The sequence below is a fragment of the Mixophyes fleayi genome, chromosome 12 (assembly GCF_038048845.1).
Source record: "Mixophyes fleayi isolate aMixFle1 chromosome 12, aMixFle1.hap1, whole genome shotgun sequence".
In the NCBI taxonomy this organism is placed as follows: Eukaryota; Metazoa; Chordata; class Amphibia; order Anura; family Limnodynastidae; genus Mixophyes; species Mixophyes fleayi.
The window spans coordinates 26,842,170-26,986,348 of record NC_134413.1 but is presented as its reverse complement, the minus strand read 5'-3'; the positions used below and the strand labels follow the sequence as shown (position 1 = coordinate 26,986,348).

General features: G+C 41.1%; 3 protein-coding genes across 4 annotated transcripts in view; 2 read left to right on the top strand and 1 right to left on the bottom strand.

Moving 5' to 3' along the window:
• The window catches only part of LOC142108670 (spectrin beta chain, erythrocytic-like), an 80,287-nt gene extending 57,090 nt beyond the window's left edge, over positions 1-23,197 (top strand). The window contains exons 24-36 of the mRNA XM_075192493.1: positions 301-431; positions 2,488-2,692; positions 3,512-3,886; positions 5,842-6,086; positions 6,187-6,325; positions 7,177-7,261; positions 10,453-10,649; positions 12,935-13,032; positions 14,285-14,351; positions 16,469-16,737; positions 18,628-18,801; positions 20,799-20,841; positions 22,445-23,197. Of these exons, the coding sequence (XP_075048594.1) occupies positions 301-431; positions 2,488-2,692; positions 3,512-3,886; positions 5,842-6,086; positions 6,187-6,325; positions 7,177-7,261; positions 10,453-10,649; positions 12,935-13,032; positions 14,285-14,351; positions 16,469-16,737; positions 18,628-18,801; positions 20,799-20,841; positions 22,445-22,606 (2,190 nt within the window). The 3' untranslated portion in view covers positions 22,607-23,197. The remainder of the gene's footprint in view (positions 1-300; positions 432-2,487; positions 2,693-3,511; positions 3,887-5,841; positions 6,087-6,186; positions 6,326-7,176; positions 7,262-10,452; positions 10,650-12,934; positions 13,033-14,284; positions 14,352-16,468; positions 16,738-18,627; positions 18,802-20,798; positions 20,842-22,444) is intronic.
• Positions 23,198-35,004: 11,807 nt separating this feature from the next.
• On the top strand, positions 35,005-113,751 carry EIF2AK4 (eukaryotic translation initiation factor 2 alpha kinase 4). The gene is made up of 39 exons (XM_075193399.1): positions 35,005-35,279; positions 44,545-44,648; positions 47,018-47,120; positions 49,335-49,508; positions 50,758-50,838; positions 50,919-51,067; positions 51,535-51,647; positions 52,181-52,338; positions 53,293-53,828; positions 55,344-55,453; positions 56,002-56,159; positions 58,279-58,709; positions 60,999-61,056; positions 61,687-61,773; positions 63,031-63,153; positions 64,543-64,647; positions 67,333-67,387; positions 67,977-68,056; positions 68,359-68,460; positions 69,239-69,289; positions 70,674-70,910; positions 71,651-71,726; positions 72,480-72,598; positions 73,293-73,342; positions 77,993-78,161; positions 85,808-85,924; positions 87,938-88,003; positions 89,673-89,849; positions 91,537-91,671; positions 92,797-92,907; positions 94,998-95,120; positions 95,447-95,533; positions 97,545-97,657; positions 98,264-98,322; positions 103,621-103,718; positions 105,545-105,613; positions 106,807-106,851; positions 107,550-107,665; positions 113,272-113,751. Exons 1-39 carry the CDS (start codon positions 35,076-35,078, stop codon positions 113,327-113,329), a joined length of 5,007 nt encoding a protein of 1,668 aa, XP_075049500.1. The 5' UTR covers positions 35,005-35,075; the 3' UTR covers positions 113,330-113,751.
• A 1,947-nt stretch (positions 113,752-115,698) lies between these two features.
• On the bottom strand, positions 115,699-143,977 carry FNTB (farnesyltransferase, CAAX box, subunit beta). 2 transcript variants are annotated; one of them, XM_075193400.1, is made up of 12 exons: positions 143,831-143,977; positions 132,461-132,525; positions 130,344-130,416; positions 127,450-127,541; positions 123,004-123,150; positions 121,916-121,999; positions 121,016-121,102; positions 120,480-120,609; positions 118,854-118,986; positions 118,368-118,479; positions 118,165-118,279; positions 115,699-116,613 (listed from the first exon to the last, which is right to left on the bottom strand). In XM_075193400.1, exons 1-12 carry the CDS (start codon positions 143,927-143,929, stop codon positions 116,506-116,508), a joined length of 1,245 nt encoding a protein of 414 aa, XP_075049501.1. In that variant the 5' UTR covers positions 143,930-143,977; the 3' UTR covers positions 115,699-116,505. The 2 variants fall into 2 exon arrangements, with proteins under 2 accessions (XP_075049501.1, XP_075049502.1); XM_075193401.1 differs by lacking the exon at positions 143,831-143,977 and adding an exon at positions 143,728-143,812.
• Between the last annotated feature and the right edge of the window lie 202 nt (positions 143,978-144,179).

The window sequence follows — 144,179 nt, the reverse complement described above, 5'->3', positions numbered from 1 at the left end:
AGTAAGTGATGTATTTAAGTGTATTCAGCTCCAAAACGTGTAGGCAGCCATTTTGTGGACTAAATCAATACCTATGAGAACATAATATAACAATGTACTTGGAACTAGTGATATCCATTAGGAACAAGACTTTTATAGCTCATGCCTCAATAGTTTCTCTAGTTCCTAGTGAATTGACAGACTACATTCTCATTGGTTCAGACCACTAAATGACTTTATTGGTACGTGGTGATTGCACGTGTATCACTTTACATACAGATGAGACCATCATGGTATCTATTACTTCTTCTGGTTAAGCAGGATGAAGAAAGTGTGGTTATGATGTTGAAGAATCACCTGGTTTTACAACATGGAGTGGAACAATATGGAAAAAATGTGAAAGATTTGGCAGATCAGTCTCAGAAACTTCTGGCATTAGACCATCCTGATGGGTATGTATAACTAACTAATTAACTAAAGGGCTACAACATGGTAGCCACAGATTATGTAACAGTTTAAATCACTTTTATAATGAGAAAGTAGCAAGGAATTTACCATCACTAAAGTAATAGTCTTTCAATAGCTTTATTTGAAATTATATTTCTCAATATGTAGGTTTGCTTTGTTTCATCTAACATTGCTGTACACATGTACATATTATTTTTTTCTGTACAATTTCAGAATAATGTAAATTGTGACTTTAATAGCACATATTCAAGACATTTCATCAGTATGTATTGAATTATTCCCTTACAAATCAATAAATAGATATATCATCCATTAAAATACAATAATAAGTGAATAATAAAACAAAACAAAAATACAAAACAACCAATCAAATATGGCTGTACATAATCCTAAACTGTAGAACAAGATATCAATTACAAACTGTATAAAAGACTAAAATGATTGACAGATGTTACATTTTTAGTCATTTTGTCACACATCGGGGTCTTAGCCGCACTTACCTCATCCGCCGCTGTCCTATCATGGCTACTTGGGTCCCTCCTGGTCTCCTGCAGCATTCCTGTCCATCACATCTCCGTTTGTATTCAAACACATACTGTTTGTTCTGCTGCATAGACGCGGCCATCTTAGATGAAGTCAGGTGATCATTTCAGACCAACCAGATTTAGCAGCTGTGATCACATGAACTGTGCAGCCAATGGGACACCCTATTTAAACCTGCTGCTGAGATCTGTTCATTGCCAGAACAACACACTTCTCTCCTGAGGATAGTTCTTGGCTCCAGGTTCCAGTTGTTCCTGCACTGTTCCTGTTTCCCTGTGTTTACAAAGTGATCATCTTCTGTGTATATCCTGCTTTACAAACTACATATCACTTTGCAAGTATCCTGCATTCTAAAGAGCATATCTTCTTCCAAGCATCTTGCATTATCCAGAGTCCATCATTCTGCTAGTCTTTCGCACTTTAAAGCTGCTCATTCTCCTGCAATATTCTACATTCAGCAAGAACGCTCACCTCAGTAAGAACTTTGCGCCATCCAATATCTATTCTGCAGTACCAGTGGATTTACCGGTATCACCTGTTCTGTTGCTATGGCTGGTTCTGAGTCTCTAGGGCTTATTTCCAGTTCTGTGCATCTGTGTGTGGGTTCCAAGTCTTGCCTGCCCCGCAGTCCTGAGTTCACCATTCTGTGTCACGGTTCTGAGTTCCTAGTCCCTGTCTGTTCTGAGTTTCTATGTGTTTCCTATCTGAGTTCTTATTAGTGGGTTCCAGTCCCATGTGCCTGGCCACAGGAGCCGGGATTGAGTTCTCACAAATAGTTCCAGGTAGTCCGGTATAACATCGGATTCCAGTCCAGTACTCAGGCATAGACTCCGGTCCTTATACTCCTATACTGCTTGTGCCACTGTGAGGACTTTACATGAGCAGAAAGATCATCCAAGCTGCTAGGTTCTGTTTCAGTCCTGCTCCAGCTAGGCCAAAGGGTCCAGAATCAGGATCAAGAAACACAGACGACCGTGACACATTCCTATTAACCATTTGCCAGTGATGGCTCCTAATTTCTGTGGTCATCATTGGTGTCAGCAGAGGAGGCAAGAGGGTACATAGAAGAAGCCATTGGTTTCACTGAACCAATATGCATATACTATCAATTAAATATGTACCTTGTGTTTCCTAGTGAATTGATGAGCTGCAATCTCATTAATAGTTTGTATTTAATTGCTGATACACAATTAAATATGCACAGTGGGTACACCTTAATAACAAAACGGTCCTAGACAAGGGTGACAATTTCAGAGGTTGACAATTCTCTGATACTATATTTCTGTCAGGTTTTTTTCTTCATATAACTTTATTTGTAGAAAACGAAGGCAGGCTAACAAACTACCCCCATGATTTGTTTTCGTTAAGACTAATCCATTATATTTGAGTGTCATTTTACTTTTGTTGTACATTAGCCATGGATGCAGGAAACGTGAGCATCCAAAAGTGAGCTTTTAGTTTATATAACATGATAATCACTTTGTCTTCTGCTCCCAGTGAACAGATAATCCGACATCAGGGAAATCTAGAGAAACAATATGCGGCACTGAGGGAAGTGGCAGATCAGCGGAGACAGAATTTGGACAACATCTATCACATGTTTCAGCTGAAGCGTGAAGTGGAAGACTTGGAGCAGTGGATTGCGGAGAGAGACATTAAAGCCTCTTCCCAAGAGATGGGTCAAGATTTAGATCACGTTACTGTAAGTGTGTCCTACATAGGACTCTATGTAACTATCCAATTGCACTTTGAAACAGTTCCAGCCAGTGGTGGAATTACCATTGGTATGGGAGGTGCAGTGCATCGGGGCCCATGGAGATAATGGGGCCCGCTGTATGGCAGATGCAGAGAGTTGGGGGCCCCCGGTTACCTGCTCCTTGACTCCTTGCACCAGGGCCCGTGGAGATAATGGGGCCAGTTGCAAGTTCCGCCTCTGGTTCAAGCCATATTATGCATCTCAAGCTGTGTTCTATTAATGTCGGAAAGGTCTGTCAACTTTTTAGTGGTGAGGTGATTAATAAAATGTTGTTGGGGAATTTTATAGAAATGTACTATAATCCATTTATTATGGAAAGGTAATATTTGGAAGGAAAACATTTTCTACATTCTACATTCTACAAATCTATATATGTCATTGTTGAAAAAAATGTCCCTGGTAAAGCTACAGTTGATATCCCTGTAGCTTTTCTACCTCAGACTCATTGACTTGTCACTTCTCACTTGGCCATATCTCCACGGTGGGGTGGTCTGATGTCTCATGAATTTCAATTTGGGATTGTTGGAAGGTGTAACTGAGAGTGTTGGGCACAGCTCTCCGAGTATGTGGCAGACCGATTGAGTAGGCAGAAAAAGAGTTAATCCCCACTGAGATCTAGCTGATGTGCTTGAGTAGAAGCAGAAGCCATACACAAGTTTCAAATAAAGAGAAACATTTTAATATGATATTAGATGCATATAACAATGACTACATAACACAAAATAAAATCTAATTTTGTCTCCTTACTGATATAATCTTCACTAGGTGCTCCGAGACAAATTCCGTGACTTTGCCAAAGAGACGGGAGCAATTGGGCAGGAACGTATAGATAACGTCAACATCTTAATTGAAGAACTGATTGATGCTGGTCATTCGGAAGCTGCCACCATTGCAGAATGGAAGGACAACCTGAACGAGAGCTGGGCAGATCTGCTGGAACTGATTGATACCCGCATACAGCTCTTGTCTGCGTCTTATGATCTTCACAAGTTCTTCTACGATGGCACAGAGATCCTCAGCATGATCGAGGAGAAGCGCAAGGACCTACCAGAGGAGCTGGGCAAAGATGTGCACACTGCAGAGTCCCTGCACAGAGTACACACAGCCTTTGAAAGGGATATTCATTTTATTGGGTCACAGGTACAAACATCACTATTTGGGCATCATCAATTTACTTGTATCGTTAGAGCTCTAGAATATATAATAAAATTAATCCATGTAAAGGGAAAAATACCAAAAAACGTAGAACATCGTAGGCACCATGCGATACACTAGAATCATGCTGAATTGTTCATCCACTCTGTTGTGTTCAGGAGAAAAATTGTGACCCATATCCTAGAGGGCAAAGCTAAATAGAGCACTTAAAATAAGACCGACTGTGTAGTCTTTTTCCCTCTAAATTACATTTAATAGACCCACAGGATCAATATTTACAAAGCAAAGACCTGCTTAACCTATTTCTGTGGTCGTACTCACTAGTGCAGTGTAATTAAAGGTCTTTGGATGTCAACAACATTGTCTTCAGAGGAAAGGAGATTGTGGGGTATATTTACTAAACTGCGGGTTTGAACAAGTGGAGATGTTGCTTATAGCAACCAGTCCGATGCTAGCTGTCATTTTGTAGAATGCACTAAATAAATGAAAGCTAGAATCTGATTGGTTGCTATAGGCAACATCTCCACTTTTCCAAACCTGCAGTTTAGTAAATCTAGCCCTGTGTGTTCCTCTTCATATGCTGAATATCCAGCTAGATGTTAGCAGTGTTTTGTTGCCAACAGCTCTTCACACTGAGGAATTATAAAAAATGGTAAATAAATATGCCAGGCTTGGCCAATGTACTACCTGCATAATAACATATTTATGTACTATAAAAATGAAGAAGTATTGATTCATATTTTGATGAAAGAGGGCACGTAGGAAAAGATGCACACAAGGTAAAGTGTATTTTTGTGGGCATGTGCAGTTGGGCGCATCCATTCTGCAGAGGTCTAAATGGAAATGTTAATTTCGTATTGTGAATAGCCAGTGGTGACTTGATATGATATGGCCGCAATGCTAATTATATGAGTACTTCCAGCTGGAGGGGTCAATACGCAATCATCCAATGCGAACCAGTTCGATAGTGCTGCTGATAGTCATCATCATTGCTTATAGTTACACAGCCCTGCAGCATCCACAAGAGGTACACCCAGGGTCGGGCTGGGCCAGGGGGCAGGGGGGAATCGGCCTCCCGGGCTGCTCAGTTTATTTATCAGTCTAATTGTCATCAATGACGCTGCTGCATCGCATGTCATGTGATGCGGCCGCCTGTGCGTCCCCCGGGCTAAAATTTGCCAGCCCTTGCCTGGGTACGCCTTTGGCGTATCTGCACGTGCATCCTCCTCTGCAATTGTTTTGCAATTATGTGAACTCGCACTTACTGTACTTGACTTACTCTTGAACACCCCTGTTCAGCCTCTCCAGGCGTAGGGAGCTGCAAGTCAAGAATACACAAATATAGTTTTGGTACACATGTGCAGTACGGCAATGTATATCTTACACCAAAAAACATAAGTCCAACTTAAACTGCACTAGCTTTCAGCAAACAAAGAAAATAACTTTTGCAATAACCTTTTCCTATATCTCCAACAAAGCCGCTGTGATAAGGACTTTTACCTCAGTATAAAAGATACAACATGAACCCAGTGGCGGATCCAGGGGGGGGGGCGATCGGGCCCCTCCTAGCAGACACTTGCTGACGACGGCTGCACAGTATGTGCAGGTCCGTCCAGCCGTGACAGGCAGGGACAGTGTTCTGCCCGGCTGCTCTGATTGTGTTTAAAACACAATCAGAGCAGCCGGGCAGCACACTGTCCCTGCCTGTCACGGCTGGACGGACCTGCACATACTGTGCAGCCGTCGGCAGCCTAAACTGTTAGAAAGGGGCGGGGCATAAATCGCCCCCCCTAAATCGCCCCGGGTACAGTAGTTTTCTAGATCCGCCCCTGCACGAACCTGCACGTTTCTGGGTGTTTTGATCCATGCCTATGTATATTTGAAGGCTGACAGATAAGTCAGCAGCAGTGGTTACAGGTGGTGATTTCATATCATTACAGGTCCAGACCTTCCAGGATATAGCCACACGTCTTCATAGTGCCTACGCGGGAGATCAAGCCGTGGCTATACAGATGAAGGAGAGAGAGGTGGGGGAGGCCTGGAGAGCCCTTCTGGATGCCTGTAATGGTCGCCGGACAGAACTGATTAGTGCTGCAGAGAAATTCAGTTTCTTCAGCATGGTTCGAGATTTAATGCTCTGGATGGAAAGTATGATCAGACATATTGAAACCCAGGAGAGGCCAAGGTACACTCTGCGTAACACATAACAAAATGTATGTATAAAATAGTATTTCTCATGATTTCATAAAGGTAAACCATTTCTATGCAATGTTTTTCTCTCACAGAGATGTGTCATCTGTTGAGTTCCTAATAAAATACCACCAGGAACTGAGGGCTGAAATAGAAGCTAGAAACCCAAATTATGCCAAATGTTTTGAATTGGGTGAAACTCTACTGGCTCATAATCACCCTGCTTCCGAAGAGGTAAAATGCCCCATTACCGGTGTAGTTTAATAGAATATAGCAAATATGTTAGGACAACTTTGTTTTTTGTCTTTGAAAATGTAACTCTGTCTGCTCATTGTCCCAATACAGTAAAGGGAGTCTGATGGTCCATTAGTAAGGTGGGGTCACAATGCCCAAATAGTGGTGTTCTAAGTTCAAAAAATGATTAATGTAGCTCAAGAGCTTATGTCTGAATCCATTACAGACTTACATTAAGATTTACTAAACTGCGGGTTTGAAAAAGTGGAGATGTTGCCTACAGCAACCAATCAGATTCTAGCTGTCATTCTGTAGAATGTACTAAATAAATAACAGCTAGAATCCGATTGGTTGCTATAGGCAACATCTCCACTTTTTCAAACCCGCAGTTTAGTAAATATACCCCTAAGAATTTTACATTTCAAAGTACACTTCTCCATACAACCTCATTACAAAGTTATGTAAAACAATACCTAAGAATACAACCAAAGCTCCATGTGGAAGCTTGTCACATATACTTTGCCATTTAGCTCACCTTTTAAGTTACTTATATTATTAAATTATACATTATACATGCTACTGTGAGCAGTAACACGGATAAAACAAATATAAAATGAATGGAGATCCACCATCAGACACTTTTGATTTATTTGTTTATATGTACCATCCTTCAACTTTTACTAAAAGGATTGCTTTATCTTTCTGACATTAATGTAGAGTTATTTGTTAAAAATTAACCTCCTTGTCACAATTATTTCTTTAAATAATTGACTTTTATTCCAAATAGATATTGTTTGTAAAAATAGGCATATGTCCTGCTAACATTATCCAACTTTTCTCTTTTTGCCCAGATAAAGGAAAAGCTTGAACAACTCTCAGAAAGAAGAGCTGAGATGATGGAAAAATGGGACAAGCGTTGGGATTGGCTTTCCATTTGTGAGTACAAGTTGAGAGTAGTGCCACCTAGTGGTGAGATAGGACGTCATCATCTTTATCGTTGTTTATTTGTAAGGTTACACAAAATTCTGCAGCGCTTGACAGTCAGTATCACAAATCATACAAAAAAAAACAAAGCAAGTACATACGAGCTTGACGAAGAAGGTTCATAGGCTCATAGGTTTCTCTGAGGCTTTTACCTGCAATAAACGCAAGTGAATGTAGCAAGCAGTGTTCAGAAAAACACAACACTACTGCAACACACCTGAATGCTAGTAAAAAACAGTGGGTTGCATTGTCAGATCCAATTACATGCATTGTACTAATTTAAAAATGCTGAGTGGGTGTAAAGTAACACCAATGGGTATGAGGTCTTGTAGTGACAATTGCAAGTTATTAGGGAGATTCTCATTACATGGGCAGCATGGTGCCCATGTAATGAACTCATTGTCTTTCCTCCCTCTCGTACCTTCTTCCCCTCTGACCTCTCTATCAATGTTGACAACTCATCTATCGCCCCTGTTCCCCAACTCCGCTGCCTAGGTGTCATCCTCGACTCCTCTCTCTCTTTTGCCCCTCACATTCACTCTCTCGCCAAATCCTGCCGTTTCCAGCTTCGCAACATTGCCCACATTCGGCCCTTCCTCTCCCAGGATGCCACCAAATCTCTCGTCCACTCTCTGATCATCTCCCGCTTGGACTACTGCAACCTTCTCCTTATCGGCCTCTCCCTCTCTAATCTCGCTCCCCTTAGATCTGTACTTAACACCGCTGCTAGGCTTATTTTCCTCTCTCGCCGTTCCACCTCTGTCTCCCCACTCTACCAAGCCCTTCACTGGCTCCCCTTCCCCTACAGAATCCTTTTCAAGCTCCTCACTCTGACTTACAAGGCACTCGCCAACTCCACTGCTCCCTACATCTCTAACCTTATCTCTATTCACACTCCCTCCCGCCCACTGTGATCGTCCAATGATCGTCGCCTCTCTTCCCCTCTGATTACCTCCTCTCACGCACGTATCCAAGACTTCTCCCGCGCCGCTCCCCTCCATTGAAACAAGCTCCCCCGCTCCATCAGAACTTCCCCTAATCTGTCCTCTTTCAAACGAACATAAAAAACCCACCTTTTCCTTAAAGCCTTCCAGTCTCATGCCTAAACTCCCACCGGTCGGCTACCTCTCTTTCTCATCCCTTCTCCCCTTCTCCCCCTTCCTCGACTCCGTCTCCGTTTCTCCCGTCTCTCCGTCTCATCCATGTGTCTGTCTGTCTTCCCCTCCCTTTAGATTGTTCGCTCCTTTGAGCAGGGCTCTCCTACCTCCTGTTTCCATCACTTTTAACTGCGCTCTCCAGCTACTCTGCTCACCGCCTCTCGGTCCCTCTGCCCTCTTTCTCCTCTCGCTTCTCTCCGCTCCCCTCAGTGACTCTCAACCTGTCATCTGTGCCCTCCCTCTTGGGCCATAGTTACCTGCCTATACTTGCTTTTCCCCTCCCTCCCTCTCTTTCATGCTGTGCCTGGGCCCCCAGAGTTATAGTGCTTACTGTTACTTGTACTGTGCTGTTTCACCTTGTACTGTGCCATTGTTTGTCCCTGTACGGCGCTACGGATACTTTGAGGCGCCCTATAAATAAAAATTAATAATAATAATAATAATAATAATAATAATGGTGGCTTAGTGGTTAGCACTTCTGCCTCACAACAGTGGGGTCATGAGTTTGATTCCTGACCATGACCTTATCTGTGTGGAGTTTGCATGTTCTCCCTGTGTTTGTGTAGATTTTCTCCTGGTGCTCCGGTGTCCTCCCACATTCCAAAAACATACTAGTAGGTTGATTGGCTGATATCAAATTGACCTTAGTCTCTCTCTCTCTCTGTGTATGTGTATGTTAGGGAATTTACACTGTAAGCTCCAATGGGGCAGGGACTGATGTGAGTGAGTTCTCTGTACAGCGCTGTGGAATTAGTGGCACTATATAAATAACTGATGATGATTACATTGAATGGATACTAAAATACAGAACACTTTCTAAAAAAACAAAATGAAACACACATATATAATAATGAAGTGAACATTTTTATTAACGTTCCTCAAAGCGTTTTATACTTTGTACACCATACTTATTTTATCCTATTATATTTTATATACTCTTTGATCTTAGAATATATTTACATATATTTCATATTTATCAAGGTTTATCAAGATTTAATAAAACTAAGAAAAGCAATGGAAAAAATACTTTTAATTTCTAAGAGACTTTTATGGCTGACCAGGCAAATCGATTTCTATTCAGTTTTCTGTGTAATCTATTATAACGTTGCTTTTCATGATTGCATAACTAAGTGATATGTACTTGATAATTTGTTATATTTTTGTGCACAAGTGGCCAAGTAACTGCGTTAATTGATAAACTGAAGAAATAACTAAAAACTGTATTTGATCAGCAGAGAACTACGGAAATAAATATACACATACGAGATGCTTAGGGGCATATTCAATTAGATTTCCGGTCCGCGGTAACACGCCGGAACGGGCCGCAAAGTCAATCCACGGTACCGCAATAACATGGATTTTCGTGAGCACCCCATAGGGTTGCGTAGGAAAATCCGTGTTATTGCCCTACCGTATTACCATCAATAATCATCATCATCACCATTTATTTATATAGTGCCACTAATTCCGCAGCGCTGTACAGAGAACTCACTCACATCAGTCCCTGCCCCATTGGAGCTTACAGTCTAAATTCCTTAACACACACACACAGACAGACTAAGGTCAATTTGTTAAAAGCCAATTAAACTACAGAGTATGTTTTTTTTGGCGTTTGGGAGGAAACCGGAGCACCCGGAGGAAACCCACGCAAACACGGGGAGAACATACAAACTCCTCACAGATAAGGCCATAGTCGGGAATTGAACTCATGACCCCAGTGCTGTAAGGCAGAAGTGCTAAGCACCTAGCCACCGTGCCGCACTTTTCACGGTAACGCGCGTTACCGCGGACCGGAAACCTAATTGAAAGTGCCCTTAGTGTCCTTAGTGTGTCGCAATATCTTTAATGAATTGATACAATTTAAACCTGAAACTTAAATCATCATTGCACAAAAAATGGTGAAAGTCACAGGTTAGCAGAAGTTTACTTCTTGTGTCTGACTCTTGCTACCTTTGCTGGTTAATAAGTGCACGTTGTTTCTTTTAGTGTTGGAAGTATGTCAGTTCGGAAGGGATGCCTCCATGGCAGAAGCCTGGTTGATAGCGAAGGAACCTTATTTGTTAACAAAACACGTAGGAAATAGTGTAGACGATGTGGAAAAGTTATTAAAAAAGCATGAAGCCTTTGAGAAATCCACAGCGACTTGGGAAGACAGATTTGCAGCGCTGGAAAGGCTGACTACGGTACGTCTGTAACATGATAGGCTGACTACGGTACGTCTGTAACATGATAGGCTGAACCCCAGCACCTGTTGCTTACGGTGCAGCTTTTAGTATCCCTTTAAGTGAGTGTAACTGGTAAATAAAGGCGTCAGAATGAGATCAACACAGATGGTTCATGGTTTAAGGTTACAGCTGTTCAGCTTCGAACAAAGCGATAGAATATATAGATGCATAAAAGTATATATAGATTTGGGTTCTAAATGCTATTTAAGGACAGGGTAACGGATACTCCTTCATTGATACAGGGTTACATTTTATTTAGCTTGTTACATTATCCATTATTGCAGGCACATTGTGGGATGTTGATGTGTGCTTCCAGTACTAGAAACTTTTAAAAAACATATAGTGAATCTGTAAGGACAACGCCACCACAATTAAAAATATAGGCTTGGAGGGAGTTACATGGGATAAAATTTAAAAAATATATATATATACTTTGCTGGACCTTTCGTGGTTTTGTATGGGACCAGTGACCTCTCGCTGCACTCTACAAGTCTTCCCGCTCACCCTGCTTAAACCTGATCAAATGTTCATGATCCTTCCCTGTGAATTTCCCATTCACATGAATGAAACATTTTTATACGTTTTCCAGTTTTGATGCTTGAATTTTAGGTCACATTTGAGAATACATTTTAAAATAATTTTTATAATTGCTATATATATATATATACATATATATATATATATATACTTATTAGAGATGCTCAGGCTCGGTTTTCGGAAAGCCAAGCCCACCTGAACTTAGGGGATCCGAATAGGCTAGCGATCCGACTCGGTACTTTCGCGCGTCCTCGAATCTGAATTAAGGCAAAACGTCATTGATGCGTTGTCGGTTCTCGCGGGTTTTGGATTCCATAAGTACTTCCCGCTCCAGGAGATTCAGTGCCATTGCTTACACAGAAACAGGGATAGCAGTGTTCTTGTTGCTCTCCATTCTCCAGTGTCATTGCTCAGTGCCACTTCTCACACAGAAACATAGGTAGCAGTGTTCTTGTCACTCTCCAGTCTTCAGTGTCATTGCTCAGTGCCATTGCTCATACAGAAACAGGAGGGGTAGCAGTGTTCTTGTCACTCTCCATTCTCCAGTGCCATTGCTCACACAGAAACAGGAGGGGTAGCAGTGTTCTTGTCACTCTCCATTCTCCAGTGACATTGCTCAGTGCCATTGCTCACACAGAAACAGGGATAGCAGTGTTCTTGTCACTCTCCATTCTCCAGTGACATTGCTCAGTGCCATTGCTCACACAGAAACAGGGATAGCAGTGTTCTTGTCACTCTCCAGTCTCCAGTGACATTGCTCAGTGCCATTGCACATACAGAAACAGGAGGAGTAGCAGTGTTCTTGTCACTTGACAAAAAATGACTGGAAATTAATGTTATTGAGGTTAATAATAATGTAGGGATAAAAAAAAGAGCCAAATTATGTGATTTTAGAAAAAAAATAGGAATTTTAGAAAAAAAAATAGGGATCCAAAACCAAAACACACAAGGGCGGTTTTGCCAAAACCAAGACACGAAGTTAATCCAGATCCAAAACCAAAACCAAAATACAGGGGTCACTGAACATCTGTAATATATATGAACTTTTTGATGCTTTTGAATAGTGTGACCACTTTCCTACCTGCTGCCCCATGTAGTAAATAAGGGGGTTTCTTCGCCCAGGACACCATCATCCATGCCTATCACTAGTAGCTAAGAGCCACCAGGTGCAGTTTTGCTATTTTGGTCTATTGAAAAGAACTGTACAGATATAGTTCTCTCTTGCTGTGGACTGCATTGTAGTACAGAGTCTGGTGGCCACTGGCTACAAGTCTGACTTGTTATTTTATACCCGTGCATGTGTGTGAATGGGAGGAGCGTCCATCTGGTGAGCTTGCTATGGAGCAGGACTCCGAGTGTTTAAACACCACAGCAACACTCCTGCATTAAAATATGTACAATTCTTACAAGTTACACATTACTTAAACTAGTCCATATCTAAAAATCAACAATTTAAAAAGCAAAATATAATATTTTATAACCTTTTAGTACCTTTAGCAGAAATTAGGCTTTACTGATCACAACAACTTACTATCCACCTTTTGAATGTGTCATATATTAGCGTTTATTAAGATTTGAGAACAAAACTCACAACAATTGAACAGCTCCGTGCATATGAATTTCTGCAACTGACTTTTATTGCATGGACAATTTGTACTGAGCTGTTGTCAGTGTTTTTATTGATCTCGCTATTCGTCCTTTTTCAGTTGGAATTACTGGAAATCCGGAAATATCAAGAAGCCAGGAGTCTGCAAATGGCTCTGTCTGCTGCTGCCGAAACAAGAGAGGTCCAGGCAGAAATTCAGTAAGACTAAAAAAAAAAATGAGCCCTAATTATAATGAAGCTGAATTGGTGTTGCCATGGGGAGGATCAGTGAGAAGACAGCTGGCTTGCTGAATACAGTTAGAAACAGGACAGCAATCTTTCCAAATCACTTTGGGCATAATGTCAGCAGCTTCTTATGAATTATCAGCATTGTATGCAAAAAGCCTAAATCTGTATAAAATTACAAAGTTAAATAAAATCTGAAAACTTATTGCTATTAGCTGATTTGCCCTTCTACAGTCACTAGTGCAAGTATTATAGAGAATTACTATGACCATGAGCATAACAATCAATCGTTGGGTCCCATAGCAGCCACAGATGTTGATTTTATTCTTCTAATTAATTAATTTAGAAAACCATGTAGAAAACATGATGGTGAGGAAGTGCTCTTAGTCTGGTCATCAAAAAAAACAACCCTTTTATAGAGGTCAGAAATACATATTTGATAAGAAATGACAAGTTCTAAGTTGCTGACATAAGCAGTATATCATAAGCATCTTGCACAAACTAGAATATACCTTTCGGTTGCTTTACTAAATAACATATGTGTGTTATTTTTATTATCGATTACTTGTATTGCACAGCAACGTAGCGCCATCCTATGATAGTCTGCAATTTGACATAGTTAACATGTTAAATCGGCAGCCACAATATGGATTCTGCATGAGCGAATGTGCCACTTGATTGGACACTCCCTGCAGTCAGCAAAGTCTACTGATGCCAAATGGGGAACCCGGTGGGCAGCTAGTATCCAAGGGGAAAGGCAGTTAATCAGAGGGAATGCTCTAATTCAAAGATTAGAATCACATTTGAGTTGAGGTAATAAGAGTACATATATATCAGTATAAGCAGTAGTCTAATTGGGCTGGTATACATTGACATGTCATACCACCACTTCTCCTTCTGCTTTCATTGTAAACATATCAATTTCCATTCACTTATACATACCATACCGCCACTTCTAAATCTCCACTTCGACCAGTGTAAGTGTATTATAATTTGCATTAATGAAGTTCGAAATAATTTGTCTTGTCATTCGTGTGGTTTGCAGATCATATTAATTTGACAGGACAGATATAATGATGTGAAATGCTGTTACATATAAAGATCTGTCATTACATGAAAATAAATAAAATAAATGTTCAATAGCCAGTCATATTATTGCTTAATGAATAGCTCAACAGAGTCAGAATATAGGAAATAATTGTTTTTTACCCGATCTTCTTCCTAGCGTCCAGCCTAAAGAAGAAAGAGAGTACATCGAGTCAGACAGCCAGATATTTGAACAGCTTGCAGAGGTGAATGATGCAGTTCATTAAAGGCATTTTCCTTTCTACGACTTTAATGTATTGGTTTGTACAGGTCTTTCTGCAACTGTTACTAAATACATTGCTTTATTTTCTGGCGGATTTCTCTGTTTTTCACCAAGGCGTTTATACAGTGGCGGAGCTACCGTGGGTGTAGGCGGTGTGGCCACTACCAGGAGCGGACCTAGATAGTTTTGCTAGGGGTGGTGATTTAGTGCCCTGCCCAATATATTCATATGCCTGTTGGCAGAGACCAACAGAGTATGCTGCCCGGCCGTTCTGATTGTGTTTAAAGCACAGAGTGGCCAGGCAGGATCCCCCTCTCTAATGGATTCACCAATGGCCACTACGGAGCAGTCCCCCTTCTCTAGAAAGAGAGGAGCACAGTTCCCCTTCTTTTCTCAGTGCAGCCGCACATGTAATGTCTGCACATGCTCAGAGGCCCAGTCTCTGCTTATTTCTTAGCAGCGTAGGGGGTCCGCATCACATCAGCATCACCAGGCCTCTACCCAAACTTTGCTATGGGTCCCAGCGATACAGAGTTCTGCCCCTGTACTTAAATCAGCCAGACACAGTTTCTTTTTCTTATCCTTAAGTGTGACACAGAGCACCTCTGTGAATACAGTTGTATCCAATAGTCGGCATATAGCTTATCTGTGTTGTATGCAAAGCTTAAATAAATATCTGAATAAATGATGTAAAGACCTTCATGAAGGAACCAGAAAGATAAATCAATTTAGTAGTTATAGTAAAAGTGCAAAAACGTAAATTAAAGTTGTCTTATAATGGACAGCCCATTTAAATATATAAGTAATTCCTCCCACACTCCAAAAACATACCCGTAGGTTAATTGGCTGCTATTAAAATTGAACAATACACTCCAAAAACACACGAGTAGGTTAATTTGTTGCTATCAAATTGACCCTAGTGAGTGTGTGTGTATGTTAGGGAATTTAGACTGTAAGCTTCAATGGGTGAGAGTTCTCTGTCCAGCCCTGCAGAATTAGTGGCACTATTTAAATAGCTGATGATGATACCTGCTAAATGGCTTTCAACACACTGATTGGTAAACAGCTCTGGCCATCCAGAGTAGAAGGAGCTGTTTATTGGGTATCTGACACTATGACTGTGAATGGCCAGTGCTATCTTCCAATCAGAGTGGTGCGAGACAATATTTGATGCCCAATTCTATTAGGGAAAGAGTCACCAATGAGGCGGGATATGGTTAAAAATTAGCCCTAACTTTGCTATACAATAAGAGACAGCCATCCTCTCCTTCTGAAAACTATTCTGAATAGTTGAACTCAACTACACTGAACACAAGTGGCATTCTTACCAGGCCGGCCCCCACTGTCCACTCTCAGTCACCACATTTCTCATACACTAGGCCATGTGTCAGTGCACTTTTCCTTGCAGACATTGTATAAAATACAATGATTGGCTGGCTGCACCAGGTAAATAGATACCGGGGAAGCAGGGGGAATAGATGGCAGATGGGGCTACATAATTTGGCATATCGTTTTGAAGGACCCCTGCAGCCAGATATTAGATCTCAATGTTACGTACACTCCCTCTGCGTGACGTTTGCCAAACACCCATATGAGTGTATAAATTGCTTCCCGTTGAGATTCCAGCTTTATGCCATGTTCACAATCAGCATAAAAATGTGTAAAAAGCTCAAGTAAGTATAAAACCTACACCTTCCATTTTGTTTTTTTCACTTGTTGCCACACAGGCCCAGAGCTAGTAATTCTTACTGACCTTAATAAACTGTCCTTTTCAGAGCTTCGTTGTGCATGTGTGCAAATGCTGCTGCTGCCACACACAGACAAAATGTGGCGTAGATAACTGGTCACTAAATATATAGATAATGTGCAATCTCTACCTTGGCTCTACATTTAGTATTCACTAGTGTAACCTAATCATTCTTTGATGTTTTAAAGAAATGACGTTGGGCTTATGTGCAGACGATAACACACAGGTTTCTGTAGAATTAGAGAAATGTTACCCAGAATCCTATCTGGAAGTCTTAATGAAGCTGCAATGGTGACTGTCATTGGTTCTTTCCAAAACTGCTAATTTTTATTGTCTATATTGTTATGTTATAGACAACAGAAGTAGAAGAACCTGAATTGCCAAGCCGACAGGATGTAATTGAAGAGATACAAGACACAGTAGAGTGGAAGAGGGCAAAATACGAGCCTGAGGCAGAGTACCCAGAGCAGTTTGGATATAGTGTATTACAGCCAACTGTGATTGTGACGGAAGATGTTTCTACTCTCCCAGCAAGTGCAGCTAGTTCCATTACTGTCCAAATGGAGGGATATTTACTGAGAAAACATGACCTAGAAGGATCACCAAGAAAATCACAAAACAGGTAAATGATTACTCCAGAAAGTAGACAAGAGCAAGAACATAACACAATAAACTAAAGAGTGCAATAGATCACTTAGCTACAAAATAGTTACCCCTGTCCTACTGTCTATAAGTTTATGTCCACGGCTGGCAGACTTTATATATGAAACTAAGATGTCAATGACAATGACAATTACAGTGGTCAGGAAATGTTGTATCATATTTGCCAACTCTCCCTAAATGTCAGGGAGACTCCCTGAAATATGGGTGATTTCCCTCACTCCCTGAAGAGTCTGGCATTCTCCCTGATGCTGAGCCAGTACAAGACGTGGTTGGCTTCGCCATCTGTGGCATGATGACACAGTTCAGAAATTGTGTCCTATGTCCATGTATTGATGCCTATGGAGTTGGCCATTTTCATGGAGACCAAGATTTAATCAAAGACTGACAGGAAAGACAGCATGACTTCAGTAATGGAGACAGAAATGTAAAAGACACGTCAGTCTCTAGAGATTCATTAGCTGCTTTTCTTTCACGCATAGTTGCCTACTATCCCGGAATGTCCGGGAGACTCCCGCATTTCTGGAAGACCTCCCAGCCTCCCGGGGGACGTCGCTTAATGAGGCAAATATTGTGTCATCTTAGCCCCGCCTCCTGCTGTAATTGACCAAAATTGTGACAGTCGTTTAGGGTGCGGGCCAAAATGATGCGATTAGTCAAGCCCTGCCCCCGGGATCTCCCTTAAGCCAACGAGGAAAAATTGGCAAGTATGTGTTATATTCAGTTCTTGGCTGTCCATTTGTTACACACAGCTGTATCCACATTCAGTAGTGTAAATCCTACGACATCATCAGGGATTTATTGGTCTGAAGAGGGAGGAGACCTTCCATACCAGGGGAGACCTGGATCAATTCTCTTTTTACCTTCAACAATTAATAGCTTGTCAGTTCAGCTAATATTAGATCCAGGTTACACTGAAACTGATGTGCAGTCAGTAGATGAGACTTTTTAAACCAGTAGCCCCTAAATAGTGTGGTGTTGTAACACATCTACTAGCTAATACAATGTAATGAAAGTGTTTTTTTTTTTAATGTTATAGTAAATGGATTAAGAATCATGAATATGTATCATGAATACATATATTTGATAACAAAAGAGAATTTTAGCTAATTTGTGTCATTGAAAATAGTTTGTATATAATGATAAATAAATTATTGAGAGACATTCAGCCTGACATTGCGATACATAAATATGTCCTGATAAACTGGTTAGAAATTAAAAGCAAAACATGTGAAAAAAAAATTAAAATTTTGGACCTTCCTTTGTTTCAGAGAACCTGTGATTTTTAGTGACAGCATATATAAGGAACAATAAATAGGAATAAATATATTTATTCCAGTATATTACTAATATAAAATGTTCTTGGGTATACAATGCAGTTAAAAAAGTAATTACCAGTTATACCTAACGTCTTCAAGTTTAAAAGCCCCGTTGCATCACACAAAACACTGTGATATGTCGTCATCATCATCATCATTTTTTTATAAAGCGCTACCAATTCTGCAGCGCTGTACAGAGCAGGGGCAGACCTAGACTTTTCTTTAGGGGGGTGATTTTTAAGTACGGACAGTGGGCCTGGTTCATCAACGCACGTATCTCATAGGCAAACCGAGGGGGGGGGGGTTCCTAGTGCCTGGAGAGTGTGTCAATCTCCCGCATCTGCCCACTTCCTAGTGAAGTGGGCAGAATTGGGTCCAAAACGCCGCAATGCACATTTTGGAGCCCCGCCCCCTTCATGCCCACCTCTCCCGGAAACCGACTTCAGAAAGTTGGTAAGTATGATTTATTGTGGTACTGTAAACACTAATAATGTTGTTCTTTAATGGTATAACTTTACATTTCTTCCATGCAGGGCCTGGAACAATGTCTATTGTGTGCTACTGAACAATGAGTTATTCTTTTACGAAGATGTCAAGCGCTTTGCCCTGCGTGAGACTTTCCATGATAAAGAGGTGCTATCCTTAGCCAATGCAACTTGTGAAGCACTAGCAGATTCTAAGAAGAGAAAACATGTTTTCAGGCTTAGGTGAGCTATACCCTAGTACATTAAATATTATTAGACTCCACTGTGAATAATATCCTTAGGGCACAGCGCTAAGAATATGGACACCCAAAGTACTACTTACTTATCCTCACTCTATATTCACCATCACAATTGCATTGAATAAATTAATGTATTTTTATATGTAAACTTAATTTGAAACTGATCATGGGAAAAAGTATGAAAAAGTGTGTTGCTGCCTATTTTTCCTTATATAATATAACTAATAATATAATAAAATAAAAATATATTTATTCCCAAAAAATGTAGTAAAAGCCATTTTATCACTATTCACTAAAATAGCAAAGCAAATTAAATAGTTAATCTCTGTTTAATAGACACATGGCAAAAAATAATGAAACCGGTCTTGTGGTTAGCATACTGTACGTCTTGTTCTTAAGGGTTTATGCAGAATAGAACATGGAGACAGATTCAGCAAGCATTCTAGTGCAAAAATTTGGCATTGCTGGATTTCCCATTCAAATACAGTTGCTCACACTGCCATAATAACATCACATATCATTTTATTTGAAATAATTGGGCAGCCAGGAAGGCAATGGAACAATTCCTGGCCCCTTTACCCAACCCTTATACACTAGTTGATATATATGTCCATGTAGCTCAACAGGTAGTAAAATACAGAAAATTAAAATCTCCATTTAGCCAATAATATATTTGCACTGTTAAAATAAGGCCCCAGGTAACCTAGTCGAAGGTCTGAAGTCAAATAAATATTTATTTTACAGATGTCTTTTTTAAATGTACATGTATCAATCGTTCATTAGCCTATATATTTAAGATACAGTACATTTATTTGTACTTCATACAAATAAATATATTTTAATCTTGGTAAAATTTCTGCAGAGAACATAAATAATGAGAGGGTTATGTCGGGTGGAGTATTACCAACATCGAGTATACAGACAAAAATATTCCGATGACTATAACAGCGACATGAATTAAATGCAGACTTACATTAAAACAGACAGAGGACATTTCCGATGACACTGGCATGTAGACTGCTAGAAATTGCGACCAGAGTGATGCCGACACTTCACTCTCTCGTCCCATAATAAAGCGACATTGAGATTTCTGTATTTAAAGCGGCAATGGCCGGAACTGGCGCCTAACCCTAACCCTAACCCTTAGATTAAATTGTGCAGTTGCTGGGTCTTGCCATTGCTGCTTTAAATTCAGGAATCTCAATGTCGCTCTATTTTGTGACGACATGCACTATGTTCGCAATTTCTAGCAGTCTGGATGGCAGTGTCGTCTGAAATGTCCTCTGTCTGTTTTGTTGTAAGTCTGCATTTAATTCATGTCGCTGTTATTGTAATCGTAATTTTTTTTGTCTATATACTCGTGTCGGTAATAGACTCGTCAGAATAACGAGTACCACGGGTTATGTCAATATGTGTGCTTCATTGAAGCTTGCACCAGCAGTTCCTTTATAATATGGGTTGGGACTACGAAGAGAATATAATTTCAAATTATTAGCAGCTAAGTACATTGCAACTTTAGGCATAGAATAACTGGAGGGTAGAATATAAAGGTTAATCTACAAGCTAATTTATGTGCTTTTCAGTAATAATCTGATCACTTAACTCCATTTAAATGTTTATCCTACAAGACTTTAAAAACTCATAATAACCAATCTCAGGAGTTTAGTTCCCTTTTAAAATTGAATTTTCACAGCTAAAAAAAACCCATACATAATGGAATCATATACTGCTTTTTTAGGCATTTGATTACGAGATTATCTGAATATTTTGGCCACAGCAGACTAATTTCTGTCCATGTGAATCAATAGATGAAAAGTGCAAAATTCATTATAAAGAATTTGGAAATTATAGATGAACAATGGGGTTCCTCAATTTCTAATTGAGCTTTCAGATGGGTCACTAAACTATGTCAGCCCATTCCCACTGTTTCCCATTGTTCAGGCAGAACACAGAGATAATTAAAGCAATTTTATTTTCCAGGCTGAGTGATGGCAACGAGTGGCTCTTCCAAGGAAAGGATGAGGTATGTATGAACTACAATAGGTCAAGACTGAACAATTGGAAGATTGTTGTCAGAACAGACTTTCTGCTTTGTATAAAATAATATTGTTTTATCAGCATGTGGAAGTTTGCCTAGATATCTGGGTGTGTGCTAGGTTCACCAGTGCAAGTCTGTGGTGGTCATAAATGAAGTCCTATGCACCCACAGAACTGGAGGAAGCTCTGAAATATCTAATATAATGTTTTATTTTCCTATTACCATTATTACTTGGAAAAGTAGTTTTTTTTCTATCATTGTATCATAGTAGGATATCAGATTTCTACATACTGACAGATGAACATCTGACTTTAATGTAGCTGTTCATTGCACTAATGTGTGTTTGAGGTTTTGAGAATCGTGTGTGAGTTTGGTCTGCTGCTGCTGTATTGGAACATGGACACGGTTTGTGTTTTTTGTATGCTTTGTGCAGTTTTGAGTCACTCAGTTATGTATTGTAGTGGAGCATGTTGTGCAAATGGCGATGTTGCCGGCATTTTATTTGGTGATGCTGATTCCTTGGCCTTTGATGTCCTTTGGAGATTTTCAATGTTTTTTGCAGCTGAGGAGACAAGACGTTGAGTTGTGGCGCACTTTCGCGGTGCCCTGGAGCTTTCATATTGGAGACCGGCCCACTCTGGGGAGACTTGGTGGTGATTTCTGTGGGGGCTGGTGGCGTGTTCTGAGTCAGTGCTCATTTCATGTGCTTCTTGTTATTAAGCATGTTGAAGCTGACCTTGGTGTTGTTAAGCGTTAGGTTGGTTCCCTTTAGGCGTTGTACCTGGAGAGGCTGGGTTCCTATACTGGTACTGGGTAACTGTTAGGGCTACGGGTGGTAGTGGCTAGTTTTGGGGTGGATCTGTTGGAGTTTGAAAGGACCAAATGTGGAAGTGTTAAACAAGATTTCAAAGAACTTCTGATTTAATGAACCACTTGCAAACTTTGTCTCACATTCCATTTCTCAGTATGTCCAATCTGTTCATCGGTATTACCATGCTGTGTTACTCACACTACGCTAACTGTTTTCTATGTTTCTCCACACTGTTCTGTTGTCCTCTCCTCACTCCCATCCTATCTCTCCTCCCTTGTTCCCTTCTTGTTCATCCTTCCTGCCCGATATAGTCACCTACTTCAACATATACTATCAGCACTTCAACTCACCCTCAACTATCTACCTGGACCACTAGTCTTAATGTCCCTTTAACTCATGTTGTCTCACACTACCTCCTCCCTCTAGAATGTAAGCTCTCACAAGCAGGGTCCTCTACCCTAAGTATCATGTCCGTCCAGTCACTGTCTTCCTTGTTTGTCCCTGTATGTCTAATGCTGAGTTGTGGGGGCCGTTCCTAGCACTTGTTACACGCTAGTCTGCCCCGTTCTCTCTTCCACTCCAATACAAACTGCTTCATGGTGCGCAAGGCACCCGTTCAGCAGTGGACTGAATCTCTCCCCAGTTTCCCATCCACCGGGACAAAGGTGTCCCAATTGCGATGGTGGGACAGAGCCCTCAAAGCTATGCTTTTGCATAATTGTCGCACAATGTTTTATTTTTCTTTATTGCTTTTTCACAATTTTTTGTTTATAACAGGCTGAACGTCAAACCTGGATTGATATTCTCAGGACATCAATTGCGGAGACAACCGATCAAAAACCAAAGTCTAAAAGCCTGCCTCTCCCCTCCACGTCTGCCTCAGACGCCAAGCCAGAGAAAAAGAAAAAAAGATTCAGCTTTTTCCCTTCAAAAAAATAACATCTAAGGAAACCCAATCAATTGACTAAAGCAAAATAATGCTGCAGTTCCTGGAAGGGGACCATACACTCAGCTCTGAGCACCTTCAAGCAAACCAGACTGTGACTGATTAGTAAAGAACTTGGTCAAAACGAGGTCTGCCAAGGTGTTACCGCGAACCTATGACCTACACATAGAGCGGAGGCTGCCATTTTCAAAGCTGAACCAATATTTATCCTTTTAATTCATTAGAAGGTTCTGATGTCAGTGGAGTTTGCGAGACAGTTATATCACCAGTTTCTATTGAACTGACAGGCTGAAAATAAGTCAGCCTACAAAATGACAGCCCCCACTCTGTGTAGGGTCAACTTTAAATGGTGCAGAGCATATTACTGCATCACCATCCAAAAAGGAAATGAAATAACTGGTCTACCTGTATTATTATTTTTACATATGTATTAGCTGTATATATCTTCAATTTCACCTGCAATATTGCAATAACAGTCCAAGGAAAAGTTGTATCTTGGGCAAGATTTCGCTATTGTTGAATATCAGTGTTGATACATCTACAATTGCAAATTTAACTTTTTTAAAAGTATTTTTTATCTCAGAGATGCTTTGTCCAAAGGTTCATTGATAAGGGCATTCTGCTATTTTAAATGATTTTGCATAATTGGGCCAGTAGGTGGCGCTCTCTCATTAGTGTTTGAGGAGAACACTTCATTTAAAATTATGTTGGCAAAATGACTTTTATTTTAGTAAGTGAAAATATGCAAAGGCTTAATCACGTTAGTCTGTATGGTGGTTAGATAATCAAATGTTGCAAGGAGCAATAATGCAAACCCATAGCAAAGAAATATCAGCATTTAGCACATAGTTGGCAACTATCTATTGTTGCCCTCTGGGAGATCCCGGAGGACAATTCGCGGTGTCCATCCCCTGGACTGCGTCATTTAGGCTCCCTACAGGCAGGTTCCAGGAGAATTGGCTGCTCTTCTGGGAGATCTACCCGGAATTCGGGAGTCTTCAGGACACTCTGAGAGACTGGGCACGTATGATTTAGCAGTCTAGTGTAGTCAGACACAGGGTTTGCTCCTGTTGCATGATGAGATTCGAGTACAATTTGGCCATACATAACTGGCCAAATGGGCGTGATTCATCTATTAAGCCTCCTAAGGATCAAATCACTTATGGCATTAAATGGGGTTGTCAGATAACTGAACACACCAGCCAATAGTGATCATTTTTCACCCACATTTACCAGCATCCTTCATAATGATCTGTTTCTCTCTCATTACTATCAGGTATCAGGTTCAAAATCGATGTATGTGGTCAGCATGATGCAAGCTGACAATTGATTAATTGCTGGGTAACATTATTGGCATTTGTATGTTAGTAAACCAGCACCCATATAAAGACCTTTTTATGGAACAAAAAAACAATATGTGAATAGCAAAATTTGGGGGAGCGCCCAGCAGGGCCGGATTAAGGGAAGGAAGGCCCCCGGGCTAAGGGTACTGTGCGGCCCCCCCCCCCCCATAGTCTCACTCTCACGAAATCTCCTCAGTAAGGAGATAACTGCACGCCACGTAAGCTCTACATTGACAGCAGGGAGCTAACAGCATAACATTTGCTGTTAGTTACCTGCCATTCTCCTTGAACAGGTGACAGTCAGAGCCAGGGGCGGAGATGCCCCCGACTCGTTGAATGCCGAAGGGCCCCCCAGCTGCTCGAGGCACCTGGGCTACAGCCCCTTTAGCCCTATTGTTAATCCGGCTCTGGGGCCCGGTGATGAAGCTCTGCCTTCCTGAGTCCCCCGCTTTGCTCTTTGAACTGGGGCCAGTTTATGAGCAGTGAATTCCAAAATAACGGCACCCCACAGTGGTGATAATTCTGTCACTGATTCTGAGACTTAGTCACTCACAACATTCCTCTGTGACTGATAATAGTTGTATGAAAACTTACAATACTGCTAATTTAGGTCATTCTTGCCTGGAATGTCCGAGAGAATCCCGAATTCCCGGTAGAACTTCCGATAGAACGGGCCACTCCCCCACAACCTGCCTACTTCCTAGTGAAATGGGCCGAATGGGGGCCTCCAAGACGTGATTTGTGATGCAGTTTGTCATTTTGCCCTCCCCCAGGAATCATTGCATAGTGAGGGAAGGTCCAAAATTAAGAAATTGGCTGTGAATTTAGATTCCACTTCACATACCCATGAAGGGCTTCACAGTACTTACAACATGTGTGACAACCAGACTGCACGGCATTATCTGACATTCAACTTTGCATCTTGCTCTTTATACTTCCATAAGCTTAATGGTTTGTTTGTATCTTTTGTACTTTTTCATACATCAATCTTTACTCATTGTGAATTATTGCTTTCAGCTTCAACAACTATGATTTAATTGTGCATAATCTCCCAATTTATGGTCCTGGTAGTTAATCTTAACAGTAGGTAGAGTCTGTTTCTGTAACAGCAGCAGAACAACAACCTAAAATATCTTAAGACGACATTACTACTCCTAATTCACAAACGAAACACATTATTACAACATTATTACATTTTTTGGCTATTTTTTTGGTGACTTGCTCTTGGTTATGCTACTCTTTGTTTATTACAGGGTCTGAAGTCTTGGGCACTTAACTCATTAAAAATATTCTAGTTGACAAATTACCAACTAGATGAAAAAGGGGTTCATTAAACGAACAGGAGAGTAAAATTCTGAAGGATAAATTCCTGCTAGACCTAACAACATTTGGCTTCAGTGCTACATGCAAAAGCAGCAGTATTTTCCTTGCATGTAAACATTGCAGCTTGGTGTCACCAGGGGCAAATTTGCACCTCTTTTTTTATTGCTTTGCTCCTAACTCTTAAATGAGGCCAAAAATGTTACCTGTATCCCCCAGAATGATTAAAATATTCTAAAGTGGATGTAAAAAGAGGATCAACATACAAGAAGAAAATAAAAATTTGCGGTAAGAAACTATCAGAGGCCAGAAATTTGATGAGTAATACTATATAGTCCATGGTGACAGCCAAACTCCTGCCTTAGGCCACATACCTGCTGGCGTTTGATATGCAATTTTATCAGTATTTTAGAGATCACTGTCGGCTTTCCAATGTGTTTAAATGCAGCAAAGGCAAATAATGAAACAAATTTACACCAAGGAACGCTAAGCAAGAGAAATGCCAGTGGCTATTGCAACCATAGAAACAATATTTTCTAGCCACATACTCATTGATATGCATTTTACAAACATTAGAAACTCTTTTCAAACGCATAAAAAAAACAACAACAAGAGGTTATGAGGCCTTATACAAGATCATAATTTAGGGCCTGATTCATTAAGGATCTTAACTTGAGAAACTTCTTATTTCAGTCTCCTGGACAAAACCATGTTACAATGCAAGGGGTGCAAATTAGCTTTCTGTTTTGCACATAAGATAAATACTGACTGTTTTGTCATATAGCACACAAATATCAACTTTAAATTTCAGTGTACAAATAAGCTATCAAGTATTTGTGTACTACATGAAAAAACAGTCAGTATTTAACTTATGTGCAAAACAGAATACTAATTTGCACCCCTTGCATTGTAACATGGTTTTATCCAGGAGACTGAAATAAGAAGTTTCTCAAGTTAAGATCCTTAATGATTCAGGCCCTTAATCTTTTTTTTGAATAGCCACTCAAATGTCCTTTCACAACTTTCATTCATAATGTTGAAATGTTTTCTATTTTCCTTCACTCATGTTTTTAACCCTAAAAACTGACCTCAGGTAGCACATATTTGTTTGTTCTATAGTTCTGTTTGTACACAGGAGTAGACATTTATGTGTGTATAAGGTTGCCATTGTTTTTCAGTCTTTCACTTTCCTGGAATTTTTCTATTTACTACTTTAACTCTTTATTATTTTGACTCTTAGGGGTAAATTTACTAAACTGCGGGTTTGAAAAAGTGTGGATGTTGCCTATAGCAACCAATCAGATTCTAGATTTCATTTATTTAGTACCTTCTACAAAATGACAGCTAGAATCTGATTGGTTGCTATAGGCAACAACTCCACTTTTTCAAACCCGCAGCTTAGTAAATCTAGCCCTTAAAGTGTACCCAACCCTTACCTACAGTGCAGGCTGCCATATTGCTAGCTTAACAACCAGCACATCAATTCACTGGGAAATAGATACAGCGCTAAGGCATAAAGCAGAACGTCATGTTGAATTATTAGCTTAAATTATTAGGCTGCATTGTCATGAACGATGGTTAAGGCTACAAAATGGTATCTTTCATGTGAAGGCAACAGGAACATTCTAACCAATGGCCAGTATCCCCCTTCCCAGGTCTCACAACACATCTTTACCACAGATGTCCAGCAGTGGTACTGGCTGACTGTAAGCACAGAGATCCCGCTGAATATAGTACCAGTAGCGGGAAGAAGGTGTGATTTAAAAACAGGTAATTTAATTATGCACAGGTGTATTGATCTATTTGCCTTGGTGTATTCATTATCTAATGATCTTATCCACCTCAAGAGGGAAATTCTTAAAACATGGCCTGTTGAGGTTCTTGAGGGCTGGACTTGAGAACCCAGGAGTAGATCACTTATGCATGTCTGAAATATGTCCCTGATATTTCTTGAAGGTTCCTTAACAAGAACTGCAGCTTTGAAATTATTTTGCAATATTGTTAACTTGTTTCTACAACTGATCTCAAAGTGGTGCTAATGGAAAAACCTGCAATGTTGTTAAAGTACCCCCAATTACGGCTCTTACAATTGAGATGGATAAAAAAATCCTTGGTGGTTCCCGTGTTTTTTTAGATGTTTGTTTACTAAAATTGCAAATCACAAATAAAGTTTTAAAGTATAAATATAACAAATTGTGTTTATTATTATTATTATTATTATTATTACATTTTGCTGAGAGTCCCTCTGGATAAAAATAAAATAACACATAGGGGTAAATGCATCAAGCTGAGAGTTTTCCGGTGGGTTTGAAAAACCAATCAGATTCTAGTTATCATTTATTTAGTACATTCTACAAAATGAAAGCTAGAATCTGATTGGTTTCTATAGGCAACATCTCCACTTTTCAAACCCGCCAGAAAAATCTCAGCTTGATACATTTACCCCATAGTATCGGAAAACACAATCACTTTTATCATCACATTTTGTTTTTCAAGGCACATTGCTGAGGCAATAATACATTATGCTATTTCTCAATAGTAACCTGTACAGTCAGTTACTTTTCTCTGTAATTATTAATTTATAAAAAAGAGGTACAATGCAAAACAAAAAGTATTATAAAAAAAAAAGCCAGAGAAATGTGAGTGAAAAAGCAATATAAGAAGCCAAAAAAAAAACAAATAACACACCCTCGTCCACCTCTGCAGTTTTGCGAGTGGGCAGAATTAGATCCCAAACGCCGCAATTCCCGGTGAATCGCGGCGTTTGGCCCCGCCCACACTGCCAAATGATGTCGCAGGGGGCGGGCCAAAATGACGCAATTTTGGTCGTCCCGCCCCCCTCACGCCCCCCTCCACTGGCTGGCTCCCGGAAGGGAGCTGAAGAAAGTCGGCAAGTATGTTGTAAACATCAGTAAGTTCATTCTATAAGCTATAGGTGAAAGAATAAGATGTGCACAGCTAGCCTGTTACAGGACTATGTTTGAGCTGATTGTAAAGCAGCAGCCGAGAAGCAGAAGATAGTCCACATCTTGAACAATAACAATCATTACACAGATTCAGCGTCCACTATTACAATTAATATGGTGGTGGTGCCCTTCTATAAGCTGCTGTGTTTCAGTGCATTACAGAAAGGTTATCAAACCTCAAGTTTGTATTATTAAACAGGTATATACATCAAACTAATCCATTAGTCCATTTAGCTATTTGTCTTCTCCCATATTTACCATTGACTTTCTTTCTGCATTAGGTCAGTTATCTATTGGTGAAAAACAAGTGCAAACCATATGTGAAAAAACACATACAAACTTTATGGGGGTCACGTAGAGTCAACTCAAGTTGCTGTTTTGAGTGTATGTTGCATTTTATTGCAATGAGTGTCAGTGGTCGAAGCGGAAATTTAGAAGTGGCGGCATGAAAAATGTAATGGGAATGTAAGTGAATGGAATGTGATAGTTTTACAATGAAGACAGTAGGAGAAGTGGCGGTATTGCATGCCACCGTATACACCCCCACTTCAACCACTGATGTGCATGCTCAGAAACAGGTGCACACAATAGCGCTTAGTGAATAGTTGCACAGATTTCGGACATGTCTACCTCTACGACTGAGTGGGCTGAATGAAGAGTGAATGATCATTTCAACTTTCCCCAATGTACAGAAAAGGAGTGTTGACGCTATTGTGATCAGATAAACACATTGCAAACAGTCATTAATGCACCTGACTCAGGCGTTTCTTTAGCATGTGCTAGATCCTACTGCAATCCGAGTGATGATGATACAAAAGTTGACACTCAGACATTACGATAGTGAAATCGACCAGAGGTTGCATAATTGTAGAGAAGCCGAAATCAGTGTTTTCAATCAATCAAGCTGCCCTGTATGTATGTGTATCTTATTTAAAAAAATAAAAATAAAATTCACAGTTACGGCACCGAATAGTTTGTTGATTTAATTTATACTATATAATAAATCTCTTTTTTAAATTCATATCTGTCTTGTATTCTTTTAACATTGTGTTTTAGTGTAGAAAAAGTTGTAGTGATAGCAGGTTATACATGTATTTAGCAAGGTCTTAATGTACATTTGTATTTAGTACATGGGAAAGTCACATAACATTAACAAAGTGCAAAACTATGAAAAATCACATAACAATTAAAATATAAGTTTGTTCTTTATTAAGAAGCTTCCGATTCTTCTAATTGACAAGTGTACAAATGAAATGACAAAAAAAAACACAACAGTTTTATAACAGGCTAAAAGAATAGATGGTAATATAGTAACACAAGGGAAACTTAGTAGGATAAGATGATGCACATGGGATGTGTGCTATAGGACAGATCAGTGCAAAGCTGTACAGATTGCTTCAACTCTGCATCCAGCCGCACAATTCTCTAATCACATTATGCTCATCACTTGTGTTCCACGCTGCATCAAGCCCTATGTGTTTGATATGAAGCTCACATGCATAATATCCATGATTGTTATTCCCTAGTGAATGCATCCTGAATGCAAGCAGCACAGAGCTTTTCTAATTCAGTTTAGTAGCCCAGTCCTTTTAAATGGGCTTCCAGCATGTGTGTTGTGTGCAGAAACCCCACTGAAATGAGTGGCCTATTGAAATGAATGGGAGAAGTCCATTCGTCACAGCTGAACCATCCCAGGCTGGTAAGCGTGGGTCTGGAGCCTCTCTAGGGAGGGCCCCCTTAACAAAAAATCTGTGTGGCACCCTATCTCAAAGACTACCAGCTCCACGCTGATAAGTGCTCAGGCTCTTGGCATCCTTGGGTTGTGGGCATTGTGGTAATGAGGAATATTGGGACCCCCTGGAGTGACAACTTTGCTAAACCAGGGGATCCATAGCACCCATTCCATTATACATTAAAAGTAATAAATACTCCCCAACCCCACATTTACAAATTTATCAATACAAAGAAATGTTCTTGTATTCCCAGGTGATGCTTTTCTTGAAATCAAAAAGGAACATTGTATTCTTGTAATCCAAAGTAAATTGCCCCATATTTCAATCCAAAGGGAACTTTCTTTTTCTGTAATTCAAAGGGAACATCTTCATTTAATCTGCAGGATATTTTTTCTCTTCTTTTAATCCAATGGAAATAACACATTACAATTACCAATGCAAAGCAGCTCGATTCATGTCAATAGCTGACTCAGTACTATTACCCAGTCATTTCAGTGGGGATTCTACATCTGTCGCACATTCTTATTGAAATGACTGGGCCATTGAAATGAATAAGAAGAATGCAGCACAATGCTGGTGTAACTGCTCCTGGTAACCCCCGATGGATATGGCATAATGTGCTCCCATGAAGATTACTGGACTTTTTCAATATGTTTTGAGCATGCTAAAATGAAACAAGTTGCACCCAAAAAAAAACACACACATTGGAACGCAAATACATTCTGATGCTACTCTGAACGCAAATGGATATGGGCACATTATCGTGGTTAAATGGTTTTAAGAACATAGTAAAGCGCTATGGAATTTGCTAGCGCTATATAAATAAATGTTGATGATGATGATGATAGTTAATTCAGTTGTATAAAATGATTGGTTTACTATAGTAAATGAATGAAGACCAGATTCATTTAGTCAGAAGGTCAGTGCTAAGTTTCAGAGGAAAAAAATAACTTCTGGCCGAAATAAGTCAGTTTAACACATGGGGCATATCACACAATCACCAGGCCCTATAATCATTTTTTTGGGGGGGGGAAGGGGGACAGCGATGTTTGTCCTGTGTTCATCTGCTCAAGAGGCTCCCAGTCTGCTCTCCAGGAACTGAAAGCCCAAAGAATCTCCCTCTCTCATAATATATATATATATATATATATATATATATATATATATATATATATGAAAAATTCTATTCTATCTATTAGCACAGGTATAATAATTACAAGACTTGTCAAAAGACATATATAGTTCAGAATATGGTAATATTTTGAGATGGAAAGATGATATCATTATATAGTATAGTAATATTGGTGGTGCAAAGTAATCCTTTTATTTCTATTTTATATTATGTAACCTTTTGCATTTTTAGAAGCATGTCAAATGTATTATCTTCCTTGCTATGTATAATCACACAGTTCTTTTATATTCAAGCTAAAAGAATATTACTTTGAGTATCAAATCATTATAAAAACCTTATGAACTCAATGGTTCATTAAATTGTATTCTGCATATTCCTTTAGGGCTTCTGTTTACACTGAAAACAATCCAGTTAAATAGTGATTATCATTTCTGACCCTAGGGAAGTGTCAAAAAACAATAATTAAAGTGTTAGAGATTGCTTATTTAAATTTTGAGCATGTGGTTATACCAATTGCAAATGGAAGGAATAATGACCACAATAATCATAGAGTTACATTCAATTTTAGTTCACTGTTTAACCTTTTACGCTCAAAAATATCCATCCTGTGTGCCCAGATCACCTCCATTTGCAACAATATTTTATCCTAGTCACCCCTCCTAATTTTTAAATATAGATGAGAAATATCCTTAAAACAAAGACCCAGTGGCGAACTATTAATAATTATATTGAAAAAAGGGAGTGGATATGTCTGAGGTGAACTCCAAGGGGTAAATATATCAAGCTGAGATTTTTCCGGCGGGTTTGAAAAGTGGAGATGTTGCCTATAGCAACCAATCAGATTCTAGCTGTCATTTTCTAGTATGTACTAAATAAATGATAGCTAGAATCTGATTGGTTTTTCAAACCCACTGGAAAATTCTCAGCTTGATACATTTACCCCCAGGAGCTAGTAACATAGTTGATGAGGTTGAAAAAAGACAACAGTCCGTCAAGTTGAGTTTGTCTTTTGGGAACCTGTTGCTAATTCCAACTGCTTCTCTCACCCCATTCCAAACTATTTAAGCTTTCCTTGTTACTACCTACTTTATAGCTGAAAACGGTCCTCCCAAAACACCATCCCCCCTTTTTCTTCTCTTCTTTCCTTCCCCATCCTCCCTTTTGTTCTCATCAGGGGCGGATCTAGACTTTATGTTTAGGGGGGGGCGATTTTGCATAATCACGCCCCTCCTTTGCTCTGATTGGCTGGCCTGCATTAACCCCGCCTTCCGCCCGCGATTGGCCCCGCCCCTCCCGTTGTGGTCGCCGACTGGGACCACTCTGATTGGCTGGCCCACATTTAGCCCCGCCCCCCGATCGCGCTTAGCCCCACCCCTCCCGTTTTAATCGGCGGCTGGGACCTAGCTTTTGCTGCTAGGGGGGCAAATGCCCCGATCGCCCCCCGCTGGATCCGCCACTGGTTCTCATTCTCTTTTTTATAACCCTCCCTGCTCACATGGTTAGAGGGACAGCAAGAACTAAGGTGTTTCCAAAGAAGGTGCCTTTACCTGCTGTAATCCATGCAGTCTGATGGTCCGCAATACATACATACATTTGTATTGGAGACTGTCGGAATTGCAAATATTACAATTAGAGTTCTTCAGAGCAACCACCAGATGATGGCTAGTCTATCTATCAGTTGTTTCTAGATGGCAAGTCACCTCAAAGATCAAAAAACAAGTTTACTGGAACTAGCAACAGCTTATGGGTGTAGAAACAAGCCTCCCCAGAGAAGCATTGACAGTGAAATGCTTGTAAGCATTTCACAGCATGGGGTAGATGGGGGCAGCATGGTGGCTTAGTGGTTAGCACTTCTGCCTCACAGCACTGGAGTCATAAGTTCAATTCCCGACCATGGCCTTATCGGTGTGGAGTTTGTGGTGAGAGGTCTCCTGTGTTTGTGTGGGTTTCCTCCAGGTGTTCCGATTTCCTCCCACACTCCAATTGGCTGTTATCAAATTGAGCCTAGTCTCTCACTCTCTCTCTCTCTGGGTTTGTTAGGGAATTTAGACTATAAGCTCCAATGGGGCAGGGACTGATGTGAGTTCTCTGTACAGCGGTGCGGAATTAGAGGGACTATATAAATAGCTGATGTAAAAGAAGTTATGATCTTTTTTTTTAGGGTCAGAGGGTTTACTTTGAAACCCTTAGAAATAACTGTATAGTCTGGAGAGAAAGATTTACAGATGTCTTTGTACAATTTATTGATGGTCATAACTACAAAGTAAAAGATTGTGTTAATTCTTATACTATGTAAGCACAAGAGGGTATGCTATGTTTCTGTATGAATATTAGTATACCAGTTTCAGTAAAACAGAACTGATTATTCCAGACAGCTGTGTGTGTTTTAGATAAATTCTCCAGTGCGCACTGTATTCCTGAATTTGAAGGGATTTTACAGGTGGCAAAAGGTTTAATACCTTTAACACTGATGATGATGATACTGTCCTGGAGCAGAGCATATAGATGAGCACACATGACGCCAACATAACCACGTGATAAGCATGCACACGTGAGCACAGACTGCACTCACTTGAGCACTCTGCAAATTTTCCAGGTTTCAGCTGACCAAACTATCCCTAGAGCAGTGGTTCCCAAACTGTGCAGCTACCTGGTAATTATTTTGGCTTAGGGGTGCCTTGAAAAAATTTAAGGAGACCCTAAGTGTGCCTTGAACTGAAAAAGTTTGGAATCCACTGCCCTAGAGGTAAAGACCCCAGAAAACATTACAAAGACATGTTGCAATTAGGATAAATATGTTTACTTAAACATGAACTCAAGTACAAATTAACTGGAGAAAGTGATCCTTCTGGAAGTTGTCCATAGCCTTCTGGCTTCTTGTCAAGTTGCAGGCAAGTGAAAATATAGAATTGAAGTACAGTAAGGACGTGCACACTTAAATATAATGTATCAATGAAGTTCATTAACACATTTTATGCATATTTCATGAATAAACTTCATTGATCAGCAGTTAACTTTTGTTGGTTTAGTACAACAAATGAAAGCACTGATAGTATCATGGATCTTAGGACGCATTTCACTCGTTACCACCTTATATTTTAAATGGCCATATAGGAACATCTGAAAAGAAGTGGTACTGTGCAGTTGGGCAAACTTAAAAACTTGCATATTTCCAGGGGCAGATTTTTTTGAAGTGAGTCTGTACCTACACATTATCCAAATAGCTAAACAAACAATTCATGAATAAAATAAATATTAAACTCGCTGTGGGATACAGCTGTATAGTTTCTAACAAATTTTCATTTTTATATCTACTATGTGTATGCCCTTTTAATAACAATGGAACCAAGTCCCACTAAAAGTCTGAATAGTCAAATGCAAACCCTACTATTAAACTATAATTCCCATGTCATCCTTCAATTTTTTTTTCTGTCATCCAGCATTTTATTTTTAAAATATCTTTATTTAAAGGTTAAAAAAAAAATACATTGTCATACACAGATTACAACATAATAAAAGTGACTTCTTACAACAGGGTTATAAAACTATTTCATGTGTGACAAAAATTAAATAAATTTTATCAAAGAACCCAGATTTTAAAAAAACTGTTATAAGAAGAGGGATTGATGTATATAACAATAGCAATCTTGTGTCATGGGATGTCAATCAGTATTAGTGTAAATGATATAGGAATTCCCCACAGTGGGGATAAACAGCTATACATTGCATCCATTCTTAGATGATAGTAAAATTGTTACCATTCTAAACATGTCGGATTCAGCTTCCATCAATAATACGCACGATGCCCTCAACAAAAATGGCCGAATCTCATATGAATTCAACGTGTTTGCCCTAAACAAACATGGCAGAAAGTAGTTCATCAAATGTGGGCCGTGCCCTTATCGTCTTCAGGGGGTTGGTCACTGTCTGTACAGAGAAGATAGAGAAGATCGGGATGTGTCCGGTTTATGATGGCAGGCAGACGGGGAAATGCCGTACTTTCCACTGACCCTACCTGCCCAGGGAGCCTGTCCAGCAGTGGAGATCAGCGGCGCTCCCTGCAGTCAGACCCCTCAGAGACCCACTGCTGTCGGCAGGAAAACGAGCTGCAGGTCCTGGAGGCCATATATGGGGAGGACTTTACAGATCTGCGTAAAAGTTCTGCCTGGAAGGTAGATTAAAGTGTGAATGGACGACTGATGGCATATCTATATGTATAGCTAGACATCAGCAGAGTTAACCATTGCAGATTGCAAATGTGTCAGACAAAGTAGTCAAGTTGTCATTGAAAAGTTATTTAAATGCATTTTAAACACAGCCATAAGGTATTCTTCAAAACATGTTATGGCCACCTAGTTAGTAACAAGGTAGACCCTATATATAAAGTAAATTGTATTATTAGAAATGAGTCATAGTAATTGCAAAGACATCAGGGTCTGGCTGGCAAACTTTGAATAAGTAGTTGTTGTTTTTTGCAAGGGTTACATCCTGTAGGGTAACACATTTTATAGTGGGAATCAACAGAGGGTGGTCATTTACATTTGGGTAAAAAAGACCTATAGGAATGAAACTACCCCCTTACCATAACATTCAATTAAACTACAATTGCTCCACAAAAACTACTGTATCACTTCCCAAAAATAAAATAACTATATACAAAAGATGAGAGTATACTCTTTTAGCCCAGGGGTGGGGGTGAGAGAGTTTAAAGGAAAAAAAAAATGCTCCTCCTCTGCCATCTGTCCCCTTCCTCTGCCATCTGTCCCCTTCCTCTGCCATCTGTCCCCCTCCTCTGCCCTCTGTCCTCCTCCTCTGCCCTCTGTCCTCCTCCTCTGCCCTCTGTCCTCCTCCTCTGCCCTCTGTCCTCCTCCTCTGCCCTCTTTCCTCCTCCTCTGCTCTCTGTCCCCCTCCTCTGCTCTCTGTCCCCCTCCTCTGCTCTCTGTCCCCCTCCTCTGCTCTCTGTCCCCCTCCTCTGCCCCCTGTCCCCCTCCTCTGCCCCGCGCCAGGCGCCAGCTATAGAAAAAGAAAAAGCAAACAGAAACTTACCAATCTGCACGGCGCTAGGACCCTGCAGCCTCCTCTCTCGCGCAGCTGTCACTGATGTCGATATTCAGTGACAGCTGCGGGAGAGAGGAGGCTGCAGGGTCCTAGCGCCGCGCGGATTGGTAAGTTTCTGTTTGCTTTCTTTTTTCTAGGGCTGGCCCGCGGCACCCCAGTAACAGCGCCGCGGCACCCCTGGGAGCCGCGGCGCACACTTTGGGAACCGCCGGTAAAGGCTTTGAAACTCATAAATTCCAGAGACGTCATATTTCATGAAATGGCACAAACTAGTGGAGAAATAGGAAGTCCTCAGATGTGTCTGAATCAGAGATTTAAATCTTGACGATCAGCAGGAGAGGGGAACTTTTGCAAAAAACAAGAGAAAATCTCCAAAGAATACTGTGAGGAATATGCCAACATTGCGGTCTCGGAACCACAAAATTTGCAAGAATCAAAATCCAGTGAAAAGTGAGAATCAGCCAAAGATAAAGCAATTACATCGTCCGATGAAAGCGAGACTTGGACTGTTGTCAATAGGCCAAGCTACCATAAAACAATTAAAACAAATGGGTTTTCTGTTAAAAAAAAAAGCTAAATTCAGTAGGATCGATTGCCCGTTGCAAGGCTCGTCTTGTTGCGAGGGGATTTGCTCAAAGGTCTGGAATTTATTACAGAGAAATCTTCTCGCCTGTGGTAAGGTACAGCACACTTAGTTTCGCTTCCCTAATTGGGGAATTAGTTGAGGAAATCTATATGGAATCCCCTGAGCATTTTAATGAGAGCATGTTTCTGGATGAAAAAAATTGTTTATTAAAACAATCTCTGTACGGCTTGAAACAACGTGGTTGGTGTTGGTACATCAAACTTGACGCTATGTTGATTGACATAGTACAAAATCTTTTTGAGACTGACCAATGTCTATACCCTCAAAATGATAGATTGAAAACTGTTCATCATTGTTGTATATATGGATGACTTGTTGCGATCAGCCCAAAAAAAATCACCTGGATAGTATCTATTGGGAGAAAAAGTCAGTTTGAAAGACTTGGGTCCTGCACATCGCCTGGTGGGAAAAATAATTTTCCATAATCTGAATGTTGGGACTGTCACCTTCTTAGATCAACAAAGTTTTATATTGAATCTATTGATAAAAGTATAAAATCGACTAAAGATAGGTCATCAACAAGTTAATTGGAAATAGAGGAGATGAAGGAAATCCCCTATCAGAATGTATTTGGAAGTTTGATGTATGTATGTAGTGTTTAAACTTGTCCTGACATCACATGTACTGAGTTAATTTGCAATAAATTCTGGAAAAGAGCACTGAACAGCTGTTAAGAGAATCTGAAAGGTACAAGTTTGTGGAAATTAAAGTTCTTTAAATCCAAGACTTCAGAACTAGAAACTTTCTGTGAAGCAGACGAAGATGATTGATTCATAAATGGGGTACATGTTTAGATCAGCAGATGCATCGGTAACCTGGGGAAATAGGAAGCAACCTACAGTTGCTCTTTCCAGTGCTGAAGCGGAGAATATGGCTTTGATTGAAGCAGCCAAAGAAGCCCTTTGGATTAAAGAGACTTTGTGTGAACTAAATCTTCTAGAAATGAGACTATCAAAATCAAATGCGATAACAAAGGTGCCATTGACTTGTCAGCAAGTACCAAGCATCATGACAGGTCTAAGCATATTGCTATTAGACTCCACTGCATACAAGAACTTGTTGTGAAAGTCAGCTAGCATAAAAATGCAATTCCTTCAGTGTGCACCTGTACCAACTTTGTCACTTAATTTCATGCCCAAACACTTGGGCCAGGCAAAAAACAAGTGGGTTGTATGTAACTGACCACCCTTTGGGCCACAAATTTGATATTGGGAATCAACAAAGAAATGTAACCCTTGCAAAACTACAGCTACTTATTCAAGATGATCAAATATGGTACCTGTGCCCAGTTTGCCACCTGCTTTCATGCCCGAATCCATGTTGTACCAGGCTAAATAAAATTGCAATTTGTGTAAGGGGCACCCTTTAGTGTTAATCTAATGTTAAATCAGTGTTTCAACTTTATTTAATCCTTAAAAAATAGTTTTCTGAATAAGAGGCTGGCCGAATAAGAATCTAACTTCAGCCTCATCCATTACTATGCATATTGAAGGTAGGAGTGCAAATCATTTAACGGTCCCTGTTCTGTTGGACTCAATTGTGGCTACTAAAAGCACATAATGATAAAAAGTAACGTATCTGGCCCTAACACAACTGATGATATCATGTTTTCTTCTGGCTTGGTACCAAAACACCTAGTACTAATGCTGGTGGGTATTGCACTATCGTCACATTACAAATTAAGAGCCTTGTGCAGTTTGATCCAACTTTTTTTTTCTTTTGACGTAAATATGCATTTCCATACAGCTTTTGCTCACAAAAAAATGCGTAAGTGTAAGGCGCTATGCAGAATTGGGCACATCTTTAAATTACTACAGTGTATGCTTAGAGACGCGGAACGGGGAAAGGAAGGGACGGGCAAGCGTAGGGCAAGTACAGTAAGGGTGTGTTAATGTAATTACGACACGTTCAGAGGTGGAATCGCCAGCAGACACACCTGTTAGGAGAAGTGTCTGTGCTCAACCCTTTGTGCAAGGCATGTGTTGGTGCTATTCATGATCATCAGCACGGGCCTTGATAGTGTGTTGTTTTTGTTTTGTTTTTTAAAAAAAACACCTCGCAAGAAAGTGCTATCATGCTGAGCCTACATGATGTGTTTAACAAAGGTTTAATCGCCAAAAAACCACCTGGTCTGTCAAAAAAATATTAAAATCCACCTTTAATTATACTCGCATTCACTATTAATTGACCAATTCTGCCCACACCAAGATTTGATTCTAAAACTTGGCGGAAAGCTCTTTGGTTCTCCCTGACTTATATCCCACAGCAATCAAAAGTTAAATTAACCAGAGTTATTGTAAACCAAACAATCTCTACTATTTCAGTTATGTAGCATTTCTAATAGCAAAGCTATCTAGCCCGTGAGTCCCTTAATAACACAAAGACAGAATGTTATTAAATGGAGTTTAATGTGACTTAAAATGTCACAATGCTAGAGCTATAAAAATATCTAATAAAATGGCACATCGTATTATACAATTATGAGTTTGTTCAATAAAAAATAGTAACAGAAAACTGAGTATATTCATGTAATCTGTTGGCCTGGGGGATGGCAAGAATATGGACAGATCAAATGGACCCCACAAAGACTGACAATGGATAACAATTTTTCATGTTTTTTAAACCTATTTCTTTCTGGCCTCAACACCCCATCACTTGAGGTCACTTAAGGTAGTCCTGTGAGTGGCTAATTGGTTTTACAACTTGTATTGCTTATTTTGTGCACCATTTCAAGTGATGTAATCTATAAAGGATTATATGCTTGTTTGGCAACATACCAGTGTCATAATATTACTGTGTCAGCTGGTCTGTTGGGGAATAAGGATGAAGGGATGTTGTTCTTACAATTTATTTGGGTTTCTTTCTCACTGTCCATAACCGTTACTGACCATACCATACCACCGTCACCATACCACCAGACACTCGCAATTGGGAAATAGTTGTAGGAGAATTTCCCTGCCAACACTAGGCTCTTCACGGCACATAGAACTGCTTACTTCTGGGTAGCTGGTATAGCTGCTGCATTGTCTCTTTCCTGTGGGTTGGCTGGTACCTCCTGACGGCTTACTGTGGATCAGGACTGCTGGGTAACAGGCAGAGCGTCGGCACAGAGATGCCGAGTTTAACACGTGACCGCAGGGTAACGGATTAGAGTGTAAGCTCTTATCTGTTGGTCACAGGATAGAGCAGGCAATAGGCGTCAGGCAGAATCTTCAAGCAGTGGTGTTTATTGCTCAAGGATCCTTACAAGGACATTTGCACAACAGTTAAAGGTACTAGTGATCTTCCAGAAGGTCAGATGGTATACTACAGTTGAAATACAAAATACAGATGTCAGGGTTCCTAGCATGAATACCATGGATAGTTATGGTAATAAAAACAGAATATCTTTATTGATAACACTATTAAACAGGGGGCAACAGGTGCAGTCAATGGTTAACGGCAACTCAGTCCTTAAAGGTATCAGTTTCAAGAGAGCAAGTATAGCACAGATTACATAGGAACCAACAGATGCAATGAATGGTTGCTGGAGATTCAGGGGAAGCCAGAGACACTGGATAACTTACGGATAACAGGATTCAGGTTAGCCAGGAGGCACAAGGCTCTGGAAGATCCAGGAATGTCGGGCAATTGAAGAGGCAGACAGTCCAGGGGTCAGAAGCGAGAAAATCCACAATGCCAGGAAATGAGCAAGGTCAAAATGAAGCCGGGGTCTAGGTCATAGGAGGAGGTGCAAAACGGAGTGACTAGCAGGAGTCAACACCCAGAAGCAGGGCAGGATCAGGTCACAGAAATGCACAGAAAACCAGCAGCAGCAACGGCAATTGATGAACTGGCTCAGATTTCTGGGACAAGTAGTCTCTTAAAGGCCAGACATAGGTGATTGGGATACAGAAGTAATGATGAAAGCTTAACCTCTTGCAGGCAGGATCATACAAAGGCAATGCAGCTTCTAGAGAGGAGATAGTGAACTGCAGCCTGAGGCAGATCTTAACAACAGCTCTTATATACTGCTTCTGACACACATGTTGGCAGGGGGTAACCCAGTCCCTTGATCCTAGCTGACACCACAAAGTATGAGATATTAAAGATCTTTAGCATCAGGATGGAATATGTTCTTTCTCTCTAAGACACAGGATGAAAGGCCCCATCCGGTGTACTCGGGCTAAAAAGATATGGTCACTCAGATGAAAAGATTTAATTAGACTTCCTTTAAAAAAGTTTCAAAAACGAATAATGACATATTGTCTTGGAAATGAAAACCTTTCCAATACTTAAATCAGTACATTTGCAATAATATACATTGGAGCAGTGCACCACTAATTAAAATAAATTTATACAATAAGTCATTTATAAGAGAACCAGCCACAACTACATTAAAAGCCGAGCATAAATTTATAAACCAATGCATACTAACATGAATATGAAATATTAATCATTTGGGACAATACTTTTGCTTTGAAGATGATCTCAATTCTACTGTGAGTTACGTGGCGCTAAATCTATTACGTTAATACTGGAATTTTAGCCCTTATTTCTGAGCAAAAACCAGCGTTAAAGATTACCGTATTAATGGTAATAATACGCACTGTTACCGTAATATTGGTAAAAGTGCTCAGGCTGCTTTACTTTCAGCAGTAACGCAGCCAATTGAATCCCCCCTCCCCCCCCCCCAGGGAGTCCAGAAATTGAACTGTGTCCTCTTGATATTTTAACCCCTGGTCCATACATCCTGATAGAACAGTGACTACTCATGCGCACAGCCTGTTTTTCCCTCCTTAAAACTAGTACTTGATGATCGCTTAGGATCTCCAACATGGCATGATGGTCTACTGACTTGTTCAGAAATATCTGGCTAGCCAAAATCTCACTAGATGGATGGGAAATTCTGCTCAGCAGCCTATTAGGAATATTTTAAAGAAAAGAAAAATAGCCTACGATGGGACCGACCAGCTCCTGTTTTTGTGTGTATACACTTAGCCAACGTGCATAAAATATATATATTTTAGTATGTTGTAATAAAACCTTATGTCACTACCCCAAAAATGTATTTGGTAGGCTAAGAATTAATTCCTGGTGAAACTGGATCAAAACAATACCATTATTTGTCTGTGATTTAAAGATGGAAACCATCTCTAGTCGACAATGGACTAAAAGAGATAAGATATGTATTGCACACTTTATTTCCAGATAAAAGAGATATACAACTTGTTCTCAAAGTGGTTCATCAAAGTTATGAAAAAAATCCATTATTTTATTCACTGCTGTAACTCGCTGAGATTTACCTGTAAAGTAATTTTCAGATTTCTGCTTGTATTTAGCTATAAATGGCTTTTAAATACTTTTTTTTTGTACTTTTGTACAAGAGAAGACCCCTGTTTAAAGGACCAGCATCTTTTGCAAAATGCCTAATTTGTTAAAATACAATACAACCTGGATTATATTACTACTATTAGTATCTAATTTACTAAGTAGCCAGTGATGCCTAATTTTTTAACATTTTTATTTTTTTTAATTTTTTTTATTGCAAATCTTTTGAGTATTTACAGACTCGTAAAACTAAATCCAAATGAGCACATGCTCTTAAGTAAGTTTTTATTAAGTACATAATTGCTCTTCAGTTACTGACACCAAGCTCATTTTAGAGTTTGCAAAGCTAGAATAACATCTTTTGACACATTTTATTTTTGCCCAATAGCCTATCATTCTATGGGGCAGATTCAGTTAAAAAAAATATCCATGGGAGGTGCCTCCGGAATGGCCGCGAGACACCTCGCGCGGATATTTTCTGACAGAAGTAAATCACCTCTATGGGGCGCGAGCAGAAATCCGCGTCACTTTTTATTGTAGTAACGATAATAAAGCGCGTCCGCGATGTCCTTAGGAAAATTGCGGCCAATAGAATCCACCCCTATGTGAGAAGTATTTGTCACACCATGCTGTGCCATTCACATGCCTGGATTCATGTAAAGGGCTTGCTAGCATGACATAATGATTTTTGTTAACAGTTTAAAAAGTCTGTTCCAATACCAGTTATGTTTTTGTATTGAAATATGTATTGTCACAAAGGAAGTGGTTTGCCACAGGCGTCTAAGAGAAGAGTTAGGTGTTCAGCTGACAGTCTGTAAGTCAAAGCTGCAGACATAATATATTCACATAACAGTGCACCTAGTTTAACGATAAACAGGTGGAGGACATATATGTGACAAAATAATAGTATGAAGTGTGAATTAATTTTCATATTTTGTAGTGGTTTAGAAGGATAATTTTCCACAGCTATTAGCAAGCTGACAGTGTGTGTCTGCACTGAGAGTAATCAAACTGAACACCTGCAGAGAACTCCTTTTTAAAGGCAAGGTGGGAGTGTCATCTGTCCATCAAGTTAGGGCAGTGGGAGGAGTATAAAGTACTTAAACCTGTCTTTATCATTTGTACAGTGTGACCGATGCTGAGTAAGTCGGCTGGTGTCTAGTGAGTTGGTTTATTTATCATTAGAGTCCCAAGAAAGTGTGTGGAACTCAGTGTTATCTGTTACTTTGCTATCCTGACAATAAAAGCAGAACCCAGCATGAAGTTGTTTGTATGCGTGTATCCCCAGAACAGTGCCTGTACCATGCACTTAGCTACTTGGTTTGGCATTGAGAGGCAGCAATGCTAACCACTGTGACACCAAGCCACTGTTCATGAGTGTTAGATCTAAAGAAGCATTATCTATAGCAAGCCTTGACTGGTCATCCCATAGTAACAATTTCTATTTTTATTTACTAGTACTCCTTAATACCACACACTAACAATTTTTTTTTTTTTTTTTAATTAAATAACTAAAATTATTCATCATGTTATTTGACTCTGTCTGCTTACTCACTGAAATTGAGTGGGAGGAGAAGGGTTCAGCAGAGATTATAGAGATTTTTAAATACGGCATTAGCTTTTGGGATGAAAAGTGTCTTTAATAATAATATAGTTGCATCAGCTTAGATAATGTTTCTAATATATATATATGTATCTCTGCACTCAAATGATAGACGACCCATTGTGTCTTGTTTGGACTTAACATCTATTTGGGTATGACAGAAGATGACCCCCATCAGGGGTGTGTAGTCCTCTTTCAGTCCTGAAGTTCAGAAGCCCATTTTTGCATCGCAGTTTGGTTGTTCTGCCTGGCTTGCTCAATGGCCCAGTTGTTAGACAGAAGTCACTAGATGACAATGTGTTTAAGGGCAGTAATATTTTAGTCTTTCTTTAAGTCTAATCCGTTTGTTGAGATATACAAATGACATAACACACATAGACACTCCTATAGTTTTGGGAGAGCATCATAACAAGGCCTTGATGCTCCACCACTGCTTGAACTCCTTGTAATAATAAGAAACCAGGAAAGGGTTAATGACATCAGAATAACTAAGAATGGAGAAAACCCCATGCATTGCAAGGACTGTATGTACAATGAGTGCACATGAATGAATGCTGCATTCCTGCTTCTGTGAGTAGTGCGAGAGGTGAAGCATTCAGGAATATATGTAAAGATGCCTTTTCATAGTGGATCACTTTTCAGGTTTAATGGCGTTAACTAAGCTTGGCAGACTACACGGAGATGAGATGCTGTCCACATATAACACGCTTATGACACAAACTGATCCGTCTGTGTACTGTACAGGTCTATTGATTTTGATAATAGATTTCATCTGAATATCCATTGTAAGTATTTCATTAATACCCTCTGTTTCTTTCAGGTCCAGCAGCCCCCAGAAGTAACTCTGGCTTTATGCCCTCAGGGTAATGAGTGTTATGTCAAGTTGGAGCTTTGGGTGAAATGTCCACAGACATACCCTGATGTGTGAGTATCGTACACATTTCTCTACTGGCACATTTATGCTGGAAACACCATAAAGGCAAATAAAGACCAACATCTGAAGCCGGCCATAAACCGGTTGCTCCGTTCGGCCGGCAAATGGCCAGATCTGTCCGGTTTGGCCGTACGTAAACATGTATTTAAAAGTCTGAAATTTCTTTGGAGCTCCATTAGCGTAGCCCGATGACTATATATATATATATATATATATATATATATATATATATATATATATATATATATATATGTTAGATGCAGTCATTGTCTGACCACATCTACCAAAATCCCACTTGATGTTTGTTGTATTTTTGTCTTGTGAAGATGGGAGCTCTTTATGTGAATGCATTGTTGTTAGTTGTTGTTTTTTTTTATTTTTATTTTTTATAATTTTCACAATGAGTGGCTTGCTCAGGCTAGACAGTCAAGCCCCCATTTTTCCATACACCCACTTTTCAGTAGGGGAGAAGGTAACATTTAGCTGGATACTTCGACTGCTCTGACTTGCTTGTAGTGTCAGATGGGAATCTGGACATGTGGGATTGGCTGCCTTATACTGGTCTCCTGATTTGGCAGGGTGGGGCTGTATTCTACCTACCTGATTAGGAAGTGGGCTGTCATATGCTAGCACCCAATTGGGGGATTGCTTTTTATAGTGACCACAAGTATGTACTGTATTGTAATCCCTGTGATGAGGGATGGAACATACAGGGACCTGTTTAACAGTTTGGAAGGGGAACCATGATAGCTCAAATACACAAATCTAATCATAAAGTAGTATGACTATAAAGTAGATTGTACTAGTACAGTATACATATTTATAGTAGTACGTTATCTATACTGGCTAGCAGAACATGCTGGGGATTGTAGTACAGCAATACCTTGGAGCTTCTGATTGGTTGCTGTCCCTGAATAGGTCATTGGATAGTGGTTGCAAGTTAGAAACCACTTTCTGTGACTTAAAATTAAATCCAAGTGCTGGTTTGCCAAACTGATGTTTGAAGGGGTCACATATGGATCATTTTTCTATCCTAGTGCAAGGCCCGTGTTGTTTTCCATTATATGTGATTACTCCTTTTTTAAAACCTGTTCTATGTCTCTAGCTTTAGTTAATAAGGTCAGTCTGACTTTGGTTTGAGCACTTAATCTTCATCTCCTGTTCCCCAGGATGTAGCTAGTTTTGAAGTTGGCTACACGTGGTTTTGTCTGCACATCACATGATCAGGATGCTCACAGCTGATTGGTGGGATCATGGCAGTGAGGACAGGGCATCATGTGACAGGGGCAGAGCCATGAAATGTGAAGGGGAAAGGAAAACTGGTGTCCACTGTATATAAAACAAAATGTATAGATCCATCTTGCATTATTGTACAAGTGGTCAGTTGTTTTCTGTGTTTTTTTATATTGTGATCAGATATACAGAGAATGTTATATATAACATTTCTTCAGACAAAAGCGTGTGCAGGTGCTTTTCCCAGTGACCTCAGCCCCTTTGTCTTCTGATTTTACTATGCCTGCTGTAAAGTGGTTGGTGTAGGAGCAGAAACATAGTACTGAATAGTCTGACTTGCCCAGGGCTGCAATAAAATAAATACTACAGACTTAAGGTGAAAGTTCGTTTTACTTTGATTGTTGGTGAATTTAAAGTAAATGACAATTGCATATAAATGTGAAACATTGTTCCCACAATTAAACTTGCCACATTGCTGCTGACCTTTGATGTGGTAAGATGTTTTGTAGTAGATCGGTTGATCTTGCCTGAATATCACAAATTCACCTTCGGCTAATTTGTGAATCAATGCCAATTTGCCAGAATTAGCCAATCGACCAATGTCATGTGACTGTAGACTTATGGAAGGCACTTACAGCTCTACTGACACAGTCTTCCTGGATTGTACTGGGGGAAAGGTCTGTAGATGCTCTCTGTGGCTACTAGTAGCCCAGACTACTGTACACTTATGTGCGCACTGTATTTTCTATGTAGCTGTATAAACAGTACTTGCAGCATCGTCTTCCTGAATTATCTCTTATTTGTTTCTTACACATATTACATTCGCTACTGACCACCGAAAAAACACAATTACTCCCACTGGTAAACCCTCTCCACTGAGACAAACACAACTGTCCCAATCTCCACTCTGAGGCCCATTCGCTCGTCCTCTCTCCGCTAGAGTGTAAGCTCTAAGACCCTCCCTGCCTGGTGGCGTCTTACTAAACATTAACAATAAAATTAATCAGCGTCCTGATTTGCCTTTTTTAGAATGTTGTGTTGTTTTTTTTGTATTTCCTGCTGTCTACAATAGTATTAAAGAATGTTTGTTATATCTTTAAAAACTGTTTGTGCTTTCTTTCCACAGTCCACCTGAAATAAAGCTGAAAAATGTGAAGGGTTTGTCAAATGAAAATGTGATTTCTCTGACATGTAGTCTGGAGGAACTCGCTAAACAGCTTTGTGGAGAGGTAATGTTATTAATCCAGTTGTATATCGCATGTTTTTCTTTCCTTTTCGGGAATATATGCTTCCTTGTTTCATCAGCAGTAGTGGGACACAGGTGTTGTGTTATATTTAATCCTGGATGGCAGGAGAAATAACTCCTCTTACTCCCTATATTCATCATCATCATCACCACCATTTATTTATATAGCGCCACTGATTGCGCAGCACTGTAGAGAGAACTCATTCACATCAGTCCCTGCCCCATTGGAGCTTAGTCTAAATTCCCTAACACACACACACACACACACACACACACACACACACACACACACACATAGACTAGGGTCAATTTTGATAGCAGCCAATTAACCTGCTAGTATGTTTGGAGTGTGGGAGAAAACCGAAGCACCCGGAGGAAACCCACGCAAACACGGGGAGAACATACAAACTCCACAGATAAGGCCATGGTTGGAAATTGAACTCATGACCCCAGTGCTGTGAGGCAGAAGTACTAACCACTTAGCCACTGTGCTGCCCCTATATTCCTCTGTTCCTCCTCCTCTGTTTCTTATATACTTCCATGTTCCTTTTCCAGGATTTGCTCTCTCCAGGCATTAATATCTCCTGCATAGTACCATGTGTTCTGCATGAGGTTGGGGGACTGTGGTTTCTACCCTGGAGATGCATTACTACTTCTGCATTTGTGGAACATTGTGGTTGTCTCCCTGAGATAGTGGATGATCACTCCTGAAAGTTCTAATACTTTTCTTGGACTCCTTAACCATCACAGCTTGTTTGTAAAACACAGCAAAACTCTGCCAGATGGGAATTAGTGCAGTGTGGCTAGTTTGGCCAACATAAAGTTCACATGGACATTTCAGTACATAGGCTTCTGTTTCAGTGCTACAAGTAAAGAGGCTTCAAATGAAAATCTGGTTACTCTTGGTGTGGTTTGACGGTCTCCTATGATGCTATTGACAACTAAAGCTAAAAAAATATAAAATGTTCCATTATTCTAGCTCTATGGAATCAGTCTGGATGGTTTAACCAGTGAAAAAAAAAATCTGCTCTTATTAAAGAATTTGCAACAGTTTTACCCTTTTCGGTAGAAAAATAAAGGTATCACTTTGGTCATTCCAAATTCAGAGTCTTATTGTTCTATGTTTCAAGTTTTTAATAATCCTTTTTGTCCTAAGAAATTTGCATGATAGCTAGTCCTATAATTATCTGTAGGTTTTAAATCCAAATTAGTAACCAGTAAACTATTATCTTTCGTGATAAGTGCATTCAGAAAATGTAATGTGTTCATTTGTAATGTAAATGGCACTGTCGTGAATACTAGTGATATAAAGGATAAACGCATCATTCATGTACTTTACCCACTCACTAGCGTGTCATATGAGACTTAACAAATGTCTTCACTTCTCGCTCTAGTTTCCACATAGACCGGGAGTTGGTAGTGCCATCCTTTTGCAACACAAAGGAAGCAGTACTTCACTCCTTGCATGTGGTGGGTTTTCTTTGGATCTGTCCTGATCGTTAGAATTCCGTCGTTCAGAATGCCCTGTTTGTCCATTACAAGGAACAAAGGAAGGGATGCAGTACATCCTTCTGGTCAATCTCACGCTTATTCTGAGATTGGGATCTGATTTACTTTACGTTTATGATACACTGGATGAGGGCAGTTGGGCCTTCTTTGGCAGTATTCATGGGGTGTTGACGGCCACCTGGTCATGGCTCATCTGCGGAGGCTGCCTTTGGTAGTAAGATACTCAGGCTGCCGTTAAATCTTAGGCATTTCTACACTGCAATTGGACATTAGAATCGTACTGTGTATAAGCAACTTAACGCTACTATAATTCCCCAGATTACACTGCTTGGACAAGGACTGTCCTCCATCTTTAGATCCTGGGCCACCACCCCAACAAGGCTTTATTATAATTTTCCAGTTGCCACTTTGATAGGTAGTCACTATCTTCTTGTAGATGTGCCGGATACAGAACAAAGCAATTCTGGATATTGTTCTTAGTCCATTTGAACCTCACAGATGCAAATTTTCCAGACAATGTTTTTTTTTTTTACCTATCCAAGTAAAACCTGCAATTCTGACTTCAGAGGGTACCTGAGACACCCCTGTCTGTGCAGGCACTGGTCTCTGTTCTGTGTGTGTTAGATGTTCTATACAATGCAGGATGTTCGTGTTCTGTATGATAGAAGTGACTTCTTCTCTTGTATAGGTGATGATTTATCAGCTCGCAGACCATGTGCAATGTTTCCTAACGGAACATAATCACCCTCCTCCCAAGTCGTTCCATGAGGAGATGTTGAAGAACCTGCAGAAACAGCAGGAGAAAATGGCTTTGGAAGAGGAAAAGAAAAATCAAGAGATAATGATGAGGGAGGAGCAGATGGTAAGTGGGGGCGCAAAGGTGGAAAAAAGAGATGCTGGATCTGAGCAAAGTACCTATATTGTCATATTTGTTATTGTTATCAATAGTTATCTCTATTAATCTCATATTGGGGAGGGCTGACAATGTTCTGTTTTGGGGGTATGCACAGCGAATTAGCCCAATCATCATCACCACCAGCTATTTATATAGCGCTACTAATTCCGCAGCGCTGTACAGAGAACTCGCTCACATCAGTCCCTGCCCCATTGGAGATTACAGTCTAAATTCCCTAATATACACACAGACACAAACCGTGAGAGACTAAACCGGAGCACCGGGAGGAACCCACTCAAACACGGGGAGAACATACAAACTCCACACAGATAAGGCTATGGTCGGGAATTGAACTCATGACCCCAGTGCTGTAAAGCAGAAGTGCTAACCACTTAGTTACATTATGTATTACATTTATTAGGGCAGCATGATGGCTAACACTAAAGAAGGAATATTTCTTCTAAAATTACAAACCTTTCTATTTTGCACTATTCTTTGGGCTAGACGCATCATGTCACACTCTAGAACTGGCGTCGGGAACGAGCTTCTGCAATACTGTAACTAATTTATTTTTTCACTATGGTTTACTGCATAATTGTGCTATTACCGTATTTCCCCATGTATAAGACGGACCTTTTTCCCCAAAATTTTGGGTCTAATAACTGGGTGCGTCTTATACAGGGGTAGTAGCACTTACCCTGTCAGATGACTCCTCTGTACGGTAAAGTCTTCTCTCTGTCTGATCCTGATGCTGGAAACCTGATTAAGGTCCTCTCTGCGATGTCCGGATGTCCTTTCAGGACCTTGACAAGGTCCTGAAAGGCATCCTTTCAGGACCAAGGTCCTGAAAGGATTGTCAAGGTCCTGAAAGGACATCCGGACATCGCAGAGAGGACCTTAATCGGGTTTCCAGCATCAGGATCAGACAGAGAGAAGACGGAAGACTTTACCAGACAGAGGAATCATCTGACAGGGTAAGTCAGAATTCACTATAGCGTTGTCTCTCCTCTGTATAAGCTGCACAAATACTCTGTGAAAAAATTGAGGATAATGTTTAGCCTCAATTTTTTCACATGATTTATATAGGTGCGTCTTATACAGTGGAGCGTCCTATACATGGGGAAATACGGTATATCTGTCTGTGTGATACAATATCCATGAGCCATTATGATTTTCTCTACTCGACTAAGTTTCTACCTTGTCTCTTGTGTGTCAGAAGCGTGAAATCCTTGATGAAATCCAAAGGAGGGAAGAAGAGAAAAAAGAGGAGAAAAGGAGGCAAGAAATTGCAAAACTGGTAATATTTGAATAAACCATTTAACAAGCACATTAATCTATCTTGTAGATTACGGGATTTTTATATTGTGGTTTTTGCAGGAACGTCTTGAAAGTGCCAACCAAGCTTGCCAGGAAAATTCCATCAAACGAAGTAATAGCATAGGGGCTAAAACGCTAACAACTAATGGAGGTTTTGCTGATCATGGAGGAAATCACAGAGCTCGCCCAACTTCTGCTGGCAGATCAAAGTAAAAAAAACAAACAAACTACTTTTTTAAAATAGCAAATTAAAATAATAGTTGGTGAATAATGTCTAAAAGTTGTAGCTGCCTATTTACCATTAAATACTACTTTAGTTTTCCCATTTAACAGTTGGCGCATGGAGATGATCATTTTTATTTACTTCCATCAATTTACTAAATAATTCTACCTTGGGCTACTTTGCCAGTACATTCCTTTTCAGTGTGCTTGTATGATCACTCTTTCAAGGCATCTGTCGGTTTTGCCTACGAGATGCATGTGGCACAGCTCGTAGTTGTGAGAATAATAATGTGGTCATCTGATCTTCTGCTTCATTCCATCCTCTACAACAATATCTAACTTTGTGACTTCCCCAATCTACAGGCCCAGGGCATGCTGCTGGACACAGCCTGTGTAAGGTGTTATCATTTACACTGTGTTTTGTCATGATATTATGAACCGTTTTTTTTTAAAGGCGAGACCGACAGCATTCTGTGTGCAGTGATGACAGCCCAGCGGCTTATGAAGCGTTGACGTTTGACATCGGCTGCAGTGGTCAGTTAGTTGTCCACAGAGGAAAGTGTCTGGGTGAGTTAATGACTGCAAACAGGAGCCACTGCTATGTATACTATGGTTATCAACAGCTAATAAAAATGTAAGAAATATGTTACAGCGTTAAGTGTACCCCCACTTAAAGTAGGGTCTGGTTATTCAATAGGCTGACTAGGCTGCAGTCTAGAGTGCACGACTTTTGGGGGGAGGTTCAAAATTGTGACAGAGAGAGGTATAAACTGAAATTCATTTTAAAACGGGTGTCACTACCTCTTGGGCTTCTTACTGAAGTGGGCCACATCACAAACACATTGATGTCATATCCTACTCCAAACAGTGTAACAACCCCTTCCCCCCCACAAGGCCACATCCATAAAATATTGTATTGTGAGATATTTATCATAGATGAATAAAATTCAGGATACAAAGGGATTATGGGGAAGATAAACAATGTTAACTCTGCAATTCGACTTATTATATAATGTATATTTGTATTCAGATATAGCTTCAGCCAATTAACTTTGTGTATCTTTTATATTCAGATTAATCAATTTTTGGATTATTTACAGAGAAGGATGAGCAGCTGGGTAAATCCATTTACAATGGCTTAGACATTACCTCTGGACAATTTGTCATCATGTATGAATGGGTTCTTCAGTGGCAGAAGAAGATGGGTCAATTTCTTACTACCCAGGAAAAAGAAAAGGTTGACAAGTGTAAAAAACAGGTAAGGTGTTGAAACAAGAAACGTGGCACATAAAATACATGAATAGAAATGGTTTAAATTTTTATGTATTTCCGTAGGGGCAAACTTAAAATGTCACTGTTTGCCCCCACCTCATATGTGGAATTTATAATCCACATCCCTCCTTCTTGCACGATATAACTGTTTTGCTTTGCATAGTGGATTGTGCTCCACAATAAGAAGTATGAGATGTTCGCTTTCTTGTTTGTTACTTGTTATTGCCAAATTCCAGGATCGCTTAATGCTCTTCATGCTTGCAGCTCCTAAGTGTGCCACAGTGGAATCTTAAACAGTACTAGGTATTGGGGTGTTTTCTAGGTTGAATGAGGTTCTTTCGGTTTCAAAGAGTTTAATGACTTATGAATGTAAGATTTATTGTGAAGTTTACCTTTATTTTCACAATAAAGATAATATAGAAGTGAAAGTAAATTAAATGCTTAGCTTCCAATATGTTCAAGTAACAGTCAATTTCCAGGACCCCTTTTCTTTCACACGAAAACTGGAAAAACAATAGGCACCTTTCTGCGTCAAGGACCAGTCATGAGGTGGGGATCTCTGGCTGCATTCCAGCTTTTATACTCGGAGAACAAAGGGGTCTTAGAATCAACTTACATTTAAGGCTATGAATATAATTTCAGACTCTCTATTGGTGTATTACTGATAAGAGAATATATTCTCGCACATGTGCAGAAAGCACCTGAGACACCGCCCTGGCATAATATGTGGCAATATCTCGGCCCAGCCTTCGATCAGATAAGCATTTTACAACACAAACAGAAAAGTATACAAACAACATAATTGAGCTCAGTGGCCATTTTGATAGGCCTGTCACATGGGATCACGTCATTTAAGTTTGTTTTGAGTAAAGATCATTGGAAGTTAATTTCTGAAGTATTTTTAGGTTCCTAAATACTCATATATATTTTTTTTCAATAGATTCAAGGTACGGAAACGGAATTTAATTCCCTCATCAAACTAAGTCACCCAAATATTGTACACTATCTCGCCATGCGAGTGAAAGAGAACAAAGATTCCACTTCTGTCGGAGTCGTGGTAGAACATGTGAACGGTTCTAAGCTTTCCAGGTTCCTTGAGCAGGAAGTTCCAGTTACTGTGGATCAGCTTCGGGACTATGCATCTCAGCTTCTGTCTGCCCTGGATTATTTGCACAGTAATTCAGTTGTACATAAAGTATTATGCGCTTCTGTTGTATTAGTGACCAGCGATGGGAAAGTCAAATTGACAGACTATAGTCTTTCCAAACGGCTGGCAGACATCTGCAGAGAGGATGTTTTTGAACAGACCAAGGTCCGTTTCAGCGAGGATGCTCTACCAAGCAAGACCGGCAAGAAGGGGGACATATGGAATCTTGGTCTCTTGCTGCTATCACTTAGTCAGGGGAAGGTAACAAAAGAGTTTCCCGTAAAAGTACCCAGTGGGCTGCCTGCAGATTTCCAGGATTTTCTGAAAAAGTAAGGGGAGTTTTACATTCATCATATGGTTAACTGCATTAAATAATCTGCATTTATTCACGGAGCATAACATCTAATTACATAGTTCCTGTGCTTGGGGAAAGTTCCATGCATTACTATTGAAAGCTACGCTAAACCCATAAATATTTTTGTCTCATTCTATTTACTGAGTGAAAAATTACATTGAAGCCCTCTAGCCACTTGTGCACAGCTTAATTTTTTCAGCTGGGTGCCATTGTTCTGGGACCCCAGAAGACGAGGTTCCCAAATGAATGTAGTACATATCTGACAATCCGAGGACCTCATAAAACCGATTCTGGAACCCCAGTTAGGGTCTCAGCCCACAAGATGCTCACTCAAACCTTCTCCCATTTACTTGTTGTTATTTTAATTTATGTAAATATATGTTCATAATAGAATACTTATAGGTACAAAAATAAAAGGATGAAGCCAAATTGCAGGACTGAAAGTGTTCATAAAACTAGAATAAGTGTAAACTTGGAACTTGTGCAGAGGACACATGAAAAGAATGTTCTTCCCTAACGCAAAGTATGTATTGTGCTCATCAAAGTACATATTTCAGGCTTTATTCCAAATCCTGAATTTGGTGCATTCTTAACCTGGTGGTGGTTCGATGGGAAATAGGGTAAAGTAGGGATGAGACAGAGTGGATAGAACTTGAGGGAAAGGGTGGGGGTCAAGAAATATGTAAGGTTGGAAAAAGATGAATCAGGTAGGGTGGAGATAGGAAGCAAGAGAGAGCCAAGATCAGGGCCATCTTAACAACATTATGGGCCCCCGGGCAAAGCAGTGCACCGGGGCCCCTAGATATAGATATATAGATGGATACAGATATAGAGATAGATAGATGTACTTGCTCAGTGACCCTTCAAGGTTTTTTTTGCAGGTTTTTTTCTTTTGCAGGATTATTTATTCTCATTAAGAGCCCTGCCTATGGGGCCCCCTTGCCCGTGGGGCCCCCGGGCAGCTGCCCATCGTGCCCAATGGAAAAGATGGCCAAGATAGTAGCATATGAAAAGGATCTTGATACAAATACAGTAGAGATAATAATAGAGAACTTAATAATTAGAAGAAAAACAATAAAAAGCCCTAATGTGGAATAAATTATGTAAAGTAAACTGAAACATATATTTATATTTAACGCACATCCACCATGCACAGCAGATTGTCCACACACCCACAATACAGTTTTTTTTTGGTGGGGGGGTAGTTTTTTGTTTTTTTTTATTATTACGGGCAGAGTGCACAACATGGCTGTGTCATAAACCAGGGCATTGAAAATAATCTCCTCCTCTTTGATGATCTAAATAAATGCCTAATAACTGCAGAAGGAATCCAGAATAATAAAGCAGCGCACTTTAGTAGAAGTAGCAGGAGGGCACATATAAGCCATTTAAATATGGAACTCCTCCTAGATTGTGTGCTGAGTATGCACTTTCATTTATGCCTATGCATGACCTGATGGCTTATGGTTACTTACATGTCTCTTATCAGTTGTGTCTGCTTGGAAGACAAAGAACGTTGGAGTGCTCAGCAGTTGTTGGCTCACAGCTTCATCAATCCCCCACCGCAGAAGTGTTCTGAGAGTGAGGAAAGTCCAGAGGGTGAGGACTGATGAACTAACAGGGTCAGCTCTGTAATCTGTATTTTAGATCTTATTTATTATTTTGTTATTACTTTAAAAAGTATTTGTGAGTTTATGTATAAACCTATATTTCATAACTTTTCACATTTGCATAAAATATATACCAAGTTTCAGAAGATGGGTCACTGAAATGTTAAACTTTTGGGCTGCAGTATTTTTCCATGTCTGTAGTTGGTGAGGTCATAGTTTGTCTAGTTATACTGAGAATAGCTCTAGAAACAACCCATCCTATTGTATGGGACATGGCTCCAGAATTGGAGCATTTACTACATATGTGCTGCGTGATGACTTTCAGTGAACCTATGCGCTGGTGGTCCATGGCTGCAATCTAGTAATGGTGTGGCCCACGTTAGAGGGTGGGATGTTTGGTGTCCGTATGTAACAGGTTGTACAATAATTTATTGATTCACTGAACTTTTCAGAAAAAAAGAGGAGACTGGGGACTGGTGAATGCTCTTTCTCAGTCTGCAGGCACTTGTCAAGTAATTGATCTATTGCTATTTCCAGATTACACAGGAGTGGACTGCACAGAGACGGTCATACCCCGCACTTTATTATCTAATGCCACATTCCATATAGAATCACAGAGGCAGTTTTCCCGTTATTTCAATGAATTTGAGGAGTTACAGATGCTCGGCAGAGGTGCATTTGGAGCTGTTATTAAGGTAATCCTTATAATTGTTAAGGCAGGGAAATTACTTAACCCAGTTTGCCTTTCTTGGTTCAAAATCACATTAGCCCTTTAAACTTTGATTTTATGCTCTCTCTATTGGTGGTTATTGGGTCATACTGGATCTTACAAGTGTATCTGCTTCTTAAACCTAAGTGTATCTATTCTATATATGTTAATAGCATGGGCTTAGAAGGGTGATGACAGTGTAAAGTCCCAGTACAAAAGCTACAACCAGCGCCTATGACTGACAGTTCTGGTCACACCTACAGTGTGGGACCTTCTGTCATAATGTGAGCCAACCACAGCCTGGTCAAGTTTTTCATGGAAGGTTAGACAAGTAATGACCACGATTTGCAGTTCACCTTTGAGATATACAGTATATTTACCATTCTTCCCTACATGGACGACCTAATGATGAAGGCTTGCTCTTGGGGAACCACAGAAGCACATGTGCAGATCACTTTTCAAGAACTCTGACATCACATTTGGATAATGAACTTCCCGAAGTCTTCCCTACCACGAGCATGTGCTTTCTTGAGCTCCTTTATGACACCTATCATTACCGATTTGTTCCACGTCCTGGAGGAGATTCAAGAGCTGAAAGTCCTGGTCTTTTCCCTCTTGAAGAACCCTTCCCTGACTGTCCTCACCTTAATGGTTTCATGGTGACTATCATGGAGGCTGTTGCCTTCTCACACATTAGTGTGTTTTCCAGTGGTAGCTAGTTGTCATGGTGAGGCACATATTTATCTCACCTGTTGCATACTCTAAAGCTGTGTCTGGAAGTACAGAAAGTTGCTAGCCAGGTGGTTGGACTCCTCTCATCTACACACTGGTCAACTAATGTTGGCCCAGGATTGATGGTGGTGATCACCTTCCAATCCTGAGGCTCGTTTGAAAGGCCTGTGATTTCCCCTGGAAGCTCTGCTGCCAATCAACACAACAACTCATTGATTTTCCTTGGCCCTTCATGGGTGATATCCTTACCTGATGCCTATGTAAACCACAAATTTGACAACTGTGTGCCCTGGTCATTGCAGAAGCTTTGCTTATCTTCAACTGGGAAGAGGTGTTGGTTTACATCTTATTGGTCATTTACATCTTGGCAGTAGAGAATTGAGAGGTTGATTGTCTCAGTTGGCAGTCCCTGCAGACTCGGTAGTATCTGTAAATCTTGAAACGGCTTTTAAGTTGCTGGGAGCTCATGTATGTGGACTTCATGGCTGCAGACTAAACCATACGGTTCTCCGTTACTGCACGCACATGATCTACAGGTGTTCTAATGGATGTAATGGTGATTCCTTGGTCCTTTTCTGGGTTATATTTGCTCCCTTGGCTCCACTTCCCAAGATTTTGAAGGTCAGATAGGAAGTATCACTGTGATTCTCTTTGCTTCGTATTGGAACTGCCAGGTTGATATGTAAATCTTTGGTTCAAGGGACTGCTGCTTCGCTTGGGTCTTCTTTTCAAGGACCCTTTCCGTAATCAGAAGATTAGTGGCTTTTGAGACTCTTAAGTCTGATATGCAAAGTTGTTTCAGAAACAATACTGTGGGCTAGAAATCCACTCTGAACCACTTATTCAGTGGTCCGTGGATCAACACTTTCCTCATGATGCCTTTCATTTGTCTGTTCTCTATGGTTACCTAGACAAAGTTCTGGCTCAAGTCTATCTGAAGATGCAGGTCTCCGTACTATGTATCCTCTATGAGAGTCCGCTGGACTCCATCCTGGAGACCCATACTTTCCTTCTTGGGATGTCTCATATGACCATTGTCCCATTATATATTTATGAGTTCCTCTCATTTGTGGCATCGTGAAATTGTTTTGAATGCATTGATAGCAGGATGAACTCCAGATACGGAACGTAAACCAGGGATCATGTATTTCTCAATATAGTGGTCAGAGCCTTGGTTATGAAAATTGCAAGTTTGCACAGATGGCACTAGCCAAAAATATTCGTGTTTTAGATTGTCAACCTCTAGTGTAATTTATAAGGATTGTGTTGACAGTGTTATGTTTTTATAACCAGTAAACTGGCTTTACTTGTTGTTTTTTTGTTTGTTTTTTTAGCATTCATAATTCATTGTCTTATGTATTTTTTGTATTTAGGTTCAGAACAAGCTGGATGGCTGCTATTATGCAGTAAAACGAGTACATATTAATCCTGCCAGCAAACAGTTTAGGAGAATTAAAGGTGAAGTTACATTGCTGTCTCGACTAAACCATGAAAACATAGTGAGGTACTACAATGCCTGGATAGAGAAACACGAGCTTCCACCTTCTACTGTCCCTAGACCCGGGACTCCCGGAGAGAAGAAGGTGGCAGTGAAGCCGGAGCAGGTTGTGAAGAACGAGCTGGGGTTGCTGGATGACGTGGAGGCCAACGCTCCCGCCCCAATCATGGCCAGTTCAGTTGAGTGGAGCACGTCTTGTGAACGATCGTCAAGTGCGCACTGTAAAAGTTCAGATCAGGATTCAGGTGATGAAGATGACGATGAGGAGGATGAAGATGAAGAGGGGGTGTTTTCACCATCATTTTTGTAAGTTGCTTAAAAAAATCAAAATATTAATCATGACTTATCTCAGATTTTTGTTGTTGTTGTTTTATTATTCTTCTGTTTTGCAAGAGAGCCTGTGCATATTTTGAAGTTAAATTATAATAGAGGTTTAATGAGTTGAGCATGTGGCTTTCCAGGACAGCATAGTAAAACAGACTGCCCACTATTGGACAACTTTAATTTATTGCTTTGTATGTAACCTCCTACAACGATTACTAAATATATTTTTTATTCTATATGGTTTATCTGTAAGCTTTTCTGTCACCTGTGTGTATGTGTATAAGCGACTAGATTTATTTATTTTTGTTGACCCTGGATATTATCATGATCTATTTATATAGCGCCACTAATTCTGCAGCGCTGTACATAGAACTCGCTCACATCAGTCCCTGCCCCACTAGAGCTTACAGTCTAAATTCCCTAACACACACACACACACACACACACACACACACACACACACACACACACACACAGAGACAGAGAAAGACACTGGGGTCAATTTATATTTGATATATATGGGGCAGCACAGTGGCGTAGGGGTTAGCATTTCTGCCTCACAGCGCTGGGGTCATGAGTTAAATTCCCCACCATGGCCTTATCTGTGTAGAGTTTGTATGTTCTCCCCGTGTTTGCGTGGGTTTCCTCCGGGTGCTCCCCGTGTTTGCGTGGGTTTCCTCCGGGTGCTCCGGTTTTCTCCCACACTCCAAAAACATACTGGTAGGTTAATTGGCTGCTATTAAATTGACCCTAGTCTCTCTCTCTGTCTGTGTGTGTGTGTGTTAAGGAATTTAGCCCCAATGGGGCAGGGACTGATGTGAATGGGTTCTCTGTACAGCGCTGCGGAATTAGTGACGTTATATAAATAATTGGTGATGATGATATATATACACCTACAGCCACAGAGCAGCTTTGTGTTACATGACTCGGGGGGTGGAGCAAGCAACTTGACCTGATGCTGAGTCTTTAGCCATGTCATTATATGAAGAAGTTAAAAACGAAAAAAGGTGTGTGTTGTGAAAGTCGCAGGAGGGCACATATCATCATTTGAAGTCATCTTGCACTTTAGTGAATACAATTTTAAATAATCATCAGTCGCTGTACTCCCAGAATATTTTCATTTTATGGATCAATGCAGGGGGGTGTGAGCACAAATGTTTGGAATTCCCCTTACGACCAGTAATACTAATAGGGCTGTTTTTATTCATATCTTTGCAGTAGCTCCTCTGTGCAAGGCAATGTGTTATATACACTTCTATGGAGCAGGATTTATATTTGTCACCAACCATATACAGAATTTGTTGAGAACCGTAAAGCAATGAAAAGACAGGACATTATGAACTAAAAACTGAGCTACAAATCTGACCTACTGACGCACAATGCTTTTTCTATCTGAACCATTTCTCGCCACTTTGTGACTGCTGCTTATATGTCACTGTTAAAAGGGATCATTAAACCCTACCAGGAATCTACCAAAGTGTGTTCAGAGTGAACACTAGATGGACTATAGATGCAGCTTGTTCTATTGGCTTCTATTCATCCAAATACTTCTTTGTATGGTTCAATGATCCCTATTTGGAGAGGTCATGTTGTGTTTGCTCAGATTATTACAACTCTCCTGTGATTTTATTTTCTTGTGTGTTTTGTTATTTTGTATTTTGTGCGTGTGGTTTTACTAAATACAGCATACAAAGAGGTAACATTTAGACAGTTATCATAAATTCCTCTTCACTAAGAGAATTTGGCCTTTCCGGATATGTGTAAGTAGGAAGTATAATATTTAATTTTAAGAAAAAGCTAAATTACTTAGTGGTTCCTAATTTAATGATTTCAGCTTCCAGTGCACACTGTGATATTGTGGGAGATATCCGGCTTTTTCCCCGCCTATTGCAGTGTGTTGACCCAAAAGAGATGGATGCCCAATAAATATCTGATTGATATCTATTAGATTACAGTGTGGTCAGAAAATTGCAATTATTGGCCTGCATGTGCGGTCATCTTCCAGTGTCACTTGTAAGGCATCCTGTCCATCGGCTGAACAACTGGATTTCATCCATTGTGACCACCCACGTTTGTGGCTGAATTGGACGGTGTTCCTGTGGTTGGGAGCTATGGCCAACTGTCAACATCGGCCATGTGTGTGGCCAACTTACAGGTTGTTAGAATATTCAAGAGTTAATTGGTTGAATTGAGTTTTAGTGCAGACGGCAGGTATTTAGTGTTAACAAGCTCTTACAAATGTACTTTCAGTAATTTCTCTCTTTCACGCAGGCCAGGAACGGACTCTGATAGTGAGATTATTTTTGAAGATGGGAACAGTCCTGATCAGGTAAAGACTACATACATGTAAGGCCAAGTGTTTCTGTTTTATTTGTTTTAATTATGTTGTTAACTTAAATCTCCAGCCACATATAAAGCCAGGTAGTATATCTGGAAGTGTCAGAGTAATGGACATTGCACAGTGGCTGACTAGAGGCCTCAACGGTCACTTTAACTAGAGCAAGCACCGTTATACGATCTACTCAACATTACATGGGTAACGGGAACAATCATGAAGTCTATCCGAGACCCACTTCTGATCATTTCAGGTTACACAGTTCCTATCCTAGCTGCTATAAGTGGCTACTTTCTAGTAGAGTATCTAATACTTACTTGAGATTCAAATTCCTTTTTGTCTATATTTTAATACTGTTCCCACACCCCATCACTGTGGTCAACACAAGATTTGAATGGAGCCACTAGAATTGAGATGTACTTCTTGGGCACATAAACTACTAGGAAGCTGCATAGAGATGGACAGACCCATAGAGAGCTTGTGCACCTATGTCAAGGTTATATTTGACACCTGAAGGTTTATAGCCCTATAACTGACCAATCATTTTGTTGTTTTTGTTGCTCAGCTTACCCTGACGTGTTATACACACGCTGATTGTATTTATCACTTTGTTTATTCAAACAGGAAGAGTGTGCTGAGAACAAAGCAGAAGAGCTCATAAAATCCATCTCTGAAGTGGCCATTCAGACGGTGCATTACCTGTACATTCAGGTAGGGTCGTATTGTGCAAGTGGGAATGTTTAATAACGTGATATTTTTGATTGTTTACTTTTCAACCATACCATGGTATGTGGACTTCACACTGTGCAATAGTGTTGGTGGACAATGGGGTTTTTTTTTTCTTTAAAGTAAATTTTTCTATCCCTCTGAGCTCAACAGTATCCTTGATTTTGGGCTATAATGTGTCTGGAATTGGAATATTTTGATGTCAACACTAATCGTCCATCTCATTATTTCATAGCAATGTGAGGGCAACAGTGTCCTGGAATTGTACAAATTATTACAAGATTATAAACAGTCTGCGAAGCAAATTAAAACTATTAAGTTCTCTTTAATAGTGCACCAATTATAAAGAGCTGCGCTCTATAAATAAATTCTAATAATTGAGTTGTCTTCTCTCTCCTATTCAGCTGTGAAATCTTGTGATCCCAGAACTAAATGGGTACTTACCGTGCTCACTGGTACATAGTAACAGTGGGTATTCACAAGCGCTAGATGCTGAAACCACAGTGCGCTTAATGAGTATTCTTGCAACCAGCGGCGCCACCATCAAGATAGTGGGATTACTTTTTGGTCTAAAGGGGACCTAGAAAATGGATTAAATGTTTTCATTACTTAGAGAGCAAAAATAGTAAAACAGGGAATCTTTAATTCTGATTTGAATCTCTTTATAGTATCCTTGTATGAAAATTACAACTAACAGATATATACAAAAGAATCCGCACAAAGAACCTGATTATTTGCATTTATTAGCCCTTTCTTTTCGCTTTATATGCTGTACCTTTTTTTTTTTTTTATTATTATTTTTAAGTATTTCAAACAATAAAACATTCTGGTACAAATCTCTTTAGAAGTAGCAGCATGATCTACGTAAACAAGGAAGGGTGAGGGAGGGGCGGGTTATGTAGAGTATAGTGTGATAAGGGGGAGGAGACCTCGGGTATACCACGTGTTGGCTTCTATGTTATACTGCTCCCATCCCTATAGGCCACACTACTTGTCCAGTCAAAAATAAATGCTGGGGGGTCTCCGTGATGTCATTGGCTGCATGCTCATGAACATTGGCTTAGCCTATGTAATAGCTGCTTCTACTGTGTAGGGGACTGGTGTAGTATAAAGGAAAATGATAACCAACTCTTTATTAATAACACCATGGGTGCAGACAGAATGGGTTTGAGAAGAGTGACTAAAGGGGTCTTGTCTTCAAGATTCATTTGATTGTTAAATAGTAATATCTCTTGTTTTAAGATGGAATATTGTGAGAAAAGCACTTTACGGGACACTATAGATCAAGGATTGTATCTGGACATCAGTCGTCTTTGGAGACTGTTTCGAGAGATCTTGGATGGATTAGCCTACATTCATGAACAGGCAAGTACAATGTTAGCTATAATTGAAGAGACGCCCTGCTAAAATGGAGCTACTCTACGTATCAATTCACTCACAAAAATGCTATGTAAGCCACTACTAACTTTCAAAGTGTTCCTGCTAATCATATGGTCTTAACTCTAATCAATGAGAGTATTAATGTTGGCTCACATGTACATTTATAATTTACCAAAAAGTTACTGTAACCCTTGAAAATGCAATCCATCCCACTGGGGGCTAAAATATATAAAGTTACTCAATTTGTAGGCAAAAAAATAGACAATACAAAACTAGTGCTCAAATAATATACCCCCTATGGTCATTTGCCAGACTGCATTAAAGATTTAATTTAAAACCTGAATTTAAGAAAGTAATAAAAGGGGGAATTCAATTAACAGTGAAATGTTGCTGGAGCCTGGTGCAATGTGCTTCTGTGCACACTTCCTTTTATTATGGTAGAGGAATCTCTGCTCTTTTTTTTTGCTCACATGTCAGAGATGTGATCAGAAAAGAGCAGAGATTTCAGGCTGGACATCGTTGCAGAGTCTTATCCATAGTTCCTTACCCTCCCGGAATGTATGGGAGATTTCTGGATTTCTGAGAGTACCCCCGGATTCCCGGGAGAGCAGGGCAAACCCTCAGTTCCTGGCCACTTCATTAGTTAAGTGGTAGGGGTGGGGCTTAGGACGTGATTCACATGTCATCGTGGCCCCACCCCTTGTTGTAATAGGTCTAGAAATTGTGATGACTGTTTAGGGGGCGGGCCAAATGATGTAATTTTACCATTCCCCTTCCCCCCCCCCCATACCTCCCGGAGGTCAACTTGTCAAAGTTTACAAGTATGGTCCTAACACACAAGGCTCTGCTGGCACATACTTTTCCTTAGCATTGGGACCATCTGATTAACAGAGGCCCTGCGAATGTGATGGATAGCCTACATGTATTTTTGCAATTTTCTCCTTAAATCCCTTAGTGTGTCAGCTTCAATGAAAATGATTTAATAAGTGTAAACATTGTTCTTTAAAAAAAATCCCATTTTAAAATTGCAGTATATTGCTTTGGGTCACTATTTATCTCCTGCATAAAAGCACAGGTTTAAGTATTCACTTTGTCACCTATGCAAATGACGCACACAAGGTTCCAGCCTTCGAATATATGTCTTCAAATGGCAAAGAAAAAAATATTGTTGAAAATCCAGAGAAACATCTTGAATTGATTGAAAAGGTAAAATCTTATCTGTGGGGTTGAGTCAGAGAATATAACAAATACCATACTAATAGTTCTTCACTGTGACATGGCAAAAGCCAATTATTATACATAAGCTTATTTTATGTTTTGTTTTTTAATGGAGCCATTGGTTTGTAAGTGAATATTTTCCGCTCTGACTTACAGGGGATGATTCACAGAGATTTAAAGCCTGTCAATATCTTCTTAGATTCAGAAGATCATGTGAAAATAGGGGATTTTGGTCTGGCTACAGATCACCCAGCGTATGTAGTAAGTGCCTATAATTTGTCTTAAGTATACTTACTGTTTAGTTTGCAGTTACTTCCTGAATAACTTGATTTTAATTTATGTAACAGACAATGATAAAACATTAATGTAGAGTATATAGTTTTAACACTTTGTCTATTGCATGGCTTCATCATTTTAAAGATGACTAAGCTAGGAAAGGGGATTGTAAAATAATTTTTAGGGTGACTGGGGTTTTAATCTCCCTAATATTCTGGCAAATGTATGGATGGCCATTTAATACCATAATATATGACTTACCGTCAACCAACTCCTCCCAAAGGAAATTCGGATTTAACATGATAAATATAATTCTTCTTTTCCCTTAAATCCACATAATCAATATTCATATAATAACTTCTGCTTATATCTTTAAAAAAACTACACAAAATATAGTTTCATTTAAAACGTGTTGTATTATTAACATTCTAATTGTAAAACTGATGCATATGTTATAAAACAGTAAACAGTGTAACAATATTTTACACAGTAAAAGTATAGATTTTGGTGCAATACATTACATTTATTGCCTGTTATATAAATATACAAGCCATTGTGTGTGTGTGTTATAAAATGAGATATAAAATAATAGATTACTTATATACTCTTCATCAGGGATCCTTTAGAGAAGTGAGTAATGGCTGCATTCCTGAAGAAGAGGGGGGAATGATTGATTTGAAAGACTAGTAGACCTCAGGGAAGCCACTTCATCCATACTAGTATCACGTTCTTTTAACATCTATGAATGGCCTGTAGGAGGTTTACAGGGCGTAGAGGCAATAGCCAGAAATCACCCAAGTTATCCAGAATATTTTCTCTTAACACTGATACAAAATCATTATATTGACTAAATATAAATAAACAATAAAGTTCTGGTATTGGAGGCACTTTGAATTTATTACCTGTACTAGAACAAAGATTGTTTTTTTTTTTTTTGGTGTTTGGATTTTTTAAAAAATATTCTTTATTAATTTATATACTTAAAATTTATTTTTAATTCGCTACTAGAATGTCCAGAGCGAAATATAAGGATAAAATTATTTAAGTGATCAAAGATTGTGAAAAAATGTTAAATAGATTTAAAAAAAAAGGCGCGTGTGTGGGGGGAAGGGGGGTTGTATAAAATCCCCCTGTGCGCCCTTGATGTTCTCATGTAGGTACAGTACTTACAATTAGATTGCTATTATTCCATGGTTCTTACTACTATTTTATTCAACTTATGTTTAATAAGACAAATTGTCACTATGTTGGATTTGCAATTCTCTATCCTAGATGGCTATATTTCTCAATCAGGTTATGGCATACTTGGCAACTCTCCCGGAATGTCCAGGAGACTCCCAGAATCCGGGTAGGTCTTCCGGACTCCCGGGAGAGCAGGCAATTCTCCAGCTTCCTGCTCACTTTCTAGTGAAGTGGGCAGGATGGTAGCCTCAATGACGGGATTCGATGTGAATTGCGTCATTTTAGCGACACCCTCTGCGACAAAATATCGATTTGGTGGGGCCAAAATGATGCGATTGACCGTGCCCCGCCCCTTTCCGCTCTTCCACCATGCTCCTTGTCCAGCATCTCCTGGTACTTCACAGTGAAATGTTGGCAAGTATGGGTTATGGCTATTTTAGTGCCTAGCTCTATTATTTAATGTTAATGTGAGATTGAATCATTCTCAGCAGTCTCCTTGTTTGTAGTACTAGTTTTCTTGGCTTTGCAGCATGTATGTGATTTTGTACTGGGTGTTCAACTTTATTCATCTAGTTTTCGTGTCAGATGTACCACTTTTGTATCTAGCTTTTATAGGGTTTTATTGCTCCACTGTCAGTTAAATTTTTTCGTATTGTTCTGCGATTATTTCACCAGGATCGCAAGCTCTCCACTGAACTACTGTGTATCATTCCCAATACATCCAGGCATATGTGTGTACTCCTGGTTCATTAGCCCCGTTGATTTGATTATCGTGCATGACCCTAGGTTTGCGGAATGATGAAATCGCTTCCTTGCGTAAAGTGAAACATCAATTGCCTAAGCTGTGTGTATAACGTTTTAGATTGTATGATGTGTTATTGCTTCTCCACTGCCTTTTGTAAGGAACTATATGTTCCAGTGTGGAGTGAGACTGTTTGTTCTCAGTTGATCTTAATCCTGCACATTTTGAATATGATCTCACTTTCTCAATATCTTTGCAATGTGACTGTACTAGTAGGCAGTGACTTAGGGCATTGTCTAATATCTAGCTCTACTCCTAGGTCCCTTGTGTTAACTGAGCTGTTAGGCTGCTTGAATGCAAAGGAGATCTCTAAAGCTGTTGTGGTTAAGTGTGAATGGGATATTTCTATCTGCATCGTGTGTGAACCAGGCGGATCTGAAAGCTGTACAGAGATTAAGACCACAATATCATTGGTGGCTGAAGCGGTGTGTGAGTACTCTCCTGCCTCCAATTGGGAAACCCATGGCAGGTCCAAATCTGAGCCCTTCTCTCGAATTGCTGTTCCTCTGTTGTATCCCAGAAGGCTAAAAAATGGGCGATACGGCTGTACATACTGGCATGTCATCTGACTTGGTTGTAATATTTATTTGTGAGATTCAGAAGAACAGAACATTCCAATTTTCCTGCACTAGTCATTTAACAAATGAGATTGCACAGTGTTAAGGGTTTCCCCCCCTCTTTTGCAGTCAACAGAAGAAGAGGACCAAAGTCGTAGTGACTTTGTTAAAGTTGATCCTGAAGGTAATTTTTATTTACTTAAATCAGCAAGTGATCTAACAAATATTGTACGTCACCTGTACATAGTTCCTGTGTGTCTTTCTTTTGCCATTTAGAAGTGACTGACAAGGTACCATATTAATGTTTGTAACATCATCAGTGTATTCCTTGTGCAACCCCAGTTTTGATTCAGTACACCACCTCCATTCTTTCCTAACCACATATGTACACTATACCCTTCATATGTTTCCGAGGCAGAGTATATAGTTTTAGTTGTTCATTCACAGTATGAAAGCAGAAGTTTATAATGTAAGCTACACAGATTGCACTGCTTCAGCCTCTTGTAACACTATGAACTAATGGGAATGATCTGTCCCACCATACAAGGAACTAGTAGGAGTGATCTGCCCCGCCCTCGCGGGCGCGAGGGGCTGTGCTCTGCCCCGCCCTCCCGGGCACGAGAGGCTGTGCTCTGCCCCCAATTCTGAGCTGTGGTTTATTGCTCATATGTCACTTCTCAGCATACACTACCCCTCTTCTTCCTTTTAAAGTTGAGCTCTAGATGTTTTGTTTTTTTTGCGACAGTTGTACTGAATAAAACTTTTTTCCCCAGGAAAGCTCACTGGCATGGTGGGCACAGCTTTGTACGTCAGCCCAGAGGTCCAGGGAAACACCAAAGCTTCCTATAACCAGGTGATGAGAATGTGAAACGGCAGTTCTGTCTACATAACTCCCAAGATTCCATGGCCATAAAAATCAGGACCAAAATTGGTCATTCTGTGGGTCCTTCCAACCACACTCAAATATTTTTAGACCTCATCTCTAGCTCTATAAGTCCAGCCTTTGACTCCTAATACTATTGGGGATAGGGGTCAGACCATGACATCCAGTATACTTTACAATGCTAATAAGTTAACACAATTGTTCTGTATTTACGAATTTAGTACATGAATCTAATTCTAATACATGGATGTGTTTTCCTGTTCTATGTCTAGAAAGTGGACCTCTTCAGTCTGGGAATAATGTTGTTCGAGATGTCTTACAGACATATGGACACAAGCTCAGAAAGGATTTCAGTGTTGAGCATGCTTAGACAGGTACATCTATTTATTGCTTAGAATGCTGTGGACATATGTGATACACACATGATTAATTGGTTTCTACCGAAAAGGGGCAGCAAAGATTACTGGTGACCACTAAATATATTCACATGTTAGACACTGATCTTTTACAGCTCTCTGAAAGGGGATTTTTTTTTAAGGGAACCAAAAAAAAAGGTCCTAACATCTGATGCAAAATGAAATATCAGAATCTTGTGATTGGCATATATGAAAACAAGTTTGCAGAAAACAGTTGCTGTAACATTTAACTAATCAGATTCTTGTTTTAATTTACTAAATTGCACTAGAAATTGACATACTCTGATTAGAACACAATATTCTAGCTAACTTTTATAAATGTCCTTAATTATGTTTAGCTGTATTGTGCACCAGCTTTTTTTTTTGCTCTTGACGCTTCCTGTATGATGTCATAGGCTGCTGTGTACGCTCTTTTCATGAAAGCAAATGAAGTGTCTGATACAGAAGGATAGGTCATCTCCCCGATACATAGTGTAAGCTTAGTGTTCATAGACCACTTAGTATTTCTGTCTTAATAGGAGCCTGCATCACATTAATTCTTGCTTGTGTCTATATAGTAAAACACAGCAAAAGTGCTTATACACACTTGTATGTTCGATAGTAAATATTTTGCTTAGTAGAGCAAATGTCTCGGCAACTTAAAGAAGTTCTTGTGAATTTCCTTCTCACAAGGTCTACATACTTATTATTGTATTAAGTGTAAAGTATTTTTGACATTTTTTTTTTCCCCCTGTAGCCTTCCATAGTTTTTCCAAATGACTTTGAGAAACCAGAAACTGAGAAGCAGGTAAAGTATTTATTCATCATTATATAGGTGAACAGTTTGTTTAAAGTGGGCCTGTCAAGTCCAGGGTCTTAAGAGAAACTCCCCTCCCTAAATGCTGAGTGCTTGGTAAAGTAAGGCCTCAATGGGTATTCCTGCACCTTAATGCCACATCATTATACACCTCTCTCACCCTCCTGCTCAATCCTCAACTAATATCTGCTGTGGCTGATCCACTCTATAAGACAATCATTAGTGATGGTTCTCTCATTTCTCACAGTTTGAATTGAATTGTAAGCTGTAACAGCCATTCTGCTTTCAATTAAGTATCCTTGTATAGTTTATTTTATGCTCCGTTTCTCTCCTTTATTGTATATGACAACAGAATTAATAAGTAGAGGATGGTGACAATAACCACTTCTTCATACTATACATGTGAGAGTCAGTAGCTGGGGTTGGATAAATTGCTTCTAAGAGAGCAATATATTGATGCAAATTGAATACATAAATGACAACGCAAATTTGTGATTGTGTAATTCCGGCCACACCTGCTATGATCTTGCAGGCGATAGCAGTCAATAGACCAGATATTGCCGGGTGTGTTTCTATTGTGTTGCCTTGTAAGGATCTTATAGATATCTATAGTGCATTTATTGTGCATTTTAGTAAATGTAGTTGGAAAATTACCACTATCGGACTGTGTGTGTGTGGTCTTGTTCCTACCCATATACCATGGTGCAGTGACACTGGAAAAATATGCAGCTACGCAGTGTTAGGATGACTGTGTGTATGTGTAGTCAGCCTAACAAAATAGAGGAAATCTTATTGAGTTATCATTGCAAATAGAAGTAACTGTTACGACTCTGCCTATATTTTGTATATAGCAGCAGTACCTCAAATCCACCAGAGGTGCTGCTGTTCTGTTCCTGAACTTTTCACCATGCCTGTAGGAGTTAATTTAATTATCTGATGCCTAATTAGAACTGCACCTGTCTCACAGCTCCAAATACCTCCCTCAATCTGTGCTCTGTTTCCAACCTGGGCCGGTTCAACACTTCTTAGGACAACCTGGTGGCTCTGAGCTCCCCTAGGGTCACCATATTGATATTGAACTAAGTATGGATACCTAATCAGCCTCCCATGGAGCTGGGAATACAGACACACACTACAGTGCCCAGCTCCATGGGAGGCTGAGGCTGTTGGATTGCTTGAGTCCAGGAGTTCTGGTCCCCACTGCGCTATGCTGATTAGGTATCCACACACAGGAAAAGAACAGCAGCACCTCTGGTGGATTTGAGATACTGCTGCTGTATACAAAATATAGGTGGAGTCGTAACAGTCAGATGAGTAGTCACTCAACCATGTGAACTCATGTATGGCATTTTAACAAAACCTATTATTTTTGCAGAGAAAAGTTATTACTTGGCTCTTGAACCATGACCCTGCCTCCCGGCCCACGGCCATGGAGCTGCTGAAATGTGACCTCCTGCCCCCACCACAGATGGAAGAGTCTGAACTCCATGAAGTGCTCCACCACACCTTGGCAAATATAGATGGAAAAGCTTATCGCACCATGATCAACCAAATATTTTCACAACGCATTTCTCCTGCTGTGGACTACACCTACGATAGTGATATATTTAAAGTACAGTTTGAACACTTTATACTGATGATGAATGCGCTCATTTCCATGTCATCTTCTCCCCCTAACCACCTCATAATATGAGGTCTTAAATAGGTTGTGTAATTTGTGAGAATAGTCTTTGTGATAAACAGGATTCCAACATGTTGTCGAAATGTTTTATGAAAAGACATCATTATTTGCTCTTGAAAAGTGGTGGTTCATATACTGTACTAAGCTGATCCATAAACTGAACACCATCCAACATGGACATCTATTACAGTTACAAAGACAACTGTCAAAGAATAATGTTCATATTCCACTTGTAAATCCAGAAGCCATAATCATCATTAACATTTATTTATATAGCGCCAGAAAATTCCGTAGCGTTTTACAATTGGATGCCACTAGCACATTTAATATAGCATAAGAGCATACATAACTGCATTGAATGGGATAGGCTCATACAATAATGATCACTTTCCAGTGATTATAACACCTGGTGCCCAAGCGGTCAGTTGGAGACGAATGAAATGAGATTAAAAGGGAGTCCATGTCCATTAAAAAATTCCTTTGTCCCATTTAGTAAAATGCCTTGTAGAGCAAACATGTCCATGAGCACAGAGCTTCTCACTTATTGTTTCTCATTCCACCAGCCTTTTTATACCCACAATCCCTACCACAGGGTAAATAAACATGTTCTAAGATGTATAAGGAGGGTTCAGTGTTATTTTTTTTATTTTTTTTTCGTTTGTGTTTTTCAGGGTAGTTTCTCTGCCCGCTCGGCTAGAATCCACCACCATGTGTGTGAGACGGTCTGTCGAGTCTTTAAAAGACACGGTAAGTTCCAAACCACATGAATTTTCCAGAGGCCTTCTTGTGCATTTCATAGGTGACTTTGCAAGCACAAAAAACATTAATTGTGAGATTTGAAATGAAACTCACACATTGTTGTTTCTACAGTGTGGTGACACAGAGCATTCCTGTCCTTTTATCAGATTAGATCTCCTTTTCACCGATGGTTAGTTGTTGAAATGTTTAGGGCCTCGTACATATAATGTTCACATGGTATATTTGTGCATGATTCAGCAACCAGCAGTATTGTCACATAGAGGAAGTCCATCCTCAGCCGGCAGCACGTAGTGATCTTCTGATAAGCTGATGTGGCCCTGTCCTGGCACTACTTTTGTGACAATACTTTGTAAAATGTGCTGCCCCTCACAAACCCTAAAATGCCAAATATGATGATGCAAGCTATATTTATTTATAGAATAACTGTATTTTGCAGATTCGTGAGTTACGTTTCCCTCTGTAGTGTCTGGAATCACTTTGCCTTGTAATAGAACATGTCACAGTTTCTCGTACAGTAGACAGGCCATGTAGATATGTGTTTGTGTATTGCCACAGACTGTACACTGGAACAATTAAAGGCGACAGTATAACTAGGACTAAAAGTCATATTGGAAGACGATTGTGTGCAATCTAAATAGAGATCTTGCAGTGAAAAATTAGATGGAATGAAATTCGGATGTTGCAAGTACAGATCCTGTTTTAAGAGCCACGTTTTCTTCTTCCTCCTTTGCTGCGGTTTAGGAGCTGTGAAATTAAATACACCGTTGTTAATGCCTCGAAGTAAAATGTCTGACAGCGGTGAATCTGCGTGTTTTATGGACCACAGTGGAATGCTAGTAACCCTTCCATACAATCTCAGGGTAGGTAGCGTGGCAACATTACTGAAAGCAAACTAGGTAATCAACAAGGTGCAAAAGATGTACTTTTTGTAAATTGAATTGGAAGTGTCAAAGCAAATCCATATTTATGTCTTTGTGTTTTGGGGTAGTTTTATGTGTTTTGGGAATGCTGATCTGTCATTGTGCTTCTAGTATACAGTTTAACCTGTTTCAGTGATGTTACCAAGATGTTACCATCTAACATTTTCTTAATATCATGCTGTATGTACAGCAAGGTTACTGGATTATGATTTATTATAAAGAGGAATTATCTTTTGATCACAAGCTTGCAGAACAAACTCTAACGACCGTCTAATACGATGTAGTCTACAAATATATTCCATGGATAGAGGAGGGTCGTATAAATGATTTGAAAGGCCACATTCTGAAATCCAATAAAGCTGGACCTCCAGCCCAGGGCATTATCAACACTATTATTTAAAGTGTATTTCTATGTATTAACGTATCTAAAGTGTCATACATTCTGTTTTTCATGAAAGCTCCCATTTAAATATTTTATAAGGCACAAGTGGAGCAGGGCTGTGTAAACTAAACTACCAGAGAGCAGAATCCATCTGTCAGAATCGACAAGACAAGAGGTTTATTTTCTGAAAAATCTATTTATGTAAAATATTTAATGACCTCTCTGGAGCTAACTTTTTCTGTCTTTTTATAGATACCTTTTGCACGATTTGTTGCAAGAAATAATGTAACCAATTTTAAAAGGTAACAAAGTATTATTAAAAGATGTCACTATTTTTTGAAAGAATGTGTCATGTAAAAATGTAGTAATTACCCCAGCAATAGATTAAGGGCTCTTTCACACTGATGTACTGGGAAAATGTGTAAAAATGAATTAAAATAAAATGAATAAAAATAACTTTTTCAGATACAATAAATAAATGAAAACTCTGTGCTTCAGTGATGCATTTTCCACAATCCTTACTTGTGTTGTGCTTTTACAATTACAATACGTTGTACCAGTAGTGTGTATTATCACATGAGAGACAAGCTGTGCTGCATTCAAAAATTTTCAATGTGGTGCTAATTATTTTTAAACATTATAGTAGAAAGTTATAAGACACCATTCATCTTATTTTAATACACTTAAGGCTTTTGTTGGTGGATAAAATATGCATTATCTGCCCATAGTTGTGAACAAGCCTAAATAATAAGATTTTTATACTTTACGTAAAATCCGTTTCTCTTAGTCCATTTGGGGACATTGGGGCTTTAGAGTAGGTGAGATAGGTTTGTGGCACTTTAAGTTGTTAGATAGCCCTAGCTCCTCCCCCTCTATCTCCCTTCCTGTTTAGCTTACAGTTTATGTTTAACAAAGCCCCACAGGTAAAGAAGACACTAAAGAAAAAAAACAGAGAAAGACAAAAACAATTGTAGTCTCTTGAACAAAAAAGACAATATATCAAACAAAAAGACAAACTAGAGCGTCAAGGGTGGACACCCGGTGTCCCCCGATGGAAAAATGGATTTTATGTCATTAAAAATCCAGTTTTCTCCCACATCTAATTGGGGCACACCGGGGACATACCAATGCCACAATTACAGATAGGAACTCTCAGAAGAAACAGTGCGATGCACCATTCTCCCAAAACTTCCCCTGATGCAAACACATTAAACTTGTAAAACCGAGGAAACGTGTGAACAGAGGACCAGGTGGCCACCAAACACAGCTTCTCAGTCAAGGCACCATGCCATACTGCCCAAGAAGCACTCAACAACCTCATGGAACGAGCCTGAAGAATATCGGGAACAGGCTGTCCAGCCCCATTATATGCCGGACAGATTATAGCTGTAATCCACGGAGCAGTAGACACCTTAGAGGCTGGTCAGCCTCTCTTTGTGTGCATCATAAGAGACCAAAAGAGCCTCCATTTTGCGCACATCTTGATTTCTACAGACATACATACGCAAAACACAAACTACATCTAGAGAGCGAAAAGAAACTTCATCCTCTGAAGACCGACATTCAGTCAAAGCAGGGATGACAATGTCTTGATTTATGTGGAATTTTGGCACCACCTTAGGGAGGAAAGAAGGCTTAGTTCGAAGGTCTGCTCTATCTTCATGAAAAATAAGAAGAGGATGATAATGCTGCAAGCTCGGAAACTCTTCTAGCAGACGAGATGGCTAAGAGGAAAACAATTTTCAAAGTCAAAAACTTCAGTTTAAATCCCAAGGCGCTACCGGAGGAACTTTTGGAGGCTGTACAGTTAGTACCCCTGAATGAATGTTTGAACATCAGGCATGAGAGCAAGTCTTCTTTGAAAGAAGACTGAAAGAGCAGATACCTATAGATTGTAAGCTTGAGAGCAGGGTTCTCTTACCTCTCTGTCTGTATGTATTACCCAGTATTGTATTATTAATGTTTGTTCCCAATTGTAAAGCGCTACGGAATTTGCTGGCGCCATATAAATAAATGATGATGATGATGATACCTGAACCTCAAGTGAACTAAGGCACAAACCAGCATCCATCCTGCCAGAAATTAAGCAACCTGGACAACTGAAAAGAAGAGGTAGGATATCCCTTCTTTTCACACCAGGCAATATATGTCCTCCAGACATGATGATATATTTTAGCCGAATCTGGTTCGAGAGCTCAAAGCATGGGTTGACCCAGGCGCTCAGACAATCACTTTGTTCGAAGGATCATGGCTTCAACAGTCACGCCATTAAAGCTAGCAGTTTGAAACAGAGATGATAAACTGGTTCTTGACGTAACAATACATTGATTGGAAGTTTGGATTCTCCCAGAGTCCAGGTCACTGAAACTGGGTTTGAAGACAGGCGACACACCCGGTTGCATTCCTTTTCCCAACACAAATACACCGACAACGATGAGACCTACAAAAAAGTCTGATATTTGTAAAAACTACATGACTATAATACAGACTTGCCTGTAAAACTACAAAGCAGATTTGCGAACATGTTGGCTATAAACCATATGTATGATCTTAAAGAAGAGATACGAGGAGGCTCCATCCGCTTCCATGATTTAGCTATCAGGCATTTGGCGGCCGCCAGCACGTGTGAAGCTAGCTTCGCAGAGTGGGTATCAAGGTCTTGTATAGGATAGCAGAGTAAGAAGGACCACGGGTTCTTCCTAATAGGGCATTGGAGAAGGGAGGAGAGAAGTCTCACGACCCTGTCCCAGAAGGAGGAAATGACAGGGCATGACCACCAAATATGTACGAAAGTGCCTCGGTGACCACAGTTTCTCCAGCAATCAGGAGAAGCCGACTGATATTTTTTTGCAAGCCTATCAGCTGTAAGATACCACCTATAATATACTTTATATGCGTTTTCCTTGATAAGTGTGGAGATCGAACTAGAGGCCAGATGCAGTCCTCCTCCGGGGGAGGGCCCAGATCCCTCTCCCACTCCCTCTCCCACTCCCTCTCATGTATATTCCCAGCCTTCACCAATTTCTCTAATAGGAGACTATACAGGGAGGAGATCATACCTCTTCGCAGGGGGAAAGAGAGGCAAAGAGATTCAAATTGGCAGGGGAGGTGGGGCGTACTGTCCGACAGGAGGAAATGCCTGACCTGCAAGTATTGGTAGAAAGGCGGATGAAAGTTAGGAACTCTAGAACAGAGAGCATCATAGGGTATAGGTCTTCCATGTTCAAGCAGGCTTCCTGCAAATCGAAATCCCGCCCTGGTCCACAACCAGGAAAAAGATCGGGACATACCCGGGGGGAAGGTGGGATTATGCCAGAGGGGTATAATATGTAGAAGGTTAGGAAAGACAGAAAGATGGCTCTTGCAGGTCTCCCAGATCCGGGTAGCAAATTCCAGGGTTGGAAAACATTTAGTTAGCGCGTTCTGAATATCAGAAGGAATTCCACAAAGGCTAGATAAACCAGGTATGGAGAGATAGGCAGCCTCCAAGTCTGCCCATGAGTGAGATGCTACACATTTATTTTTTAATGTAGCACACTGTAAAGTGTGGGACTCAGATTGTGGATCATTACCTGGATATGAGACAGGAGCACCACTGTGGACGCTGCCTTTTAGAAGATCGTCCAGGTAAGGGATGATCGCAATCCCCTTGGACTGCAATAGCCATGATCTGGGTGTGAAGATCATGGCCAGACCAAAGGGAAGTGCCTGGAATTGGCAGTGATCTGACTGAACAACAAACCTGAGGAGGATGCTGATGACCCTCCCAGATGGGAACATGTAGTTAGGTATTCTTGATGTCTAGAGCAGACATCGCCTTTTAAAGAGAGTATACTAATGGCTGCCTCCAACCTATGCTGCCGGCAAGTTGTCAAAACTTCTCCAGCCACAACCACACAGACGAGCGACGGAGAGCAATGGTAACGCTGCAGACACAGTGTGTTTGTATTGGTGGCGCTGGATCCGGGGTGGGGTGGGGGTGCTGTGTACGCGGCTCCACTGAGCCGCCGATGTGGCTCCCACATGCAGACAGCAGCTGGCAAATGAAATTTAATAAAAATTAAATAAAACATAAACTTAACAGAGCCTGTTCTCAGCCCTTGTTGTAAAATACAATCTTTCATTTATCACAATACATGTGGATTAACAACTGATCATTATTAGTGTGCCTATAAAATAATGGCTCTTACAAAGCAATAAACAGCTGTAGATGATTTGAGCAGGGACCTCTCATAGGAAACGGAGACACGCACCCTCTCTGTGCCTCTGTCTGACACGCGCTCTCTCTCAACAGGGATGCTGGAATTTGCCAACTTCAGTGACAGGAAATGCTGAGAGGGGTTGAGTGGTCCCTGCTCAAATTCTCTACTCTTGTTTGTTGACCTGAATTAGTTATTATCTATAGTTATATGTTGTTTTCCCATACATATATATTATGAGGAGATTCTTTAAGCAAAAAGATCCTTGAAGTGATATTTTATGTGATTGATAAACTACTTGTTTAACCATCTTGTGTAGCATTATAGTATATTATTAGAAGTGGAAGCAGCACTTTAGTATATTTCTAATGTACTCATACCTGCCAACAGTCCTAATTTTGTGGAACAGTTTGTGTTCTGTCAGTTAAGAGGCATGGCTTGCTGGAAAATGATGTGGCATTAGGCATATGGTGTCATGTGTTGAGTGGTACATATGTGTATTACAAGGTTAGCATTTTGTTTTAGTTGAGGGTTGATTCATTATTAATGAGATCGCAGCTTATTAATTCACTAGGAATCAGTCATGCCGGTTCCTAGTCCATCGATAGAAAAAATTCTCTTCAATATTGGATCAGACCACATATGGCTGCCTCCATTTTGTATAGGTGACAAGTGCACATTTTCCTTCTATTATGTATTGTGCATCTAGCCTATGACTTGTGATTCTAACAAACCTTCCTTTGTATTTAACAGGTACTGTATTGCGCGAGTATTTAGGCCTCGGAAGCTCAACCGATGTCACCCAAAGGAACTCATAGAATGTGCATTCGATGTAATTACCTCATCCGTTAGCAGCTACTTGCCAATTGTAGAGACAATCTACACTATTTATGAAATTATCCAGGAATTTCCAGTTCTACAGGTACATTTGTCACAAACTGATGTATGGAAAAAATGTTGAATAATAACACATACCAATATTGCAGTGTGTGCGACTCTAAAATTAGCACATTTTCTGAACTGAATCCAGAGACAATTGATAATCATTGGAAAATGTGGTTGGAAGGAGACTGCTACCAACCTGACTATGTACAGAATAGTGTACTAGTGTACCTCTCATTGGACCACCAGTGAAACATTGTCCAAAGGGCTTGTGCTATCATGGTATAATATGAGCTTAACATTTTTTAACATGAACTTAGATATCATTTAACAAATGAAACCACTTCCACACACTGTCATATCTGGTATGAGGGAGATTCTAAAAAGGGGGAACTGGTTGTATTGTATGGGGGATCAAATTCAGATATATATATTTCGCAGTCATCCAATCTGCTCTCGGAGTTGGCACTTAAATAGCTAACTAACTGCTGCTTACTCCACCCCTCTGCAACCCTTGGTGGCATCAGTTTAATTTAAGTACCCAAGGAGTTGGCCTGTTGTTTTTGTGCTGTTGGATAATTTGGTTGTTTTCTTTTGTTTTTAGTTTTATATGGTATGTGTAGACGGATTCAGGTGCTGCAGGCTACCTGTTATCGGTTAGGTCAGCAGTCCGGACAGACGGATGAAGGAACCTTTTGTCCTGAACTGCCCATACAGACAAGCTTGGGGCTTGTTATTAGGGTGACAGCAGCCGCTCGCTGCGGCGCTACTCCGGGACTGGCGCTGCCAAAAGGCAGAGAGCGCACAATCAGGAGGAAGCTGGACATGTTGGGAGATACCATGTTCCCCGCTAAGGCAGAGGGGGAACCTTGATCTCTGGTCTCGGGATCAGTCCACAGCAGTGCCTGACTAGGTCTGTCTGCAGAAATGCTGGGTACGTTTTGTTGCTGGACCGCTACCGGAGGACACGGAAGGTGTGTACCGCGCTGCGGTCGGCTGTCAGTGAGAATCTGGTAGGAGGGGCGGTGGAGGCCTCCCCCCTGCCTGTTGGTATATCCCAGGAGCATGGAAGTTTCTTGCGATTGCAGCAGAGGTCGGATGTTCCTCAAGTGGCTTTGTGAGAAGAAAGAAGTGTGCTGTCACTGACTCCTTCCTTCCTTACCCTAGGACCCAGCTAAGGGGTATAATTACTAAACTGCGGATTTTAAAAAGTGGAGATGTTGCCTATTGCAACTATTAAGATTCTAGTTCTCACTTATTTAGTACACCACAGTTTAGTCAACATAGCCCTAAGTAACTGTTTATTAGTTGGTTATCTGTGTAACGCACACAATTTACTTGTTTAGTGTATTTTCTCCATCAGGGAAGTTAAATTTGAGGCTACATATCTTTAGAGGGCTAGTCTGCCCTGGTAGGCTTTTTAAGTTTACTCTATAAAAAAAAAAAAGAAAAAAAAAAAGACATATGTCTTAAAGGAGAGAGTAAAGCTAATACATAGTGATACTTAATTTATTGCTGGACATGGTTTTTTTGAGGTTGAGATCCTAGCAAAACTCCGTCCCTGTTTCTGTTCACCGTGGGTGTGGGTGTGGGTGTGGGTGTGGGTGTGGGTGTGGGTGTGGTTTGGTGTGCTTGCTACTACTTTTTGGTGTATTTGTTTTTCTGAAAATTGTCATGTCAGATAAGGGTAAATATGCCAGTGTAAAAATGTCTGTTCAAAATGTTCTGCTAAACTTTCGGTGGGACAGACGGAACAGTATGTGCTCTGTCTGCAGTGTGTAGCCAGGGTTTGGGACGAGTGGGTGCAGGGGGCGTCCTCGCTGTCTGCGGGGAGCCGACTTGGGCGTCTTCACTGGCCCAATCGGTCTCTTTGCTTGCACAGCTCATTGCCAGACAGACAGAGGCACAGGCCCCGGGTTCCGTTCCGTATAATTTAACCTAGCTTCAGCGGTTAACACGGGTGCATCTTCCCAGGGATTTTCCCTGCCCCCCCCAAACTTCCCAGGGAGAGCCGGCTTGGTCTTTTTCCTTGGGGAGAAGATTAGACCGTTTAAATCGCTTTCTGGATTCCCCTGGGTTGCTTACCCCTAGGGCCAAGCGGGCTAGATTATACCATGCTCTGTTTTCGGCTTCCGGCTCAGAGGGGTCCTCTGAGGAAGAAGGGGAGCTAGTAGAGGATTCTGACTCCACCCAGTGGTGTGACTGGGAGGACAATGCAAGAAACCAAGGGGTGTAGGACCTCGTGTTAGCGGTACGCCAGGCTTTGGACTTCGTGGAATCAGAAGAGCAGAGCAGTTCAGTTCAGGGTCTTTTTCAATGAAAAAAGCCAAAGACTGTGTGTGTTCCTTCCTCTTCAGAACTGTCTGAGATTGCGGAGTCTGCATCGAAAGCTCCAGACCAGAGATTTTCCTTCCCTCACAAGTTCCTTCACCTTTTTCCACTGCAGGACCAGGATGCTTTGTGCTGGGACGGGATTCCCAAGGTGGATACGCCAGTAGCTAGGTTAGCCCGTCATACCCCTCGCAGGTGCCTAGCTTGCAAGACCCCACAGATAGACTGAGAGATTACTTCAGAACATGTTTTCGGCAGCAGGCGCTTTGTTTCAGCCCAAGTTCTCATCAGCATTGAGAAGCCAGAGCCATAGAAACCTAGGCTGACCAATTGGCAGCAGGTTTACAAGATTCTGATCTCCTTCCTTTAGCTGTATATTTGAAGGAAGCCTCAGGCTATTTTTATGAAGCGGCTTCGGTGGCTCCTTCTATTTCGGCCACGGCTCGAAGGGCCCTTTGGCTGCGCTCTTGGGATGCAGATGCAGAATCAGAGATGTTGCTGGAGCATTGCCTTACTCTGGGTCGGTCTTATTTGGTCTAGAACTGGATGCTATGATTTCACAGTCCACTAGTGGAAAGAGTAATTTTGGCGGTGAATGCTCCTAGGGCCAGACCACCTAGGTTCAGTTCCTTTTGGCAGTCCTATCGGGGCCACACCTCTGGCAGGGATCAGGCGTCAGTGAGAGGTGGACCTTTTTCGTCCCAAGGACAGTCTCACAGTGGAAAGGGCTCATCAGCATAACGGGAACATCCCTCTCCTTGTGGCTGCTGGGGTGGGAGGTCGTCTGCAACTCTTCAGGGACCAGTGGGCGGTGTCTTCATGAGATAGCTGGATTACGTGGATCATATCCAGAGGATACGTGATGGACCTGTTGGGTCTATCGCTCCTCCTCTTCGCGACACTCCTGAAATCCTCCTCTTCACTCTGAAGTGAAAGGCCATGACTCAGGCAGTCGATTCTCTTCTTTCCCCAGGAGTTTTTAGCGTCGATAGACATCAAGACGCCTATCTCCATGTTCCCATCTGGGAGGGACATCAGTCTCTCCTTCGGTTCATGATAGGGAGGGACCATTTTCAGTTCAGGGCTCTTTCTTTTGGTTTGTCAACACGGGTGGGTGATAAATTACCCGACGTCCCAGTAGGTTTCCTCCCAGAGTTCTTAGGTCTTCTCTTGGACACCATTCTAAAGAAAGTTTCTTTGGGAAAACAACGTTTCTGCGATCAGTACATCGGTGCAGAACCTTCTCCAGTCTCCTCGAACCTTCATGTTGCTGGGCAATGAAGCTCCTGGTTCTTTCGAGACCCTTCCTTATGGCCGGTTTTATTCACTGGTATTTCAGTGGGACCTCTTATGCCAATGGTCGAGATCTCCCTTCCATCTCGAGTTCCAGTTGTCCAGGATAGCCCGTCTCTCCCTTCAGTGGTGGGCAAACCCGGGGAGAACTTAGTGATGGGTCAGTTGGTCATTCCATGGTCATGGATCCACGGATGCCAGTTTGAGGGGGTGGGGGCAGTGGTTCTCCATCTTCGCCTACAGGGTATGTGGTCAAGCAGGGAGGCCTCCTTGCCAATAAATGTCCTCAAATTAAAGGAGATCCTCCTGGCTCTTCAAGGGGCGCAGTCTCTTTTCAGAGCAATGCCGGCCCGAATTCAATCAGACAACACCACGGCAGTGGCCTACGTTAATCACCAAGGCGGTTCCAGCCATATCCGCAGTGTTCATTCCAGGGGTGGACAACTGGGAGGCCGATTACTTTAGCAGGCAAGCAATCCTCCCAGGGGAATGATCCTTGCATCAGGTTTTGCAGGATCTAGTTGCCAGATGGGGCCTCCCCGGCAAAGACTTGATGGCCTTTCATCGCAATTGCCGTGTACCAAGGTAATGCGCAAAGTCCAGGGACCCTTTGGCAGTTAATGTAATGGCCATGCATTGGGACTTCCAACTGGGGTACTTGTTTCCTCCCTTTCCCATGATTCAGAGAGTACTTTGTTGGGTGGCTCTGGGGGACCTTCCAGTTATTCTAGTTGCGCCAAACTGGCCCAGGAGGGTTTGGTACGCCAATATTCAAACGGCCCGGGTCTCGGCATTATCTGTGTTTTTCCAACGCCGTCTGGCTATTCTTCTTGAAGTTCATATCTCTTTCCAGGGAGTGTTGCGCATTGTCTACTTACATTCCTCCGATAGCGCCGTGGGATCTCAATTTGGTCCTGGGTATTCTCCAGAAGCCTCCTTGCGTTCGGCTGAACTCAGATTTTTGACCAGGAAGGTAGTTTTCTTGTTGGCTATCGCTTTGGCATTCAGGATGTCAGAACTTGGGGCCTTATCATGCATAGCTCCCTACCTGATTGTTCATGAAGACAGGGCGGTCTTGAGGAGGGTGCCGTCTTTTCTTCCTAAAGTTGTCTGGTTTCCACGTGAACCAGGATATACTAATTCCTGTTTTCCGCGAGGGTTCATCATTCGATGTGCAGGGCTGGTCCTCTGGTCACACCTTTACCAAATTTTACCAGTTTAATGTTTTTGCTACTTCGGATACTACCTTTGGCTGCAGTATTTTTTGCGCAGGGGTTCCCGAGCACATCCTCCCTTAGGGGGGCTACTTTAGAAGGTCCCCGTGGTAGCAGTGTCCCCCATATTGGATGACTGAGAAAGATGATTTTGGAACTTACGTCAAATCTCATACTCTGAATTCATGTGGGGGACACTGCATTCTCCTCCTTTTGCTCTTCTGCTGGATGTTTGTTTGGTTCCTTCCTTGGGGCTTTTGTATTCTACTGAGGCTAGCGGGAGTTGCAGAGGGGAGGAGTCAGCAGCAGTTAGTTAACTATTTAAGTGCCAACTTCGAGTGCCCCTCATACAACCTCATGGTATCAGTCTCCCCCAGATGGATTCGGAGAAAGAGATTTGACGTAAGTAGTACAATAATTTTAGTTGGGAGTGATGTTGTGTAGATTTTCTTTTTATGTTTTTTCTCATTTCATTTTAGTGTATAGTTTACAATTAAGGGTTGATAAAAGTCTCATTTAAAAACAGCAGATGTCTATTGCTTTGAAAAATTCCATTAATATTTCTCTTCAAGGCACCCATGTAGTAATATATTCTATTTCTAGATTATATGATCTATTAAAATTTATTGCAATCTATAAAGCATTAATACTCTTTGGAATTAGTTCAGTTACTGATGGTTTCTCATTGACGTCACTGAGACTGTCCCGGTACATACCGATTGCTTTATTATATATGCACTTTGATGTTGTGATTGCGTATGGTTCTGGAGAATGTAATGTATATGCCCATCTAAAGGAAAGTGGTGTACATCTGGTGCTCACAAAGTGCAGGGTGAATCAACGATTAGCTCGTACTATATTATATATATATATTAGTTGAATGCAGCACGTCTTGGTAAAGTAGCACAGTGAAATGGTTATTTATCCAGTAAGCTATATAACAGTCTAAGCCAGTGGTTCCCAAACTTTTGCAGTTCGCGGCACCCTTACAGTCTCCAAATTTTTTTAAGGCACCCCTCCAAAATAATTATTGAGCAGTCGTGTTTTAGAAGTAGTTGGGTCCAAAAATTATAATAAGTATTTAGGTCAGGACAGAAATACTTATTTAGTTGTATGCAAAAATGCCCCCTCTGCATCCAGACACACTGTCCCCTCTGCATCCAAACACACTGCCCCCTCTGTATCCAGACACACTGCTCTCTCTCACACTGCCCCCTGTCACCCTGTCCCCCCTCCTCTGCCCTCTCTCACGATGTCCCCCCTCCTCTGCCCTCTCTAACGATGTCCCCCCTCCTCTGCCCTCTCTAACGATGTCCCCCCTCCTCTGCCCTCTCTCACGATGTCCCCCCCTCCTCTGCCCTCTCTCACGATGTCCCCCCTCCTCTGCCCTCTCTCACTATGTCCCCCCCTCCTCTGCCCTCTCTCACTATGTCCCCCCCTCCTCTGCCCTCTCTAACGATGTCCCCCCTCCTCTGCCCTCTCTAACGATGTCCCCCCTCCTCTGCCCTCTCTAACGATGTCCCCCCTCCTCTGCCCTCTCTAACGATGTCCCCCCTCCTCTGCCCTCTCTCACGATGTCCCCCCCTCCTCTGCCCTCTCTCACGATGTCCCCCCTCCTCTGCCCTCTCTCACGATGTCCCCCCTCCTCTGCCCTCTCTCACGATGTCCCCCCTCCTCTGCCCTCTCTCACGATGTCCCCCCTCCTCTGCCCTCTCTCACGATGTCCCCCCTCCTCTGCCCTCTCTCACGATGTCCCCCCTCCTCTGCCCTCTCTCACGATGTCCCCCCTCCTCTGCCCTCTCTCACGATGTCCCCCCTCCTCTGCCCTCTCTCACGATGTCCCCCCTCCTCTGCCCTCTCTCACGATGTCCCCCCTCCTCTGCCCTCTCTCACGCTGTGTCCCCCCTCCTGTGCCCCGCTGTCACTCTCCTGTGCCCCGCTGTCACTCTCCTGTGCCCCGCTGTCACTCTCCTGTGCCCCGCTGTCACTCTCCTGTGCCCTTCTGGCTGCCCCGCTGACACTCTCCTGTGCCCCTCTGGCTGCCCTGCTGTCTGCCCCGCTGTCACTCTCCTGTGCCCCGCTGTCACTCTCCTGTGTCCCACTGTCACTCTCCTCTGCCCCGCTGTCACTCTCCTCTGCCCCGCTGTCTGCCCCTGTCACACTCCCTCTCACTCCTCTGCACCGCGTCAGACATAAAAAAAACCCAAAGAACACATAAACTTACCAATCCGCCGGGTGCCGGGACCCAGCAGCCTCCTCTCTCCCGCAGCTGTCACTGAATATCGACGTCGGTAACAAGCTGCTGCGGGAGAGAGGAGGCTGCTGGGTCCTGGCGCCCAGCGGATTGGTAAGTTTATGTGTTCTTTGTTTTTTTTTTTTTATGTCTGGCTCGCGGCACCCCTGGGAGCCGCGGCGCACAGTTTGGGAACCGCCGGTCTAAGCACATCCATTGAAATTAACAACTAACCACTTCTTTATTATTTGGACTCGGAGACAGGGTGACATCAATTTCAGCGTTTGTTTCTTAACGTTATTAAAGTAATAAATGTTTTTTCCATAATATTGGGTTTCAGAACTGCTTGGATACTGAAAGATTTAAATTCAGTCAGATTTAGTCAGAAACTCTACTTCACACAGTAGCAGCAGCCATTATTTTGTTTAAATTAATATTCAGCCAATCGGTTCACTAGAAACTAGTGACATCATTAAGGTATGCGGCACAAAGACATCACTAGTACCCAGTGAATTGATTGGCTGCAATCTCAGGAATATTGCCACAGCTCACAAAATGGCTGCCTTTCTTGTTGCTCTGTGGGTTAATTCTAACAAGTAATATTTGTTTTAATAGGAAAGAAATTACAGTATTTATGTAAACCACACATCTTTATTGAAAGCCATTCTACTTCATTGCGGTGTGCCAGAGGATAAACTCATTCAAGTGTACAATATTCTTTATGATGCTATGGTAAGTATTCTCCACTGAATGAAATTACATTTTCCCGTGAATTAATGCTCCAAGCCAGTCTGTCAGACTAAGGGTTTATTTTTCACCCAGTGGACACAAATATATACCTGTGTAGAATATAATGTACAATCTTAAGGGATCATGAAGGAAAAATTCAGCACATATAATTTTCTGTATCTATGTTGGTTCCTTCTCTCGCCCTTGACTGCGTTGCTGCCGGCATTCATATACACTACACGGCCAAAGATATATATGGACACCAGCACATCGCATCCATGGGATGGTTTAATGTCAGTTTCCAAAAACTACGGGCGTTAATAGGGAGTTGGTGTCCCCTTTGCTAATATAATAGCCTCACTCTTCTGGGGAGGTGTTCCATTAGACCTTGGAACATGGCTATAGGAATATACATCTATTCAGCCACAAGAGCATTAGTGAGGTTGGAGACTGATGTTGGGCGTGAGGCCTATCTCACAGTCGGCATTCCAGATGATCACAATGGTGTTGAGGTCAGGGCTCTGTAAAGGATAGAGAAGTTTTTCCATACTAAATTCGGGAAGCCATTTTTTTTATGGACTTTGGTTTCTGCACAAGGTTATTGTCATAGTGAAACAGGAAAGGGGCATCCTCAAACTGGTGCCACAAAGTTGGAGCACACGATTCTCTACAATGTCATTGTATGCTGTATCATTAATATTTCCGCTCCTTGGGACTAAGGGGCCCAAGGCCTTTATTGCGCCTCCACAAGCTTTACAGTTGGCAGTATGCATTTGGGTAGGAAGCTTTCTCCTGACATCCATCAGACTGCCAGATGTTTCTACTGCCCCAGAGTCTAATGGCATGGTGCTTTACACCACTCCAGTTGATGTTTGGCATTGCACATAGTGATATGAGGCTTGAGTGTGACTGCTCTGCCATGGAAAAACAACCCATGAAGCTCCTGACTAACTGTTCTGTGGCTTCCAGAGGCAGTTCGGAACTCTGTAGTGAGTGTTGAAACTAAGGACAGACTACTTTTACGTGCTATGAGCTTCAGCGGTCCTGTTCTATGAGCTTGTGTGGCCTACAGCTTCGCGGTCGAGCTGTTGCTCCTAGACGTTCACAAGAGCAGCGCTTACAGTTGACTGGGGCACCTCTAGCAGGGCAGAAATTTGACAAATGGACTTGTTGAAAGGTTTGCATCTCATGACTGTGCCACGTTGAAAGGCACTGAGTCTGTCAGTATGACCACTAGTGCTAATGTTTGACTACGGAGATTGCATGGCTGTATGCTTGATTGTATGCACCTATGGTCAATGGGTGTGGCTGAAATGGCCAAACACATTCATTAGAAGGGGTGACCACATACTTTTTCCTTTTATAGTGCTAGTAGTGACAGCCTTTATCTTATAGCCAAACTATCTCCCCAGCATCTGATCATTCAAGGCAAACCAGTAATAGTCCTCCCCATTCATTTATTTTATGGAACCTGGTCACAAATGCTTTGTCTACAACTTATTGTTCTGTAAACCAACTGTTGAAAACAGAAAACAATAGCATTAGTGCTTACCAGATAAGTGTCTTATCATAGATAGACACTAGAGGGCAGAGTCACACAATGTCTATGGCATGTACTTGTCCTTCTACAACTCTTGATACATGCATTGCTTTTACTCCTTATAGCCATGTATTATCATCAGACAGAGTTCTATACATTTTTGCCCTCTGCTTCCGCCTAAGCTCCATTGGACACTGAGGAGCCCAGAATACCCTAACCCGTGTTTATGAGGTGTTCTTGACAAATGGAGAGGGAAGGGGGCCAAAACCCAGACTTGCACTGGACCTGGTGCTATGTATGATTATATATACTGCAGAGCTCTGTCGTATTCTATAGCAACACAAATAAACTGATATAAATGCAGGAATGAAGCTACAAAAAGCCATGTAAATGTCAGAGGACGATATGCGCAGACGCTAAATGTTATCTGCAGGTGGACAACCCCTAAACTTAACATTTTTTTTTTCCCCTTTTAGATTGAAAAACTTACTAAAAGAGAAGTGGAAGCCAAATTTTGTAACCTCTCGCTGTCGGATAACAATGTAAGTATATCCGAATAATGAGCAAACATTCCCATTCTTGTTAAATGGAACCATTTCCAAGGATCAGAAATTGTGTAACAGGTACGCTCCGAACTTATACTATGGTTAACCCCTGATGAATGGATGTCCTGGAGTTTATGTGAATTTACTCCCTTTTATACGATTGTTACAGGTCAGCAATTCATTAGACTTAATTCACCTTCAATGAGTTTTACCCACTCCTTTCACCCCTCTGTTTGATTTAAAGCCTAATACAAAGGGTTTCTCTACCCAAAACGTATTACTAATTGCACCCTTTTTAGTATGGTCGATGATTTTGCTTCTTGATAATAGACCTGTTCCAGCGCAGATTGCTAACCCTGTTCATAAAGCATTTGACATCATTACTCTATCTGAGCCAACCTGATACCTTAGATTGTACGCTCCTTTGAGCAGGGTCATCTCTCCTCCTGTCTTCACCACTTTTAACTCTGCTCTCCAGCTACCTAGCCCTCCTCCTCTCCCCTCTCGCTCCCTCCTCTCCCCTCTGGGGTCTCCCTGTCATCGGTACCCTCCCTCTTGGGTTCCGTCGTATGCGGACCTTCCCCTCTTTCCTCCCCCGCCCCTAGCTATGCTTTGAGCTCACTGAGTTACTGTGCTTATAAAAATTAATAATAATAATATAAGTCTGTGTATTGTGATAGATAGATATGTATTTCCCCATGTATAAGGCGCTCCCATGTATAATACGCACCTTAATTTTGGCCCCAAAATTTGAAAAAAAAAATATTACGGTAGCTGTCAAAAAAGGCAGGGAGAGTGTAATGGCCGGCTGCTGGATCCCCGCTACCACTCTCTGCCTGTCCCCCGCCTGCTGGATCCCCGCTACCACTCTCTGCCTGTCCCCCGCCTGCTGGATCCCCGCTACCACTCTCTGCCTGTCCCCCGCCTGCTGGATCCCCGCTACCACTCTGCCTGTCCCCCACCTGCTGGATCCCCGCTACCACTCTCTGCCTGTCCCCCGCCTGCTGGATCCCCGCTACCACTCTGCCTGTCCCCCGCCTGCTGGATCCCCGCTACCACTCTCTGCCTGTCCCCCGCCTGCTGGATCCCCGCTACCACTCTCTGCCTGTCCCCCGCCTGCTGGATCCCCGCTACCACTCTGCCTGTCCCCCACCTGCTGGATCCCCGCTACCACTCTCTGCCTGTCCCCCGCCTGCTGGATCCCCGCTACCACTCTGCCTGTCCCCCGCCTGCTGGATCCCCGCTACCACTCTCTGCCTGTCCCCGGCCTGCTGGATCCCCGCTACCACTCTCTGCCTGTCCCCCGCCTGCTGGATCCCCGCTGCCACTCTCTGCCTGTCCCCCCTCCTCCTGAATCCCACCCACGCTGCCACTGTAAAGCTGCCCCGCTCCCCCTCGATCCCCCCGCCCTATGCCCCTGTAACGCTGCCTCCCCCCCTGCATCCCCGCTACCCCTGTATAAGACGCACCCAGGTTTTAGACCCAAAATTTTTGGGAAAAAGGTGCGTCATATACATGGGGAAATATGGTACATTCCAAAACTAGATGGTTTAGCAGAGCACAAATCATCAGCTTATAAACTGACCTATTGAGATTAAAGCACTTTAGGTTAATGATGGACCAATATTATTCTTATATTACCATATAATCAATATTCTTCTTTCAGTTTCAGTTGAACCGCCTTTATAAGTTTATTGAGCAGAAAGGAGACCTTCAAGAAGTAGAACCAATGATGTCCTTACTGACAAAGCAGAAATCAGGAGTCGGTGTTTTGGCCAAACAAGGCCTGAAGGACCTGGAGGAAGTTATAGGATTAATGAAGAGAATGAGTGTAAAACTTCAGGTTAGAACCCACAGTATTTAATGAGCCTAAAATAAAACATTATACGTACATGAGAAATGATGCCTGCGTTCATTCCAGGCCTCCAAGGAAGAATTTCCCAGAATCAAGTTTAGAACCCTCCATACTGGGATCTGAGATAATTACACATGTTTCAGCCTGTATCTAGACCTTTAAAGGGACATTAATCAAAATTGTGTCTAATATTTAAACTAAAATTTCATTTTGTGCAGATGACTTGAATACAGCAATAGATATCACCAGATGAGATAGACTAGGGATCTCTTTTGTAGAGACTCGTTGGGTGTGCATTAACACATTATGTAACTTTGATTACAGGACCACTGCGTATAACTTCAAGCCCAGAACATACACATAAATGGAAAAAAAAAAGTTCTGTTTATTACTTTTAGAAATATAAGTTTTGTATCATACCTGTACCGTTTCTAGCCATTCCATCAGTTTTTTTTTCTTATTTTTGAAATGTCCATTATAGGACACTTTTGATTGCCTAATTTATTTTCTTACTAAAAAACAACTTTTTTGTTCTGTTGTACAACCACTTTTTATTAGGAAAAATTACTCAAAATATACAAATATATAAATAAAGGGCAATCCAACAAATCGTCATGCAATATGAATGTAAGGAGAGTTTTGCAAAATTAATTCTCACAAAATCCCGTAAAGAACAAGTTCTAGATTCCAACCGTAGATCATCTGATCTAAGTATGAGGAACATGGGATTAAAAGCCCTAGTTGGCTAAATATTGAGTATTTAAAAGGAATAAACCAAATAAAATTAAGCATACAAAGGAAGGCAGGGGTAGGAAAACAGGGGATGGATGGAAGGGGGGAGGGAGGGGTCCTTACGAACAAAATCCCAGTCTTCAATTATTGCTAGATAAGGGGCAAATGTTGAAGACCGAAAAGAAAGCTAGTTCCCATCAAGAAGCTCCACAGAAGGAGACTATTTGGATAAGGCAGAATATTTTTCGGTGCCCTGGAATTCCAGCCAGTACAACCATGTGGCACAATAGTCATTAAAACGATCCGAAGAACATAGAATCAGATCGTCCATATATCTATAAAATCCAACACCGGTGAGCCATTCTTTTAGAGTTGTAGGAGAGGAGGATTTCCAGAAAACAACATAGTTAATAAAGTTTGTCAGCAGAGTGGTAGAACCCATTTAATGGATAACTCCACCCAAATGTCGTTTTAATTGATTGGTCGTACTGTTTAAAAATCTCATTACAACCACCTTACAATCCCGCAGTGTGTACACACTCCAAATCAGGATCTCCATAGAGTTTACAGAGTCACAATCTTTTCAGCCGATGGTAATGACAGATGAAGAGCACAGATCTGAGGGTAAATCTTGTAAAACATATATAGTGCGTACGCATGAATCGGCTGCTGATCAGGACTTTTCTTTTCCAGCCGTTAGTAAAATCGTTGTAGATAACACATTGGTCGGAAAATTCTGTAGTGTGTACCCAGCCTTAGTATGGTGTCTATATAATAATATCCCCCTCCGAGATCACAAACTTTTATACTATATTTTCCGGTCTGATAGACTCCTGAAACATTTCCATGTATATTTCATTGTTTTTATATGTTATAACATATCTATAAGTGGACTTTTATTTTAAGTTTAGTGGTCCTTAAAATGTGTGTGTTTGTCGTTTAGGTGGTTGTGAACTTCGGCCTTGTGTACAAGATGCAGCAACACAATGGGATAGTTTTTCAGTTTGTTGCATTCATCAAACGGCGGCAAAGAACCGTCCCTGACATCCTGGCAGCCGGGGGGAGATATGACCATCTGGTAAGCCTTGGCTGTAATAACGCAATTACCACAGGATCGGACAGTGCGTACAGCTGCTGAGCAAATGATCCTTTGTACTGTACTGAGCAGAACACATTACAGCATATACTTATTATCATCTGTTCCTTACCTGTCATTTATTTCCTGCTCTGAACTCCACTGACCATAGCGAGCGAGCGCTACGGGAAAGAGGAACAAGGTCTGGTTAATAAACAAAGCAGTGTCCCCTCTCCTATCTGTAACACAATGTAATTATTTAATTTAAAGGCCGATGTTTGCATACTTTCCACCTTTTTGATCTACTTCCACCCTTTGTTTCTCTCCCACCTGACAGCCACCACTTGCCCTCGCTGTCTCAGGAGCACACACATTTCTTATGTCATCATCATCAGCTATTTATATAGCGCCACTAATTCCGCAGCGCTGTACAGAGAACTCACTCACATCATGTGAATGTGTTGAGTCTATTTGTGTAGCCAATTCTTATAGCCATCTCCAAACATGGAACAATCGCCTTAGTAATACATGTGAGCTCCATCCACTTCTCTACATTGTCATGCTCACCAGGAATTTGAAGGTAAATTACATAATGATGTGTCTGCGTTCATTAAGAGTGTTCAGCTTTTATTCAGGTGTAGTAAAATCACACAAAGTTAATTAAGCATAGAAAAGGTTAAACAATTATGCTTAACATTGAAATTTGAACTAATAAATGAATGATTAGTTTAGATAAGTAACAAAGTCCTTTATGTGGACAGATTGTTGCAATACATCCATCGAACTTAAGAAATAAGTGATATATTGGCTACACGCATGCAGCAACTGCTGTACGGCAATATCTATTGATGACACGTGTGGGTGGCCAAATTGAAAAGACCGATCACATGAAGGTTGGGAAATGACAGCAGTCATCTGCAGAGCAGATTTCTAGGCATGGTCTACAATTGGATGATTCATGGATATCACACTCGTGATAATGTCAGGGCAATATGTCAGTATTACCTGCTTTGTCCAGCTCTATTAAAATTAGAAACACTGTTGGGAATGTACAGTCTTATGGGTGCTCTTTTCTTTTTTTTCTCTTTGTATTTCTTTTATTAAGACCATGCATTGTTTTGTGTTTAGATTTCACAGTTCAGAGGGCCTCAGACTGGATCCATGATTCTGCCCTGTGCTGTTGGCGTTAGCATAGCTATAGACAAGATCTCTGCTGCACTTTCTAGTGCTGATGAATATGTAAGTTTCTTGTGAATATGGTATAAATGATGAAAGATGTTATAGACCTAGACTCGACTGTAAAGCTGGGTACACATCTGTGCAATTATCGTGCAGATCACATGTTTCACGGCCATTTGTTCAGATATTGGAAGTGTGTGTACGCTCCCGCGATCATTATTTTACTAAAACACATGGCATCTGTTTGGTTTTTTTTTAAACTTCCCAAAAATCAGAATCAACGATGAGACAATGTTGGACAAATGTGGTAGTGTGTACGCACTCAGGACCAGCAGTGTAGGCAGATATCTGTAGAGTGTGCACAGTCACGATCGTCTTAGCAGATGGTTATGAGAGATGAAGATCACAGATGCAATTTCCGTAACAATTTCACCAGTGATTGAAAGTCCGCACCTACACAATTTACCTTTAGATCTGACGTAAGATTGCATAGGTGTGTACCCAGCTTAAGCTTCTTATTCCCCAAACTGCATCATAATAGAACAGTTTTCTATATATTTTTGAAACATTCCCCTTTAATAAACTGTATGTATAAATCATATGTATAATTGTAATAACCTTGCTACAAAATTCACTTGAAATGTGATTAATTTAAATCACAGTGCATATTATTCCTCCTGTCGTTATGTTTACATTCTACACTTGATGATATCACTTATCTGAAGCTTTCTGGTGCAAAAATAAGCCAATATTTAAATTTTCTCCCTTTTCTTTCCTTCTAACCTATCTACTTGTGAGCTGACTTTAGTTTGTCCCAAATGAGTTTGAAAAAAAAAATAGTCTGCTACATTAGGACTTGGCAGCAGCTAACTGTTACTTTTTATTTTCTTGATACAATGTTGCTGCAGTCTGCAAGACATTTAACCCTTATTGCTACAGGGAAGCTAAAATGTTTTTATTAACCATAAGACAAAGCCTGTTTCTTGATTCACCACCGCTCCTGTGCCAAATTTTAGAGGTGGTAGAGATGAGGTGTTAAGCATGCCCACCAGAACGGCATACCTCTTCTTGTCGCCCCATTGCCTGACTTCAACAAGCAATGACTGTAGGTTGATGTCACAGTACAGAAGATTCAGTGATGGGAGGAGACGTCCCCTCTGTCCTCCGCATCCCCTTTATTCTGGATGACAGTCTCCGCACTATTCATAAAAGAACAGCAGTGTATGGAGATATGTAGCGCGTGCTTCCACTTGCAGTCATTGCTCGTGTTACCTGTGATTGTAGGCTGCAGGTGAGGGGTGGGGGGGTAGTGTTTTGGGAGTGCCTCAGGCAGCATAAGGGGCTGTGATAGACCCCTGCATAAGTCTTCAGAAAGTGAATGACTATGTAGGAAATTTCTTATTGTCAAAATAAATGATGTATCCTTTAAGTTCAGCAGTTGTAGATAGCAGGTGATTCTCACAGTACGTTATGAACTTGCGGGGTTTTCATTTGTATACACCTATCAGTCACAACATTAAAACCACTGACAAGTGAATAACAATGATTATCTCTTTACAATGACACCTGTCAAGGGGTGACATATATTAGGCAGCAAGTGAACAGTCAGTTCTTGAGGTTGATGTGTTTGATTCTCCAAAACGTCAGGTCTTGTGTGGTGTTCCTGGTATGCAGTGGTTAGTACATACCAAAAGTGTTCCAAGGAAGGGCGCAGGCGACAGGGTCATAGGCGCCCAAGGCTCATTGATGCTTTTGGGGATTCACCTGGCATAACAAATTAAACATTACATGATTTCACAATTATGTTTTCTTTGCATATTGTTGCATGCATAATCATCATAATCAACATTTATTTATATAGCACCAACAAATTCCGTAGCACTTTACAATTGGGAACAAACATTAATAAGACAATACTGGGTTATACATACAGACAGAGAGGTAAGAGGGCCCTGCTCGCAAGCTTACAATCTATGGGATCCAATTTTACACATGATAAATGCAACAACACCTCACCAAAGCTTACTTGTGCAAAGTTTTATTGTTTTGACTATTTTCGATCCAGTTACATTAATGCCAGAGAACATTGCTGCTCCCAAATGCATATGTCTGTAGTTCATTAATTTTTTTTTTCTTTTTCTTAATTCCAGGTGAGCAGCTGTGACCTGCTTGTTGTAAGTGCTGGGCAAATGTCCGTCAACAGGGCAATTGGCATCATTCAGAAGCTGTGGGCTGCTGGCATTACAGCCGAGATAATGTATGACTGGTCAGAGGTAAGTATCAGCCATTTTGTTTCAGGAATGTGAGGTAAACTTTACATTGTTACAAACATATAAGAAATGAAACAAATTATTTTTATTTATTTAGTAAAAGTTTGTTTTAGTGCAACATTTACATGGTTAAAAAGCTAACGTCCAAATAACAATAATAAAAGTAATAATAATAATACTATTAGTTGAGTCTGATAGCAGTAGGACTTGATTCACTTCTGCTAGTTATACCATGTCTGTTCATTTCTATAGATCTCTGTTTATTGGAAGCATTCTTCGCTGTGGAGATGTCACAAGATATCCTATGTTTAATTCTGTTATTTCTTTAGTCACAAGATGAACTGCAGGAATATTGCAGGCTGTCTGGGATTACATTAGCTGCTATTGTCTCTGATAAAGAAGGAAATCATATCAAGGTAAATCTGTGTAGTCCTCTGGAATATGTTAACATTCAGCATTATGAAGTTAGATGGCATTTAAGGATCACCAACTTTTGATTAAGAGAAATGAGGTCACTGACCTAAAGTTAAAAATGGATCAGTTAACTACTCCCTGTGTTGGCAGCCATTTTATGGCCTGAACCAATAGTCACGGGAATACAGCCTTTCAATCAATTTGATTGGTAGAGTCCTGTAAATGGAAAACTCATGAGCAGGATCCATATGTTTGTTAATACCCAGGGCTAGATTTACTAAACTGGGTTTGAAAGAGTGGAGATGTTGCCTATAACAACCAATCAGATTCTAGCTGTCATTTTGTAGAATGTACTAAATAAATGACAACTAGAATCTGATTGGTTGCTATAGGCAACATCTCCAATTTTTCAAACCCGCAGTTTAGTAAATATATCCCATAATCCTGTTTTATTATTTTAGTTCTGCTGCGTGTGCTAGAGTTGTTTCATACAGGGAGTAAATAATTGATAGGCTGCCTTCTCGTTAATATTGCTTTAGACCACAAAGTTGCCCCTCCACTGTGTGTAGGTTATATATGCACTTTTTTTTTTTTTTTTAATCATAAATAAATTGAAGATGAAATTTACAGGATTAGAACAGTTATTGCTTTTGCTATGACATAATATCTAAGCAATACAAATTGTATTATTACGAAGTAAAAGCAATTTGTTTAAAATGTATGCTTATATCGCATGTGTTGTGAGAAGTCCATCTCTAGATCCTGTAAGTGTAATAACTGCCAAATTAAACAAAGACAAACAGACCATTAACGTATCTGTCATTCATATCCCTCCCTGCGGACCAGTCCATCAGTCTCCTTACCTCATCACCTTAAATGAGTGAACAAAATATATCTCTCTTTGACCATTTTTCTCAAGGTCAGAGCAGAAAGTTGCCGTCATACAGTACCGTATCACCTACCAGAGAGATTGTCATGACGTCCCTCAGCCAGAGAAGTCTATTACACTAAAATACATTCATATATCCCCTTTCCTCTGATTTTTATATATTAGGGGTTTAAGTTATGCGTTTTAGTTATATACATAGAAAAAAAAATATTTACAAATAATTTGCAATAAATTGATTAAACATCATAAGCAGTGGTAACGCAATGTTAACAGCTGGGATAATGTCAATGGTGCTAATGGGACAACTGCTGCAGATTGTCCAGCCAGGTCCTTCATTTATCATTCAATGTCCACAGGCTGCACTCTAAGCTCTCCCAGCTGTTAGACTGGAGGAATGGGCAGGGCCTGATTATCCAATAGGCTGACTAGGCTGCAGACTAGGGCGCAAGGCTTTTGGGGTGCAACATTTTTGAGGTTGTAAAATTGTTACAGGGAGAGATATAAACTGAAGAGAATAGTTGTTCTACAAAGTAAAAAGAAAACATAAAAGAAGAATGTAGTAAGGTTTTAATCTTGACATAAAGGCTGAAGACATTGATTCATCTTTGGGGGGGGCACTTGAGGATGAAGATGACAACAGGTATGGGTGTGACCGCCCCCTCTACGTTCATATCTTTACCCTCAGCAGCGCTCGTTCATGACTCCATTCTGCTATACAGTTGAGATATAAATTAAAACGATGAGTGAAACAGATTGCCGTGACCTTTTTAAAAAGCTAGTTGGAGCGGAGTTTCAAAAACATGGGAACATAAACATTGGTGGGGACTGGTGCAGGAAGACAGATTTTAAATTAAGGATAAGTTAGATTTTTACCTACTGAGTATTATCCTGGCGTGGAAGGCGAGGGGGGGCGCTACTAGTTGGGAAGCGGGACTTTATTGTGGGGGAACAGAAAAACTGATTTATGTTTAATTCCCCTTTAAAGTTCTGGTGAAAATGGAGCAGGCTACACGGATATAAATAGATTTATTTTCCATAATCATTCTGCAATTTTAATGTTTTCCGTCAAGCTGTGCTGAATACATGGTGGTAGTAACACGGCCGGTTTGTTTTCCTTTAATCAGCTGAAGGCATTTGAGAAGGAACGGCAGAGTGAGAAGAGAATATTGGAGTCAGATCTTATAGATCACCTGTTGCAAAAGCTGCGGAACAAAGTGCTGGATGAAAGAAATAACAGGTGTGGATAATATGTATTTTTTTTGGGGGGGGGGGGGGATGACGACAATTGAATATAATTTTAAAAGTGACCCTTACAAAAAAATAATAGTTATAGCTTAAAACTCAATATTCTTAACATTACATTGGAGCGTCTATATAAACGGCTACCCCATATATAAGATTTGGCCCTAAGGTTTTTTTGGTTTTTTTTGGGACAGAAGAGCGAGGTAGAGAATTTATAGTAGCTTCACAGATTTTGTGCCGAGGTCGCTAACCCAAATATTAGGAGGTATGCCGATCTCATTCTCAGTAAAGACATATGGATCTTGGATTGGTGGAAAACGTGGTCGGACAATGACCACATGGGACTTCAAGTGCGATCTTCGACCATCTGCACTAAGAGTGCTTCATAAGTTCTAGGGTGTTTTTTCTTTTTCATTTATTTTTTTTATTTATATTTAGCCTAGACGGCTAACGGCCGGATACACACACTTGGCCAAATTGGAAATAGATCCAGACAGTCCATATATGGACTGCTTAAGTGCGTCACCGTTGTTTAGTATTGGTATTCATGTCATTGTGAATGTGAGTTGCATTGTCATAACTGATTGTTTATATCATTTAGAGAGATGATGGACACACTGTCTGGGCAGAGTATGAAGGGATCTTTCTGCAGCTCACAGAGTAAGTAATAAAATGGTGCATTGCTTGTATAGATTATGCTAATAAATGAGACTATGCATCTATAACAGTGGGTAGTTCTCTGGTATGCACGGCTATGATTACATTAGTCTTCCTGGTGACGGCTGTTCCCTGTTACAAACAATAGTTCTCTGTTCAAGACAACGAGAGCCATTCATTCTTCTGATTTATTTTGGTTAATGTTGGGCCACATGCTAGTTACTCATTTACCCATTGTTAATTCTACTGAAAGATCAGTGACTGTTTATATATTACTGATCTAAAACAGTGGTGCTCCACTTATTTTCTTTTTTTCAAAGCTGACCCCCGAGTGTCACCGTGCTGCTATTTTGGGAAACCCCGGATGTCAGTGTGGCGTTGGTTTAAGCACCACCAGTGTCTGTGTGGTGTTGTTTTGGGACCCACAGAGTTGTGGGTCTCTGGTCTAAAATAGAGGTGTGGCAGGCGTAAAAAGTATAAGGTTTGGGGTTGGAAGTGGGGTTTCTCCTGCATCTCCGCACTGGGGACATGGGTTGGAATTCAACCAGGGCCCTATCGGTGTGGAGTTAGTATGTTCTCCATCCCGGTAGGTTAATTGGCTGCTGACTAAATTACCCTATGTATGGAGATAGGGAATATAGGTTTGGGGCAGGGACTAATGTGAATGATGTTTTCTTTTCCTTTGATTAGCTGACCAATTAGCACATCTGTAGTGTATTCCTAAATTAGACTGACTACATCTTAGCTTCATTCTATGGGGAGACGTATGTGGGGTTAGACGTGTGTGATTTCTACACTAAGTGGGATTTTCTCACAAAGTGGATGAAAATGCACAGTTAGACAACACAGTTGGACAAACATTGGACTACATTTGACTGGATTTTACTCCCAGCAATAAGCAACATCTGCCACAGCCTATTTCAGCACTACTTGTCTATTTATATGGAATACTGCTAAGAGGTAATTCTTAAAATACCCTTGCTTTTACCCCTTTTTTCACAATGTTTCACAAATTGCTTTTCTTAGTCTCATTTCATGGCATGATCTTTAGGACTGTGTCATCTTTCACCCCTCCACCAACACACAAATTTGTTCATATTGCACCTGCATTACTCCACTCACCTCTATTTAACACCCATGAACTGTTGTCCTATTTATTATCTCTAACAAGTACAGCCTCCACCTGTCGCCAGAAAATAAAAAGCCACACATCTTACAATCCCCTTGCCTATCTTTCGCTCACTCTGCTTCTATTAGCTGGTGATATATCACCTAATCCAGGTCCCCCACACTCCTCACACACACATACATCAGAACACTACCGTTCTATAGCAAACCTCAAACACATCACCTGTCTCCCCTCTCTTCCAAAGTCCTTTAAATGTGCCCTTTGGAATGCACGCTCTGTTTGTAACAAACTTACCTCCGTTCATGATCTCTTCCTCTCATACAACCTCAACCTTCTGGCAATAACAGAAACATGGCTCATGCAATCAGACACTGCCTCACCTGCAGCACTTTCACATGGTGGCCTCCATCTCACCCACACCTCCAGACCTGAAGGCAGACAAGGAGGTGGGGTTGGACTACTTCTCTCCCCACAGTGCACATACACAGTTCTACCAAATGTCCCATCACTCACGTTCACATCTTTTGAAGTACATGCTATTCGCATTTTTAATCCATTCTCCCTACGTGTTGCGGTGATCTATCGTCCCCCTGGAGCACACCAACAATTTATTGAGGATTTCTCTGCATGGCTCCCTCACTTCTTATCTTCAGACATCCCCACCATCATCATGGGTGACTTCAACATCCCCATTGATAACCCACCTTCCAAAGCTGCTTCCAAACTACTCTCTCTAACATCCTCACTTGACCTCTCCCAGTGGATTGAATCATCTACTCATAAGGATGGCCACTGCCTTGATCTTGTTTTCTCTAGACTATGCTCAGTTTCTAATCTTATTAATACACCCTTCCCCCTCTCGGATCATCACCTTATCAGCTACACTCTCACCCCCACTGCTCTAACCTCTCTACTGTCTAACTCAACCAAGCCTCCTCATACTCGTAGAAATCTTAATTCTATTAATCTTCAACAATTTTCCACCTCTCTCCAACACCTTCTCTCCCCTATCTCTACATTCTCATCCCCTGAGATGGCAGTACCTCATTTTCACCTAACCTTAGCAACGGCCCTTGATCAAGTGGCTCCAGCGACACTTCATACTACACGTCGACTTCGATGTCAACCGTGGCACACCAAAGCAACACGAAATCTTGAACAACTGTCCCGTAAAGCAGAACGTCACTGGCGTAAATCTCGAAGCTCTAATGACTTCTTCACATATACTTCTGTCTACCACTCCTATCGAAATGCTCTGGACACTGCAAAACAAACATACTTTCAATCTCTTATCTATGCTCAGGCTTCTAACCCCAAACGCCTTTTCAATACATTTAATCATCTTCTCAATCCTCCCACCCCGAACCCTCCATCTACTATCAGTGCTCAGGATCTTGCTTCCTACTTCAAGGACAAGATTGACAAGATCAGACTAGAAATGGTATCCTCTTCCTCAACAAGCCATCAGCTCATTTCCTTCCCTCTACCCTCTGACACCCTTTCTTCATTTGACCCCACAAATGAAGAGGAAATTTCTACGCTCTTCTTATCTTCCTACTCTACCTCCTGTCCTCTTGATCCTATTCCCTCGCAAATTGGTAGATCCCTGTCTTCTGTGCTCATTTCACCTCTAACTCAAATCTGTAATCTCTCACTCTCTACTGGCATCTTTCCATCACTATACAAGCATGCAGTGATTACTCCTATTCTAAAAAAACAAAACTCTGACCCAAACTCTCTCTCAAATTACCGTCCCATCTCTCAGCTCCCTTGCCCCTCCAAGCTTCTAGAGAGACTTGCCTACACTCGCCTCACACGCTTTCTTTCTGCAAACAACCTGTTGGATCCTCTTCAGTCTGGCTTTCGTTCTCAACACTCCACAGAGACTGCGCTGACCAAGGTTGTTAATGATCTGATCACTGCTAAGACTGAACGCCATTACTCTCTCCTAATTCTCCTTGATCTCTCGGCTGCATTTGACACCGTTGACCACTCTCTTCTCATACAAACGCTGCAATCCCTAGGTCTTCAAGACACAGTTCTATCCTGGTTCTCATCTTACCTCTCTAATCGCTCTTTCACTGTTAATTTCTCTGGAGCCACCTCTGCTCCGCTTCCCCTATCAGTTGGAGTACCACAAGGCTCGGTGCTAGGTCCTCTGCTGTTCTCTATCTATACCGCTTGTCTTGGAAATCTAATAAGTTCCTTTGGCCTTCAGTATCATCTCTATGCGGATGATACCCAAATCTATCTATCCTCTCCTGATATCTCGACATCTGTGTTGTCCCGTGTAACTGACTGTCTTTCTGCCATTTCATCTTGGATGTCCTCTCGTCAACTCAAACTTAATCTTTCTAAAACAGAGTTAATAATATTCCCACCCGCCAACAAGAGCATACCTGACATTTCTATCTCTGTTGATAACATGACCATAAATCCCACCCCACAAGCTCGCTGCCTAGGTGTAATCCTTGATTCACGCCTATCCTTTGTTCCCCACATTGACTCTATATCTAAATCATGTTACATACATCTAAAGAACATTTCCAGAATCTGCACATATCTCACACAAGACACTGCTAAAACCTTAATTCATGCACTAATCATCTCCCGCATTGACTATTGCAATTCCCTCCTTACTGGTCTTCCCAAAAACAGACTCAAACCCCTAAAATCTATTTTGCATGCTTCGGCAAGACTGATTTTCCTTGCAAATAGCTATTCCTCTGTTGAATCACTCTGTATGTCTCTACACTGGCTGCCTGTCTTCTACCGAATCCAATATAAAATACTTTTACTAACCTACAAGGCCATCAACAAAGCTGCACCAACATACATCTCCTCTCTTGTCTCAAAATATCTCCCAACTCGGCAACTCCGTTCTGCAAAAGATCTGCGTCTCTCATCCACCCTCATTACATGCTCCCATTCCCGGTTACAGGACTTTTTTCGGGCTGCACCCACTCTATGGAACTCTCTCCCTCGCACAATAAGACTCTCCTCTGGTCTACAAACTTTCAAGCGTTCTCTGAAAACCTACCTATTCAGACAAGCTTATAATATTCCTCAACCACCATCTTAACCTCACTACCTTTAGCCTGTTACACAATTTCACACAAGACAACTACCCCCGGACCAACATTGTTGTGTGACAGGATCATTTAGCTTATGAGTCACCCTACCTTTGCAGTCTGGCTGGGCCAAGATGCAAAATGTATACTTAACCTCATGTGTCAATCTCCCATTGTCCCATAGATTGTAAGCTTGCGAGCAGGGCCTTCTCACCTCTTTGTCTGTTTTACCCAGTTTGTTTATTAGTTTATTACGTTTGTCCCCAATTGTAAAGCGCTACGGAATATGTTGGCGCTATATAAATAAATGATGATGATGATGATTAAATATTATCTGTAAAGGACGGCAGAATATGTAGACGCTATATAAATAAGAGTTCAGAAATAAAAATCAGCTCTCTGCAAATACCTACCCTCTCATGGTACCCTCACAAGGTAGATGATAGTGCCCTATGCAATAACAGAGAAGAGTGTGTAGGGCAGCACGGTGGCTTAGTGGTTAGCATTTCTGTCTCACAGCACTGGGGTCATGAGTTTGTTTCCCGACCATGGCCTTATCTGTGTGGAGTGTGTATGTTCTTCCCTTGTTTGCGTGGCTTTTCCTCCGGGCGCTCCGGTTTCCTCCCATGTCTGGAGCCCAACTCCAAAAACATACTGGAAGGTTAATTGGCTACTATCAAATTGTCCCTAGTCTGTGTGTGTGTGTTAGGAAATTTAGACTAAGCTCCAATGGGGCAGGGACTGATGTGAGTGCGTTCTCTGTACAGCGCTGTGGAGTTAGTGGGGCTATATAAATAAATGATGATGATTCTGAAGAGTGACAAATTTTATAAAGGAATTTTTTTATCTATTAAAAACCAAGAGAGGACAATTCTACCTTTTGCGGCTGTAAAATGCATCCAAGATAAATCACTAAGCTGAATGGAGAGCACATATATGAGCTATAGACGGCAGAACGACTAGAGACCTGCGGGCTGCATGTTGACCTTCATCTTTTCATTGAAATTTCCTTTTGTATGTGTTGACGTGAAGAGGACACAGATGGTCAGCTCTGTTTAAGCTTTGTATAGTCTCTGACTACATTGTGGTTTTATTTGACAGGTCAGTTTGAGCAGCACAGCAGTACCATAGTCCCAAGTGTCAGCATCCTCCCTCCAGAAAGGTTACCTGCCAGCATAAGACGACGTTATGAAACCCAGGTAACGTCCGCTGTGGCTAGAGACCAAATGTTTTCCTGTATTCAATTCAATGTTTGGTTTATGTGTTGCACTCAAGCTAAAGTTCACGATTTTGTGACCGCTCTGTATTTGATCTGATGTATTGTGAGGATAAACAACTTTTTCCCATTGTTATTTTATAGGACTTAGAAGTCTTAACTATGCATTAATTATGCATGTGTGCCAGTATGTGCAAAAATAGTTTCACTGTCATGAGTACAAGATGTGTCTGTGATCTTATCATGTGTGTCCTCGTTGATAAATTCTGCAGCCTCCAGTCCCCTAATGGACCAGATACATGACATATACATGACACAGATACATGACAGATACATGACAGATACATGACACAGATACATGACTTCTGATACTTCTATATAGATGCAGTGCGTGCAGTTTTCCGAACGCTCTACAGCACCTATGTTGGAATAATATAATTTTGTCATCCAACAGTTAGACACAAGTAACGGACTGGTGGTTACAGGTGGGCTCACAGTTAGCATGCAGTAATCAGCTGATTTGTGCATCACACTAGCCAGTACTATAGCTAGTAAAGCCTCAAAATTGTGCTATATTTTAAAATGTATACACGTACAATGACAATCCAGTAAACACTTTAAAATGCACCATAAAGGATCATACCTACTTATATATTTTCTTTCCTTAATGCATTTACTTTGGATGCTGCAGTTTACTTGCCCAATGTCACCATGGCCAGGCTATGAGACTGCCAACTTGTTTCTGCCAAGTCCAAAGACTGCACAAAGCAGATGGAATGAACAGCAGGAGCATATGTCACAGTTCTATCATCTACTAAATCATCTAGTACTGGCTTGGTTTCATTGATGTTATTGTGTTGAATCCAGAGAATTTCCCCTTTGACACCTCCTGTTTAAGGGGATTCACACTTATTACCGCCTATCCACCACCACCCTCCCAGGGGCGGATCTAGAGAATACTTCTACCCGGGGCGATTTAGGCCCCGCCCCCTTTTTGACACCTGAGGCTGCCGGCGGCTGCACACTATGGGCAGGTCCGTCCGGCAGTGACAGGTAGGGACAGTGTGCTGCCCGGATGTTCTGATTGTGTTTCACAATCAGAGCATCCGGGCAGCACACTGTCCCTACCTGTCACTGCCGAACGGACCTGCCCATAGTGTGCAGCCGCCGGCAGCAAGCCCCTGCTAGCCCTCCCCTGGATCCGCCACTGCACCCTCCCTAATCTTACTTTGTGATGTCATCACCAACTTGTGACCTCTGCAGCCAGTAGGGATTGGCATGGAGGTAGTTCCCAGCTGTACATGCAGCTTTTCTGATGGCTGCCAGTGGGTGTACATTAAGGCAGAATTACTCATCTCAATCACACAGATCATGTTATATTTTCCTCTTTGGGAGCAGGTTTGGTAATTACTAATCCAGTGAAATAGAATTATTAATGTCAGTGGTGAGGATCAGCGATGCGAAACCTTGCGAATTACATAAACCAAAAATACATTTCCGAGTAGGGAATGAAACCCATCCCCTTAAAGTACATTTGTCCCATACACACTGGAGGAAGATAATTTGTGATCTATACATGAAGATACAGCCGAATCTATTCACCATCAACCAGGAAGGTGCCACAGAGATGTCAGTGGTTCCTACTCAATTCTCAAAATTGCTGCCTTGCCTGAGCTTAAGCGACTGGTGTACTTTCAATGCATGTTTCCATTTCATGTATAAAATCCTAATCTTCCTACGTGTAAATTATAACTCTGCAAGTGCCCATTTATTGTTACTACTGTATTGAAAGTAATATTTTATTTGCAGATTATTTCAAAACTTCAAAGCTCCATTATAAGCTTGCAACAAAGAAATAGAGAAATAGAAATTTTGGCAGTAAGTGTTTTGTTTCTATAACTCTGTGCTACATGTTTTACGCAGTCTCGTATATATATATGGTTTATAGGCTTTATCATGTACCCCTGCTACCATGTACTACCCTTTCTCATTTCATTCTGTATATATAGAAATCCACCAATACCTACATATCATTGTCTGTTGTGTTGATCCATTTGGGGGGACAGTGATTAACACTGGGTACTTCACTTGAAAGTAGGAACAGGCATTTGTAATAGTGTGAATGGCAAGGTGGTCCCTCTCACTCAACTTTAGCTAAAGGATACAAAAAGGCATTACAAAAGTTCCCCTAAATGCAATCAAAAGGATAATCAAATGAGGATGTGCCTGACGGGTTGGGTACACTTTACCTATTACCAGTATTCCGACATGGAGAAGTCCTACAAATAAAATCCAAAATTCTGAAAAAACGATGTGAAAATAAACAGACTTTCCTTCAACCCGACGCTGGGAGCATCATGCTGGCAGCAAGTGATTCCGATTGGAGAAGTGTTCCACACTGCAGGGTGACGTCTGTCAATACAAATTTAAAGCGGTAATGTCGTGTTAAGTGTTTAAACACTTAGCCTTAGGGGTCCCCACATTGCCCCTTTAAATTTCTATTGACAGACATCACAATGACGTCAGCCTGCACTGCCGAACACTCCTTCAATCGAAATCACTTGCTGTCAGCATGGTGCTCCCATCGGAGATGTCCAGTGTCTGGTTGAAGGTAAGTCTGTTTATTTTCACATCGGTTTTCATAATTTCAGATTTTCTTTGTAGGGCTTCTCCATGTCGGAATAGTGGTAATCGTAAAAACGATTACTCCCGGTGCCTGACTGCATGTTAATGTGTACAGGCCCCTTCTTTAGTATGTTGCTATCTCAAGAGCTTTTAGCCACAGGCAGAATTCTCAAAATTCTCAGTTTTTGGTGAAGTTCTCATTTAGCTATAATATCAAATTCTACATGTCTAGGGCCCAACGCTCCCCATTCCTGTAATGGCCAACAAGTCTCTCTCCTACTCTCAATGTCGCTCCTAGGGATAGTTTAATCAGGTATGACGTAGACCAAGGAGTGCCATCAACTCATTTTTATTGATGTTTGAAAACAAATTCTGCTTTAAAATACCAGCAAAAAGAAACTTCATATTGTAAGCACTAAACAATGGTCCTTTCCTTATTATTTTAGGTAGATCTACCAAAAGAAGCTATACATAGTTTATTGTTATTGGAGGTAAGTAATGTTTATTGATGTAGCAATGCTTTAAAATAGGACTTTTATACTTTAAATCCATTTATCTTGGTCCATTGGAGGGCACTGGGTACATTGGGTATAGTGTAGTGGGGATAGGCGTGTTGATACCTAGCGCCCCCTCTTCTACACCCCACTTCCTGTTTCAGTTTAGTGCCCTCCGTGTAGGCACTTTGGGGACTGCTAGGCAGCCTCTGTTTTAGTTTTTATTTGATTTATTTTCTTGTTTCTAATTTTTGACTTTGAGACTTTGCCTCCTGTGTAATGGAGCTGGTTCACTAATTCCACAAGCAGACTGTCTGTGGTACATGCTGTGACTGAACAAATCAACGTGTATATATCTAGATAAAATCTGCTGCTTATAGAGGGTGACATCGTGGGTGTATATGCAAAATGGTGCTATATCACTAAAAACAAACAGGATATTTTATTTAACAAGGCATTGCTCTAAACTATAAAAATAGTACTGTCGTAAAACCATTAAAACAAGATGAAATAATGAACATCAGCAGGTTTAATATATTGCCGAGAGGTATCCTAAGGTTTTGTGAAGAACTGTAGGGGGCAAGTTACTGCCTCCTGTTACAGGCCAGTGTTAGTGCTTTCTTTATAGGTATTTTGCTTTTTTGTATTAGCACAGTAAGATGAACGTCAGATAATTATATCTGTTTCTCTTGTAGTGTGCCGATAAGCAAACATTCAATGCATCTGTGAAGCAGCTAATGTCTAAATTGCCAAAGCAGAGATACCTAGAGTTAATACTTGATGAAATTTCCACAATCAAAATAGAAAAGAGGTAAGTTCTTGTTTTGTGATATAGCATTTACTTTACAATTTGAATGCCTTTTATTTTGTATTGTCCGTTACTGACAAAAATGTTCCTCGTGCAGCATCACGCTGACACCTGGTGATATTGAGGTAATAGGACGGGGACACCGTCATATGACATATGAGTTCAAACTGGCTGCCTTTCCCAATACAGGTTCCCTGGGGACCAAGGCAGACAACAGTACAGCCAACGAATAGGTGATGCAGGGAAGACTGTGTTTCTAGGAAGGTGTTATCAATAAGAGTATTGCATTTTTTTGTTTTTATTTTGGGGAATAAATATTTTATTGGGATTCGGTAAAAACATTTCTAAACAATGTAAAAATAATTTCTTGTATTCTATGGCGGTCTCTGACGATGGGTATAAAGGGTCCAGGCAGGAGTTTGGCATTTATATTTTCTGAAACTACTCCCCTTCGATATACCCTCTCTGCAGGGAACTGCAGTTTCTCTGAGTGCTCACAGGAGTAGGATGCTTGTCATCAGGGCTGCCTCTGGCAGCGGTGGTTTATTTACTTCAGTTAACCTTTTCACCACCAATTGCATCCAGAAGGCCTCATGGCAAGAGTCCAAGGGCAGGAGTGGGCTGAAATGTTACCATTTGGTGTCTCCACCTCCCTCCCTACGAGGAACTGCTCCAAGAGCTTCTCTGTCACTGCTGCCACCACCAGTCTGGCCAAACCATCCTGGGCTGAATCGTCTGTGGAACCTTCCTTCTGCCTCCTCTGCTTACGCCTCAGCGAGCCAGCCAGTCAGTTCATCTGCGGTATCTCAGTCACAAGCCGTGTGACAACTCCACCCAATGAGCTGCTTAGGACCTGAAGTATAGTGAGGTCACTCCAGAACCCTCCTTAAGGTTTTCTTTACTTTAGTGGATTCTACATTCCTCCTCCACAGCTACTGCTCTGGTATCCAACCCTGTAAGGGTTTAGATTCAGAGGTGCCCTCGCAGAAGCAGTGCAAGGTGGTGGTGGACTTGACTGTGGAGGATTCCACAAGGCAGCAGGATGTGGATAATTATAGCAAGCACTAAACATTCAAGATCGTTAGGCATTGGCAGATCAATACCCTGTTTAAAACGAAGAAGAAACAATTTATTCTTATCAGTAAGAGAACTTACTGGTGAAACTATTGCCTAAATGACAGACTCTTTATCCTTGTCCTAGTGTGATAAATGGGAATCCCCACCCAAGGTGGATGCTCTCAGGTAGGGCTGCCATCAGAAATAGTGGGGCCCCAGTGCAAATTAAACAGACCAAGCCCTCTCCCTTTGTTTTTGTCCAAGGACACTTTTCTTCTGTTAACAGGTCCCAACTGTTACCTCTAAACTGCACATTGAGTGTTAATTACAGGCCTCTCCTTGGTCCTGACTAAGTTATATAGTTTGATTTGACATAAGTATTGAGTAAAAATGTTTATTTAGCATCCTAAAAGTGTATTCAATTTAAAGAAAAAGCAAACAAATACTTAGAAAACTGGTCTAAAGTAAGTTGGATATCCCCCCCTGAGGTCATTGGTTGCAGCTATAATTACTGTTAATCTGTGATATATCAATTATATTTGTGAGCAGATTCTTCTATTGCCTACCACAGCATATAATATGCAATGAATGGGATAAATGAAAAGAAGAAAATAGGGGGGGCGCACTTGAAAATATAACAACATCAAACTTAGTGAACATTTTGACAACCGAGAAGAATGCAGTCTTAGGCAGCCAGACAGCTTCTTCCAAGCCCTCAACATCGACCTTCCTGGAGCCCTAGTAAGACACAGGGCTCTATAGGAAGCTATTTGGACATTAATTATGACAGGGGTGGTGATCCCAGTGCCATCAGACAATAAGGGAATGGTGTTCTAGTCCAACCTCTGCTTAGTCCAAAGGGCAGATGATCCTTTGGGTCTAATTTGAACCTCCTGCAACTATCTGAGGTCATGGTATCCGTGGACATAGATGCTTATTTAAATGTTCCTGTCTAGTAAGGACATCCAATGTCTTAAATTCACAGTTCAGCCTTATTTCCTATTTCGGCTCCTCCTCTTGGCGTCTCGACATGTCCGCCTGCGGGTGTTCATAAAGATCAATGGTGTTCATGGCTGCTCTACTGGTATTCAAAGAGGTTACAATTATTCCTTATTGGGATCATGGTTAGGTTCATACTCATTTGTGAGAGATGGCACACATGCTAGAATCCCATGGGTGGATCATCGGGTATTATAAATCCAATCTAGTTCTTACACAGACATCATCTGGGTCTGCTGTTTGACTCCCAAAAGCAAATCTTCCCCAAAGACAAGATACTCTAGTTGCACAGACTAATGAAAAGTCTCCATCAGTCTCTAAACGGATCTGTGCATTTGGGCATAAAAATCCTGTAGAAGATAGTCTGTGCCACTTGATCCTTTGGTAGCTTAGAGTAAACAGTTGCTCCTTTGCCATTTCGTATTGAACCATGGATTCCAACCTTAGATGCTGTCACTTTAATGCGGCTTCAAGGTGAAAGCAAGGCTTCCCGTTAAAGGTGATAGCTAGAGCTAAGAGTGGTGCTTAAAGCTGTAGTCAGAGGACATCTTCTGTTGCAGGGAAATCCTCTAAAGTCTCAGTCAATCAATGCCACAGTAGTAGCATAGAAGGAGAGCTCTTGTGCTGGCAGAAACCAACAATCATGTGTAGAGTGGAACTAAATGTTCCAGCATTCTCTTCTCAGAGGAGGGTGTCACTTTACTATAAGTGCAGAGTTTCAGAGTTATTTATGTACAACCTCTATATATCCCTCCTATGGATCCTTGGTTTTCATGGTATTACAGATCTTCATATATCCACCCCACCCCAGGATAGAGCTGTCCTTTGGACTAAGTCATCCTTTCAAAGGTATTTTCTAAGTTTCACTTAAATCAGGACATTGTAAAAAATGGGATTATGCCAAGATCAATCTTCAGAGGAAGAGCGATTTCTTCACTCCTTTGTTAGGGCTCTGAATATTTATGTTTATATGACTTGATCTCTGGGTTCTCATGTTGTCCACAATATGAGTATCGGAAGGGGAGGAGTGAAGAAAATTTACATTTAAAGTGTCAAACTCCTACCTCGACCCTCTATACACATTGTCATTGTCCCCAAACTGATGCAGAAGAAAAGGATTTAACTAAAGTACAAAAGTCCTGTTATCTAGACTGTCCATGTTTGGCTAGTTTTAACATCCATTAAACACCACATAAAAATATTGTGTATACTGTGACACTTGACAAACTACATTCTCTACACCCATTGCAAATGTGGATGCTTTTTAAGTAATTCAATATTGTGTTAGTCTATGTATAGTCAAAGGCCAACTGTATTTGATGTGGCATGATGGCCATCATTGGGTGTGGTTATTGTTTGACCCACAGATATAGCCATACATGCTCTGTGATGTCTGAATGAATATATGGAAGTGCAGCTAAACGCATTACTCATCGATCTGGGTTTTTGCTGTTGTGCTGAAAATCCTGTATAATGCGTATGGGCAGCTTTAGTAATAATTATTATAGTAGATTTATAAGATACCGCACTGCTCTGAAACGCCTTACAGGGGAAAAACAGAGACATACAAGGAAGACAAAATAAATAGACATGAAAAACAAATGGCATGAAGGACCCTACTTATTAGAGAACTTACATTGGAAGAGGGCACAGCTGAAACAAGAGGAGCAAATGTAGCTCAGAGTGGAGATTGGAACAGTTGTGAGGGTGCATTAGTGTGACTAGTGTTATCGGTGATAAGGTTTCCTCTAAAAAGAGAGAGGTTTTCAAATTGTCTAAAGATGTGGAGGATGTTGGAAAGTTTGAGCGTGGTAGGGAATTCCATAAGTAGGGAGTAGCATGAGAGAAGTCTTGTAGGTGGGACTGAGAGGAGGTTACCAGAGACGAGTCAAGGCACAACTCTGAGGTAGATCGAAGAGGGCAGAAGGCAGAGCATTTTGATATGAGATTTGAATGGGTGGTGTTGTTGAGGACTTTGTAGGTAAGGGTGAGTAATTTGAATTTGATTCTGGAGAACACAGGGAGCCAGTGTAAGGATTTGCAAAGTGGTGCAGTAGATGTGGAGCGGTGAGATCGGAATATCAGTCTTGCAGCAGCATTTAGGATGGATTGAAGTGTGGCTATATGGGTGTCAGGAATGCCAGATTGCAATAGTCAATACAGAGATGATGAGAGAATGGATAAGAGTTTTGGTAGAATGTTGAGTAAGTAAAGAGTGAATTCTGGCTTTTTTTTAAGGTGGAGTCGACAGGACTGAGAGAGTCTGGATGTGAGGAATAAGGCAAAGGGTGGAGTCAGGTGACACCAAGGGAGCGGGTTCTGTTTAGACTGAGGAAATTGTGGTGTTATTGACATTGAGGGAGATTTGAGGTAGGTGGTGACTCTGGTAGGAGAGAAGATAATAAGCTCTGTTTTGGACATGTTGAGCTTTAGGTAGCTTTGAGACATCCATGAGGAGATAGCAGAAAGACAGTTACCGGAGAGAGGTCAGGGGGAGAGATATAGATTTGGGTGTCATCAGTGTAGAGGTGGTATTGGAGGCCGAATGAGCGAATTAGTGCCCCAAGAGAAGAGGTTTACAATAAAAAAAAAAAAGTAAAGGGCCAAGCAAGAACAGAGCCTTGTGGATCCCAGGAGTGGATGTGCTAGAAGTAGAAACACTAAAAGGAGTGGTTTGATCGGTAGGAAGTGAACTAGAAAAGAACTGTCACAATGACCAATGTACTGAAGGGTGTGTAGAAGAGAATGATAAATATTGTCAAAAGCAGCATAGAGGTCCAGGAGAATGAGTATGGAGAAATGAGCCTTAGACTTTGCAGTAATAGATCATTGATCACTTTTGTGAGAGCAGTTTCGGTGGAATGTTGGGGGCAGAATCCTGATTGCAGAGTGTGAAGAATGAGGGGAGAGAAAGGGAGACAGGCGCTAGTACACTAATCGCTCAAGTAGTTTGGAGGCAAAGGGGAGGAGAGAAATAGGGTGGTAGTTGGAGAGAGGCTGGAGTGAGAGATGGTTTCTTTAGAATTGGTGAGATGAGCGCATGTTTAAGAGAGGATGGAAATGTGCCAGTGGAGAGATAGAGGTGGGCATGCAGTGAAGGAGAGGGAGCGGAGAAGTTAGGAGGGAACAGGTTCTAGGGTGAGATGAGTGCAGAGACGGTCTTCAGTTACTGGAGATAATGAAGTAAGGGTGGATTGGGGAGTGTAGGTAGAGTGGGTGGAATTTGGTATGAGGAAATGTCTTGTCAAGTGGTGGTGATTTTATGTTTGAAATAGGTGGCAAAATCATGAGCTGTGGGGGAGGAAGTGCAGGTGGGCAGAGAAGTGAGTTGAAGGTGGCAAAGAGTCTCCATGAGTTAGACTGGGTGGATATTAGAGATTGAATAATTGTTTGGCAATTGAGAGGGCGGTAAGTGACAGCAACACGAAGGTGGAGAGGATAAAATAGACAGTGTGGACTTCAAAGGAAGATAAGGAGTCATTAGTAATGACAGATATTGCCTACAGCCCATTTCCAGACTGTATTATACATAACTTGTTGTTTTGTCTCTTCAGGGTACCAGTGCTTGTGCTCTACAGTTATCGAGACGATTATTACAAGTTTCTTTTTTAGCAATTACCTGCCTTCTGAGGGCGGTGCAGTCATACCTGTGACACCGTCAACCTCAAGAAACTTTGCCGTTATGGAGCTATTTAATGCCTTTTTGTATATAGTTATTAGCTGACCTATGTAACTGAAAAGTACAGTAGTAGGGTCAGGTCTACGCTGCTGGAACTTTGAACATTTCTCCAGAACCAGTGTGCCAATTCCTTTGGCTCTCTATTTACAGACACAGAAGAATGTTTGTTTTTCTTTTGTATACATTCCTGTTTAAAAAAAAAAAAAAAACCACAAAAAAAACAAAAAAAAACCACCAAAAAAACAAAAAACAATCGTCTGTGACAAAACATAAGGACCAATTGTCATCCACTCTGACAGTGAAATATTTTAATATTGGTTCTAGGATGTGCAATGAATAAACCATCTTTAATACAGATCGTTGCTCTTTTTCCATAAATGAATTGGATCTTTATCAGACAATATGGCTGGGGCTTAAAGCATTTCCTATACAAACAAATTACTAATGAGACCATTAAAGTCCTGATGTGTTATTACTTAGTGCCGCTGATAGTAAATGGGTTTATTATTATGTACATATGTTCGTAAATAGACTAGGAACAGTAATTTGTCTTCCAACCATGTCTAATGCAACACATGACATATGATGAGTTCAAACAGTTTAACAATTCCACATATGCTTGCTTAATGCAGTATGTTTTGCCTATTCACATCAGAATTGCACGGCAAGCTATTAGTGTAGGCCTAGATGTATGGTTTCTCCCTACAATTCAACTCTGATCAGATGCTACTCATGTGCCACACAAAGCTCTGGTTACACTTTGCAGCTGCTAGACTCAGTGCATAAGAAGTGCTGTCCTATGCAGAAGTTGGCGAGATTTGAAAGACTGTTCCATGAGCTAAGGCAGTGGATCCCAAACTTTCTCAGTTCAAGGCACCCTTAGGCTCTCCATAAAAAAATTTTAAGGCACCCCTAAGCCAAAATAGTTACTAAGTAATCCACTGCCTTGCTTACCACAGGCCCCCAGTGAGCTACGGCGCACAGTTTGGGAACCACTGAGCTAAGGGATACTGGGCAATTTTCTTACCAGGTAAAAGAGTTAACATGCTCCATACACGTAACACTAAAGTGAATGAGTAATCTTGAGCATTGGTAAAAGCACTTTGTCCCTTATTTACCGAGGGGCCCAGCCCTCTCTTGGGGAAGGTTACCAGCTTAATCACATTTGAGATAACAGACCTCAATTTCTGTGAAAAGAAGCCTATACTGATTCAATTATTTTAATGACATTTCAGGAAAAACAAGAAGCCTCTTAGTCTAACCCAGTAGTTCCCAAACTGGGTGCCACAGCTAGGGTTGGTGGTAAGCAAGACGGGGTCAACTTGGTAATTATTTTGAGTTGGGGATGCCTTGAAAAAAAATTATGAAGAGTCCAAGGGTGCCTCAAACTGAGAAAGTTTGGGATCCTCCTAATCTTTGTTTTTCCCCCACAGAAAAATAAGTCTTTAAGCCTTAATAAATTGCACTCATGTCCTGTAAACCAGCGCAACCAGACACTTAATGTTAATCAAATCCGGCTACAAGTTACAGCACGTGTGCTATTTGTGCCAGGTTACTAAATAATCCATGCAGTGCAGTCAGTGGGAGGTAGCCAGTTGTAGGCTGAACAAATATTCCTGAGAGTACAGCCTAATTATTCATTATTGATGTCACAGTTTCCTAGTAAACTTGTTAGATGCATTCTCATGCACATCTGTTACAGTACAGGTGCTGCCCACACACAGTGCAGGCAGACTCTTTGGGGAAAAAACAATATTCAACGTATAGCTATATATATTGACTGAAGTTAACACGTTTATGTTTACAAAATGCATTAATGTACTCCAAGTACTATGGTATAACTGAGCTGGGTAGTCATGCTGTAGTAGTCGTTGTGCTGCCTGTAAACCACACGATAAACTGTATTACATTGGTACAGCAATGTGTGTATGTGTAAATATATATATCAGAAAATATTTAAATAACTGAAAATAGATTAACATATCTGACCCGTACAAGCAGTGCCAGCAGATATACTGTGGTATATAAAAAAAATAATTGAGTTCTATTTAAGAACTCAGCAATGAAGCCCTGAGACCTGTTTTGAACATGAAATATTCCTTGAACTGACCAAGACTGAACAGTGTTCATATCATGTTAGACAGGTTGGCTATGTCCTGGTCAGTAAATACACCAGGAAAGTGTTCTATCAATTGGATAAAAACATAGGAGACTAAAAAGAGCATAATGTAAAGGGCCAATCATTTCCTCCCCAGATTAAATAAAACACTGACTGCAGTTGAACTTTTATCAGGAATGGCAATAAATAAAATCTGGGGTTTATTGACAATGAGACATCCAACAATACCATGGGCAGACAAAGTACATTAAATAATATGTGCACACACCAATAGCCTTTAATGGAGTAGAAATGGTAAAAATGGGTTTACTGATCAGACCATGTAGGTTCACACTAAACAGACTTCTACTCCCCACTCCACTGTACCCATCTCCTACACCAGTGATGGCTAACCTGTGACACTCCAGGTGTTGTGAAACTACAAGCCCCAGCATGCTTTGCCAGCTAGTTATCTACTGGCAAAGCATGCTGGGGCTTGTAGTTTCACAACACCTGGAGTGTCACAGGTTAGCCATCACTGTCCTGCACCAAGAGGGATGTATGTTTAGTTAGATGAGGTGTTTAGCCATAGAAATAAATAGTCAAGGGAGCATTTGCTTATTTTATCATCCCGGTTCCATTTTGTAGAATATTTGGTTTCCATAGTACTTAACACACCACTGTTCGAAGGATAATAAAATCCTGTCATCCCCCTCATACACTGCAACAGAAGTTCTGGGTCAGACAATAGAGAGAGATGTTTCAGGAGAGCTAAAGTTTAATGCATATTAATAGAAAACAGTTTATTGGGTTAAGCTGACCATGGATCTGCCATTAGAGATGCCCATATCATGTTGCACACGATGGTTCTCTGCTGGCTAAGAACACCGTGGTATGTTAAGATAATGTACAGCCCTTTTACTAGAGTGCAAAATGGCTTCCTCCATGTGGTCTTGTAGCATATACAGTGTTACACAAAGTGCAGGGTCATTTGTCTTGTCACTATTTCTTCTAGTTTTCCTTTGAGTGTGTCATGTCTGGAATTTCTTTCTGCATGAAATGCATGACTGCATGAGCCACCTTATCAGGTCCAATGTTATATACCGGATGTGTAGGTTTCTGTCAGAGGAAAAGAAGAAGGTTTGGAGATAACAATTATGTTACAGATGGGGGAAAGACAGACCCTAAACCCCTTAACTAGTCTATAAATGCCCAGTAAACCCCTGTAGTATAATAATACAGGTTCTCGCTAGAGAATGATGTATGTTAGTCATCTGAAGCTTCGGGTACAACTTCCAAATGAAGACTACTCCCAGTGGTTCAATCATTCTCGTTTAAAATGGTAAATTGCAAAGTCAGGTTTACCAAACAATTTCTTCTTGGCAAAACACTACTGTATTTTGAGACAGGCGATCAGCCCAACTGTATTCTCCGTGAGCCCTGCATGCTTGAGAAAGTCCGCAGTGTTTCAGTATAATGTTCCCTGTTTTAGGATCTTGCTTAAGCCTCTGCGGAGTAATTTATAAATCAAATACAGTAAACCAGACATACAATTAGGCCTCTAAATGCAATAGAATGTAGGTGTAGATAGTGCCATGGAACACTGATTGGAGGTTACATACATTATGTGGGCTGAACACATTCATGGTGCACAAACAACCGGTGACATTGCTGAGGCAAAAATGACAACTGATTTTCCTAAAGGCATCGTGCCCCAGGGATAGCACTAGCTCCTAGTTACAGATATGCCGCATTCTCATAAAAACTGCTTCAGGGATCAAAATGACAAACTCCTCTGTTTTAGTGACTGTAGTACGCTAAAATATAAACAATGTACACCAATGAAATGTGCTCCCAATGGGCACTATGCTAGTAATTTATAACCAGACAGTGGGGTCTATTTACTCTATACATCCACAACATTCACTGTGCTGGTGGTCGGAGATGGTATTACAGCCCCTCTGACATATGCCTGTGCACAACCCATGAACTCTTAAATCTCTGTTGCAATAGCCTATTCCACTTATCTCACTGTAGCATATTGGTCTGTTCAACTTGTCATCAGGTTGACTAGTATCTTAAAGCGACACCACTTTTCAGTATGTACAACTGCATGCCATTCCTTCCACTTGGATGGGTACAGCGCTTCCCCTTTAAATACCGGCATTTACAACATCTGGTCTGTTGTAACATTATAGTTTATTTGTATCGCTCATAAAAACTCTGCAAATGAAAGGCAGGGACACAGGTTTATCCAGCCAGCTCCCTTTTCTTTTGCTCATTTCTATAACTGGGTTTTCTGCTGTGCTAGTCACAAAAATACATTTAAAATGAATTACTTAATTAAGGCTGCCCAGATCTGCTTCTGACTCGGCTGAAAGGAAGGTTTGTCTACAAGACTGCCACTGCAGAACATCTTGTTCTGAGCTGAACTGAGGTGAACTAACTGACCTCCAGGAACTTGATTGCAATATATCAAGTATGGGGGGATTAATCAACACCTTTTGCTAAACCAAAATTAGAAGTTCAGTTCTAATTAAATTAGAAACTTATTAGTGTAAACATCTTTAACTCTAGTTATATGTACTCTGTATGCTGACCCAATTAAATTGCAGCCTTCCTCCTACTGGCTAGATCCTAACAATGACGGCTCCTTATTGTTCTACTCACCAAAGAATTTCCTGGTACTCCCATAACGGTTTCATGAAGGATTTCTCCGCTGCCAAAATGCTGTGCTATAGACAGTCCGCTCAGACAGTAGCAGGTATGGTAGAAGTCTCGCGATCTTTAAACACATGAATAAAAAATGTATATAAGCAAGAAGAAAGATTTCATCTGAACAATGTCTACTTATTAAACTGGGAAGCACTTACTTTCCAGGTTTATCTAGTAAACCACCGGTATGACACTGGCAGCACAAGAGAATGTATTCCTGCAGTGCTTGCTGGTCAAACATCCAGTTTGTGAGGCTGAGAGCAGGATCCCCTGTAAAATCATTGGTACAAGATATTATTAACAACTGGATTCATTAGTTTATATATTCAAAAGTGGTTGGCTCAGTTTTGGCTACGTTATCCCATGTTTAGGAAACCTCTTGCAACTTAGCCAAGATCACCACTAACCTCCATGATCTACCAAGCTAATGCAGCTACTATGAATGAACGGCAGAGTCTTTCCAGTGCAGCTCCTGACTGGCTTGTAATTACCCTCTACAAAGAGAGGTCACCAGTCCATAGCATGTTTCAGACTCACAGACGTGTCATAAACAGCCCATTCATATTCTGTTCATTACAGTAAAGAATACAGTTAAGTATCCCAGAGACCCAATTGAGTGGTATTGGAGATAATGATGTTATTACCTTCTCCATGTAAGGTTCTATGCAGCAGCGGCATCAAACCAGCTTGCCAAAAGGAATAGCAGCCATCCACCAGCTTGTTGCAGCGGCCTTGGAATCCACCTTCAAATCTCATTTGTCTAAATGCAACCCATCGCTGGATCCCAAAAAAACCACAATAATAATAATTACTGTAATAATACCATCATATAGCAAGATATAAAAACCATACTAATCCCTAGAATATATTTATGTACACTGTAAAGAATCTTTTTTTGCCCTTGAAATTCATTATAAGCAGGACTCACTCTCTTTCACTTGAATAAAACCTGGATGTCACTTTATAGTAAAAAAATACAAAATAAAGAATTCCCTGTATGTTTAATATGCACAGATGGTCCTGATCCATGTGAGAGGTAATGAAGGGTTGCTTTAATGAGGGGCAATTGCCCTGGGCCTATTGCACTTACAAGTAATGAAGCCTGGATTGGAGAGGCCATAATAGAATCTAATTTCAGCATCCTCCAGTCTCCTGGGAAATCAAGAGACCCTTTGTTTTAAAGGATGAGAGTCTATTGTAATTGTATTGTAAGGTTAAAACGGTCAAATAATAATAAAAAAATGGCATAGCACAACCAGAGACAAAGTCAAGTCTAACCATAGACCTGGCTCGAGCTATCCTGAGCCCTAACAGATCACGGATCTTAATAATCACATGCTAAAAATAACCACACAAGGTATCACCTCTCAGAAAAGCTTGCTATACCCTTCTTTTGAGATACAGCCACAAGTTTCTTCTTGTGTCTTCTGAAAGGGATCTGGGGCCACTAATGGATTTAAAAGGACACTGAAGGTGAATCCAGGTGTGTTGTCACCAATGACTAAATCACTGTTAACGAAAACTACTGAAATGAATTGCGCAACAGAAGTGGGTGTATGTTCTGTGCAGAGCACACAAGAATTCTTGCTTCTGGCAAAAACCACACCTAAAAAAACCCCCCAAAAGCTGACGACCCAGCCATATGAATGGTATAAAGTCAAATAAGATTTGAAGAATTGAAGCCTATAAATGCCGTCATTGAAAAAAAACGTAATAAAAAAGGGTGAAACTTAAATGACAAGTGGAGTATTAATAAAGTAAGATAATGGGAGTCAGTGATGAAAGAGAAATGGGTAAAAATCATACTGTATGTATGATGAAATTGTTACAGAATTTCCATATTAACATATTACATCCTGTAACTACAATACATTACATATACTGTCAAGTCCCTGTGTGTATAGAAACGGGTCACCAGAGCATTCATGTTATAGGCGGGTACTCTACAAGTATCCACATGAAAAGGGCAGTATATATTTTAGAAATGCATCGCAGTTGCTAAGTATTAATCCACACTATCATCTGAAATTTGTGAGGGAAGACGAGGGTCAGAAAGACAAAGAAATAAAACAAAACACAGACACATTAAAAATGGACGACATCTGGCAAACAAGCCACACGTTGGACAGTCTCATTAGTAGCAATGAATGTACAATCACTCTTTGTATAGTCTCCAACAACACACAGAGACTGAGTTTACAATCTATGCTGAACCACATTAAGTTTTCAAACCCTTGAGTTAATGCAAAACACATAAAGCCATCTCTCACCAGCAAGCTCTTTAGATCTAACAGGTGTATTCTCTTCAAAATAACTAAGGCAGCCAATCCACAAAACGTATATCCGCCATGTGCTTCCATGCCTGGGACACCGCCAATGCCACCTTCCCAAAGCTGGCACCTGCAATAACAATCCATATAACATCCAGTGGAGATACAAGATATAGTAACATGGCACAAACCTTAAAGTCCTACAATAGAAGCCAGTCTCAATCCACCTACAGTGAGGTTAATTTAACATTATTGGCACTACCTTGTGTCACATTGTTGGTCTAGCAACTTGCAAAAAATCTTGTACAAAAGTAAAACAGCTAAAAAAATATTGGTATTTTAGTATGTATTAAATTAAACCAATCTTTGCTTATTTATCCCAAATGTATCAGAAGGATAGACTGGTATATCAGGTAATATGCATTGATTATTACTAGTAAAAAGCATGGCTTGTAATTACATACACATGACTACTTTAGCCAATATCACTGTACAAAAGAAAATGATATTCTGATGAACACAGGTCTACCTCGTACCTGGCAATCCATTCAGCAGTGCCATCAAACAGCTTTGGGGTCATAATATTGGTTAATGATGCCACAGAGGCAGCACAATAAGCACTCCTAGGATAAAAATATAAACCATGCCGTAAGAATATATATCAACTTGTAAAATTATAGCACAGATGCACAACTCACAGAGAGCAGGACAGATACAGGGGGGACCCAGGATGCCAGGACAAGCAGTGGCCTGGGTCTCCCTGTATCTGCCAGGTTTCACACCGTACCAGGTCTCACTGTTGCTGTGGCAGCAAATCATGTCATGAGACCAAGCTGCTGTCTAGGAACCACCTCCTTTTCAGAACAGGACAGGTAAGTAATGTGCAGGGGATGTGTGTGCGACAGCTGAGGGGTGGAGGAGAAAGACCTGTAACTGGGGTGGATGTGTTAGAGGAGAGAGGTGGTGTCGGGAAGGGAGTGACGCGAGCATGCCCCCTACGTAGCATTGTGGTGACACACACAAATCTATTCCAACAGCAACCTTTAAATAATGTTGCTAGGTATGGCACAACTACAAAGAGATTCCTCTTTGCCTATAGTCATTTATAGGTAATTAGGCAAGTTTTACTGCAGCCCCTTTAAATAAATACAATCTTTGATCAATGTGCATCATATTATAGGGCCGTGTCGGGAAGTGAGTAAGGAAAATGGGGCAAAAAAGAAGCCAGACAATGTGATAGTGGAAGAAGCAGGTTCTCCGGTATGAGGCTCTTTATGTTTAAGAATACAGTACAAAGTTTATACATCGAATGTGTTTTAAAGGGGTGGGGGGGATGCAGAGAGGAACATATGCCCGATTCTATGAAAATTATTCTTTTTAAATTAAACACAAACCAATTTTGATAAAAAACCATTTAAGATCGTACAGAATCTGACCTGACATCCACTTCTCCACCAAAGTGCATGTGGAAAGAACCATCAGGCTGCTTTAAAGAGTAGAGAAATCCCTGTAGTTTTTCCCTGTTAAAACAAAAGCAAGAACAACATTTCTAGAAAACCAAATATAATGACAACTGTAAACCAATGAAGGGGCACCTTGTGGGGACCGCACTCGTGTCCTCAAAATATGGCCACATATTGACCTCCCAAATTCTATATAGTGTGCTGCACAGAGAGGAAGACATCCAGTATAAAATACATATAAAAGACATGATTAATCATAATTTGTTAGGATAGAGAGAAAGCAGGAGGGTTTTACCAGACTTGGAAACAAATTAAGATGAACTAATTACAATTAAGAGAAATGCTTTAAATCTGTGAATCGGGTTAACTCCTTTGAATAACTGCAGGTTAGAAAATCAATATATGCATATTTACACGCAGTTACATCTTGAATAAAAAATTGGCTTCTAGAAACTATTATCTACTGTGACACTTAACTGCAACACTTAATTACAAAAGGGGTATGTTTTGTGACCCATAGTTTCCTACTCTCCCGGAACTTCTGAGAGACCCCCAAATTTCAAATCTCCTGGACGATAAGCGCAACCTACCACGTCATGCTCACTTCCCTAGTGAAGTGGATGGGGCTTAATGACTCCATTCACTGGAAATCTCATCATGCCCCCTGCTGTATTAAACCGCAAATTGCAGCATTGACAATTAGGGGGTGGGGCTTAAGGACACTTACAGCACCTAGACTTGTCAGCAGGAACTTCTCTCTAGTAACTCCCGGAAGGGGGATTAAAAATGTTGGCAAGTACGTAGTGACCACCACTGGCCCCGTCTGTAATATCATTACTACAGTTGAGCCCCTTATTTAACGATGAAAGTGATAATATGTGCACAGGTTGTAATACACAAAACCTGTACAATTATCATAGATAACCCCATAAAGCATATATTTAACTACCATTGAATTGGAACTTCAGTGTCAAAGTCAATCCAGAAGAAGCAGCTTTTTTTTGCAGTTTGAGTATTGCGGCCTTCCAGCTTTTGCTCAGCTCTACATAACATGCACATACCTATTAATAACGTCATACGCCTCTTCCGTCCCGATGGTGCATAGAGCATTCACTGCTGCATATGTGGGTGCGAGATGAGCCTGCTGACCTGGGCCACCAGCAAAGCCACCACTGTCAGCCTGACAGTGTGCGAGGAACTGGCAAACGCTATAGAAGAAAGACAAGACTTTGTTTTTTCACATAAATTGATTGAACCAAACACAAAACTGAAAGTGCAGATCCTTATCACAACCCACGTTGCTATACATGAAATGTTGCTGTGACATCCACATAGAGTGAAGCTTAAGTAAATGAGCAATGAGGATATTCAATCTTCCAACATATACTTCCCAGGTACACTGCAGTCCAGAGTCTCATTGTACGGACTCAGCAGGAGGCCACTTGGCAGTATACAAGTCTACAGCACCTGCTTTCCATGACTTCATGGCATAGCGTTGAAGGAATAAAGTTCATACATAAACATCAAGATAAGTATTTATAACGTAGGTGGTTGAGAGGGAACATTGCACATGTCCTAAAAAAAATATATTATATGCTTCTTAACTGAAAATTACTTTAATCTGCATTTGACCGCGTTGGCTGGCCCTTTATGATGAAAGCCCTCGCTGTTTATGGTTTCGAAGATCGTTTTCTCGAAGGGGTCTCTGCCTTGTATGCCAATCCGACTGCTTCTGTCCAGGTGAACGGGTGTTCCTCATCGGCCTTTCAGATTTGAAATGGGACCCGACAGGATTGCCCCCTCTCCCCCCTCTTATTCGCATTAATTATAGAACCTCTAGCTATGAAAATACGTCAGAACCCTAACATCTCCGGCATACAACTATCCTCCAGCACATATAAGACTGCACTTTATGCAGATGATATCCTCCTTACCATCACCAATCTCCTAACATCGTTACCAAACTTATTCCAAGAACTTGACAATTTCTCCATAGTATCGAATTTTAAGATCAATACAGCTAAGACAGATATCCTGGATCTCAATATCTCCTCTAAGCTAAAGCAGCTCCTGGAGCTAAAACTTCCCCTTTCACTGGAGTTCCGAGTGTATTAAATACCTGGGTATTAGACTTACCAGAAAGGTAGAAAATCTCTACTGGGCAAACTATCCCCAACTTATAGCTTCTCTTAAAAAAGATATGGTCTCCTGGGACAAACTCATGATATCTTGGGTGGGGCGGATTACATCAGTGAAGATGAACTTGCTCCCCAGACTGCTTTACCTTTTTCACACCCTCCCTATTAGAATTCCCCCCCTCTGTCCTAAAATTGCTGGAAGCCTCTGTAAGGCGATTCATCTGGTCAAACAGAAGACCCAGGATCTCTGCTCGTATTCTGCAACGCCCTCCCATGGCAGGTGGCCTCGGCATCCCTAACTTTCGTAATTATTATTATGCGGCTAGATTAGCTCAATGTGTACAATGGCACTCTCCGCCCGGAACTAGGGTCTGGGTTGTTATAGAATCGGATCTTCTGGGAGGCTCACGGATTTGCTCTGCACTTTGGCTTCCAACTGCTCAGCGCCCAGCCCCCGCCCGAACTCACCTAGTAATAGCCCTCTCCCTCTCAATCTGGACCCGGTGTAATAGAATGGCGACTGTTTCCCACACCCTCGATAATTATACCCCTCTGGACAAACCCAGCCTTTACACCTGGTCTTGCATGCCCTATGCACACAAAATGGGCAGGGGAAGGTGGAATATTGCTACTAAATCATATCACTAGGACACAAACATTCCCTCAGTTCTCAGACTTAGCGGGCCGGTGCGGGCTTGTGATGGGACAGTTCCACCAATACTTACAGATTAGACACTATCACCAAAAGGTCAAGGCTCAGTTATCATCTAGGCCTCCCACTGGGTTTGAGAATCTATGCCTTTCTGGAGCATCTTCAAAAGGTCTCATTTCCACGCTATACAATGCATTACTCCCCAACTCCACAGAGGTCAAGGACCGATTCCAAGCGCAGTGGGAAGCGGACCTGGGAACGTCCCTAGATCCATAAGAATGGTCGGACATTTATGAGTGGACAGCGCATTGCTCCATAAATGTCCGTATCAAAGAAAATGCCCAAAAATTGCTCCATAGATGGTACTATGTACCTGCTGGGCTCCACGTTATATATCCACAAACAAACCCCACATGTTGGAGAAAGTGTGGCCAAGTTGGCACCTTTATGCATATCTGGTGGGACTGTCCCAGGATACGCTCGTATTGGACAGCGGTCCTCGACACTCCCATACCCTCCGACCCTAAGCATGTACCATTACCCTTGCCTCTCCCAGACATCCCTACACACACACACACATAAGCTCCTCCGGCACATAATCAGCGCGGCTACTTGTCAGATAGCTGCTTCCTGGAAAAATCCCACACCCCCTACTCTCCAAATGGTCTGTGGTCGGGTGTGGCATATTTACCAAATGGAGCATGTCACTAGTGTGCTGAGGGGCTCCTCCGTGTCTTTCCATAAAGTCTGGTCTCCATGGGCTTCATACCTTAATCAACCCCTGCTTCAATTCTAGTAGAGACCAATCCCTTATTGAAATTAATGGGTTTGACTTCTTCTTGTTAAAGGCGTGAATTCCTTACCCCTAACCCCTCTAATTCTCTTTCCCCCCCCCTTTTCTTGCCCATTATCCTTACTTATCCCCCCCTTCTCCTCTTTTCTTTCTATTATTTTTCTCTCTGTTTTGTTCAAAATAAAAAATAACATCTTCACGGTACAAGATCAACACGCAGTCAAATTTACATTGTAAAAGCATGGTGAGAAAAAGCTGTACATTGTGTCTATCTTTATATGTACAAGTACTTGTTAATGTACCCTTTGAGAATTTTGTAATTTTGTTAAAGATAAGATGTTACTATTAATAAAACGTACTTTAGAAAATAAAAATAAAAAAATACTTTAATCTAAAATAGAATCTAGTACTCCCACATATTTGTTTCGTGGGGAAACTGTTGCAAGACATATTTCTACAGATATAAGTGCAGCACAGTGGCCTAGTGGTTAGCACTTCTGCCTCACAGCGCTGGGGTCATGATTTCGATTCCCGACCATGGCCTTATCTGTGTGGAGTTTGTATGTTCTCCCTGTGTTTGCGTGGGTTTCCTCCGGGTGCTCCGGTTGTGTGTGTGTGTGTGTGTGTGTGTGTGTGTGTGTGTGTAGACTGTAAACTCCAATGGGGCAGAGACTGATGTGAATGAGTTCTCTGTACAGCGCTGCGTAATTAGTGGTGCTTTATAAATAAATGATGAGGATGATGATGATATAAGTGAATTCATCATTTACTTATATGTTAAAGTCGCACTACTCCATCATTATAGCTCTGGCACTACCCCAAACCCCATTGTTAGTGGGAGAGGAAGAAAAAAACCAAAAAACGTCCGTCAGACATTTTTGGAAGAGGTGGTGAGCAGGAGAACCAATGAGAAGCTGCAATCACTGCCGCTTTACAGTGGTGAACAAAAATGTCAACAATTTAGGTGGTAGCGCAGATTTAAATGTTAAATTGGGCCGCTAGGTCTGTCTGGTTGAATTGTAATTAATTTGGTCCACTCACATTATTCTAAACATAACTCATTTAGGAAGGAACACTGTTTTGCCTTGCCCGAAGTCTTTTAAATTGGGTATTTTCTGTCTCTGGCAGATGAGTGAAGAGACAAATTACCATTCCTTCAGCAACTTGTCTTTTTAACTATTTGTATTCCTGTGTGACAAGGTAACAATGAGGGGCCTGGGGCTGCTGGATGATGGCTACAAGACATCTGGAACACTTTGGAGTAAAAACCATCAAGGCGATCTGTCTCAGCAATCTCTGCTCATTTTCCCGCGCGTCCCATAGAGATGCAAGAAGAAAAGCTGTGGAGGTTTGTTACCGTATAGTCCGGCACCTGGCAGCTAATTGAATCTGCTCCATAGAAGTGTTACCTGTCTGAGAGTAACTCTCTGTAACACTCATTGACCACAGTATTTACAGAGGCATCTTAATCACGGTGGATGGTAGTGTTTATATTACTCATAGGCGCTCCCACGGACAGGGAGGAATAAATTCTCCATGATATGCAAAGCAAAAATAAAGTAGCTCAGGGAGCAAACAAGTTGCAATATCAACAGCTCTTCTTACGACTTTAAATATATCAAAAGGGACAAGGTACCTATAGCAGGGAAGCACCCATCAATGAGGGCACAAGAGTGAAGTCAGCCAGATCTAGGAGCCAGGTGGGGGTCTCTCCACTGGAACCCCCACCAAGGGGTAGTGACTGTGTGTATTGTCTATAGACACCTGTGGCTCATTTCTAATGAGCAATTATCCTGGAATCTAAAGTTTGTATTACATTTTACATTAAGCAAGCAATTAGGGGATCAGTACCCATTTTAATACAAATATGCAGATATATCAGGCTCTGTGCACAAAGTGCAAAAAGATAAAAAGAAATACTCACTTTGATGCCACAGATTCAGGGATGGGCTCATCTAGTAAGGTTAGACTATGTACAATCCAATAACATAGCCAGGGACGGCTGGCATCCAGGCACTTAGGGGACAAAAGAACAAAGTTAGAAGTATAAGGTGCGTTTGAAGCCACAATGTTTGTACGTGAATTTGACAGTAGCCTGGTACTACCACTCCCTGCTCTTTACACTTTAAACTGTGGCCTCCTGGTTCCCCATACCCCCCCTCCTCGCATCATAACCCTGCCACGGTCACATGCCGCACTGACCTCACTAACCATCACACCCGTGGACAGGCCACTGTCTCGTACATGGGGCCTTATTTAAGAGAAAGAAATGCAGCTAACAGGTGCAATTCTGTACTTTGGCAAAACCATGCTGCGCTGCAGTAGAGAAAATTTAAATTGTGGAAAAGATTTAGAGTTGTTAGGGGGTGGGTGAACAGATGATACCTCCTGGGCAGCTTTTATTTTTAAACTGCTTTAGAGTTGAGGTGTGTTCTACATGTAAAATAAATAAAACAAATATTGCATTTGCACCCCTTCTATTGCATCGTGGTTTGCTCAGGTGTAAATTTATACCCTTGGCTGGATTTGCCTCTAACTTTAAATGAGCCCAAGATCAGCACACTCTCCTGCAATCAACTCATAGGGGTAAATGTACCAAGCTGCAAGTTTCCAGCGGGTTTGAAAAGTGGAGTTGCTGCCCATAGCAACCATTCAGATTCTAGCTATTCTTCTGTAGAATATACTAAATAAGTGATAACCCGCCAGAAACTCGCAGCTTGATAAATTTACCCCATAGTTTCCGATATTGTTAAACACTTCCAAGGGAAACTTTGCCGATACGTCTCAGTGGACATTGGATCACTACAATTTGAAGGTCATATTTATGGACTCTAACCCTAGTGAAATGCACCTTAGCATACACAACGACTACTTCATGGAAAACCAGCATTTACACTGCATGTGCTACACTTGGAAGTCCCCCTAATGTTTCTTGTTTTAGTGAAAATAGACTAAATATTGTAGCATATTCAAGAAATCAATTATATTTTGGCAACCCAGCAGTGTTCTCCCCAGCACCTATTTCCCAGGTGCTCCACTCGGCTCTTTGAGCCCAACAGAGTCCTATTATAATAGAATACACCATTGTTTCTCCTATTAGACCAGGCACTATGTGAGCACTACAGCCAGCAGTGTGTGTTAGACCAGGCACTATATGAGCACTACAGCCAGCAGTGTGTGTTAGACCAGGCACTATATGAGCACTACAACCAGCAGTGTGTGTTAGACCAGGCACTATGTGAGCACTACAGCCAGCAGTGTGTGTTAGACCAGGCTCTATGTGAGCACTACAGCCAGCAGTGTGTGTTAGACCAGGCTCTATGTGAGCACTACAGCCAGCAGTGTGTGTTAGACCAGGCACTATGTGAGCACTACAGCCAGCAGTGTGTGTTAGACCAGGCTCTATGTGAGCACTACAGCCAGCAGTGTGTGTTAGACCAGGCACTATGTGAGCACTACAGCCAGCAGTGTGTGTTAGACCAGGCACTATGTGAGCCCTACAGCCAGCAGTGTGTGTTAGACCAGGCACTATGTGAGCACTACAGCCAGCAGTGTGTGTTAGACCAGGCACTATGTGAGCACTACAGCCAGCAGTGTGTGTTAGACCAGGCACTATGTGAGCACTACAGCCAGCAGTGTGTGTTAGACCAGGCTCTATGTGAGCACTACAGCCAGCAGTGTGTGTTAGACCAGGCACTATGTGAGCACTACAGCCAGCAGTGTGTGTTAGACCAGGCTCTATGTGAGCACTACAGCCAGCAGTGTGTGTTAGACCAGGCACTATGTGAGCACTACAGCCAGCAGTGTGTGTTAGACCAGGCACTATATGAGCACTACAGCCAGCAGTGTGTGTTAGACCAGGCACTATGTGAGCACTACAGCCAGCAGTGTGTGTTAGACCAGGCACTATGTGAGCACTACAGCCAGCAGTGTGTGTTAGACCAGGCACTATGTGAGCACTACAGCCAGCAGTGTGTGTTAGACCAGGCACTATGTGAGGACTACAGCCAGCAGTGTGTGTTAGACCACTGACCACCAGTCTGACCAGTCCTGGCAGGTGTGGCAATAACATCCAACATTTTTTATTATTAATGTAAAGTATTACAACTGCCCCTACCCGGCTGGCAACATTTGGGGAGAACACGGCCACGACAACAGTATTGCAACTGTTTAATGTACATTGTCGTATCACTAAGGTAGTAATGTGAATCTCCTTCCCATATGTATGTATTACCCAGTATTGTCTTATCAGTGTGTTTGTTCCTAATTGTAAAGCGCTACGGAATTTGCTGGCGCTAAATAAATAAGTGTTGATGATGATAATGAAATAAGGTTCAACACATGTGCTTCTCTTCTCTTCATTAACCAATGAATCTACAGAAGCTGGTTTGAGCACAGTCAACCCTTCTACCAAAGAAATAAAAAACTATGTTAAATAAAATAAAAATATTCTTTATTACAAGTATAATTTTAAGTTAACATGACACTTTAATGAGCAAGTCCTGTGGAATTAAATCGATCACCTGTATGGATTTTTTTACTTTCATTGCATCTATTATTCCACATGGATTAAAAGTATTTCCTGAACCCAATTTAATTAGTGCACCCAAAGGAACTGCAAGTTCAAATGGGACATGTTCATGTTTCAGACAAACAGACAAGGGGTCATAAACATTACGTGGAAATAAAATACAGATCTGTTCATCTATGTTACAACTTCAGAGTAAGAGCACAAAGATGTGGCTAACAGAAAACACCCTTTACAGTGTTGCATTATAGGAAGATATCTCTCTTTACTTTCCATTAAACTGCGTTTACCTCGTAGGAGTCAGATAGTTGCTGTAAGCCTTTGCGCAGGTAGTGAGAGTGGAGCTCTCTCTCTAGGTGAAGTCTAAAAAGCACAAAAACAATGTAAACAGCTCATATAGGGGAATTAACTAAGTCATTGTGCTTACTAAAGTCAAGAAATTAGTGTTCATGCTTTCTGTAAAAGTTTAAAAAAAACAAAAACACATTTCCCTTAAGTTTTGTTAATCAATGCGGACAACACAAGCCGTGATATTGCAGCAAATAACGGTTAATGACCCGATATCGAAGAGTGTGTGAATCCAAAATGACCAGAATGAGAAGACAGGAGACCTGTATTCATAGGCATAAAAAGAAGGGATTCGATAAAGTACCAATTTTTTGGTCACATTGGCATCCTGGCTCTTAGGACTTGTCCAGCCTTCCAGAAGAGAACACCTAGATATACAACTAGTTCTTCTATGAATTACTAGACCAAAAACTGTCACTCTATCTAAGGGCGATTATCCACCCCATTACAGTAAAGCAATGAATTGACAGGAGACTATGGACAGCCTTGTATGCATCCCATGGCTTTTTCACCATCCCAGAGTGATGCAAGATAGAGGGGCTCCACCCTTCTAAGGGGATATTTCATAAAAATGCCTTTTCAGCAAGTGGATGGAAAGATTTAGCAACATACACACGTACATCTGGTATATTACCTATTCACAGACTGCAGCCCCCATTGTATATTACCAGTGACTTACAGTGAACCCAAACACTGATGGAAATAAAGTCAAATCTTCTCACCACAAATATTTTCAAAGCAAACGTGTGATTTGCTTGCACACCATAACATTTAAAATATCTTCTCATACGTCTAAACTACCCACATCCACCAAATGCTGCTTGAAAAACCATACATCCTGTATGTTACATATTGTTAAACATAAAACAGCACATTTTCTAGCAAAGTAATATACATGTTATGGTATGTAGTCACTTTGCATAACACTACACAAATTCAATGCAAGCTGCCTAAAATGACGGTCCTCTTATCCAAACGAGGTGGGTAAATAAACAACGTAAAAATCTACAGAAATGATCAATTACAATAGTGTGTTGTAGCACAGCAAGAATTAAAACTTTGTAAAGGCTTCCATGGAAAATACTCTCATAAAAAGTTGGTCTGGCTACACAAAGAATTAAAATTGATTTGCACAATGTTATTTGTTTATCCACAGCAATGATTAGGGTATTGATTATGACCAAATTGTGCCACAAACACTCAACTACAAACCCAACTGGGAGTGGGGTCAATTTAAAAAAAAAAGAAAAAGAAAAAGAAAAAAAAAAAAAAGAAAAAAAGAGAATTATACAGCAATATTGCCATGGTAATACAGATTATTCTCATCCTTCCGTGCAAATCCCACATTGAGTGATGGAAGACTGATATAAGACAAAATAAATAAATTATCTACTATATAAATGCCTAGTGGCGTGTGTGAAAAAAAAAAAACAAGCTGCAGCGCCACCTGCTGGGCAGAGTTATACACTGACCTATATATTTCTTGAAGAAGTGACAGTTGGGAGTGGTTGGTGGTTGCAGGGGTGACAGTGGGGAGTTTTTAACACCTTAAGTAGCTTGATGAAGGATGTGGCGATGAAGATGAAGGATGAGGTGATGGAGAAAAATGATGAGGTGGTGACATGTGGACAAAACCACGTTAAAAAGGGCGCTTGCGTCGGGAAGTAACGCTCTTCCCCTGAGGAGGCCTGGGCTAGGCCCAAATGCATGACAAGAACCTTTTTAACACCTTAAGTAGCTTGATTTGACTAGAATGCATGAGTATCATGCACGGGTTAACGTGTGTGTGTGTGTATGTGTGTGTGTGTATATATATATATATATATATATATATATATATATATATATATATATATATATATATATACACACATATATATATACACATATATACATATATATATACACATATATATACACATATATATACACATATATACACACATATATATACACATATATACATATATATATATACATACATACATATATATATACATACACGCACATATATACATATACACACATTGTTACTGTAGCATAAGGAACTATCACTCACTGAATGACTCCTTGGCTGTTTCTGACAGCAGTGAAAATGGCACCTACAGAACTCTCCACTTTTTTCTGTGAACATAGAAAAGAAAACAATTATAACATTTTTAAAGCACCGACGGTCAAAGGTACACGTGAAGCGCTGGACAGAGGCAAATTTCACACTGATAAACTGATATGGAATACAATGCAACAGTACATGTCACAACATGCAAATACACATTATCTATATTAATATGAAAATTCATCACTGAACACCTGCAAGACGAGAAGATTGATCATTAATATACTCGGCAGTCCATGAAATAGGGTACACAATGGACTGTAGATATAGACACCAAGCATAACGAAATGCTTATAGCATCTGAAAAATACTTCTTTCCTCTTTGTGTATGTTATATACTGATGTGCCAGGATAATAGTTACAAAAAGAAAATTGTAAAATTGGTACCAAATTATACTAACACGCAAAAAGTAAACCACTGCACACAAAGGGTTAAAAAATGTAATTGAAATAGTCTGTGAATCCCGTCTTTTACCTCTTTATTCCAATACAAAGACCAAAAAAAACACAACAAAACGAAAATTGCTTGCTAGGAGCACCTGGCTCCCGACAGTGAACAGAGTTTACCCAGACAGCCGTCGCTGCTCAGCCAATCAGTCACTCAGCACCAGGTGTTCCTAGTGTGCATTTGTCTAATATGTTAGTTGTTTTTTTTTTACATTTTATTCCCTCTGGATTACCAGGATTACGAGTGGACCATGTCATGAGAAGATTTTTATTTCTAATAAAGTGGTAAAAGAAGGGCTATAAGAAGTCTGTAAAAAAATAAAAATGTTTGTGATTTATTATATATTATGAGAGAAGGGTCTTAGTGACCCTGGTCTCATTAAATTGGGACCATTGGTGAGGTTGTTGTTTTTTTAAAACAATTACCCTGGCACCCACAGTTCATGGTGCCAGGATGAGCCCCACTGCAAACCAGCATGAGGCCGGTAATCTTTGGTATGAGAGATGCTTTTTTTTTTTGCGTGACCAAGCCTCCAGCCCCATGCTGACCAGGCTGGCTCTGGTTCCCATGGACCAGATACTGGGGGTTTCCCTTCTTTGTTAAACCCCTTTCACACAGAGGCATGGAGCCAGGAATAACTCAGGTTGCGACCAGGGTTGTTCCCATGTTGGAGCTGGAAAAGCTGCAGTATGAACGGTGTTCCCGGGATACTCAACCAGAGTTCAGTTAAAAGCAGCTCATTGGCCTCTGCTATGTCATCTACACGAACCTCTGCTATCCCCATTTAATGATAATGTAGGGCAGACACTGGTCCAGTGTGAAAGGCAGCGACTTGAGACATACCCAGGTCCAAAGTGCAGTGTTTGGGTTTCAACATTATCCTGTGTCTGACCTGGGATTTTGGTGAGAAAGGGGTATTACAGTGTGACCAATGAGGCCTGTCTAGTACCCCATTCATACTGCATGAAAAACCCGGGTTTTTGCCAGGGCAAGCCCAGACGACCCGGGTTTAGGCGCAGTATGAATGGTGTTAGAGAAAAATAGACCCGGGACTTTTGGTTGGGTAATTCCCGTGTCGGCCCTGGTTGGCCTGCAGTACGAATGGCGAGACCCGGGTTTATCAACCTGGGTGTCACATAAAGCAGCTGATTGGGTGTCGAACGCTTGAGGATGACATCATGAACTTCAAGCTACACAAAAGTAACTCGTCGGCCATGATTAAAGCAATGCTGTGAACAGTCATCACCCACTTTGATCATCTTTGTGTGCAAAAAAAATATTCCCCTTTAAATGACCTCAGTATTTTTCAGCCAATGAAAGCTCCTCTTGTGATGACTCACACTTATTGCCAGGGCAGACCCGTGTTCAATATGAATGGGGTCGACCCCGGAAATTCTCGGGTCCAAGGTGCAATGTGAACGGGGTCTCTGAGCTGGGACGCTCTGTGCCTCGGCAAAAACTCAGCTTGAAAACCCGGGAAATTGCAGGGTATAGGTGGAGGCTGGTTTGCACTTTAGCAGGGACATCATATGCTATTTGTCCGACTGTTTTACGTGGACCCAGTCAAGACTGTATCACTGTGATGGGTTAAGGATTTTAGAAGAGGAAAAAATTTACTGAATGTAAAAAAACATAAAAAAATATATATCATAAAAAAAATATATAGAACAGACTTAAGACTTTAGGAAATCCACTTTAGACAATGTGATGTATTTCCTAAGGGCACCACAGTTACACAACTGGTAATGTGACGCACCAGGTGTCCATTTAACGCTAACCAGATCTGTAGCTTCCAACAAGGGCTGTTTTAATAAAGGCAAAATAATAATTTGTTTTGGGCTCACATGGAAAGGGGGTCACCATTCAAATATTTGGTGTTTGGCCTGTAGAGTGCCTAAAAGAGTAAACATCCTACACCCCTTGTGAACATGGGAGATAAGACAACACTTGTTTCAAAGGCGAGATTCTTCTCTTTCAGCAGCTCCATTATAAAATCTTCCCCATAAATTTTTTTTAAGAGAAAATACTAAACTGAAATAAATCCTACCAGGGCTAAATTGTTGTCTTGAATTCAGAGAAGTCTGAAATCTACCCAAAGCCGGAGGAGGTTCCTCATCAAGCAGGGCCGGACTGGGACTAAAAATCAGCCCTGGCATTTAAAGCACACGGGCCCACCTCTGTTGATGAGCAGGAAAAAAAACACGTGCCACAGCGCATTTGGTGCGCCGCCAAGGGCGTGGCTACATTATGTTGAGGGCGTGGTCAAAATGGTGCATTGATACATACATTATAATAAAACATTACATTTATCAGGCCCTCCCCATCCACATTACGTCACCCCCCAGACACATTTTGACACCCCTAGCCCACTGTACTTATCTATGCTTCTGATGCTGCTGACATTCCTGTTGAGTGAGCAGGGAAGCTCTTAGTCTCACGAGATTAATAAAGCTCATGCAACTTAGAGCTCCTCGGCTTGCTCTGCAGGCTGTGTCCTGTCCTGGACTGGGAGCACAGATTCCTCCTGCTGACCAGAACTGGATTAAGGCTCGGGGGGCCCGGGTACTTAAGTCAGGGGGCTCCTATGATGTAATTTGGCTATTAGACACATTTTTGACAAATACACAGGCAATACTGTGTGCACTACTGTTAGGTGCACGCAGTTCTGCATTCACAAGCAGTACAGTGTGAAGCAGGACATACCTCCCAACTGTCCTTGTAGTCAGACCAAATCCTGACTAAGCGGGACAGTCACCCACCAAATTCAGAACAGTTGGCAGACTGTCCTGGTCTCTCCTACCTGTCTTGTCATGGTCACCACTTGTGGCTGCTGGTGTCTTTAGATCAGTTGCTGCTTGTCTGGATCCTGGAATGTTGGATGCCCTATTTAAAAAAAAAATTGAGTACATGAAATTTAGCCCCGGTGTTAAATCAATATAGCATCCATGTTTTAAAATTAGGCCTCACTCCTGCCCCAACATTAAAATACTAGTATTCACATTTGATAAATACATCAATTTCTCTCCAACTAGCCCTGACATTAAATAGTATTCCCATTTAATAAATAAAACTATTTACCTCTCTCCAAACAACTCCAGCAAGAAATTAAATAGCATTTACCTTTAATAAATATATCCATTTCCCACAACCCCCCCAGGCATTAACTCATAATCACATTTAATAAATAGACCTCATTTTCCCCAAACAGCCCCACATTCAATTAATAGCTCCCAAACCACCCCAGCATTAAATTAAAAATCCAATCACTCCATCTTAAATTGTTAGGCCTCACTATTAAATAGCCCCACCATCACCTCACAAAAAAAATAGCACCCAATGATTAGCCCCTACCTGCAATTCACCATTAGATTAATAGCCTACCTCCCACATTATATTAAGACCCTCCCCCCTCACACATTATAGTCATACACCGGCCCCCACACACATACAGTAGTCATACCCTGTCACACACATACACACTCTATAGTCATACCCTGTCACACACAAAACATACTATAGTTACACTGTAACACACACATTCTAGTCATACACTGGCCCACACACACACTTTAGTCATACACTGGCCCACACACACACTTTAGTCATACACTGGCCCAAACACACACATACTATAGATCCCCTGTCGCACACATACTATAGATCCCCTGTCGCACACAAAACCTACCATAGATCCCCTGTCACACACACAAAACCTGTCATAGATCCCCTGTCACACTCACAAAACCTGTCATAGATCCCCTGTCACACTCACAAAACCTGTCATAGATCTCCTGTCACATTCACAAAACCTGTCATAGATCCCCTGTCACACTCACAAAACCTGTCATAGATCCCCTGTCACACTCACAAAACCTGTCATAGATCCCCTGTCACACTCACAAAACCTGTCATAGATCCCCTGTCACACTCACAAAACCTGTCATAGATCCCCTGTCACACTCACAAAACCTGTCATAGATCCCCTGTCACACTCACAAAACCTTTCATAGATCCCCTGTCACACTCACAAAACCTGTCATAGATCCCCTGTCACACTCACAAAACCTGTCATAGATCCCCTGTCACACTCATAAAACCTGTCATAGATCCCCTGTCACACTCACAAAACCTGTCATAGATCCCCTGTCACACTCACAAAATCTGTCATAGATCCCCTGTACACAAACTACCCCCCCCCTTACCTTGTGCACTCCGCGGCGCGCTCTGTAGTGTCTTCTATCACATGGGACGGCACTTATCACATGGTGCACGTCCCATGTGACAGTCTTCGGCAGATCCATTCATTTCATCAGAGGGGAGGAGGGGACGCGCGGCAATCAGTAAGTGTAGTGCTGGCCCCATTGCTCAGCGCACAGACTGTCATGCCGAATTCCGGCATGACAGTCTGTGCGCTGAGCGATGGGGCCGGCCAGCTAGCAAACGGCCCATCTGGCCATCGGCCCTTCTGGCATTTGCCAGAAGTGCCAGATGGCCAGTCCGGCCCTGTCATCAAGCAACCTGCAGCTTCAGCTGTAGTTGTAGTTTCACAACAGCTGAAAAGCTACAGGTTACCAAGTGTTCTACTCTAGGCTTCCTGTCACTCTACTACTACCCGCTGTTTTTTTGCAAAGCACTATTGAGCAATAATAATAATAATAATAATAATAATAATAATAATAATAAAATTAATAAATGTTTATTGGAAGATTTTTATATCACAAACAAAAATTAAAACAAACAAAAAAAACAAAAACAAACAACTGACATGTTATGCTAACAAGCATTTGCTAATCTAGTCAATGAATTGAAATTAGTTATCCAGATTAAAAATATAGTAAAAAAATAAGGTAAATGGTTAACTATAGGATATAAACAATTATTAATGAAGAGCTGACATAATGGCAGTTGCTCCAATACAGAGATTTGAAACATACTGTATATTGCTGTGTCGGTGGATAAACTAACAGAGCATATAAAGCAGAATTTCTGTACATTTAATAATATAGCTCAGAAGAACACAAACAGGTGGATGCATAGGGCAATGCTAACCAGGGACCCAGAAAGAGAAGCCTGTGACTATACTAGTCAGGGGCCTCTCCAGAATATATTCTATACTTGGAGTTGTACCAGCAAAACCATACCCGCTAATACTTATGACCGGCAGTTCTAACCTTGTACATCTAGCGTTCATGGCCCATAACATCATTTAGTAGAGTTCACCATTTTTGGAGAAGTCTAGGAAAATACTGAAATATTTAATTTTGTCTTTCACAAATTTTAAGAACACTTACTACAGATCACTACCATTTGGTGCTGATGCTCTAGATAAATGGTGCTACTTGATGGGTTGGAACTGGCTGAAGGCTTCATATGTTTTTAGTATTTCCATTTCAGCAAGGGTGTACATTTGACCTGTTGGAGTTAACGGATTCACCTTACACAGAACATCTACCATAGTAATCCATAAAACATCCGGCTTCCTTGGGTATGAAAAAAAGATAGTGATGGACCAGCTGGATGGAGGAATGTCACTTTGACTTCATCAATGTTTTCATCTTTTTCCAGAGCAGTTACACACCCTGTGATGTCAGCAAATGGGAGCTTTTCTTGGGATGTTGTCGCTGTCTGTTCCAATGCAATTTGTGAGAAGGAAAACGTCTTCACAAAAGGTTTTTTGTTGTGGATGCTTTATGTATGAAAGCATGGAATCTCAGGCTCCCAGGAATTGTTACTGTGCTTTTAAAGTGATCATCTAGAAATATTGCTGTCTCAATATCTTCTTTCATTGAGAAAGTAAAATACATTCCGGTCATGTTTTCCTCTGACCGGTCAAAAACTTGTTGAGGTGTAAGAATCTGATTATCATATGGACGTTGCAGGCTTGCTCGGGATCACTGTGCCACCTAGACCACCACAAAGACCTTTGCCATGTGCAGTTGCTGAAGAATGCCACCCTGCTTCTATACCAGAACCATCTTTATGAGAGCATAAGTTTGCAAAGTTTTTCTTGTTTTCAAATTGTGCTGCTGACCCATCCGAGTAGTAGAAAATGGGTTGGGTGGGCTTAAATTTGTGACCTATGGGCTTTTCTTCACTAATTAAAGTCCACCCAAACCTAACCTGTCCCTGTAAAAGGACGGTGGCAAAGTGGTTAGCACTTCTGCCTCACAGCACTGGGGTCATGAGTTCAATTCCCGACCATGGCCTTATCTGTGTGGAGTTTGTATGTTCTCCTCGTGTTTGCGTGGGTTTCCTCCGGGTGCTCCGGTTTCCTCCCACACTCCAAAAACATACTAGTAGGTTAATTGGCTGCTATCAAATTGACCCTAGTATCTCTGTCTGTCTGTGTGTGTGTTAGGGAATTTAGACTACAAGCTCCAATGGGGCAGGAACTGATGTGAATGTGAATGAGTTCTCTGTACAGCACTGCGGAATCAGTGGCGCTATATAAATAAATGATGATGATAAAAGGCAAGCCTATTCAACACAATTGAAGTGTCTTTCCACGCCTGCACAGAAGTGGGAGTAAGCACTGTCTGTAGAATCTCATCCCCAAACACACCTGAAGAGGAACGTGCATTCCGCTAATAAAGTGAACTTGAAAATATATTGTTTTGCTGATTTTCTCAGATGTGTAGTGCCTCTATAAATACAATATTCATCAATCACTCAAAAATGGCAGCTTTTGTAGCAGATAATCCCCCCATGACCCCAAAATACAATTTTGGGTATTTATTAACAACACTAATTAACATTTTTTAAAAATATTTTTCAAAAATTAAAAAAATATGGCTTTATGAGAAAATCAAAATTTAGAAAATTTTTCAATTTCAGTTTTTATTGAAACATCATACTGCTGTGTTATATATCATATGAAAGCCCATAAAATGAGGTTTAAGATGAGACATTGGCCAACTCTCTAGCTCAGTTAGGTGAGCAACAAATACAGTTTAAAAAAATGTAAAAACCAAATTTACATATTTTTTTTTTAGCAGATTTAAAGGTGTATAACTTCAAAACCAGTGCACATATCAGACTAAGATTTGGGGGGGGGGGGGGGTTCTATACACACGACATCATTATACCAAATTAAATTGAAATTAGAGAATGTAAGGTAACAAAATTCTAAAATTATGTTGATTTGATGTGGAATGAGGAACGCACAGAGAAACAGAAGAGAGGAACGAATGCAATAGAAAGGCAAGTGAAGGGGAGCAAAAACAGCATGTAGGGCACAGTGTAAACCAGGGGAAGGGGAATAAAAGCAGCATGGAGGGCACATGTGAAACAAGGGAAGGGGAACTAAAGCAGCATGAAGGGCGCAGTGTGAAACAGGGGACACAGGTGAATGGGAACAAAAGCAGCATGAAGGGCACAGTGTGAAACAAGGGAAGGGGAACTAAAGCAGCATGAAGGGCGCAGTGTGAAACAAGGAACACAGGTGAAGGGGAACAAAAGCAGCATGAAGGGGCACAGTGTGAAACGGGAGACAGGTGAATGGGAACAAAAGCAGCATGGAGGGCACAGTGTGAAACAGAAGAAGGGGAACAAAGGCAGCATGAAGGGCGCAGTGTCAAACATCGGGAAGAAAACATTAAACTTTATTTTTGATTTTTCTTAATAATAAACCTTCCAAGACTGCATAGGAGACTCCTTTTCTTGCTGCCCACACAATCTTAGACTTTGATGATTTGACCCACTTGGGGCTCTGAGTTTGACATGCCTGGTGTGCTGTGTCCCTCTGTAAACAGTGCACGCTTTATATCATTCTTGTGTAGCTGCCCATTGTTCCCACTAACAACGGCAGCATAGCGATAATACAAAGATTGCGGAAGTGTGTGCAGGGATATAAGCAGCATTATCACAAATAGTGATCTATTCAATAAATATACCAAGATACTTTAATATTCAAACAGACCAGCAAATATTGAAAAGCAATTTAGTGTTGTTCTAAGCAATAAGAGTTATTAGTTGATTTATTTTTGGGACAATGTCCTTTTAACAGAGTCTATTCTTTTAGTCTGAATGCAGCCGATATGAATATCACCATATACTATACAAATGCCAAACGTGTATAAATGATCTTTTTGTATATGGTGAGCAGTGAGGTAGCTTGTGTCATATGACTCGTTCTGAAAGTGTTCTACAATAGATGAGTATCCCCTCATAAGAAACACTTTGTATTAAGTTGCAATTTACCACAGACATTGAGGGCCTACCAGATCGGGTGGATCACCATAATGCAAACCATATTTAAAAACTTTTTTTGACCTCCAGGGATGGGTCAAGTGGCAACTGCAGGAGGCGTGATGTCGTAATTCAAGTAATCACTTCTCCGCCCAGCTCTGCACAACTAGGCGGGATGGCGTAGCACGGCAATCTCTTCCATGAGTCCAGGGGTATATTTACTAAACTGCCGGTGTGAAAAAGTGGAGATGTTGCCTATAGCAACCAATCAGATTCTAATTAGTATTTATTTAGTACATTCTACAAAATGACAGCTAGAATCTGATTGGTTGCTATAGGCAACATCTCCATATTTTTTTTTCAAACCCGCAGTTTAGTAAATATACCCACAGGACTCTCTGAAATTCAACAGTCTCCCAAACATTCCAGGAAAGTAGGCAAGTATTTCACATTTATCTTTTAAAGCTGTACTACCACCTAGTAAAAGACTCTAAAAGGTGCCATTATCCTAGCCAAAGCCTTGGGGACTGCACCATACCTCTCACACAGCCCTCTGTTGCCATTTTAAATTGGGTAACTAAATTAATTTGTCTGTTCTGTATTACAGAAACGGCTGCATATAGCCTCCCCCTGGGTCTGGCTAGGCGTGGAGCACCTTAGTAAAATCTGTCACTATTAAATTCCACCCAAAACAGAAAAATCAGTTTGGGGACGGAATTATCTTTTCAGATTATACTATGAAGTTACTTTACGAATACAGTGCACAGGCTCAGTACAAATAACCTATAAGCAATTCACTTTGGTCCACCCAAGAGCAATATCGAAACACTGCGGCTTTCCTGGTCAGACAACTATGGCGTTTTATAAGGCCTGTCTAACATTACACTAGTGCAAGGAAGTCTAATAAAAACAAATATCCAATTAGTCTAGCATTAGCACAACAGTGGTAACATTTATATATTCTATAAACATGCACTTAAGCATAGGCACACCGTTCTACATATGCAAAGGAATTTTCTACATACAGCAGACTTTAATATTTTCAAGCGGATGTGTGAAAATCAACGAAATAGCTGCATTGCTTTATTTTTCTGACTTTATTTTATGCATGTTAGACATGTCTTGATATCAAAGTTCTTTATTTTCATTGTCCTTGTTTGACACACAAAGCAGGGAATAAACCGGAACGGAGGGCAATGAAAATAAGCCACCCTGTGTTATACTTCTATCTTAAGGCAATGTGTGTGTGGGGGGTTCAGTTAGTAATGATGTGCGCCACACATCACCGCAATACGGTGCAGAATCTCTGCTCAATTTTTTCTCACATCTCTATGCGACACGGGGGAAATTAGCGGATTATAGCCCCTATTTATTAATTACCACATTTTTAACATGAACACTGTCAATCCTTATCACAAAGATAAGGATTGAAAGATTGTGTGTATTTATTAAAAATCTTCAACAAGAACAGCCGTCATGAAAAACTGCTGTTCCTGCGAATATCCCTCTCCTATCTTTCCTATGGTCACTATCGCAAAGTGGTCACCTTTGCGATATTGAATGGAGGGGAGAGCAGTAAGTGGCGGTTTGGGATCTGAAGATCCCTCTACCGCAATGCTCTCCCCATAGAGCAGACCTAAAAATGTACACATACGGTAACGTCTGAGCTGGCGTATATTACCGTATGTGTAATTGCCTTTTCATTCCTTATCAAATTGCGGTACAGAGCAGTCCCCATAGACATCTATGGGGGACTGTTCTGTATTTCTAAACAAAATGCAAAGCGCGACGCAGTGTTCATACATTTGAACAATAGTTAAATCTCGGTTAATGCCGGAAAACTGCTGTTTTGCGGAGAATTTAAAATGATTAATAAAAAGGCCCCATAAGTATAAAAACTGCCTCTTGTGCCACCGCACTGTTCCGGAGGCAGTGAGGCACATCGCGCTGAACTGAATTCCCGTGTGTGTGTTAGGGAATTTAGACTGTAAGCCCCAATGGTGCAGGAACTGATGTGAGTGAGTTCTCTGTACAGCGCTGCGAAATTAGTGGCGCTATATAAATGGTAATAGTAATAATGTATTTAGTAAAAGCATATGGAGAACGATTACAAACTGAGAAACTACAGTCATCCTAAGGTGGAACAGTCCCTATAAGCAAACACATTTATTATAGAGCTAAATTACAGATATGGTGTTAGTCACCCCCAAGACAATAAGGTTGATAATCTATCTAAATAACAAAAACAAAAATAAGAGTAATAAAAACAAGTCAGTCCTCCACACTTCTATACCTCCTAGGACCAAGCTGAGGGATCATTAAGTCACCACCTATCTCTGGCCATCCACTGGTCCATTCATTGCCGGCCCAGGAGATTAGAAAGGAAAAGCAGAGGAGGTGGTTGGGAGACTATTTGCTCTGACATATAACTATAATAACACGGACATCAGATGGATCAGCCAGAGCAGTATGTCAGCACAAACATACAGCCGGCAGTGATTACTACTAGATCAGACACACGACTTATGGAATAATACACACATACATCCAATGACAGCGCTAAACTATGTATTACCACCGCCTCCATTGAGAAGTTTGCAGAGAAGTTATACATCATCCCCCAACACCGCAGCGATGACCGGACGCCCCACTAGAAGTGATACCCCGCATGCCGGTACCTGCTCCGCCGAGGTCTCCGTGCGCACGGAGTCATCCTGCAGCCTCTCCAGAGCGTGCTTCTCCCGCGTACACCGCAGAGCTTCCCCGGACTCCGCCATGTCTGGCTGTCAGCACGCCTACTGGCAAACCTACCAGCTACGGCGGCTCGGCAGGGTACGAACAGGTCAACGGCGAACAGAGCCACGCCCACCTGTCACCGAACAGCGCCACGCCCACCTGTCACCGCACAGAGCCACGCCCACCTGTCAGAGTGCCAGCCAGGGCGATCCTGCTCACTGTGCACTGTATATACTAGATCTAGGCGTGCTATAGTGACAGTACCAGCGGTTATTTGTGAATAACTGCAGC

Coding starts and splice junctions, on each gene's coding strand:
- FNTB (XM_075193400.1), bottom strand. CDS start 143,929: ATGGCGGAGTCCGGGGAAGCTCTGCGGTGTACGCGGGAGAAGCACGCT. Junction 127,542..130,343: donor AACTATCTGACTCCTACGAG/GTAAACGCAGTT, acceptor TTGTCCCCTAAG/TGCCTGGATGCCAGCCGTCC. Junction 118,280..118,367: donor TTACTAGATAAACCTGGAAA/GTAAGTGCTTCC, acceptor ATGTGTTTAAAG/ATCGCGAGACTTCTACCATA.
- EIF2AK4 (XM_075193399.1), top strand. CDS start 35,076: ATGATGGCAGGCAGACGGGGAAATGCCGTACTTTCCACTGACCCTACC. Junction 44,649..47,017: donor CCACAGACATACCCTGATGT/GTGAGTATCGTA, acceptor TTCTTTCCACAG/TCCACCTGAAATAAAGCTGA. Junction 49,509..50,757: donor TGATGAGGGAGGAGCAGATG/GTAAGTGGGGGC, acceptor CTTGTGTGTCAG/AAGCGTGAAATCCTTGATGA.